Genomic DNA, 124,231 nt, shown 5'->3' with positions numbered 1-124,231 from the left:
ACCCAATAAAGTAGGTTGGGCTGTGAGGGTGTGACTGGCCCAAGGTCACCCCGCAAGCTTGCATGTCAGATGGAAGATGCATACCTAATAGAATCTCAGAGTTGAAGGGGATCTCCATTGTCATATACATGGAACTCACTGATCCTAGTCTGACACACTAACCACTGGATCATGCTGACTTAAAGTTCTTTTACTTTCTATAGACTTCACCTGTTTATTGGGTCTGCATGATATGGGGGAGTGCAGAAAGTAAAGGATGCAATATTTCTCTAAACCTTTTATTTCCTTTTGTACCTTGTTTTGAGAAATTCTTGCTAAAAAGCTTGTTAAAAAAAAAACATTAAGCATTTAAACATTCGTTTAACCAGTGTGTGTGTGACTGGCCCAAGGCCACCCAGCAGGCTTTTATAGCAGATTGGGAATTTGAACCCACTGTTTCCATAACTTAGTCCAATACTCTTATCACTAGACTTCACTGCTTCCTTGGACGCACCTAGATCTGTAGGCATGGGGTTCCTTTCGTCAAATGCTACATTAATTTTACAATATCCTATTGACATGCCAACTCCTTAATGATTTATTGTCTACTGGAAAAGGATGGATGCATTGGTCAAGTCAAGTGAAATTTCCGAGAGGTAACAGCCATTTTATAATGGAATCAATTATTCAGGAGGAAAGCTGGCCTCTCCCAGGGTTCTTTCCGCATAAGGCAGTCGGCTATTTTCCAGGATTTCTGAGGAGTGGATTGTACTAGAGGACCTCTGAAGACCTCTCATTACAATTTTCCAATGAGCAATTTGTTCATGACAAAACACAGGAAAAGAGTTGAGGCACCAATCTATATGACCGTGTCAGGAAATTGAACAATGAAACTTCTGCATGACCCTACCATCCCCATTCCTTACAGCGTTCTGCTCCTAGGAAGCATCTCTTGGGTGCAGATTTTGTAACATCTATTAGTCTTTGGTCATCATGCCACACCATCCCAGAGTCACAAGCTTTTTCATTTTTTTTTCCAGATGTAGACTTCTGATGAAATTGGGTAGATCAGAACCTGCTTGGGAACCAGATTGAACCAACATCAATAAAGCAGGGGCTGTAATTAGGCAAAAGGAAAACCCCAGTGAGGACTCATTTGTACTCGGTTTTCCTCCACAGTGGGGACGAGTGGTTTGGCCTTGCTTGTGGCCTTGTTCGGGGTCAGAGGTTTAGCCCCCAGACTTGCTGGGAGGAGGGAACGGGAGGCAGCTGGGAGACAGCTACTCAGCCGCCCTGGCAGTCACCCAGGCCCCGCACAGGACAGCAACAGAGAGACAAGCACCCAAGCCACAGAGGGTCAGAAGGGGCAGGTGGAAGCCAGCTAGCCCCACCCTCCAGTAGGAGGCTAAGAGCCCTGACGGGGAGTAAGGACAGCCAGGAGGGAACCAGGGAAGAGGGAAAAGGCACAAGAGATAGGGACAGCCAGCCAGACAACAACCTTACCAGCAGGGGAGGAAAGGCAGCAGAAGCAGCGCAGGGCCACGCCACAACCTGCAAAGAGGGAGGAAGGGAATCATAGGGACCAGCTGAGGCTGCTGGAAGCTCTGAGCAGACGAGGCTTGGCAGCCAGCCAAGAGAGCACAGCTGTAGCTGCCCAGGGGTATGAAGCTTGAAGCAGAGGGGGCTTGGCAGCTAGCCAAGAGAGCATAGCTGTGGCTGCCCAACGCAGCCAGACTAGCTACCCCAGGTGCAGCTGCTTGAGGCAGCCAAGGCCAAGGTTAGAGGGCTCCACCTGTGGTTGGCAGGTGGAGCCAGGAATGAGGGAAAGGATATAAGCGAAGTCCACCCACAGGGTAGGGTGGGTTGTTGTGAAGGAGTGTGGTGGAGTGGCGGAGACAGCTGCCGAGAGGAGGTGGAAAGAAGAGAAGGAGGAAGACAATGACCGACAGCAGGTTGGGGACAGCTGTCATGGAAAGCAGCCGGGACAATGTCAGGTTGAAGTGACCTGTGAGTAGACTGAGAGGGTGTGAGGGTGAGGTATACCTCCCTCCTTCCACAGAGCAGGGTCCTGCACACTCCCTGAAAGTCTTTTAAGGCTGAAGTCAGGCAGGCTGGCATCTCACAGGGTGGCGCCCTTGGCAGAACCTGACAAGCCTCCTGACTGCTCCTTCTCACCCAATGATGCTTCTGGAGGTGGTGGTCCTGTTGTCTGTTGCTGGCTTGCTTTTGGGGTCCCTTTTAATGGAGCAGTTGACCTCTGGCATTAGGCATCCATAGGCATATGATTGGCTGGGACCATAGTTCAGTGGGAGATCATCTGTTTTGTGTGCACAAGGCCTCATGTTTAAGCCCTGACATCTCTAGACAGAAGCTCTCCAACAACATGTGGGAATGTGTGATGAGAGTAAAAAATAGTGTTCTAGATCAGTGACACCCACTGTGGCACCCACAATGCCCATCCCTGTGTTTCCTGGTACGCTCTCACTTCTTAAGTCTTGGGGAAAAATCCAAAGAGTCTTGAATGAACAGAAAAAAACAGGGTGCTTGGGGTCACTCCCTACCAGATGACCAAACACTCCTCTCATCGCAGGGAGATGTGGAACAGCTGTGTACCCTTGGCTTGGTCAAAGACATGGACTTCCTTGTGTCTCTGGGTTTGGATGCCTCTCCCCATGGCCCCTCAGAGAGCAAACCCTCCTCTGTCTTTGGAAACCTAAACCAAACCGCATCTGTTGTTGTAAAGCAAGGAGCTGATCCCTCCCCGGAAGTGGTGCTGGGAGGAGCCCCTTTGCATCTGCAGGGGAGCATCTTATCGGAAGCAACTGCCTCCACTGTGGACAGATGCTTGGCTTTGAGTCTCCCAATGTTTTGTGACTGGCCATACCTTCGTAGCAGCCATTTTGTGCTGGTACTCACTGCACTTTCTTAAGTGCCTGCAACACTGGAGACCTCTACCCTACCCAAACACCCTCTTGCATCTCCTGGAAATGGGGGCAGAGGTGACCCAGAATCTCTTGTTGTCAGTTCCCCTGCTCCTTAAACAAGCCCAGCATTTCCTTGGGGCATGTAATGTCCTTGTCCCCTGGCAAAGTGCTTCTGCCTTTAAAATCTGCAGGGCTAGGAGAAATTCAGCAAGTAAAGTCTGCCTTAGCAGACCATCTCTATGGTGGGAAAGTAACTTCTGTTGGATTTCTGGGAGTCTTGTCTACTGGGCATAAGAACCTGGCTGGTGTGTGTGTGTGTGTGTCAGGGTAACAACTGCACTGCTATTGAGGAAGGCATTCTAACCTGCCCAGTTTCAGACTGTAGGGTAGGAGTCACAGGCAATTTTGAAAATTCAGTGTAGTGGTGAGAAGGAAGGGCTTTAAGAGGCAGGGAGAGGGGAAGAAAAGCCAAGCACCGAGGGATGGAGTTTAGTGGTGACAGAGGCTGTCGTCTGGTGATTCTAGGGTGGGCTAGAACAAAGAGCAAAAGTTCTTGGCCAATCAGAAAAGAGATTTAACTTCTGGAATTTGGTCCCTCAACTGGAGAATTTGGCTCTTCCCCTGGATAAAACCTTGTGACTTCAGGGCAACCATTGAGACCTGGGCTGTACTTCTTCAGACTACAGATAGGAAGTTCACGTGGTTGAATATTCCTTCATACAAAAAAAACCCTGCATGATGATAACTATCATCATAGGGAGAAGGCAACCCCTTTCAGTGAAAGGCTAGTTTTCTATTGCAGGAGGTTTGAATGCTTTTTAATACAAAAACTCTCTGCTGATAGAACACTAAATTATCAGAGGGAAAGTTTTTAATCTAACCTTGTTTGAGAGGGTGCTATTTTTCCACAATTGCAGTTCTTTTTCATGAAAAACATTTTCCCTGGGCATAGAAAGCTTACATGTCAGAAGAGAAGATTAAGCTAGAGCACTTCCTGACATTCTGGTATTCTATGGGCTGAGGACTTTTCGGGTTTTTTTAAATAGCGCATAATTTAATTATTTACTCATAATAAGTGCAAAACCTATCTAAGGCCCATGATTCTTTTTATTGGCCATTGCATTGGTTAAATACTCATAGCAGAACTTTAAAGACACAGACAGTTTACAATAATATGCTTGTAAAGTGCTATAACTATGTTATGGCATTATTAAAATTACTTATTTCTATCATATTACTTAATGGCTGAACTGCACAAATGTGATAAAATAAAATAGTTCCACCAGGCATTTGGTGGGGACTAGGCTGTCGTCTCGCCGGCCATACCACTGAAGACCTTCCACCATCCACGCAGGAAAATGCTGTATTTTAATATTTTATACCCGCCAATTTTAATTGTTTATGATATAATATTTTAATGTTTTTATTGTTTTAAACTGCCCTGAGCCTGTCTGATGGGGAAGGCGGTCTAGAAATGTGATAAAATAAATAAAATAAAATAAAAAATCCATTCCCCGTTGCATAGTTTTTGAACGTTCGTTTGTATTGATTGACTTTACGTTATGTAATCCGCCTTGAGAACGGCAGATTATAAATGAATGAATGAATGACTGAATTGTGCCATGTCCCCGCTTCTCGGGCCAGGTACATTTGGGAGACTTCTAGCAGAGAGAAACAGAGAGTCTGGATGGCCCAGTGGCTAACCCACGTTCGAGGCCCTGTAATGTGTGAAACGGTCCTCGAGGCTAGTGAGAGTGGGGGGAAGCGCTCCCAACCGGCTGTGCGACGGTTAAAATGAGAGAGCTGCGCTTCCTAGAGGGGCGTGGGAATTTGGGGAAGGGGGAGGTGCTGGGGGAGGAAGCGGCTACTTCCCCTTTCCTCCTTTCGAACTCGAATCTTCACTTTGAATTTTTCTGCGGAGGACACTGGGATGGTTGCAACACTTTTGGAGGAGGCAAAGTAAGTTCGGGTGTGTGTGTGTTAGGATGTGGCGGGGAAAGAAATGTGGTCACGGAAGGGGAGCGCGAAGGCAAGAGGAAAATGGAGGAGAGGATGAAGAAGTCCTTCCCTAGTGGAGTGACAAGATACAACAGAGCGCAGGGACTCCTCGTTCCTTAGGGTGGGGTGGGAGACAGTTTTATCCCTGAAGGACAGACAAGCTGGCTGAAATCTCTGTCCCCCTGGGGGAAGGTAAACAAGGCGCTGCCGCCTCCCTCTGCGTCCGGTTCCACTTCCTGAGCTCCGCTGATTGTTGTTGCATTTCTTCTTTCCTAAACCTCTAATTTGTGTGTCTCGTTGATGTCAGATTCGGAGAGCGCCCACCTTCGGTTTACACATTTCATAATAGTAGCATCTCTCTGAGTTAGCAGGGCGACAGGGTGGTGATGAGATTAGGTGGCTTTTAAAAGGGGTCTAGGCACATTTGGGGAGTGTTAGTCTACTTGCACCGGTGCCATGGGAGGTAAAAATGTACATCTGTATACCAGGAGCTGCTGGATCTGATGGCTTTAAAAGGGACCAATTCGGGGGAAATCCTATGTGGAGCTACTCCTGTCTAAGCCCATTAAAACCTGTGGACTTTGAATGGGGTAATTCTGCCTAGACTGCACTGCTACTATAGCAATAGCAGTGATTGCTAAATGAACCCTCCCTGTTCAGAGGCAGCATGTCTCTGAATGCCAGTTGCTGGGAAGGGGGAGGAAGATAGTTTTATCTTTAATGAATTTGCCCAAGCCCTTTTAAAACTAGCTATTTCTATGACAACTAAGAATGAAAAAGGTAGAATATGCGATAAAAAGATGGAACCACCATGTACAGAGGCAGTGTACCTCCAAACTTGACTTGCTGGGGGCGGGCTGTAGACTTTAAATTACATGCAGTCATGGAAGTTCATTAGCAGTGGCAAGTCAATGGAACCTGCCATGTACCAGTTGCCTGGGAGATAATAGTGAAGGAGTCCTCCCTGAGCCCTGCTAATGGTTTTCTTGGATGTATCTGGCTAGCTGCTAATAAAAATGGGGTGCTGGATTAGATGTCTGTTCCAGCGGTTTTGAAATGTTGGTTTTGGGCATCCATATAGATGACTTCCTTCCATATGAACCTACCTATTCACTCCAGTCATCTTCAGAGGACCCGCTTTGGGGTTGCCCCTGCCAAATGAGGCTAGACAGGCGGTAACCCAAGAAAGGGCCTTCTCAGTCATTGTGCCAGAACTCTGGAATGCCTTCCCCAGGGAAATTAATCTGTCTCTATCATTGTGTTCTGCCAGCAGATGAAGACTTTTGTTTTGTTTGACATACCGCCCCCCACCCCGGTAACTCTTTTTGGCCCTCCTCCCTGGTTTTTGGTTTTACATTTGTTTATTCATTTTTATTGAATGTTTTAAATGCTATTTTAATCTTTTAAACAGCTTTAACGTTTTGATGTTTGCTGCTCTAGGGGACCCTCTGGGTAGAAAGATGGCATTGAAATGTTTTCAATAAATAATTGAATAAAATAAGCAAGCAGAAATCTATTCAGGTATATACAATGGGGCTTACTCCCAGGAAAAGTTTTTTGTTTTTTTTTAGGGTTGCCTTGTTAGTCCCCTAAACCCCTCAGAGATTTATGTATGTTGATTCATCCTAACTTTGTGACATGTGGACATATGAAGCTGCCATATACCAAGTCAAACAGGATCAGTATTGTCAACCCAAACTGGCAGCAGCTACCTGGGCTCTCAGGTTGAGGTCTTTCACATAATCTACTACCAGGTTCATTTAACTGGAAATGCAAGAGTTTGAACCTGGGACCTTCTGCATGCCAAGCAGATGTTCTACCACTGAGCCACAACCCCTCTTCTAGTTCTTTTTATCCTTCAGTCAGTTCCTGCTCCCCTTGACTCATTCAATTCTGTGTGAAGAGAAGTCATGGGGCAAGGGACTGTAGGAGGGCATGTGGCATTTGCCAAGTCTGTGGCACAGTCCAGAGAGATCCTCCTTATGCAAAACTTGGGAAGAGACAAGAATAGATAAGATATTCCCTTCACATAGTTTAAAACTTTGGTGGTGCCAGACATGGTGATGACCCTTAGATTGGGTGGTGGTGGAGTGGAGAAGAAATAGGTTGCCATGGAAGTCCTTTCCCCCTCACCTATGTCAACCCCACTGAGAGGCAATGCTCTATGCCCCTAGAGTGGGTTGATATGGTTATGTGTATGTATGCGTATGGATGTATGGTTGGGAGAGGCGGCTGTCAGTACTTTGATGATGAGATTTGGAGAAGAGAGTGCTAGTGGTAGGAGGAGCAGCTGTAAAACAAAAACCCTCAGCAGAAAGTTAGACTAAAAAGTTCTTCCATAAAGTGCCCCTTGTATAGAAAAAGGGATTTCACATGTGACAAGCGTCCCAAACTTTCCTTTTCCAGCACACAATAGTGATAGCAATAATAAAAAATTGCAATTTCTGTATCACATCAATCATTTTGTAATCTTTCTGACATCCCTTCCATTAGTATTATCTGCATATTGCTGGGTAGGGGGGTTAATAATAATAACATTCAATTTATATACCGCCCTTCAGGATGACTTAATACCCACTCAGAGCGGTTTACATAGTATGCTAGTATCCCCACAACAAAACACCCTGTGAGGTGGGTGGGGCTGTGACTGACCCAAGGTCACTCAGCTGGCTTCAAGTGGAGGAGTGAGGAATCAAACCCGGTTAGAGTCTTGCACTCTTAACCACTACACCAAACTGGCTGAGGGGCTTTGTCTAAGGCCTCTGAGTGAGTTTGTGGCTGAGATGTAAACCAGGGACCACCTGCCTCACTGTTCCCTCTCTTTGGAGCTTTGTCCTCCCTGGTTACCAAATCTCAGTTTGGGGTATGTGCAGAAGGGGTATCTGAGCACATATGCCCACCTCACAGGTGTCTCTCTCAGTAGAATAGGTTGGCTCCACGCCAGAGCTGAAATGGTTCCACGCAGTGGCAAGTGTGAGTTTTTGTACCTGGACTCTTCCATTTGGTTTGTGTCTTTACCCTTTTAAAAATTTCTTTTTAAATACCAACTTTACAAAACCTAGTCATATATGAACATGTAAAGAAAAAAGAAAATCAAGTGCTACAACACTAAACCTAACTGAATACTGAATCTTAAATCTAGTAAATAAATCTTAACCATTAAACATTGCATGTCTTAAATCAGATAATATCCTATGGGTTTTAAGGACTTCCAAATATATCTCAGAATTGTAATTTGAGTAATCTCTTCTGGTTTAACTGTATCCCAGTAATTGGTGAATAAACACCATCTTTGGGCAAATAGAACCTGTAGATGTATTTCTGCACTTTTCAATTGTTTACAGGCTGCTATTTTATTCATGATCATAACCATCTGATCATACTAATGTGTCTTTACCCTTCAGGGAGCCAAATATTTTCTTGATCCAGGGAAGGCAGAGGAACACTATCAGCATTTCTGTAGCTCTTGATTTATCAAGAGGCTCCGGTACTTTGGAGTGTTATCTGCTCTCTCAGATTGACCTGTTGGAATTGCCCGAGCCTTAGCTTAAAAACGTTTTGGCTATCTATGCAGAAAGGAGCCTGTGTTGTGTTATGAAGGGGAACTGGTTGAACTGAGGGAAGTACAAAATGGCCGCTGAACAAGGTGGGGTGGCCTCTGTGGGCCTTGAGGCCATAGTAGAGAAGGGAGTGAAAATGGAAGATCCAGACCCTACTGCCCCCGCACCATCTGAGGGGCCAAGAAGATCCAGGAAGTCCCCTCATGTTTCCCAGGCTGGAACCATTGGGGATTGCCTGAGTTGGGTAACATCAACGCAGGCCGAACAGGAGACAGATGACAGGTTGTTGTCACAGTGCTGGGAAGCTCAGTGGCAGGAATTTCTGAAGACGGTCCAGTCTCCTTATTCAGGGTGGAGCCACACAAGGCTTTCAGGGGCCACCTTCCTGGTTCCCCCTGAATCATCCACTGGCATCTGCCATGGGTCCACACAGGAGATGGCAAGTGGGCTTCTTTTTGGCCTGAGAGAAGGAGCCCCGAAGACCAATACAGCTGGAAGGAAAGCAGACGATGGGGATGTGAAGGGAGAGACCCCAGGTGACCAGGCCATCAGTACAGAGATGCGGCGCCAGCGCTTCCGGTGGTTCTGCTACCAGGAGGCTGAGGGGCCTCGGGAGGTTTGCTTTCAGCTCCAGGAGCTCTGCCTGAAGTGGCTGAAGCCTGAGATGCGCACCAAAGAACAGATTGTGGACCTAATCCTGTTGGAGCAGTTCCTTGCCATTTTACCAGAGGAAATCCAGAGCTGGGTAGGGGAAGGTAGCCCGGAGACCTGTGCCCAAGCCGTGGCTCTGGCAGAAGACTTCCTTCTCCGGCAGCAAGAAGCCGAGCAGTGGAAGCAGGAGGTGAGAACATTTTGTGTCTTTAAGATCCAGTGGAGTACAGAAGAGATGATTAAGGGGTTGGGGCACCTTTCCTGTGTGGAAAGACTGGAGGGTCTGAGACTTTTCAGTCTAGAAAAACAATGGCTAAGGGGGGAGGACATGATAGAAGTTCATAAAATTATGCATGAGGTGGAGAATGTGGCTAGAAGGAGTTTTTTCTCCCTCTTCGAAAATACTAGGGCAAGAAGTCAGTAGGCTGTAAATTCAGGATGGACAAATGGAAATACTTCTTTACACAACAAGCGATTAAAATGTGGAATGAACTGACAGAGTATGTAGTGATGGCCACAGGCATAGGCAAGTTTAAAAGGGGAATAGACGGATGCATGGAGGATAGATCTATCATGGGCTACTAGCCATGGTAACTAAAGAGAACATCCATATTGAGAGGCAGTAAACCTCTGAATGCCAACTCCAGGAGGCAACATCAGGGAAAGGTCTCTGCCTCCGAGCCCTCAAGAGTAACTGGTTGGCCTCTGTGTGACACAATATGCTGGACTAGTGGGACCTCTGGTCTGACCCAGCACAGCTCTTTTTTTTTCGTTGTTGTTCTTATGTAAAGGAAAAACAGATGGCTACTCCCCTACAATTACAGGTACAACAAGGGAACAAGTCCACGGGAAGCAAACTGCAATACTCAGCAATAAATTTACAAAAGGTATATTCAAAGTGCAAGTGCTATAAATAGTGAAAATTCATACACATTGTGAATTCATACCCATACATGCATTCCATAGACATCACAGATTTACAAGGGAAAATACATCCATATACACTGTAGGGCTATAACTCCATAGGTCTTTTTATGAATTCTGATATAAGGTATTGTGCAAAGACAAACAGTCCTGAGTCCTTCCAGATCTATAAGGAGCGACACAGTTGGAAGTGAAAGGCAAAGTTCCAAACCACGCCCAATCTGGGGCCGGCTTCACGCTGCAGATTTCGTGATTCCTTCGTCAGGAGCGCGCAGGCTGCGTAAGAGAACAAGCACAGCCACAGTGTTACGGGCTTTCAAGAGTGTTGGTGATGCAATAACGTTGGATTGTGCTCTGTCCTGACCTGATGGAGTGAACTGCACGCTCCTGACGAAGGAATCACGAAATCTGCAGCGTGAAGCCGGCCCCAGATTGGGCGTGGTTTGGAACTTTGCCTTTCATTTCCAACTGTGTCACTCCTTATAGATCTGGAAGGACTCAAGACTGTTTGTCTTTGCACAATACCTTATATCAGAATTCATAAAAAGACCTATAGAGTTATAGCCCTATTGTTCAGTGTATTTGGATGTATTTTCCCTTGTAAATCTGTGATGTCTATGGAATGCATGTATGGGTATGAATTCACAATGTGTATGAATTTTCACTATTTATAGCACTTGCACTTTGAATATACCTTTTGTAAATTTATTGCTGAGTATTGCAGTTTGCTTCCCGTGGACTTGTTCCCTTGTTGTACCTGTTCTTATGTAAAGCAGAAAGGTGGTGAATGGATTCTGCACTCTGAGGCATTCCCTGTGTCATTTATGGGGTGCAGGTAGGACCTCAAATGTCCATATATTACAGTGGAATCAGCAGGCAGCTGATGTAGCTCAGGATTAGCTGAGATGACCATGCAAACAGGTAACCAAGTTGCAATTCTGACCTGAGCTGCAAAACCAGGAATCTTTCCACCGGCAACAGCCAGGTTGCTTTATTTTGACAAAAACTGTTTCAAAGGAATTGGATGGCCACATCAAATATTTGCTGCTGAGCGTTTTAAGCAGGGAGCCAAAGAGCACGAACTTAGTACCGTGATTAGAATCTTGGACTGTGGAGTCCCAGGTTTGAATCTTCACCTGGACATCACTGGGTGACCTTGGGCCATATTCACAGGAATGTTGTTTATGCCGTCCTGTGCTCCTCAGAGGACATATAAAATAAAAAGGCAGTAGGTAGAAAAGTGTGACCTACATAGCCCAGTCTATTCCAATTTTGTCAGACCTTGTAAGCCACGCAGGTTTGACCATGGTCACAAGCCACAAGCGGTTCAGCATTGCTTTGTTGTTCTGTGTCTTGACTCAGTTGCACATGGGCTCTCCACTTGTCATGCGGCTGACTGAGTGAATTGCATATCCTGAGCTCCTCAGAGGAAGTGTGAGTTATAAATATGAGTAGTAGTAATGAAGTCCAATTGCATCAAGGATGGGAGGTACTCTCCCTGATGATGCTACAGAACCAGTTGGATTCTGCTACATCAGAGGACCCCAAATTTTTAAAGCCCATGGGCACCAATGGAATTTTGCGAGGCAGTGGAGAGCTCCAGCTCAACATGTCTGCCGCAGAAGTTGAAGCCAAATGCTAAAATGACTGCTGCAGGAGACAGAGCCGAATGTCAATACCTCTTTCCACACTTTGCAGCTGTGGGAAACCCTTTCATTTGAATGAGGGGAGCCAATAATAAGCCCTGCCTTCCAATTACTCTGCCCGCTTTCTGAAAAGCTTGGGGTGCACCAAGGGAAGTATGTGCAGATGCCGTGGTGCCTATGGGCACCACATTGAGGAACCTTCTGCTACATGGTAATGTCAGAGATGCCAATCAGAGTGTAAGCAGAATATTTGCCCAGTTCTCTGAAGGGATGAATGTTTCTGCTGATTTCAAAGGGTTCACCCAAAATGGGGAGGGGGATGTCACAAAAGACCACTGACACATTTCATCGCACCCCCACAAAACTTCAGATATCCTGAGCCAGGGCTTTATTGTTCCCAGAACCTCCCATTACATAACCCAAACTTCTGAGGAATTTGAAGGCTGGTGCTCCATCCTGGGGCAGGAGAAGGAAGTTTCTCACTGGCATGCTGTTGACTGGCCCCCATCTGGACCTGCTGGCTCCACAGTAAGGGAATGAACAAGTTTTAGTGGTTAGTAGGCTGGTGGCAGGATCTGAGCCAGGGTTGAGCTGACAAGCCATCCTTTTTCTCAAAAAGGACTGTGGATTTCTCCCTTAGAGTCCATCTCAGGTGGGTTTGGGCTGCAAGGAACTTCTAGGGTAGGTCCTCCTGCTCACAGACACTGTCCAAGAGATCTGAGGAACAAGCCACGGCAGTGTCTGCTTTCTATGCTTCTTGTTCCTTGTCCTGCAGGTTCTGGGAGATTTCGAGGCGGTGGCCATGAGTTTCTCGAGAGAAGACAAGGCTCTGTCAGGCACAGTGGACAGGCATCCATCCTGGGGAATCAAATTGGAGGGCCCAGAGGGTGCCAACCTGTTAGGTAAGGAGAATTCTCTGTGCCTCACATGCTTTGGAATCCAAACTTTGAACACTGAACAGTAATGTTCCTCAAAAATCACAGGTAGCTCTCTCGGTCCGTTTGGGAATAAATCCAAAAGCAACGATAGCAGAACACTTTTTCATCAGGACCCATGCAAATGTCACAAGGAGGAAGGCAAACTTTTGTCTCTGATCATGGAAGTTCCATTTTGCTATCCCAGCCGATAGCCACTGATAGGTAATGCTTCTCTCATCCTGTTTTGAAAGCCATGTAAATCAGTTGACGCCAACACCTCATCTTTTCACTCTATGTGGATTTTTTTAATCCCACTTTTCCTCAGGAGTGGTATATATAGTTCTTCTCCCATTTTTTTTCCTCACAGTCATCTTATGAGGTGGACTAGATGAGAGTGATTGGCTTGAGGTCATGTCTGAACAGGGATTTGAACCCTGTTGCCCCTCTTCCTCCCCACTTAGTCTACTTTGCAGGGGTGGCTGTGAGACTGAAATAGGGAGAGCACCACATAATGCTCTGATCTCTTTAGAGGAATAGTGGAACAGATGATAAATGGAGAGTTACAGATGTCCAGCATCAAATGCCAAAGAACTGTACTGTTAGCGGTCAGAACTGCTCCCATAATATTGGAAGCCTTATGATTAAGGTTATGCCCGAAGTCCCTTCTCTGAATATGCTTCAAACGCTTGTTTCCACTCCCAAAACAACCACTCAGGGCTGGGCTTAGAATCCTATATACATTATGTGCTTATAGAGAACCACCATTCCTGGCAAGGGATGTAATAAGGAATAAACTAGTAGCTTAGTGAGAGCCAGTTTGGTGTAGTGGTTAAGAGCACGGGACTCTAATCTGGAGAGCCGGGTTTGATTCCCCACTTCTCCACGAAGCCAGCTGGGTGACCTTGGGTGAGTCACAGTTCTCTGGAGCTCTCTCAGCCCCACCCACCTCACAGGGTGATTGTTGTGGGGTAATAATAACACTTTGTAAACCGCTCTGAGGGGGCATTAAGTTGTCCTGAAGGGCGGTATATAAATCAAATGTTATTATTATTATCTAATAAAATGCTTTAATTCATGCAGTTCCTGGACTCATGTAGTGAAGTCATTGAGAGTTACTTGGCAGAAACTTACAATTAGATCTCTATGCTTTGGCTGTCACTACAAGAATGCAAGTGAATGTAAATCAGCATCAATGAAAGTAAGTGTGATGGACAGCTCCATTTCACCCTCTCAACTAAGAATGGCTAGTGGGAGTTGATGGAATGTTTAGCACCATGACAGTTGGAAAAGGCAGTTAAGTGACAGTTTAGAGAGAGGTGATTGCTGTGTAGAGCAGAGGAAAGTTTTTAAGCTAGAAGCAGAGACAGTAGCTGAGTCTGTCTTGGCTGATAAGGAAACGTATACTTAGTAACAAAAAAAAATTAAAACCATAATGATATGTTTTAGCTGTTGCAATATACTGGCTTGGAGAGTGTGTCATCATGCTTTGTTGACTGCACAGCTTTGCTACAACAGCTAACAAATATCCCCAATAGCAAGAGCCACATATACCACAATGTGCTTGTTGGAGGAAGGGCAAGATACAAATGTGATAGATTTTTGTATCTCTTGGAGGTTATCTCGGAAGTAATTTTCATAAGGGGTGGGGTATAAATATTTTAAACAAACTGTAGGTGAATGGCTTTGGCTTCTACAGAGAAGTGAATGCATCATTTCCTTCATTTTCAGGTTTTATTTCATCTTTTAAAATAACTTACATGGTTCTCTGTTTCTGTTCCAGCACGTGATGAGTGGGAGTGTGAGACAGAAAGACCATCATTTGAGATTCCCTTGGAAAGAATCGAGTCTCGAGATGTGGCAGAAAATTTTGGGAACCTGGAGGGACCAAGATGTGAGGAAGGGAGCCAAACAGACAAGAGAAAGAATAAGCCCATCCTTTGTCTGAGTGGCAATTTGGGCGATAATGCAGTCCAACAAAGAATATGTGCAGGAAAGAGAAGGCACATGTGCAATATCTGTGGGAAAACTTTTACCCAAAAATCAAACTTAAATAGGCACCAGAGAACCCATATGGGAGAAAAGAAGTACCACTGTTTAAAATGTGGGAAAAGTTTTAATTGGGAAACTAGCTTTATCAGACACCAGAGTTTCCATACTGGGGAAAAGCCTTATCCATGCACAGACTGTGGAAAGAGCTTTAGTCGGAGTGCAAACCTTATCATCCATCAGAGGATCCACACAGGGGAGAAACCGCATTGCTGTGTAGACTGTGGGCAAAGCTTTAGTCAGATTTCCAATCTTGTCAGGCACCAGAGGATCCATACGGGAGAGAAGCCATACAAATGCATGGAATGTGAGAAGAGCTTCACTCAAAAATCAAACCTTATCAAACATCAGAGTGTCCACTCAAGCGACAAGCTGTCCAGACGGTCAGCTTGTGGAAAGAAATTCAATCAGAGGTCAAACTGCAGCAAACTTGAGAGAATTCATGCAGGAGAAAACCCGTGTAAATGTTTTAAGTGTGGGAAAATCTTTTCCCGGAGAGGCAACCTTCTCCGACATCAGAGTATTCACACAAAAGATAAACCTCATAAATGCTCAGAATGCGGGAAGAGATTCAACCAGAGGACAAACCTTAATGCACATCAGAGAATCCACACAGGAGAGAAACCTTATAAATGTCCAGACTGTGGGAAAAGCTTCAGGTGGAGAGCACATCTCATTATACACAAGAGGCTGCACACAGGAGAGAAGCCACATAAATGTGCAGAATGTGGGCAGAGCTTCAGCCAGAGATCTAACCTTGTCAGACACAATAGAATCCACACAGGCGAAAAGCCATATAAATGCTCTGACTGTGGGAAGAGCTTTGGTCAGAAATCCAACCTCATTAAACACCAGAGGATTCACACAGGGGAGAATGTATTCAATCGGAGGCCAAATCGTATTAGACACGAGAGAGTCCTCCCAGGAGAAAATCCATATAAATGTTTCAGGTGCAGTAAAATATTTTCCCGAAGAGGGAACCTTCTTAGACATCAGAGCATCCACACCAGAGAAAAGCCACACAAATGCTCAGATTGTGGGAAAAGGTTCAATCAAAGAACAAACCTCATTAGCCATCAGAGAATCCACACAGGGGAGAAACCTTTCAAATGCTCAAACTGTGGGAAGAGCTTTCGTCAGAGCCCACACCTTATTAAGCATCAGAAGGTGCATACAGAAGGGAAGGAAACTTATCAAAATTCAGATAATGGGGAAGGAATCCATCAGATATCAGTTCACAGTAGATGTGAGAGAATCAGTATAGGAGAAAACCCATACGAGTGCCTCAGGTGTGGGAAAATCTTTAACTGGCAATCCAACTTTATCAGACATCAGAAAATCCATGCTGGTGAGGAGCCTCATAATTGCTCCTCCTGTGGGAAAAAATTCAATAGGAGGAAAAACCTGATTGCTCACCAGAGGATCCACATGAGAGAGAAGCCATATAAATGTTCAGACTGTGGGCAAAGCTTCACTTGGGAAGCACACCTTGTCATCCATCAAAGAATCCACACAGGAGAGAAGCCCCATAAATGCACTGAGTGTGGGCAGAGCTTCAGTCAGAGGTCTAACCTTATCCGGCACCAGAGAATCCACACGGGCGAGAAGCCATATAAATGCTCAGACTGTGGCCAGAGCTTCAGTCAAAGAACACACCTTGTGGTACACCAGAGAATCCACACAGGGGAGAAGCCCCATAAATGCTCCGAGTGCGGTCAAGGCTTCAGTCAAAGGGCACACCTGATTGTACACCAGCGAATCCACACGGGGGAGAAGCCTCACAGATGCACAGATTGTGGGCAAGGTTTCTGCCAGAGATCAAACCTCATCAGACATCAGAGGACCCATTCCTGTGAGAAGAAGAAATAGCCAACGATACAGGAGAACTTTCTTTTGTAACTCACAGTGTCTCAGTCAGCCAAAGATACGCAATGGGAAGAGAAACAAATGTTTGTATTACAAGGAAAACAAGTGCATATCTTGGTTCTTCTTCATGAATGAATCCACTGAGGACAGGAATGAAACCATTTGAATCCATTAATCAAATGAGACATTTTAGTACAAACAGGTTGTGTTACTTGTCATGCCATCCAGCAGGAAGTTAATGGTTCAGTGTTGGCTCTGCCCCAGGGAAGGGGAATCACCTCTGCTGTGGCACCTGTGGCCCAGCTGCTCCCTTCTTACTAGCAGAGGCCTCTGAGGGGAGCCAGCTTTGCCTCAGACAGGAGGGGGACTGGTTCTAAAGTGACACCTCTGCTCCAATAGCTCCTTTCCATCCTGGTCTTTAAAAATGTGACAGTGCCATGGTGCATTCCCTAGGAAAGTGCTAGAATGCACCCTGTTAAAATTGCTTCTGTTTTCTCCACCAGTTTACTCTCAATAGTCTCCTCTTCAGTTTGAGCTTCTGGCACTTGTTCCTTGCATACTGGGTACCTTATGGGGTTGCCTATGTCCTTGTTTTTAACCTGTGCCTGCAATGCCATCCACCTTCCAACTCTCACCTTCAATCGCTGCTTTCCAGCATCTCTTGCAGCCCCTTTCTTATTTAAGCTTTGTCTCTTCTCCTTTTCCCCCCTCCCTCCCTCCCTCAAATGCCTTTCCCTTTCCTAAACTATAACCCTGTAAGCAAGGTTAACCTGCTCGTTAACAGTACCTAGCAAATTTAGGTGCTTTGTTTTTAAAAAATGGTAATAAAGGAATCTAAAAGCTTAGAAGGGAAGGAAATGTTCGGCTAGAACCAAAGGAAGGAAAATCAAATTAGAGATCAGTTTCCCCCGCTTCTCCCTGTGATGTTCACATATGAAGCAGTCTGATATTGTATAAGGCTCTTGGCCCACCTAGCCAGGTATCGCCTCCTCTGACTGGCAGAAGGTAATCTATGGCAACCATTTTGTGGTTGGTTCTGCTTTCTGCAGCAGCCATTTTGTGGCAGCCATTTTTGTGACTGCGACCACCACCCTGTGTCAGAATTCCAAAGGCGCCCACAGGTTCAGAAAGATTGGGGACCCCTGAAATACTTGTAATTAGTGCTGCCAGGGAGTGACAAAATAAAATATTTAACAAGTAATTAAATTGTGGGATTCACTACCACGGGATGTAGTGGTGGCCATGAGCATGGATAACTTTAACAGGGGGTCAGACAGATTCATGGAGGAGAACACACACACACACCACCCACCCAGCCTTGATTCAATATATTGATCTCTGTGGCTAAGTACCGTCTTCTCAGACAAGTACTGACCCTTCAGGTTCTCAGATAAGGAGATCTTTCCCACTCCCAGTTCCTGAGATGCTTTTAAATGAGATTGAACCAAGGGTCATCTGTGTATGAAATGTATATCTTTAAACTTATTGCCCATCCAAACTGTAGAAATATGACACTACCTTATATGGTGTCAGGCAGTTGATTGTCCATCTCTCTGGTTGTGGACCTGTAGGGTCTTTTGCTATTATCTGGGATCCCTTTTCTAATTAACTGGGACCTTCTGTATGCAGCTCATCTGCTGTACCCCTTAGCCACAGCCTCTGTAGGCTCATAATCTGGTTGTATGTTCAGATTGTAGTTGGCTTCACCTCAGGATGTAACCACGCAGTAGGTCTCTGCTGGTAACCTCACCAAAATCCTCTCCGCCAGCCTGGCCAGGGATTGATCAAGTTTTTTGTAATTTCAGTTCCTGAACAAAACGCTGTGATTCTGCTTCCATTAGACTTTGAAACGTCCCTTAAGAATAAGAAACTGGAGATGCTGGGGGCGGAGTGAGCAGAATGCCCATTGCACAGACCTAGCTGTGAAAAGGAGGGTTTAAAATTCAACAAGGACATGTTGAGCATTTGAGTCGCAGTTGTCAAAAGCCACTTCCTTTCCCATTCTGCAGGTAGCAAAGGATTCTGGGAACTGTATTTGGACATAGGCTCAGTTTGTGCAAGCCGAGCCTAAAAGGCCTCACAAGTGGACTTAAATGAAGAAAGTCTTGTAGCATCCAATAAACTGGCATAAGCTTCCCATGGCCTTCTAGAGCAATGAAATTTTGATCAGCAAACAGTCCCGGGAACCTGCGATATTCTCCCACTGCTTTCTGAATGTCGACATTTTTATGTTTGGTTTGTGTTTGTTGCTGACCTAAAATCCACCGTTGCTCAAAGGGGAGAATTTAGCTGGGATTTTGAATTCATCAGAAAGCTTGATGCTATCCGGTTTGGGCTCATTTATAATTTTGGGTTCCTCTTTGCTCAAGGGGTTAAATTAGCTTCTCAAAAGCAGCAAAACCAAACTCCAAAGACAAGGCAGGCGCACTCCTGGTATGCAGAAGAGTACTTTAACTTAGAGAGAAAACCCTCTAAAAAGTCTTAATCAGGGCTGAGTGTGCTCCATGAAATGGAAATAGCAGCTCAGTTAAGGGGGGAGAGAAGGGAAGGCAACTCTGTATGTGAAATGCAGACCTCTAAGAGGGAGGGAAAATCACTCCTGAGATCTTTGGAGGGATGATTTCGAGAAACCCTCCTTTCTGCAATTCTTTGCATGTCTTGTATAAATATGAACTTTGTTTACAGCTGTCCCAGACTGGACCTCTTACACATTCATTGTTTTTCACTCCTCCTCCCTTCTCAGTTTTCTTCCTCAGTGTGTGTGTGCAACCACCTGAGGACAATACTTCCCGCAACACTGTACAGGCTAAAATAAGATGTCTTAGTTTTCTAAGGTGCCACCAGACTGTTTTGGGTTTTTTGCCAAAACAGCCTAACCTGGTGGCCTCCCAGAAATGGAACTTCCAATTGCATCCTGACACCCACGTAACACTCCGTGGAGGATGACAATTTGTGGTGGGTCAGTTCTCTGTCAGAGAACTTGTCAGTCACTTCATCTCAGTGGAAGAGCAAGATGCAAGTCCAGTGGCACTTTAAAGACCAACAAGGTTTCCAGGGTATAAGTGTTAAAGAGTTCTACTGGACACAGATCTTGCTCTTTTACTGCAGACCCACACAGCCACCCACCTGAGCCCATCTCGGTAGGAAACCTTTAGAAAGCCTCTGAAGAACTCGGTGTTCCCTGAAAAACCATTTTTCAAACAAGCTGAAGGGGGGGCAACAATCCAGTAACTGGACAATGGGCAGAAATGGGGAACTCACCTCCTGAATTGAGGCAGAGACCCTACTTTGAAGCTTCTTGAATGTACTGTGATATACCTGAATAAACTGGTCTTCAAACAATTCCCCCACACACTCTAAAATTGCAATCAAGTGGAAAACCTGCCCTGTGAGTTTGTATCACATTTAAACGTGCCCACCCCCAGATTTGTGCTGTTATGTACTTTATTCTTGGAAGGACATAATTTCTCCTGTAACAGTTTCTCCTGTAAGTAAAAGCCCTAAAAACATAATCCACTTTTCATATGACTGGCTTTTAATGATTATCACTTCTGAGTCAAGGGGGTGGGAAATGAAGTTTTAGTTCAGCCAATTAAATGTCTATCTGCTGTATGGGTATTAATGTGGTATTTCCTCTTGTTTTCTTCTGCGTCCACAAAATTATTGCTGGTAATTTAGCTGACTTGGCTTAAGAAAAGATCCTTGTTGGAAAGCTCACAAGCTTGAAGAAATAGTATTTCTCTCTGTTGCTCCATCCCGCCACTCCCAACAATCGTTATTTAGAGGTATGTTTGTTTATTTTAAAAAATTATGCACCGCTCTCAAGACCAAACCAAGGCAGCTCATAAGTAAAACCAACAAGTGCTTGAAAACATGCCAGGGGCTTTCAAACAGCCTAAAATACACAAGAAGTGCAGTAAAATATCCATAAAACTATCTTCAGGCCAGAAGCAGGCTGTAAAAACAATTACAAGAAAATTTGAAATCCTTTGTGTAAAATCCTCAATGTGAAAAGAAAGACCCGGTGCCTCAAGGAAAGTAAGGTAAGCATCAGGTGAGCATCAGGGGTGGGGGGCATTACAAAAGCCGGGCACCAGTACTGGAAAAACCCCTGCAAGTTCTATTGGGCCACCTTGGCTAATAGCCATTAGTAGACCCTGAGTACTACTTTCCTTTTAAATGCCATTTTAAATGAGTAGCCACCACTACACGTTGTAGTGAGTTCCTGAATGTGGTTTCTGCATTATGGATCTACTGCCCATCAATGTCACTGAGTGACATTTTTATTAAAAAATTTACTTCTTTTATACCCCGCCTTTCTCTCCAACGGGACCCAACGTAGCTTACATCATTCTCCTTAATGTTTTCCTTACAAACCATGTGAGGTAATTTAGGCTGATAGTTTGTGATTGGCCCAAAGTGATGTAGTGAGCTTCTGTAGCAGAGTGGGGATTTGAACTTGTCTCTCTCAGATCCTAGTCTGGAAACTACAACTGCTGCAAAATGCAGCAGCCCCATTCATTATTGAAGCATTTCTTAGCTCTTCTGATCCCTGCAAAGGTTCGATTCGCTGCTAGTCTAGCTTTCTTGGAGGCTGCCCCAACCTTGCTGAACAGTCTCCCAGGTAAATTCAGACAGACTCCTTTAATGTATTAACATAAAGGTTGTCAGAACTCTTTAAGAAGAACTTAACAGTACTACACTCTGACTCGGATAGCCCAGGCAGCGCCAATCTTGTCATATCATGGAAGCTAAGCAGGGTTGACCTAGATTACTACTTGGATGGGAAACTAGCAAAGAAAACTAGGGTTCTACACAGAGGAAGGTAATAGGAACCCACCTGTTTGTCTCTTGCCTTGAAAAGCCTTGGCTGAGATACCCATTAGTCATTTGACAGCACACTCTACCACCAACAATACTACAGGTAGACATGACTTGGGGAGGGGATTCTAAAAATAATCCCTATTTATTGAGTTTTCTGGTTTTTTAAAAATAGTCTGATTTTTTGCGGGTTTTAAATGTTTAAATTCAGTAACTGCCTTGTGATCCAGTGTGTTCAGGAGAAAAGCAGGCCTATATACTCAATAAATCATTTAATACTACTGTTACTAGGGAGGGAAAGATCTTTCTTTCCACTTCTAATTGCTTGTAATTTTATTATAAACCTCTACCACACTCCCATCCCTCAGTTACCTGATTTCTAAACTAAACAGCCCTATTCTTTTGAGCCTTTCCTTGTAAGGACGGTGTTCTTCTAACTCACCCTTTGAATGTTTGGGTTGCTCTTCAGAAACAGATGTGTCTCAGATGGAATTATCTCCAATTTTTTTAACCTCATTTTTCAGCATCCAATGTGCCCTGAATTAGGTAGCAAACAATTTTATTCACAAATTCAGAACAATGCCTCCCTACATCCTGGGCTGACTAGGGATGTAGGATTCTTCTCTCACTATTATTTCTTTCTGAAGAAGAGGGAGTTTTGACTCTTGAAAGCTTATACTCTGAAAATCTTGTTGGTCTTTAAGGTGTCACTGGACTTAAATCTTGCTGGGGTCTCAACACAGATGCTAATCTGCTGCATTTCCTACCCTGCTCTAATAAAGCTGCTTACATTTCACATTGTACCTCCACATTTTATCTTACTTCTTTACAACAGCCCTCCCACCTTCTTACTGGGATAAAAGCCATGGAGATCTCCTTTCCTACTCACATCTGACAAAGGGAGCTATGACTCTCAAAAGCTTATGCCCTGAAAATCTTGTTGGTCTCTTGATGGCGCTATTGGACTCAAACCTTGCTTGTCTATGGCAGATCCAACACAGTTAGCCACCTGAAATGCATTTAAGAATCAGACCAGACCCCTGGCGATGCCTCCCAGCACTGGCGTTCAGAAGCTGGCTGCCTCTTGGTATGGAGCGTCCCTCTAGACACCATGTCTAGTAGCCGTTGATGGACCTCTCCTCCAGGAATCTGCCTAAGCCTCTTTGAAAGCCATCAGTTTATGCATGTATTTTTATTTCAAGGTAGTGGTCTTACATCTGTCTGGTCAAAGGATGAAGCGGGGTTCTCCAGCATTTTGTGGTCAACTTGACATGCTCCACAAATAAAAACTGCTGCAACTCAGCTGTACCTAGAATTGACAGCCTCTCGGTGGGGCTTGGAGATCTCCTGGAATTAACACCTGATCTCCAGATGACAGAGATCAGTTCCCCTGGAGAAAATTGCTGCGTTGGAGGGTGGACTCTATGGCATTGGACCCCACAGAGGTCATTTGTCTCCCCATACCCTACTCCAGGCTCTACCCCCCAAATCTACAGGAATATCCCAACCTGGAAGCAGCAACCCTAGCTATACTGGCAGACAAGCTCTATCTGGGCATTCTCTCTTGAATCCATCCACTTTGGTGGATCTCCGGAAGACATTCCAAGTGGCAAGCAGTTCCAGAGGCCTGCTTGGGTTGATTCCTTTTTGGCAGAGAGAGCCGTGGAGGCTTATGGTTTGGCTTTGTAGAATTTGCTTTATTTACAGATATAAAAGTAGAACCTTGCAGGTGAGGAAAAAGATGTATTCCTCCAAGGTAGCAGCTCTACTACCCCACATCAGATCACTAAAGAGAAAGATTCTGTACCCCAAATTAGTTCTGCTTCAGACAGCTCATAGCTTTATCTCCTCCTTGTCTCATTCCCCACTGAGGTAATATACATGGTCTTAAAGAAGCTTAGCATCATTTTGTCCTTAGTCCTGGCTCCAGTTCCCTTATGAGACCCCAAACCAGGGTTTCCTAACGTAGTGCTCATGGGTGCCATGGTGTCCACCTATACCTTTCCGGGAGCCTGCCAAATTTTTTCAGAAAGTGAGAAGGGCCTGGTGGGGCTTTTGCCCATGAGGGCTTCTGATTGGCCGTTGGAGATCTGATTGGTTTTGTGGATTTTTTAAAAATAAGTTGCTTTGTCAGCAGCTCCCACCACAAACAAAGATCTTCACTGTGTGACCAAAGCTAAGCTGTGTTTATGCAAAGAAAGAAAAAAAATTAAAACAATATTTTCTTTTTCAAAGGCATCCTGTTAAACAGCTTTTGCCTGAAATGTTGAAGATTTACTATTAAAATTATGCATAACCTTTCTTTCTGGCAAGTTGTGGTTGGTTCTGCCTCCTGAGGCAGCCATTTTGTGGTTGCTTGTACTTCCCATAGCAGCAAATTCTTTTGAGTTGTGCCTCCTTGTTTCAGAATTCCAAAGGTGCCTGCAGGCTCAAAAAGATTGGGGACTTCTGCATTGAGGGATTGCTCAATGACATGCTAAGCAAAGATGAGGCAGACTTATTCACCCTCAGCCAGTGTGATTTGAAAGGAGGCTAAGGCCAGAGCAGTGACTCGTGCAGAGATGCAGCAGGCTAACTCTCACGTGAGTAAATGCTTTATTGTTTGTGTCACAGTAAGAGTTCTCTCACAACACTCAGTGGATATACACAAAAACTGCAACTGGATTCAAATTGCATCATGTCAATGTGGCACACCTCTTCTTACAACTCACTCTTATTCTTTTTTTACCCACAGAGAGAAGATTTTGTAAATGTTTGGGCTGGGAGTTGAATGTGAGGCATTGGAAACCACATTTATTGCCCTGTTGGTCATCACCCAAATTGTAGACATTCCCCTCCATGTTTATCTAGTCCATTTTTGTCTCAGCCTTCCAGTTAGGCACAGTGATTTCAGGAAACCCAAGTTTGAATCCCTGCTCTGCTATGGAAGCTTGCTGGATGACATTGGCCCAGTCACACACACTCAGCCTGACCTACCTCACAGGTTTGTTGTGGCAGTCAAAGGAAGGAGAAGAGAATGATGCACACCAGCCTGAGCTCTTTGGAGGAAGAGCATGATAAAAACACTCTATATTGGAGCTAGTATAGGAGAAAAATATACTGACATGGGGGAATGGTGGAGAGGACAATGATGTAAGTTGCTTTGGGTGCCCATTAGTAGAAAGATGGGGTAAATCTTCTATCATAAATAAATAAAAGATATTTTTTTATCTGTCCATTAGTGGTAGGTCTAACTCATTTGAAAATAAAGCTAAGAGTCTCAAAATTGGCCACCATCTTCAAGATGATGGTGGAAGGGAATTAGAACATCCTGGCCCAGATTATCCCTGTGCTATTTACAAGGGAAGCAAAGGTTCATTCATGAGAAGCCAAGAAGATGGAGGCACCAGAGATGGGGGAGGTTCCCACTCTGCAAAAAGAGAGGGTTTAACAACAGCCCTGAACTATCAGAGACAGTGTGTGTAGTGGTTAGAGTCTGCAGTGGTTTAGAGTCTCTGGCTAGCATCTGGGAGACCCAGGATTTGAGCTTGCCGGGTGATATTGAACCAGTCACACCCTCACAGCCTAACCTACTTCATAGGTGGTATCAGGTGGGTAGTTGTGTTGGTTGGTAGGAGGAAAAATCCACTCAAGTTGGCTGAATGCGGTGCCTTCTGTGAGGAAGAGAGCTCTGACTCATAACCCTGGAAATGTAGTTGGTCTCTGAGGTGCTACTGGATGCGAATCTTGCTCTTCTACCTCACAGAGTTGTTGTGAGAATAAAATGGAGGAGAGGCTTTGTGCCCGTCTGTTACAGCGTAACTCATCAAAATGTATGCAAGCACAGTGTGCGATAGGGCTGGAGAGTGGAGCGAATGGAGAGGGCTGTCTTTTAAACAAAAAGTGTTTACATCAGTGCGCATGATTTTCCTTTCCTCTGCTTTATCACAACAACCCTGTGACACAGATTAGGCTGAGGCAGCATACTAGCCAGGCTTCAAGGCAATGTGGGATTGCATCTAAAAGGGTTTCCAAGTGTCTAAAAATGTCCGTGCGCAACAGTTATCTATATGCCATACATTCAAATACTGATAAGGTTGTAAGGTCCTCAATCCATTAAATTACAGGAGAAGGACATCTGCCTCTCTAATACTAGCTTTTTAGCTACAGTAAGGGAAGAGAGGATCCATTTTTTGGTGGTGTCCATTTTGCGGGCTTCCTGACAGCTGCTGGCTGGCTACTGTTATTCTAGGAGGGACAAGCCCATGGGGAATACAATGAAACAATGCTTCACAAAGTATTAAATTTTTTAAGTGCCAGTGCTATATAATTCATACATTCATACATATTTGTGCAACTCTTTCAGGAACAAGAATAAATACATCATACAAGAAGTGCATTCATAAATATTGCAACATGTCCGGGTGTAATAAAGTCAGTACAAATTCAAATCCTTGCATTGGTCTCTTTCCTTCTTTCTTGTAACCTTTCCATGCAAAGAGCAACCGCAGAGGTGGGATGGATGAAAAAATCCTCCTCACTGGCACTTTAAAAATTTAATACTTTGTGAAGCATTGTTTCATTGTATTCCCCGTGGGCTTGTCCCTCCTAGCATACCAGGCTATTACGGGGTTTGCCACCCCTTCCTTTTTCTGGCTGGCTACTGTTGGCAGGAGGATGTTGGACTGGATGGACCTTTGGTTTGATCCTGCATGGCTGCTGCCACCAACCACCTTCTGAAATGGGCCCTATCCTTATCCTTTTTACAGCTGTTGGATCTACAACAAGAGGCAAGGAACTGCTCTCATCACTGTGCGTTGTCTGAAGTTTTAAAAATCCGTGTTATATGTAAGCTTGCTTTTATTCTGGTGTATTTTTAAAAAAAGCATTGTAACTCACTATGGGTCTTTTTTATGAGATGAGTGGGTCACAAATGTCTTAAATAAAGGAGTTGACAGGAAGCCAAGGGTGACTTCCTATGAAAGTACAAGCAGGGCAAAGCTGAGAGCAATGAATTCACTGGAGAGAAAGTGGGCAATGTTTGTGATATGTTTGGAACGGTAGATATATTAATCCTGTGTGTTCCTCTGTAGAGTTGTAAATGTGTAGTTCTTTTATTTCCATGACCATCAACATAGTTTTCTTCTAAAGTGAATAATAAATTATTACTACTATTACTATAACATGTATTTCTCGTCTGCCTTTCTCACTGAGATCCAAGGCGGATTACACAGTGAAATAAATGAATATATACAACGAAACACATTCCTTTGAAGATGATGCTTGCCGACCAAATCTCTTTCAAAGGCACAAGAAAGGGTTTGCTTGGGATTCCCCCCCCCCCTTGGTCAGCTGGCATTGCTTTACTTCTAGGGAGGGCGGCAGAAAACGCAAACCTGTCTGAATTTCTGCACTTTCTGCTGTTAAAGGAAGATGGCAAGTAAAAAGAAAATATTCATAAGCGGCGGGGGGGGGGGGATTGCCTCTTTGAGAAGACAATTTGAAGCCTTATTCCAGCCGAGCTGGGCACCTAAGGGTTAAAATGAGAGAGCCTCAGGTTCCTAGAGTGGCGTGGGAACACGGAGGGCGCCTGCATGTATGGCAACGGGATGATCCTGTCTACTTTCCACACCATAGACTCGCTCCTCCTCTTCCCTAGAAACTGCATTTTGAATTTCTCAGCACTGGGATCCTGGCGGGCATCCACGTGGGAGCAGTGAGTTTTAAACACTGGGAAGGGGGGTGGGTGGGAGGAGAATGAGATCCAATGGAAGGGAACGAAAAAAACCCAAATCAGAGATGGTAGGGAGTGGGGGTGTGGGTCGCAGGCTTGCCAGTGTAAGCCACCAAGTGTGGCATCTCGTTGCTCCAACCTGCAGCTCAGATCTGAGATGCTCGGGTTCCTTGGCTTAGTTTTGCAAACTGACCAGCCTTTCCCTCGGCTTTGCGAGTTCTGCGGTTTTCAGTTTGGGCTGTTTTAGACCTGCCGATAATAAACGGGGAGTTGCGGAATATGAAAGACAATAAGCAGGAGTCTTGTGTGGTACCTTAAAGATTAATCCTTTTTTATTTTAACAAAAAGGTCCGGAAGACTATAGCTCACTTCGTCAGTGGCGTGAAGTGGGTCCTTCTTTACTGAAGCTCTATGGGGGGGGCAGGGGCGGGGGGGGGAGAGAAACGTCCCCCCCAAAAAACCTCTAAGTTCCCCACCTCCCAGGGTCCCAAAATGTGTCGAGGTACGAGACATCTTCTTAAAGAATGTTTTCATTATATTTCTTTTAAAAAATAAATGCCTCTTACCTGATTAATTGGTGGCATTTTTCTTTTAGGCAAAGGAAAATATATTTAATTTAACCAAAGAGACAACTAAACAACAAAAAACACCCTTAGTTTTTCTTAAGTACTCAGCCTAAGACAATTCATTTGTAACAAGCCTTAAAAATCATTTCAGGTGGGTAGCCATGTTGGTCTGCAGTAGAAAAACAAAATTTGAGTCCACTAGCACCTTGAAGGCCAATAAGATTCCCAGGTTATGAGCTTCAGGAGTCAAAACTCAAAGGGAGCTTTAATGAAAACTTATACCCCGGAAATCTTGTTGGTTCATAAGGTGCTACTGGACTCAGATCTTGCTCTTCTGAAAACCATTAAACACCCATTTTTTAAAAGGCTCTGGTTGCAGGTTTACCTATCTTTTAAAAACAAACCTTTGTACATGTTCATTTTTCTGTCAGTACAAATGGCAGGTGTTTGTTTACTAAACACATTCCTGTCCTGCCTTCCCAGTTCAGTTCAAGGCAACATAATGGTTGTCAGTACCATAAAATAAAAACTGCCCTTTTCCAAATCGATAATACCAATTGCAGATGGTGGGAGAAAACCCAGCCCACTCCATAGGAGTGTGAAATAGTAAAGCCAGAAGATTGCATCAGGGTCAACCATGATTGTGAGGTGGTGAGAATGAATAAGTACTAATTGAGTGAACCAAAAGACAACTGAAAGAAAAAATGTCTTTCTTGGCCTCGTGTCTAAATATCATCAATGACAGCAGCAGGCAAAACTCTCTGGGGAGGCTGTGCCAAGTGGGCCATACATGTTACAGTGCTGCGCAAAGGTGTGCTACTGTCCCCAGCTCTGCTAGAGGGATCCTCAAGAAAGCAAAAGAGCTGAATTACATGGGAGGAGATGGTCTGTCCGCTATCCAGGTTCTGGACCACTAAAGCCAGAAGTTGGCATTAGGCCCAAGTGCTGCGAAATATGTAGCAGCTACTTATAAATATGCTGGTGTGCTAGCCAAACTAAAGGGGAGCAGGGAGACACATTGAGCCAAATGTACTGGGCACAAGATGAGCCCCAAAGGGGCACCACCTACATCGTGGAAGCTTGCCTCAGACATGACTGGAGGATGTAAGGGGTGTATGCCCTTCCTGTTGCCCCCGGTGTGTGCTGCTGTTTTATTTATTTTTACTTATTTATGTCATTTATAGTCTGCCTTTCTCACTGAGAGTCAAGGCGGATTACACAGTATGAGATTAGTACAATCCGTATCAAATATATTTCCATACAGTATCAAGGACATTCCCACAAACAATGCCATAGGGTAAACAAGCACGAGTTTAAAAGACATAGCACTAGCAAGAATCCAATGAAGAGTAGAAAAAATATTGAAACAGAATATAATCAATTCTAGGACTAATATTAGACAACATGGAGCACAGGTGGTACATAGGAGTACATATTTAAAGCAACAGATAATATGTAAGGCAATATAGTGATGAAGTCTACGGTCCCTAACTCATTAGCATGAAGCATCTGAGACCCCATCCATGCAATACTGCCCTCCCATTTGAACTGCAGTTTGCGGTTCAATTTGAAATGCAGTTTGAACTGTTGGGCTCTCCCACCAGTTCAAACTGCTTTTGGCAGCATACTGGTTCTGACTTGTGAAAGTGATGGTAGTATAAACACTCGCTAATATTTTTGATGCTGCAAGATTCCTAGGTTTTTTTGGGGGGGGGCGTTGTTATGTGGGGAAGGAATGCTGCAACTGACCACCATGGCGCCCCTCTGGAAGCTATGGCAGATCCTGTAAAAACAGAAGTAGTGGGATCCTTGCAGTGTGTCCCTGTTAACATCATGACCATTTTGGACCAGCTGTGGTTTCCAAGCAATCCAAAGCTGCATTTTGGATAGTGTTTCAGTTGGTTCCTCTTTCTCTTTTCCAGGGCGAAGTGTATTTTTCTCACTAGTGTAGAGCTAGAGGGTTTGTAGCCTCTGGTTTCTTGAGATCTTCCAGACCCACTTCCTTTGAGACCAGCCAGCCGAAATGGACTAATTCTGCTCCCCACTGCTTGGATGCAGGAAGTGATCAAGGCTTTATTAATATGTGGCCAGAATTGGACTAAGATTGTCGGTGACAAGAAGAAATGTCCACAGAACAGGAGGCAGTGACAACCGTGGGTCTCCTGTATGAGTCTGTGGAAGATGAAGGGATAAAAATAGCTGGGAGGACCCTGTGTGTTGCCCAGGATGGGACTATTGGACAGTTTGTGAGTTGGGTCCCTTCGGAGCAGGGGAGCCAGGAGGCAGAGGAGGGATTGGCCCAGACCTGGGAAGTCCAATGGCAGGAGTTCTTGAAAGCAGTTCATGAACCTCATTGCGGGAACCCAGAGTCGCCAAAGACCATGCGGTGGGAAGTAACCAAGTCCTCTCTGGTTCCTTCGGAAACGGCAGCTGGTTCCAGCAGCTGGCCTGGAGGGGAGGGGATGCTCAGTTTGTCTCCAGGCCTCTGTGAGGAAGCCCCACACACCTCTAACAGCACAAGTGCCAGAGAAAGTGGAGATGGTGCAGAAGTAGTGGGGGAGAGCCCAAGCACGGGTGTTGCTGATGCAGAAGTACAACGTCAGCACTTCAGGCAGTTCCGCTACCAGGAGGCTGAGGGGCCCCGGGAGGTTTATGTTCAGCTCTGGGAACGTTGCCGTCAGTGGCTGCAGCCAGAGAAACACACCAAGGAGCAGATCCTGGAGCTGGTGATCCTGGAGCAGTTCCTGGCCATCCTGCCACCAGAGATCCAAAGCTGGGTCCAGGAAGGCCGCCCAGAGACTTGCTTCCAGGCAGTGGCCCGAGCAGAGGATTTCTTGATGGGACAACAGGAGACCGAGGGATGGGAGCCACAGGTGAGCACAGCAGTCCTTGAGCTACCTTTAAGTGCCAGTTTTTTCTCCACTACTCTGAATGACACTCTCCTCTGCTGTTCCAGGTGCTGCATACATCCGCAGAGGTGGCTGCTGGTTCCTCCAGTGTGGACCAAGCTCTCCTGGACCTGTACAGGGAGGTGAAGCAAGAGGGTGACCGAGATGCCAGCTGGCTGGGTACAGAACCTCTTTTTCTCTGCCGAAGAGGCAGAATTGGTTTAATTCAGGGAAGGGCCGTGGCTCTGTGGACCAGCATCTGCTTGGCATGCAGGAGGTCCCACATTCAATCCACGGCACCTCCAGTTAAAAGGATTGCTTAGTAGGTGATGTGACAGACCTCCATCTGAGACCCTGGAGAGCCACTGCCGTTCTGAGTAGACGATACTGCCTTGATGGGCCGCATCAGTATAAGGCAGCTTTGTGTGTCCATGTGTGTTTAAATGCTTGTGGCCTGTTTCTTCCACGCCAAAAATTCTGCAAACTGATTTGTTTGGTTGAAAATATTAATATCCCAGTTACATATGCAGTGCTTTTTTGTTTTTTAAAAAAAGGTGCTAGTACTCCTATTTCTACCAAATCACCCCTCTGCAGATCCACATCGAGCTATTCCAGTGGGTCTACTCTTCCCCTGGCTGAGTGAGGTGGGCCAGCGCTCGAGGTCAGGACTTGGGACCCACCCACCCCCCACAAAGGTGCCCGTACTTGATACTGGGGAGTGACTGTACAGTAAAAGCACTGAATATATATTTTTAAAACCTTCAGAAATAAAAGTTACACAGTGCAATCATGAGCAAAGTTACACCTTTCTAAGTCCATTGAATAGTTTAAAAAAAAGTAAGTAACTCTGTAGCAAATTTTTTCTTTATTTGGGATGTCTTTTCTCTTCCCTCTCCCTGCAGAAAACCCAATGATTTATATCATTGGCCACAATAGATCTCCTTTAAGCGGCAGTTCAGTGTCCTTTTCTTTTAACTCTGGAAATTTAAAATATGGATAGAGTGTGTGTGTGAAGGGGAGTGGTGAGCTCCCCTTCACTGGCAGTTTTCAAGAAGAGGCTGGATGAATACTTGTCGGAGATGCTTTAGGCTGATCCTGCACTGGGCAGGGGGTTGGACTAGATGGTCTGTATGGCCCCTTCCAACTCTATGATTCTATGAATTAAGGCTTGTTACAATTGACATGCCTGATGCAGTTCTGTTTTCTGTGCCATTTTGTATTTTCTTCTTATTTTTTATTTACAATATTTACACCCCACCTTTCTCCCCCCCCAAGGGCCCCCAAGGTGGCTAACAGTTAAAACAGCATGATAAAAATACATCATAAAACACATTCAAACCAAAGTTGAGATATGCTCATAAGTCATAAGGTGAGAAGGAGAAGTCATTGAGGGACTGCCAGATGAAACGGAAAGTCTTCACCCACTGGTAGAAGGCAGTGACAGAAGGGGAGCATGCAGTGAGTTTGAATAGTTTTGAGGCCACAACTCAGAAGGCTTCCCCTGAAGTGCCACCCATCTAACCTCAGAAACTGGGGGACCCGAGGCAGAAATTGTAGTTTCTCAAATTGTTATAGAGAGATGGAAATTCTTTTTGTAACAAAAATGTTAAGAAAAAAAACCCCAATTATTATCGCATACAAAGTCCTTCATAGTCTTGGTCATTTCTGTAGGACCGCCTCTCCCTCTATGTACCACCATATCAGCTTTCCTCATCAGAGCAGGGCCTTCTGCAGGTGCCACCATACAAATGGGCAAAATCAACAGTTGCCTGTACATGCATCTTCTCTGTGGTGACTTCCACCTTATGGAACAGCCTACCTGAAGAGGTCAGGGAAACTCCCACTCTCCTGGCTTTTTGCAAGCTTTGCAAAAACGAATTATTCAGGAGGGCTGTTTTACACAGGTAAGAGGGCTGTGCTTTAAGGAAATGGTTCAGAGAGATGCTTTGGTATAGGGACAGGAACTGTGGACTATATTACTGTGTACTGTGTCTGTTGCTGCAAGTATGCTCCTACTGGGTAGTTCCATATCATTTAATATGGCATGTCAAATTGCTTATGTTTTGTTTCAGAATTGTTTCAGCTCTGTGTCAGATTTCTGCTTGCTTTTTAATTTTTTTAATCCTTACTTTATTGTATTGATTACTGAATGTCCCAGATATGGTTCATATTAACCTACACTATGGTTGTTGTGGGTTTTCCGGGCTGTATTGCCGTGGTCTTGGCATTGTAGTTCCTGACGTTTCGCCAGCAGCTGTGGCTGGCATCTTCAGAGGTGTAGCACCAAAAGATAGAGATCTCTCAGTGTCTGAGAGATACACTGAGAGATACACTGAGAGATCTCTATCTTTTGGTGCTACACCTCTGAAGATGCCAGCCACAGCTGCTGGCGAAATGTCAGGAACTACAATGCCAAGACCACAGCAATACAGCCCGGAAAACCCACAACAACCATCGTTCTCCGGCCGTGAAATACAACCTACACTATGTAATCTACCTTGAGTCTCAGTGAGAAAGGCAGACTATAAATAATGAAAAATGATAAAGCGAAGAAAAAAGCCAGTTAATTACCATCCCAGGCCCTGCAATTTATATTTATTCATTTATGCCTCTTCTTTTAACCCCAGTGGGACCCAAACCCATATACATTGTTCTCCTCACATCTATTTGATCTTCACAGCAATCCTGAGAGGTAGGTTAGGCTGAGAATGTGTGACTGGCCCAAGGGCATCCAGTGAGCTTCCTTGGCAGAGCAGATCCTAGTCTGACATTGTAACCATTACACCACAATAACATTCAGAGAGAGGGTTCAGATTGAATAATACAAATTGAAAAACAACTAAGAGAAAGCAAAATCAACCTGTGGGCTGTGAAAATGTTCTCGCCAGAGACCTTAATCTCGGTAGACTTGATGCTGGGCGAATTCCTGTGGTGAAGAAGTTCTGCAGTCAGGGCTACCATGGCACATTTTCAGGCTGGCTGTCGGGTTCTCTATATTGAGAGTTTACTTTTTCTCTTTCCTTCACTGTTCCAGGAGGAGATGGGCTGCTGCTGAATGTGGATGGTGTGGAAAGAGCCGAGTGGGAAGAGCTGGATGTGGACTTTGGAGATTCAGGTGAACTGGAGAGGCAGGAAGAAAACCTAGCAGAGGTGTGGAGGAATTCAGTGATTGCTGATAGCCAGGAAGACTGCCTTGAGACTGCAGTCCCACCCACAAGGACAAAAGAGAACACTGTCTTCAGGAAACGCTTTGCCTCCAAACTTGGCCTCAGTAGACGTCAGAGGATCCACACAGGACCGAAGCCCCACAAATGCACAGAGTGTGGGCAGTCGTTCACCCGGAGAGCGAATCTTTTTCGACATCAGACGCTCCACACAGGAGAGAGGTCGCACTTCTGCACGGATTGTGGCCGAAGCTTTACTCGGCGAGAGAATCTGATCCGACACTTGAAGATCCACACAGGTGAGAGAAAGAAGGGGAGGCATCCGGATGGCCCAGCACTACTAAGAAAAAAAGATGTACGTGAATGTAAGATCCAAAAAAAAAGTTGAAAAGTTGATATGCATTGTTTTTATTGTAGAGTTATTTAAGACGACACATATGTATTTGGAGGAACAATTTCATGATCATGGCTGTTCTGAGGGCACTATGGAGTAGTGCTTGTAAACATACAAAGCTATCAGAGCCAGTGTTGTTTAGTGGGTAGAGTGTCTGACTAGGATTTACAAGATCCAAGTTCGAATCCCCACTATGCCATGGAAGCTTTCTGGGTGACCTTGTGCCAGTCACACGTTCTCAGCCTAATCTTCACAGGGTTGTTGTGACGATAAAATGAAGAATGTTGTATGCTGCTTTGGGTCCCCGTTTGGGGAGAAAAGTGGGGTATAAGTGAAGCAAATAACTAAAACAAGTCAGACCATGAGTTCTGCTAGCTCAGTATCATTCCCTCCTGATCGGCTGCTGCTCAGGACAGAGAAAAGTCTTTCTTTCTCAGTGGTTGAAATGCTTGAAGCGGTGATCCCAGAGAAAGAACTGGAGTATGGTTGTTGTGGGTTTTCCGGGCTGTATTGCCGTGGTCTTGGCATTGTAGTTCCTGACGTTTCGCCAGCAGCTGTGGCTGGCATCTTCAGAGGTGTAGCACCAAAAGACAGAGATCTCTCAGTGTCACAGTGTGGAAAAGATGTAGGTCATTTGTATCTACTCAGGAGGGGTGGGGTTGAGCTGAGTCATCCTGTAAGGGTTTCCCAGGGTGTGGAATGCTAATGGCGGGAGGCTTCACTGTATCCTGAGGAGGTTCTTTTGCATATGGATTGGTACTTGAGGAACTGGAGTCCTTCTGCATGCAGATCAGATGCCCCACTATTGAGAAACAGTTTTGATGAATGTTTGAAACTGAGTTATCTTTAGCTCGTCTCCTCTGGCAGGCAACAGCCTTGCAGGATTTCAGGCAGAGAAGAGTCTTTCCAGCTAGCGGCTCCCAGAGGTTCCTTTAAGTGGACATGCGGAGACTGTCTGCAAAGCATGTGCTGCTGGAGCTCTGCATGCTCCTGAGGAATATATGACCTGTTACCAAATCAGTTTGGTTGTTGATACCCTCAGTATTAATAATAATAACAGTGTGCTCGTATGCCGCTCTTCTCGGCCGATTAGCATCCGCTCAGAGTGGTGAAAAAAGAGTATTGTCTGCTCTGACAAATATAGGCTTGAATCCAGACTAAGAAAAAGGAAAAAAAAATAGACTTCCAGTATACCAACACAACGTTCAATATCCACTCTACATATAATGTTCAAGGTTTTATTATTGATGCCATTGTGTTATATTCTTTGATGTATTGTTTTCATATGGCTATATTATATGTAGAGTGGATATTGAATGTTTGTGATTTTTTTCTGTTTGTGCGTCCTTTATTACAGTTTCATTTTTTCTATATCATGTGCATGTTACTTGGATTTATTGTATCGGAGAGTCAGTGTGGTGTAGTGGTTAAGAGCGGCAGGACTCTAATCTGGAGGACTGGGTTTGATTCCTCACTCCTCCACTTGAAGCCAGCTGAGTGACCTTGGGTCAGTCTCAGCTTCTAGGAGCTCTCTCAGCCCCTCCCACCTCACAGGCTGTTTTGTTGTGGGGATAATAATAACATACTTTGTAATCCGTTCTGAGTGGGCATTAAGTTGTCCTGAAGGGCAGTATATAAATCTGTTCTTGTTGTTGTTACTATATTTTCCCATTTTTACTGTCCCTTCGGACAGTACTGTCCCTTTTTACTGTCCCTTCGGACTTGGGTATCTTTTTGATATATTCATACTAGACATTTCTGCAGACATGAGAATTTCTGCTTATGGACTATGATTTTTCTGCCTCCTCCCTCCCATGTCAGGAAAAAAGGGACCGCCAGGAACAAGATTTCAGATTGCCCACATCTGTTTTGCAAATGGAGATGTTGGCAGTGTTCTTTTTGTGCACTGTCCCTTTAAGGGTGTGTGGAAACTGCCAATGATAGCAGAAAACCCCATAAGAGCACATAAATCAACAATGGAGACCCTCTTCCTATGGGGCCTTTGCTTTCACGTGGCATTCAGTTCCCTAAGACTTTGATTATTTACTTCCCCTGTAAAATCAAAAAGAGTCCAGTAGCACCTTTAAGACTAACCAATTTTATTATAGCATCCCATATTGGTTAGTCTTAAAGGTGCTACTGGACTCTTTTTGATTTTGCTTACTTCCCCTGTGTTCCCAAAAAAGACATTAAAAAAAAAAAGAAGCCAAATGGCCCGCAACCATTTTCAAACAGAGATGTCTGGACTCATGAGAAAAAGCTGCCAGCGTTTGGTGAGTGGGCCGTCTCTTTAAGGGCGTGTGGAAATGGCCATTCTTTGAACTGAAGTTTGGCTAAAATATTTAGGAACTAACTGTAATAAAACTGATTAAACGAGCAAGCTGGCTAGGGTTGCCAGCCTCCAGGTAGTGGCTGGAGATCTCCCGAAATTACAACTGGTCTCCAGGCCACAGAGATCAGTTCACCTGGAGAAAATGGCCACTTTGGGGGGTGGACTCTATGGAATTATGCCATGCCGAGGTCTTTTCCCTCCCCAAATCCCACTTTCTCCAGGTTTCTCCAGGTTTCACCCCCCAGATCTCCAGGAATTTCCTAATTTGGAGCTGGCAACCCTAACGCTGGCAGGAGTGGGGTTAAAAATAAAATCTCCTGCTTGCTCAGAAAGGCAGAAGTGCCTCTTTCAAAACAGCGTCCATTTATGTGCTAGGATCGAGTTGTGGGTTAGAGAGAGGAATTCCTGTATACTGGCACTCTGTCCATTGCTTTTCCCCTCCATAAAACCCCCTCAATGGACACAAAACATAACCAGTTAGTTCCAAATGAGACATAACGATGTCCTTGTGGCCGCCATAAGGATGATAATATCATTTTAAAGTCAATTAAAAATGTCATGAGGGCCCAATCCTGCAATACAGTGCTCTCCCCCCAACCCCAACTCCTATCAAATGCCAAAACTCCTGCTGGGAGTTTTGCCCATTTTGGCTCTTGTTAAGGTACAGGAAGGAAACAGGCCCGATGTTGGCTAGTCTGTCCTTCTTTCAAAGAGTTAAGGGCAGCATAGATTATTCTACCCGCTTTCATTTTTCATCCTTGCAACAAGCCTGGGAGGCAAGTTAGGCTGTGGGAGAGCGAATGAACCCAGATCACATAAATGTACTTTGTGGTTGAATTTGGAACCTGGTTTTCTCCTGGCCTCGTCCAGCTCTTGAGCCACGATATAGCGCTGCTTCGTAACTGAGCTACGCTTTAGGTTTATCTCAGTATGCAGGGTGGCAGAGGTGTGCGGGCTGACATCCTCTCCTCCATTTTATCATCACAACCACCCTGTGATGTAGGTTAGGCTGTGAGTGTGTGATTGGCCCAAGGTCACCCGGCAAGCTTCTGTGGTGTAGGGGGGATTTGAATCTGGGTCTCTCAGATACTGGTTTGATACTAACCACTATGCCACAATGGCATTGAAGCTCTGGATCATCCCCTTATATTTTACTAAAATTATTGAATGAATGAAATTAATTATCTTAAACCAACAGCAAGGGAAGCAAATAACTGAGCGATTTTTCTCTATTTTAGAAATTTCTGTTTATCAGGTATATAAATCAGAATTATATAATACGACATGATATTAATAGATTTATAGGTCCCTTAAAATAGTATTAATAAAAACCATATTCGATTAATTGTATTTGCCAGTTTGATTTGCCCTGTTCCACCAGAGAAGTCAAAATCTCCCACTGCCACAAAATTGCAGGCCTAGAAAAAGCAACCTCAGCCCCATTAAAGTCAGTCATGATTGATTTGTCCTTGTGCACATTTGCTCAGAATGAAGTCCTAGAGGAAGCATTGGGACTTACTCCTGAATAAGGACATAAGAAGAGCCCTTCCGGATCGGACCAGGGCTACATCTAGTCCAGCATCCTGTCTCACACAGTGACCAACTAGTTGTCCTGGAGGGCTAGAAGACAGGGCTTAGAGGCTGAGGCCTTCTCCTAGCTCTGCCCCCTAGCACTCGTCTTCAGAAGCTGACATCTCTGAATGTGGAGGTTCCCTTTAGTCACCGTAGCTGATAGATCTATCCTCTATGAATCTGTCTAATCCCTTTTAAACTTGTCTCTGCCTGTGGCCATCACTACATTCCCTGACAGTGGATTCCACAGTTTAATCACTTGTTGAGTAAAGTATTTCATAGAATCTTAGAGTTGGAAGGGACCTCCAGGGGCTTCTAGTCCAACTCCCTGCACAATGCAGGAAATTCACAACTATCTCCCCATCCACACACACACCCAGTGACCCCTGTTCCATGCCCAGAAGATGGCAAAACACTGTCAGGATTCCTAGCTGAACTGGCCTGGGGAACATTGCTACCTGACCCCAAGGTGGCAATTGGCGTTATCCTGGGCATGTAAGAAGGGGACACGAGAACTAAGCACTGATGTAACCCTCTTCCTCTCGTGATCTGCCTAGGTTCACGGAATCAGCATGGCTGTCAGATGACCATCTAGCCTCTGCTTAAAAACCTCCAAAGAAGGAGAGCCCACCACCACCTGTCCTGAATCTATGCCCATCAACTTCATTGGGTGACCCGGAGTTCTAATATTTTGGGAGAAATAGTTATCCCCAGAACTGCAGCTTTTGTCTGCAGTGAACCCAGTGGGACAAGGATTTTGCATGTGATCAACATACACCCCTCACTGTTTCAGCAGCATGCTGGATTGGGGGTCACTTGGTTTGTTCCTTGTTCTCCCAGGCATTAATTTGTTGTTCTCATCTTTGTTTTCTCCTTTGCTCTATCACTAAATTTATCCGTTTATTCTAGCAGGCAATGGATGGGTGATCGAGAATGAAGGAGAACGCCTTTGGACAACACTGAAGGCAAAAGAGACCTCTGGAACTCAACGAAAATGGAAAGGGGATGAGAGAAGCCAAACAGAAAATCGGAAGCAAAGATCCATTGCTGATCATAATAGTGACTTCTTTCAGATATCTGTCCCGCAAATGGTACACAAAGGGATGCAAAAGTATTCATGCCTGATTTGTGGGAAAATATTTACTCACCAGTCAAGCCTTAGTAGACATCAGAAAATCCACCATCCAGATACAAAGCAGTTTTCATGTTCAGATTGTGGGAAGAATCTGGGCCAGATGCCAAACTGTAGAAGACTCGAAGCCATGCCTGCAGGAGAAAAAACATATCAATGTTTTAAGTGTGAAAAAAGACATTCTCTAAAACTTACTAGTCGCAAGAGAAACAGCACAGGGAAGAAACCACACAAGTGCTTGGACTGTGATTACAGCTTCAGCTGCCTGTCACACCTTCTCAGACATCAGAGAATCCACACAGGAGAGAAACCCTATACCTGTTCAGCCTGCGGAAAGAGCTTCCGTCAGACTGCCCACCTTGTTAAACATGAGAGGACACACAAAGACCAGAAAGAGTATTTATTCTGATGTTACAAGAAAATCTTCCCCTGGTGTTCAAGCCTTATTTAAATATGAACACATGCAAGGAGGAGGCATTTATAAAACATGTCGAACAGTGGGACAGTTTTAGTTAGAGATGGATCTTATTGCTTGTTTGCAACACTGAAATGTAACTATGGATGTGCATTCATTTCCAAACAAACAAAAAACTTATTGGAAAAGCCCCTCTCATTAGTTTAGTTCATGTTTCCTGGTGTCTGGTTAGTGAAAACAAGGATGTCAGAGACAGAGTGGAGAGAGAATGAGCAAGATATAAGAAACTGACAGAGAGGCTTTCCAATTGGCAAAGCCAAACAGATCTCATAAGAGAAGACATTCCAGGGGGTGGGGGTGGGGGTAAGCAAGAGACAGGGAACTGAGATAGAAGCTTTCCCACTGGGGGAAATTTGTAATTCAATGGGAATGATAATGAATCCAATTAAAACAAAGTAGAGTTTTTGAAATGAAAACAGGTGGGATGTTGCACATCCCTGTATTACCCAGTTCTGAATGTGGGTGCTTACGTTTGGACTGTGTAAATGAGATTTGTGGAGGGGAAGGCGGCATGGTAAAGCTTGATTTAATCAAATCTTGGAAGCTAAGCAGGTCAGTAGGAGACCACCAAGGAAGACCCTGCAGAGGAAGGCAATAGCAGGCAAATCACCTCTCCTTCTCGCATGCCTCAAAAGCCCCTTGGTGGGGTGGCCATAAGCTGGTTGTGACTTGACAGCACATGCATATGTAAAGGAGGTTTGTAGTCAGCAAGACTTATATGGTGAGTAAAGAATAAGCTCTAGGTGATTAGGCAAGGGTGTTTTGTTTGTTATTTTTAAAATTTGATTTTTTTTTAAAATTCCCCCTCCTAGCTTTCAGTGGATTTTCCCTTCTTCATTCTGGCAGTTCTTTCTCTGAAGCTGCCATATATTTGTGGCCTGTCAGATGCCCCCAGAAAGCCCACAAACAAAGCACGGGGGCCAGAGCTTGGGCCCCCATCCCATCTCAAACTGAGCACATGATCCCTCCACATGTTGACAGAAGGCACAGGGAGGGAGAGCTAGTGTGGAAGCCCTGCCCCTGCCTACGTGTGATTGACAGTTCAGGAGCACAGTTCCCACACTGAGAGGGAGTATCAAGGCATACGCTCCCTTCCCATTCTTGGCAATGTTCAGAAAACAGCATCCCCCATCACGGTGGGAACACAGATATGGAAGAAGCCTCCCCTCCTAGGCACTGTGCTCCCAAGATGGCTGTCCCAGCTCCCTCTCCTCTCATGTTCAGTCAATGTAATGAAGGGTTTGTGTTACAGGACTTCAGGACTCTGGAGTTGGAAAGTGGCCTTTGAGGACCACCTAGTCTCACCATCTGCTCATTTCAGGAACTCCAAAGCCAAAATATTCTCCACAGAGTGATGTCCAGCTTCTGCTTGTGGGCCATAAGTGAGGAGAAACCCACCCCATCACTCTGGGCAATTATTGGTTCCACCGTTGAACTGCTCTTGTTGTTAGGAAGTTTTTCTCATCGTGTTCAACCCGAATCTCTGTCAGCTCTCGTCTTGTGCACCAGAGCATCTTTGCCCTCACTCATGGGACAGCTCTTCAAGTATTTGAAGAGTGTGATCCTGCCTCTCCTCAGCCTTTCCATTTTCCAAGCTTAAACGTACCCCATTCCCCTCTCCCTCTCCTTGGTTTCCAGACCCCAGCTCATCTTTGCCCTCCTCTCAACCTGTCCCAATTTGTCTACATCTGTCTTCAAGTGCCATGCCCAGAACAGGACACAGTCCTCTGGAAAAGACAGGACTCTTGCACAGACTACAGCGCAGGCTTTACTTCTCCATTGCATCAAGTTTCTTTTTTGTCACATTCTTTTGATCCACACATGTGGTCCTGTGCAAGATGATCACACCGAACATACAAATTGCATCAAGTTTGCTTTTTTAGCAATGGCTTCTCAATGAGCACAAGACTGTTGGTAATGTTGGGAGGGGAGCAAGGCCAAGGAATTTGTTGCAAAGACCACCATGCATACAGCACTGTACAACATTTGGGAATGGAAAAAATGTAGCAGTGGAGGTTCCTTGAAGCATTAATTTCACTTCAGATACAAGGGCAGGTCACTTGGAACTCCAAATAATGGGTTTTTTTTTCAGAAACATCCCTTCGTAGATGCACTGAGAATCGGATGAGTGTCTTTGTGAACAAATGACACTTCCTTGCATCAAATCAGACTCCTGGTCGATCAGGGTCCATATTATCTATTCAGATTGATCTCTAGGATCTCTGCTGTATTTCACATCATGCCTACTACTTTTCCTTTTATTGGGAGATGTCAGGAATTGAACCTGGGTCCTCTGTGGGCTAGAAACATTTGGTGGCTCTTTTGGGTTGTAATATAGTTCCTCAAAAAACTTTTGGTTGATTTTCTAAAAGAATTCTCTGATTAATCTAGCATCACATTAATCTGAGGAAAGTTTGAAGATTTTTTTTTTTAAATTCAGGTGTTTACAAAAAGATGGCTGATGGGCACCATCTTAAAAAGAGTCATTCCCTTTTTCTCACGCATCTTAAAACTCATGGGCTGAAAAGAGGATGTTCTTCAGAACTGATGAGTTGGATCCTACCATTCTGGAGGAGGAGCGCTCTGTACTTAGCTGAACAGAATAGTAGGATCTAACACATTTTTTTTAAAAGTGCAAGTGTATACAGATTAAATCCATTAATTGATTCAGACTAGTATGCTTTTAGGTTGTGTGAAGGCCCAACTGTTGACTCCGATATCCACTGTGTGTGTGGGGGCGGAGGGAGGTCATAACCTGGAGACATTTTTCTTCAGAAGGGGTGAGAGAACTTTACAGAGCAAGGAAAGATCTCAAGGTAAAATTCAAGAACAATCAACGTGAGATATGGCTTGGAAGGAGAAGAAAATCTATACAATGTGATGGGTGTTGAATTCCAAAAGTGGGGAATACATAGCCTTTTCAGGGATCAATTTGGGTGAAGAGTTGCAGCCTGTGAATGAAATATGCTACGAAGTATTTGAATAAATGGTTCTTTTGTAAAACAAAACGGATCACTTCTGTGGATGAGTAACAATGAGAAACCTCTTTTTTTACTTTGAAAACATGAAGTTGCCTACGTCTGAATCATACCCTTGGTTCAATAAAGTCAGTCTTACCTACTCTGGCTATCTTTTTTAAACATTTCAGGGGATTTTAAAGAAATAATTGTATATAATGCTTAATTTATTTATTTAAACTATTTATAAACCTGCTTTTCTCCCACAGCAGGTAACAGAACAAGTTAAAACCCTAAAAACGGTAACAGCAATGCCTATAAAACCACAGCCCATGCCCCGCACAGCCAAAGGCACAGTCAGCAAACTAAAAGGTTTGTGTGAAGTGCTGTTAAGTTGCAGCTGATTTATATTCAGTGGTGACCCCCATAGGAGATTCAAATCCTGCTGTTCTACTGCAGAGTTGCAGTGCAATCCTAAGGAGTGTTACTCCAGTCTAAGCTCATTGATTTCAATGGGCTTGGACTGGAGTAACTCTCGTTAGGATTGCACTGTAACATGGCTACTCACCTGTTTGCTCTAGTCTAATCTGTGGTTGCCAACTGCAGTTTGCTAAATTCCTGGAGATTTTAGGGGTAGGGAGGGCAGTCAGGATGGGGCGCCATACAGTCCACCTTCTGAATTTTACATCATTTGTAGTCCGTCTTTCTCACTAAGACTCAAGCTGGATTACACAGTGTGAAAGTGCAATCAATACCAAAGACATTTCAATATGCATGTAATGGGTATATACATGCTATTTTGCAAAATTTAAAGAAAGAGAAAGATTTAAAGACTTAACAATATTGAAACAGAGCATAGGCAAATTCCATGCACATCTACGAGCAGCTGTTGATTTTGTCCATGTACAAGGTGGCACATGCAGAAGGCCTTGTTCAGATGAGCAAAGTTGCCCTGGAGGAATATAGGGAAAGAGGTGGTCGGTAGATATGATGGACCAAGGCTGTGAAGAGCTTTCTAGGTGAAAGCTTATGCTACAATAAAATTGGTTAGTCTTAAAGGTGCTACTGGACTCTTTTTGATTTTGCTACCACAGACTAACACGGCTAACTCCTCTGCATAGGTGATAGCCAGTACTTTGAATTGGGCTTGGTAGTGATAGGAAGCCAATGGAGTGACTGTAGAATGGGACCAATATTCATGGTTCTCCTAGCTCCTGATAATAGCCAAGCTGCAGCGTTCTGCACCAACTGGAGTCAGAACAGATCTCTGTTATCTGGAGACCAGCTGCAATTCTGAGAGAACTGCAGGTCCTACCTGGAGGTTGGCAACTTAGTTCAAGCCTATTGAAATCAAAGAAGTAATTCTGCAGCCAGCCATTTGCCCTGTAACACAGCGGCTTCTCTGGAATATACAGCGATTTTGTAGACCTCAAAAGGAAACAAAAACGGTTACATATATTATTATATGCTTGTTGATTCTTCAGTATGAAAACGTGTGTGTGAGTGTGTGTGTCTTGTTGTTGTTGAGGGGGAGGGGAACCAACATTTCCTCTTCTGTTGCTTTTTAATTTTTTCACTGTTGTTTCAAGTCGTCATTAGTCAAAAAGAATTACTGCCAAATAGGGGGGGGGGGGGAGAGAGAGAAGATGCTTCTTGGCCATCTAAGGAGTTAAAACCAACAGAGTTGAGAATCCTGGAAGGGCTTGGGAATGAATGGGTAAGGGTTTGGAGGAGGAGGGGGAAGCCCAGGGAGAAGCCGGACCCTCCTACCTCAGAGCTTTGCAGCGGCTTTCCCAGAAGAACTTGAGCTGGAAGGAACAGCTTGTGGGCAAGCAGTGAGTTAAAGGGGGGGCGGTTTTTCTTTTTATTTACATGCTGGGGGGGGGGGGGAGGAAGAGCAGGCAAGTGATGGAGGACGGCTATCAGCCCATTGCTCCACTGTTGTGGGGCATCTGGTTGCTCAATGCCAGGCTATAGTTTGGAGATTCAGGGACACAATGCTCTGATCTATGGTTAATTAAACAGAACAGCCAAATGACCTGGGTAGGGAAGTGGGCAGAGAGGAGACAGAGAAACTCCATTTTCAGAAGGGCTCTATCTTGTGGTTTCCAGATGTGGGCGCGGGAGATGACAGAAGGGCTGAGGAGCATGGCTATAGTGGTTAGAATATCGGCCTTGGGTTCAAATGTCCACCCTGCTATGGAACTCACTGAGTGATTTTGGGCCATCGGTCTCAACATAGCCTACCTCACAGGGTTGTTGTGAGGAGAAATGGGCTGTGCTACTTTGAGTTCCTTAGGGAAGGGCAGGATCAAAATACTCTGAATAAAAAGAGCGTGAGGCATCTCACATCTGGCTAATAGGGTCTAATCCAGGCCCTTTTAAGACATATTTTAACCCTAACTAGGTGTCACTTTTTATATATTCAGTCAGCAGTTAAATTGAGAGCCTGGGTTTGGGCTACAAAGTCTTGAAAGCAGCTTATGTTTTGAAGATGCAGCAGAATCTTTTCCCACCTCTTCCCAATATATATATATATATATTTAAAAGTTTTAATTTTTTTGACTGCTAGTGAGAAACTTCAGTCTCATTAGTGAGATGGCAAACTTAGGCCTGGGCTTTTCATGAGGATGGTGGGCCTGACATAGTGGGGAAGGTGCTCCGAATCAGAGGCAATGAGAAAAAAATCCTGTGTCGTCTATATCCTGTGATCTATATGTGCAGTCAAATGAGGTCACAGAGGTGGTAGAAAGGACTGTACCTCTTCCAAATGCATAAATCATAGTTTTGAATGTCCCTGTTAAGAAAAGGAAAATCCGTGCAAGTAGAAAATTAGCACATCTGGGAGGAGGCTAGGCTGGAACCTTTCTTGCTCTTTCCCTGGTATGTTTGTATTTTATTTATAGGGAATTATTAATGGAGAAGGATTCAAGAATAGCACCAGCTATATGGTCTACGCTAAAAACAGTCTGCTTTACCTTCGTCAGTGCTCTACCACCTCTTTTTGCACTCTCAGGTCTATTCTACACATGAAGCAGAACTGAGGTAGTAAAATTTGCAGGTGATTGAATGGAGCATACTATTTCAGACTGCAGGTGGTAGATCATGTGTGTGTGTGTAATGCTTCCTCATATGCGAAGCTCTCTGCAAGTAGAAGCCTAGTGCACCAGGGATGGAGGTTTGGAGCCCAATCCCTGGTATGCTATTTTATTTCTTTAGTTATTTAAAACTTGAGCAACACCTAACTGCTGTTTGAAGTGCTATGAACCAGTCTACCATCTCTGAATTTTACCTCTTCACTTTGCTACATGTATAATCCAGACTTCAGACTGAGTGGCTGCATAATCAGAAAGAAGTCACTTAAGATCAGAAGTTACGTTGAGGGCCAAGTGAGAAACTCCTAGGGCCAGATGAATCCCTGGGGTTTCCAGTTGCTGATCTGTAACTCTCTCTCCTCCTTCCTCCTTTTTCCTTCAGGGAAAACTGCTTTCTGAATTGAGGACACCTCCCTCTGCTCCTACATAGTCTACATTGTGACTCTGAAGCTTGCCTGCTGAGCAGAAAGTGTGGGAATAACAGGGGCTGTGTTATTGTCCTCCCCAACCAGAGAAGGATGGCTGCTGATCAGGGAGCAATGGCTGATGAGGGTCCGCAGCTTGAGGCCGTGGTTGATACTGGTGTGAGTCCCATAATTAAAATGGAGGTGCAAGAGCTAACAGGCCTTGTACCAGGTGATGAGGGAACAGAAAGATCCAGAAAAGGTCTCAACATTGTTCCTGGCTGTGGTTCTTCCATCGGAGCTACGCTGTACAGGGTCGGGACAACCCTGGGAGAATTTCAGACCTGGGTAACACCAGAACATGTTAAGCAGGAAGCGGGGGAAGAGCTGTGGGAAGCCAGGTGGCAGGAGTTCCTGAAGGCAGTCCAGTCGCCACACACTAAGTTCTCAGAGGTCATTCGAGAATGCGAGGCCAAATCCAAAGAGGCAGCTGACGTCTCTGAGAGCTCAGAAGGACATAGGGTGACTGGACTCCTATCGAGCCACCAAAATGGATCCCTGCAGACCTTGGGCTCTCCAGAATCCCGAGCTTGTGGAGAAGCAAAGAGTGAGACTCCTAGAGAGGGGGCTGTTGGCGTAGAGGTCCAACGCCAACGCTTCCGGCAGTTCCGCTACCAGGAGGCCAAAGGACCCCGTGAGGTTTGCAGCCGGCTGTGGTATCTGTGTCACCGCTGGCTGAAGCCAGAACGACACACCAAGGAGCAGATCCTGGAGCTGGTCACCCTGGAACAGTTCCTGACCATTTTGCCATCAGAGAGCCAGAACTGGGTCAGGGAAGGCAGTCCAGAAACCTGCGCTCAGGCTGTAGCCCTGGCTGAGGATTTCCTGCTGAGACAGGAGCCCAGAAGGCCAGAGCAGCAGGTGGGAGTCTTTATTTTTAAAACGTTTCTAGTGAATTCCTATTATTGTGAAAGGTGTCCAGAGGCTTATTATAGAGCACAAAGGGTTATGTTACGATAATTGCACACTCACAAAATTCCTGTTAACGGAAGAGAAGCCGTGTTGAATCAGACCAAAGGTCCATCTTGTCCAACACTGACCAGCCAGATGACCCAGAATTCCCACAAGCAGGACACAGACGCCAATGCCTTTTCATTTCCGCCCCCTCCCAGAACTGGAATGCAAAGGTACACTGCCCCTGAATAGGGAGGTTCCATTTAGCTTGCAGGGCTAATGGCCATTGATGAACCTTATCCCCCATAAATATGTCTAATACCCTTTTAAAGTCATCTTTGCTAGTGGCTGTCCCCATGCCTAGCAGCACTGAGTTCCATAAGATGATCGTGTATTGTGTAAAGAAGTCCTTTCTGCTAGTGGAGACCATGCCAGCTCATTGTCAGTAAGTATGGTTGGTCTCCATTGAAATTTTGCCTCCAAGTTTTTCCCCCCATAAGGATTTAACGTGACTTATTTATACCTGCCTTTCAACCCAGAAGCTTCTTCAAATAGCTTCTCATACATGACAATAGGCCACTTCTGATTATAAATAAGGGCATATATGGCTTCAAGTTTGTTAGAAAATAATTTCCCTGCAGAGAAAAAACTAGTACTACAATAGCACCTAGAACCCTCTTCCCTGAGATACTAACTTTCTGAGCACAGTGATCCCCTTCCCCTCTTATGCAAGTTTCCATGTACTGTCTGAAGTGGGGAAGCCCAGACATCGGTTTGCCATCTTGGTGAGATCTAAGCCAGTGTGAAGAAATTCAGAGAAATGTTTTTTCTATTGGCTGTGTTCAGCTGCAGAGGTAAGCCAGAGTCTCGACTGTACCACTTCAGACGAAACATGACGCAGATATGATGGAATCCTTCTCCATTTTTTTAAAAAAAGCCTTCAATATGCGTCTCCTTGAAACAGTATAATACCCCATCTTCTTTACTACTCATTTAATAAAAATATAGGGTATCATTATCAGGTACAAATGCAAATCAATACAGAAAGGGCGATGTTTCTCTTATTTTGGAATGTCTTGCATGCTGCGTTCCAGCAGCGTGTTTGCAAGGCAGACAGAATTCGTAGGAGAAAACTGCCAGTGGGGAAAGGGTTCGGTAGCCCCCATCTCTGCTTTCCACCCCACCTAGACTGCTGCTGTGCTCTAAATTTCTCTCTCCACTCCCCATATCACATATTTTAAAAATAACAATTGAAGATTCATTATAAGGGGTTACATCCAGGGCTTTTTTTCAGCTGGAATGCAGTGGAACGGAGTTCCAGAACCAATTGAAAATGGTCACATGGGTGGTGGCCCCGCCTCCTGATCTCCAGACAGAGGAGAGTTTAGATTGCCCTCCCCGCCGCTGAGTGGCATGGAGGGCAATCTAAACTCCCCTCTGTCTGGAGATCAGGGGGCAGGGCCACCACCCATGTGACCCTTTTCTCTGAGGGCAACCCACGGAGTTTCACCACCTCTTTTCCCAGAAAAAAAGCCCCTGGTTACATCTTATATGAATGTAGGCCTTCAGTAAGCTAGGAAAGCCCAACCCATGGCCACTGTGGTGTAGTGGTTAGGCTGTCAAACTAGAACTGGGAAATCAGGGTTCACAAGTATTTATTTATTTTAAAAAGTCTATACCTTACCTTTCTGCCCTCACAAGTGGACAAATTAAAACATACATAATTAAAAACACTTCTTAAAAACCATTAAAACCAACAAGAAACCGATTATTAAAACAATGGCTGAAATGCATACAAACACAAAACAATTAAAACATCAGCCAGGAAGGAGGGATCACTGAGGGTCATATTCTTTCCGGAATAAAGATAAGTTTTCCTTTCAGCCCCACCTACCTCACAGGGCTGTTGTGAAGATCGAAGGGGAAGGTTAAACTACATGTGGTTTTCCTCATTGTGGAGGAAGGGCTAAAGAAGAAAACATCATGTTCTTGACAAGTTGGTTCCTCTCCTTCTGACTTATATGGGAATCCTTGCGGCTGTTCCAGGTGCTGGGAACATTTGAGGAGGTAGCAGTGAATTCCTCCAAAGCAGACCAGGTGTCGTCGGAGGTTTCAGAGAGACATCGCTGTGAAGAAATCAAGCAGGAAAATGACGGGGACGTTGCTTTGCTGGGTAAAGATCCCTTGATTTCCATTCACTGGTCTCTTTCTCTCTGATGCTAGAAATTTAGGATGTGTGTTTGTGGGGGTGGGGGGAGAGATGTATTTGTTACACCTCTTTTAATTATTTGTAGTGTGTGTATGCATCTTTTAAAGCATCGTTGTTCTTAGTAGTGATTTATAGAAGAAAGACAGAATAATTATTCGAGAAAGATAAGCGCAACATATATGAATGGAACTGTCTTGGCTGCTTCCTCGGCTCTAACCTTGCCGATGCAATTTGAGGAGTGGCTTTCTTCTGGTTGTGGACATGAGTGACTGGGGGGAAGGACTCACTGGTCGATCCCTACAATATAGTGCAATGTTTTAACAATTGAGGGTTATTTTAAAGTTGCAAACAGCCGTGTTGGCCCATGCAAAATCCAGAAAAAAGGGGAAAACCCCATGTAATACTGTTTATTGAGGTAAACCAAAAAGATACAGAAACGATCTATTGCCATGATATTAGTTCCTTTGATCCAGCTTTCATTACCATAAAAGATAAGCCTCTAGCGCTCTTTTCCTTGTGGAGATAGCCTTTCCCCTTAGCTAGAAAATGACTTTTTTTTTAAAAGAAAGCTGGGAAATCAGAGGAGCTAGTCAATCATAGTGATAGATCATTATAATGTTATTGCACTTTTAAAATAATTACTGATTTTTTTCAAAAAAAAAGCTCTCCAGTGGAATGAAGGGATAAGTGTGTGGGAAATGGTGGTTGGTGGAGAAGGGTATGCACAGAACTCCCGTGATGTCAAAGGATCCATTGCCAGTGAGAATGCTTGCACATTCGCAATGACCGTGACAGGGAAATGGAGAATCCTTATTATGTAGACACTGTGCAAGTTTCCCAGGTTCTAATCAGACACTCTATTCATTACCCCAGCGGGTCATATACAGAGTAGGTACCCTCAAGATAATTTATACAGTGTTTGGTCTCCCAAAGTCAATATTGTCTAGTCTCTCAGAGTCCCTTCAGAATCTCAAGTCGAGGTCTTTCACATGACCGGATCTCCTTTCAGCTGGAGCTCTCAGGGACTCAACCTGGGACCTTTTTCATGCACAGCAGATGGTCTTCCACCCAGCCGTGGCCTTATATAGAACAGCTTTTCTGACTCTGTCATCCTCCACAACAGTTTGTTTTGTTTGTTCTCTATTTAACAGTTCTCAATAGCTTCTTTTGCGCTCCAGTCAGGATTTTCTCTTTATCCCATTAGGTTTTGGCTGGGAGAGGGCAATGGATGAGGACATGCATGGAGCATTGTTGGAAAGAAGCAAGCATCGGGATACAGAAGAAAATACTGGGAAACATGATGGGTCGAACAGGCAGCCGAAGCACAAAGCAGAGAAATGGAAGGGGAGATCTAGTGTGTTTCCCCCCGAATTTAAAATCAAGCAGAGATTACATGAAGGGAAAAGAAGGTATTCATGCAGTGTGTGTGGGAAATGCTTCACTTGCAAATCAAGCCTTAACAGACATCAGATAACTCATTCAGGGGAGAACCCACACAAATGCCCACACTGTGGGGAAAAGTTCACTCGGAGAGCTAGCCTTATTGTTCACCAGAGAATCCATACGGGGGAAAAACCATATAAATGTTTCACGTGTGGGAAAAGTTTCAGTGTGAACTCAACACTTATCCGGCATCAAAGGATCCACACAGGTGAGAAACCGTATCAGTGCTTTGACTGTGGAGAAAGCTTCAACCAGAGGACAATCCTGATTTCGCACCAGAGAATACACACAGGAGAGAAACCTTACCGGTGCTCAGATTGTGGTGAAAGCTTTCGTGACAAGTCAAGCCATATCAGGCACCAGAGAATCCACACAGGAGAGAAACCATACCAATGTGCAGACTGTGGCGTGAGCTTCCGTGATAAATCGAGCCGTATCAGGCATCAGAGAATCCACACAGGAGAGAAACCATATAAATGTCTGGACTGTGGGGAAAGCTTTAGTCAGAGTTCTACCCTCATTAGACACCGGAGGATTCACACTGGTCCAATGACACACAAATGCTCAGAACTTATGGAAAGCTTACACGATAAATCTGATCTTAAAAGACATCCAGATGTTCACACAGAAGAGAAACCACAATACTACTCAGACTGTAATGAAACCAACAGACTGGGCACAAACTTGGTTGGGCCTCAGAGAATTCACACAGGAGAGTAACAATAGCCATGTTCTCACTGTAGCAGTTTTATCTGCATTGTACACCTTGCTATTTACCCAGAAGCACAAGTATGAGGTGGTGCCTTCCTTCCTATTCCTGGCTATTCCTCACCAAGCTCCTAGGATCTGTCCGGAAACCCCTACATACTATAGAATGCCCTCACTGCCCTTGAGATGAGCAGTGATGTCATCTTGGTTAGGGCTTGTGGAATCACTGATCTTCTCCATAATACAGTTCACTCTACAGTAAATGGGTGAGGGTGGTGGAGAGTACCATCAGGTCATAGCCAGTGGGGTTTTCATGGCAAGAGACTTAACAGATGGTTTGCCATTGCCATTACTAACCAAGGCCAACCCAGCTTAGCTTCCAAGAGCTGACGAGATCGGGCTTGCCTGGGCTATCCAGGTGAGGGCACAGTTAATGGGGTATCTCAGCAGTTTCTCTGTTCACGAATGTGGCCACTACACCCCTAAGCATAGACCCAGCATGGGGAAGAGTGCAGGAAGGCAGTATATGGCCCTCCTGCAATTGTGGGAACATGCCTTCCTGGAAAGGTTCCTCATGAAAGAAAACGAGCTGTTTCTGCTTCCAAATCACCATGCTGGGCTAAGTCTTGATCCCTCCCCAGACTACCTTTGCACACCATTTACTTGCTGGAGGGTGGGGGTAGCAACAGCTAGGGAGGCTAGTTGCCTTGTCTTAATTTAACCATCTTACATTCAGATGACAGGTACATGCCAATGATGGAGCAGCATTTCTGTTTGTGGAAAAGGAGGCCGCAATTTCTACCAGTTCCCCAACACACGCGCACACGCATGCACTCATCTACTCCCTGGATCCCCACTTTGTCTTCTGGTGGTCTTGCTGAGGGTCTGATACCTCCTCACCCTGAACAAATTTTCAGTGTGTTGCAGAAGCAGAAAAGTCTGATTTCACAAAACTCGGAGATAGTCAGATACATGTCATGATGCAGGGCAGCTACAAACCATGATAGTCAAGAATAGAGCCTCCATGGACAACAGCAGTTTAGTTCTCAGTATGTTGGGACTGAGCAACATGGAAGGGCTAATGCTTTTGTGTCCTGTTTGTGAACCTTGTGGGCAGGGCTTTTTTTCTGGGAAAAGAGGTGGTAGAACTCAGTGGGTTGCCCTCGGAGAAAATGGTCACATGGGTGGTGGCCCCGCCCCCTGATCTCCAGACAGAGGGGAGTTTAGATTGCTCTCAGAGAGCAATCTAAACTCCCCTCTGTCTGGAGATCAGGGGGCGGGGCCACCACCCATGTGACCATTTTCAAGCGGTTCCGGAACTCCGTTCCACCACATTCCAGCTGAAAAAAAGCCCTGCTTGTGGGGCATCTGGTTTGCCACTAGCTGGGGAATAGAAGGCCAGAGCACATGGTCTGATCTGTAAGACACCTCCTCCTCTTAGCCATAATATGGCCACAAAGACAAAAGTAAGGCCCACCTATGGAAATAAATTGATAAATGCAGACTCAATGCGTGCTTGTAAAATGCCATCAATTTGCAGCTCACTTATAGTGACCCCAGGCAAGGCAAGAGATGTTCTGAGGTGATTTGCCATTGCCCGCCACTGCATGGCAATCCTCGGCCCTTTTCTCTCAGCTGTGGTTGTCATACTAGAAGGCAGTTGAGCTGTGGGGAGAAGGCGCTTCAACCCTGTCAAATGCCTCAAGAAGCCTTGTAGCCCAGGCGGTGTGGAAAGAGCTTGCTCTCAGTGCCACCTCAGACGTGGTCCAAAAAAACATGTTCTGTTAGATTCAGCCCACAATTTCTGCTATCAGGCAAAATGTCTTCCAGATTCTTTAATTCTTCCATCTATGCAATAAACCATGGAGCCAGGCTCCTATTCAACAGGAGACAACACTGGGAAGAAATCCTGTCCAATGCCTCAAGGACTTTCACATTCCAGGCCTGAACAGAGACTCCAGCAGACATACTACTGAGACTGTCCAATTCCCCAGAACATTTCATAAACCCAAGTATGGAGGACAAGATAGAGCCCTGTGGGACCTTGGGGCACATGTAAAGCAGGGGTATCCCAGGCTTTCTTCCTCAGCCAGATCAGCCAGCTACGACCAGACCCACCGAAGGATGCTGCCCCCAATTTCCATCTTTGTATGGCACAGAAGGATCCCAGAGTCATGCTCCCAAAGGGGGATGACAGGCAGATGTCTCTTTCCCAGAGGTGGTCTCCCATCAGGGCCACTGAAGCAGTTTCTGTGGAAAAACACTGCATGGAACCTGGACTGAGAAGAAACCCACCTTAGATGTTTCAACCTATGGGTTGGAGCCTCCTTCTTAAATATGCAACTCCAACTGATGTGAAAAATCCAATACAAAATGTAGCAAACTAAATAAGCAGTAGGAATTACCTGTTAAAAATGTACAGTTTAATAACGTGTACCCCATCCTCACTGGAATTTCTTATTTTCTCAACCCCTCTAAGTAAGGAAAAAGAGAAACATCCAAGCTTCTTTTCAAATGAAACAGTGAGATAATAGTAATAACAACAACAACAACATTCGATTTTACATCGCCCTTTAGGACAACTTAATGCTCAGAGCGGTTTACAAAGTATGTTATTATTATCCCCACAACAAACACCCTGTGAGGTGGGTGAGGCTGAGAGAGCTCCTAAAAGCTGTGACTAACTCAAGGTCCCCCAGCTGGCTTCAAGTGGAGGAGTGGGGAATCAAACCCAGTTCTCCAGATTAGAGTCCCACACTCTTAACCACTACACCAAACTGAAAAGAGATTTTTCCTAGCCGCCTCAATAAAAAGAGAATCTCCATGGAGACATTCAAGGGCACATGAGGAATGGCAAGTGGGCCAATCCAGCCCTCCAACAGCAAGCGGTGGGAGTGCAGAGCCTCAGGGCTTCAGTCTAGCCCTGAGCCTTAGTGGCTCAGTGCAGGAGGGGATTTTTACTCCCCCCCACAGCTGCATGGGAGAACATGGTGAGGAGGAATCTCAGATACTGTGTGTTCATGTCCCACAATGTGTATCTCTCCAACTTCAAGGATGCCTGCCCAGTTCCACTATACTGTATGTTGTTAAAAGGGATCTGACTCCTTTCAACTTACTGCATATGGGGGTGGGGGGGACCACAAGATTTTCCATGCAATCCAAATTAATCCTACTGACAGAACTTGTTTGGTTGGTTTCAAAGCGGAAAGACCCAGAAAAGCATCCTGCGTGGAGGATTTGGGGTGTGTGTGTGTGTGCACAACCAGGATCTTTAAAGCTGACAGGTAAAACTGTAAAGTGAGAATGCAACTAAGGTGGGTTTGAAATCTTGTGTGTCATACAGGGAGAGGCCCTTTTGAGGGAGCCAGGAATGGCCCATATGCTGGCAAACACTGTTTCATGCTACTTAGTAGTGCATAAAATGGCCCCCAGGCAGCCTGTGGTGAGATGCCATTTGGAGACACTGCAAGGAAGAGGAAGGAAAGACAAACTAGGGCGCTACATGTTAAAAGCTGCTTCAGGCTTGTTATTTCAGGAGACATTTTCCTGTCTGGACATAAAAAGAAAGGAACAATTTTTTAATCTTGTGTTCAACAACATTTTTCCTTTGCTGAGGGAATGTCAAGAGTCAGTAAACACTGGATTGATCCACACTTTCTAGTCATGCCATTGGTTGGAGGGGGGGGGGCTTAATCAAGCAAGTCATATCTGTGATTGGTTAGGAATCAAGGAAGGCTCCCAACAGGGAGTCAAAAAGGGGTAGTGAGCGCCATTCTAATGTTGGAGGAGAAAAAGTACCCTGCCCCTTAATGTGGCTTAATGTGCAGCAATGGGCATCTGAAACTTTTCATACTGTGAAACTGAGTAACATCCCATTGAGCTTTTGTTAAAGGGGCCGGACATTTTCCCTCCAGGCAGCTGGCAACAACTTTAGCCATTTCCCCCCTTCCTCATACTGTGTGTGTGTGTGTGGGATGTGTGTGATTGTGGGGGGTGAGGTTGGAATTGGGGGTTTTCAAGGAGAGGGAGGTTGACTGTGGGTTGCAATCTGCCTATCACCTGAGAAGATGGCGAGGGAGCAGGAACCAGCAGCATCCAGAATCCCAAGATCTGCTCTTTCAGGTGAGCCTCATCGCATCAAGCCTGACAAAAGACCCTGGATTCAGCTTCCGGGGAAATGAGGCAAGAGATATTTCCCTCATGCCCTGGCATTCCCAGAGAGAGAGACAGAGATCTCAGCACCTGCTTCACCACAGGCCCTCCCACACTTAGGACCACACAGTGGGATGGCCTCACCTCCTTTTCTTGCCTCTCAGCCTCCTGCTGCCTTAAGGGCAACTCCTCGGCAAGGGCCACTGCCTGGGAGCAGCAATCAGGGCAGCTTTCTCTCACCTGACTCTGGATCTTTGTGGGCTGGATGGTCAGCAGCTTTCCAAGATCAAGAGCTCCAGGGTCTGCTCCCTGCTGTGATTCTCCACTCTCAGCCACCCAGGGCAGTTTCCCCAGAGCCAGCTATAAGCCCCCTGCACTCTCTTGACATCCTGGTAGCAGAAATGCCTGAACCGCTAACGCTGCTTCTCATGGCTCACAGCATCCCCTTGCAAGATGGCTGCCTTCACCTTCCCATAATCTTCCGTCTCTGGAATCCACTCTGTGAAAACCACCTCCGCTGAGGGCTGGTAGGAGTCAGGTCACCTGCTCTTCCTTGGGCCACTGACAGGCTTTGGCCACTTGCTCAAAGGAGGCCAGAAAGGCCTTGGTATCCTCCCAGGGTGACGCTTTCTCTGGCAAGTGTGGGGTGCCCCATGGAGAGTGAGAGGTCTCCAAAGTCCTGAAGAATTCCTGCCGCTGGGCTTCCCACTGAGCAAAGGCAAGGGGACTCTCCACTCCATGCTGACCCATCAGGTCGCCTGGTATCCTCTAGAGGAATTCCTCCATACTCTCAGCCTGGAGGCTGTGAGGGGCTTTTCTTCTCCCTGTTTGGGGGGCTGGGGTGGGTCTTGCTTCTCCGTGTTCACCCCTGAATGATTCCTCCGTTCTAGGGCTGCAGAACAGAAAACTCTAAAATAGATTAGTGACGCTGCCCAGACTAGGCTTCTGCCTAGAGAAAAGCAGAGCTAGAAACAGGAAAGAAAGAGAGCAGGCACACAAGAGCAGTAAGCTTCTGGTACAGAAGTTATTTTTTTATGCCAACGTGCCCCAAAACATGGCATCGCTGTAAATTCAGATTCTAAAAAGCAGCTTATGATTTGTTTTAATGGCTGCAATGAGAAGTTTGCCAGCCAGCGCTGCCTATATTTTTATGACACTCTTTGAAAGAACTGTAAGATTGTCACGTCAGAAATGCCACCCAAGACGGAGTCCTGTGGAGCTGTCCAGGTGTATGTCTGATCTTCAGTCTAACTTGTTATTTATTTTTAGCATTCCAAGTCTGCCTTTCTTGTCCAGACTCAAGGCAGATTCCTTCTTACACAGTCTGAGACCTGAGGGTTGGGTAGGAGACATTGGCAGGCAGGTTAATGCATTAGGAGGGGCCGCCAGAGAGAATGCTCTACATTGGCAGCCAATCATCTTACCCATCTGAGGGGTGCTATGCTCAGATTAGCATAGCTGCCACTGTGGAGGATATCAAGATTTGTGTGTTCCAGACCGGAAATGAATCATAAGCCAACGCATCTGCTGCAAATAAGCTCCCCCTGCCTCAATTTCAATAGGCTGCAGTAATTTGAGAACTCCCTCAGCCCATTCCAGTTAAGGCATCCAACCTCTCGCTCTGAGGAGCTCACCCTGAAGAAAAGGGTTTCCTGATCAGCTCTCCATTTTGAATGCCCTTGAACTGCCCACTGAAGAAGCTATGAAAGCAGGAGGCAAAAAAAGCATCTAAAAGGGTGGGGGTCTTGCTGTCCACAAAGGAATTCAATGTGGTGCAACACACACACACACAAATGAAGGTCCTGTTGTGTCTTTAACATCTGGATGGCTTTACTTTTGGAGCCTCCTGCTCCAAAGAATTCTATTTCTCTCTAAACAAAGGAGGCGGACTACAGGCGCCCGTTCTTTGAGGCTTGTGGCCAGGAAAGCCTGCTCTGGAAGCTCAGGAGGAGAAGGGGGCTGGCTGGATCAGACCATGGCAGCGACCCTCAAAGCTCTTCTGAAGAGCGCCAGTCGCCACGCACAGCACGCGGTTTGTTTAGGGGTCAGGGTTGGGCGAGGGAAGTTCAAATCCCCACCGACCTCCAGAGTCCGAGTCCTGAGCAATCTTCAACCTGCTCTGGCTGGGAGGGTTGTTGTGAAGATAAAATGTAGGGTGGGGAAGGTATATCCCAGGCAGAGCTGAGTGGGTGAGACCAAATGTCCATCTAATCCAGGATTAGGTCAGTGGTTCTTAGCTACACTCACACAGTGTTGAGAGTGTACTGTGTGTGTAAAGGTTAGGGTGTCAGGCTAGGATCTTGAAGACCAGATTTTAAACTGCACTGTGCCATGGAAGCGTTCTCGGTGACCTTCGACCGCCCACTCACTCTCTTGGCGAAGCCTACCTCACAGGGGTGTTGTTGTGAGGGTAAAGTGTAGAAGGGAAAGCCATGTACGCCAACCACCCTGGAAGGAGGGCCGAATACACATGCAATAAAACACAAAATATCTTCAAATGCACCCCCCATTGCCCCATGTAACAGATTAGAACATCAAAACTGCATTCCAGAGAAGTTAAGCAGGCATATTTAGAACATGCAGACATGGGAGAAACAAGTTCTTTGATCTTGCTGGAAGTGATGGACATTTATGGAGAACCTGTTTCTCTGTTTTACCCAGTGAGCTTTCATGGGAGAGTGGGGCTTCAAAGCAAGGTCTCCCAGATTCTTGTCTGACACTCTCATCACTACCCCACAAGATTTGAGTCCGGTACAAGAATTCCCCGGGGATAGTTTTCGAGAGTCAAAACTCCCTTCAAAAGTATCTGACAAAGAGAGCTTTGATTCTCAACAGCTCAATAGTTTCCCCAGATTTTCTGGGAAAACTTTTTGGTCTACTGGACTCCAATCTTGCTCCTGTATTGCAGACCGACAGGGCTACCTGCCTGGAACCACTACTCCACAGTGTCTCTAGAGTCAGGTTATAGTTGGGGTGATCTCCCACTGGGTTCACCCTCTGTGTTCTTGTATATAGCCTGTGGCTTTGGTGCCTGGGGTGTCTGGGCCCAGTGGATAAGAGACATGTTTGCATTTGAATGGGGAAACTAGTTTAGTGGTCCTTGCCTGGTTCCTCCACCCCCACCATTTAATGGCCCACTCAGCTTACCTCCAGACTGGGTGGAGCCATTCAGCCCCCTCTTTGCAAATCTCTCCTGCAGAGGCAAGCTGGACTTTCCAGCAGGATCTAGAGGCTTAAATAATCCCTCCTGGTTCAGCAGCAGCAACTGGTTGGTATCTGGCAGAAGGTGAATTTGTGTATCTGCATGGGGTAGGGATGGGGAAGAGTTCATCTGCTGTGCATGTTGTGCTTTTGAACACAAATGGTTTCTTAAGAGCAAGCCAGTATGTGGTGGGTTAAAGTTGAATTGAATCAGGACTGTGGGGTTGCTTGACTGGGAGGTTGCAGGTAGAAGGGAGTTTATTCGGGAGGAGGCTCCTCTCCTACCCCCAAGGACTTGGTCATGAATGCCATTTTTTAATTAAAAAATGAATTTGATCAGCTATTGGCTGCTGTATTTCCAACTAGATGGCTTTCATTTTCTTGCTTCTTATTCCCACCATGCCTCAGATTGTAACCTGATACTCATCCTACATGGGATACTGATAAGGTTGCCAACTTTGGGATTGGGAAATTCTTGGGAGTTTTGGGGTGAATCTTGGGGAAGGCAGGGCTTGGGAAGGAAAGGGATCTCACTGAAGCATATTGCCATACAATACACTCTCTAAAGCAGTCAGTTATCATTTTGGGATGTTTCCAGTCCCCACCTGGAGAGTTGGCAACTCCAGATGCTGATAAAAGGCCTTAAGGTTGAGGCCTGAAGGATTTCTCTTCCTCTCCTTTCTAACCTCCAGCCTGACAAACAGTTTTGGAGAACTCAAAAACTTGCACATTTTGATAATATTTTTATTGGTTCTAATAAAAGGCATGACATGGTTTTTGTTTCTGGACCATGCTTTTAAAATTCCATCTCCTCCTCTGTAGTGCCAAGTGAAGAAGGATGAATGCTTTCCCCCTCCTACCCTGCCTCTCTCACTCTTTTCTTAGGCAAGGGCAGTCTCTGCACATGCTCTATAGTCCTTCCCCAATTGTGAAGGAAGGAGGTGCTTCCTACCTGGGCCCCATCCCTGATATCTGCCGTTCAAGACTCCGGTGCTGCCCTGGGGAGCAGCCTTTGCATGCACAGTGGTTGGGGAAAGATACTCTGTGTATGCTCCATTATTCAGTCCCAGCCTTAGAAGGGAATTCTAGGGCTCAGCTCTTATGTAGATTTAAAATGGAGAGGCAAGAAGGTGAACACCCAGTCCCTTCCCCTACTGTGCATGCACATGAAGCTGCCTTCTCCTGAGTAAACCTTTGGGCTATCAAGGTGTATTGTTTGAGATCTTGGGCAGATGGAGAAAAGTCTTTTACATCAGCAGCAGCTGGATTCTTTTAATGCTGGAGACCTTTGGCTTGGCAAGCCCCTCCTCATATCAAAATGACGGAGGTTGTTGTAGAAATCTGGCTTGAATGATGTCTTTGGGAGGGTTTTTTCCCCTGTGAGTTGGAGGGGACTTTGGAAGAGTGCTTGAGAATATCTGACTATTCTTTATACATTCACTTGAGATGTACCTGAAAGTACATTTACCTGAACCTAGTGGGACCTGCTTCTAGCCTAATCTCTTTCTCAGGGGGTGGCTGTGAGATAAAATGGAGAACTGTGATGATGTAAGCTGCTTTGGATCCCCACTGGAGAGAAAGAAATTGGGAATAAATAAATAAAATCTGAGGTGCAGAGCTTCTAGGCAGGATGTATGTACACAATGTATGCTAGAAAGGCATAATGGAAGTATATTGTGTTGTAAATGTACTGACTACTTGACAAATAATGGGAGGGTTTTCTGGTGCACAATTGAAAACATTTTAAGTTTACAGCTAAATGGCCCTCATGAAGTCAAATACCTTTTTCTTGCCACAAAATCACCCACCCCCACAGCCTGTGCAGAGAAGAGACACCATTTTGGAAACACTGAAAGGAAGAGAAAGCTACATGCAATAAACAGCTTTCTGGGCTTGTTGTTTCCTAAGACATTTTTGTGTCTGGGGAGGGAAGGAACAAGAACATATTTTATTTCCTGCTTTTTCCCTCTGCTGAGGGAACACCAAGAGCCTCAACCAGTTCCCCCTTGGGCACTTTATAACCACTCCATTGGCCAGAGAAGGCATCAAGCAAGCAAGCCGTATCTGTGATTACTTGGGAATGGAAGCTACTGGGAGGGCAAAAAAAGAGACAGTGGGTGCCATATTTCCTGTGTTTTACAGCAGCAGAATTAGGAGTTTGGAACTGATGTTTTACAAAGGGTGGAGTCGACTGTGGCTTATACACCCTCCTCTCTTAACTGGCTTTCCCACAGCATCCTCCTTAAAGAAGGACATTAATCTAGGATATGGGGATGGGACTGAATGGAAAAGGGAGAAAGACAAGGTGTGGGTGGGTGGGGAGTGGAAACTTCAAAAATCTTTCCTGGAGGTATAAAATTTCTGGAAATTCTTGAATCATATACAATACCTATTTTCCTATCAAATCTAAGCCTACGTTACTGGGTTAAAAATATAAAAGGCATAATTTGTAACAGCCTGTAAAATTGTAGTAATTAGTACATTTATGCAATTCAGAAGTATAAATGCAGAAGTACAAATACACTATTAAAGTAAGAGAAAGATGCAGACTGCTGCACCCCCTGCTAGCACATTTCATCCATTTCAAAAGAATCAAAAATCTCCACAGGAGTTTTTTCAGTGCTCCCCAAAACTGAAATATGGGTCAGGTCTCAGACTTTCTGCTATATATCTTGAATGAGAAACCCTTGTCTTCAAACGTGTTCCATTCATTCTGAAGGTGGGGAGACGATATTTTGATACGGATTTTTCAGTGCTGCCCCAAACGTCCTTAGGAAAAATCTCCTCCCTCCACCCCCCAAAATTCAGAGATTTTTGTGAGTGTGTGTGTGTTCAGATCTCTAATCTCTCCCAAACCATTGGCCCATGCATTCCTTAAGCTCTTTTCTTCTATATCCCTTCTCCATCTCTGTAATTTGTAGCTCAGGAGTACAGCATCTGCTTTGTACTCAGAAGGCCCCTGACTCAAATCCCAGTATCTCTTGTTTAAAGAATCAGGTAGCATTACCTACATGTCTGCCCTCTGACACTTGGACACGTCCTCTGGGCATGTCTAGAATGCACATAGGTGCAAAACTCAAGACTTCCACTGCTGGAGAGCAGCTACCAGTCAGATGAGAAAAGGCCACTATTAATAACCAAAAATATGACTCAGTATGAAGCAGATTCATGTGCTCACCTGGAAAACCCTCTTTAGCAGCAGGCTGGGTCACAGGTGGATGGCTGTTATATAATATACGTTATTTTTATTTTGTATGTGTCTTGTGTGCAGGGCAGAGTTTACTCAGAACTGGAACCTTGGATTGCTTTGTGTTGAACTTTTGTTCCTCACCCATATTGTTGGATTCATTCTGTCTGGACCTGTATTGGTACTGAACAGTGGAATTGTTAATTCCAAACGGGCCAGGATAAATAGCCATTTTTTTTTTACTATTTGCATGAGCTGATCAATAAGTAATAATAGCTCCCTCTTTTGTGTATTGCATTTGTAATCCAAAACAAATAGGCACACATGTGTATCACACGCCGAATTCTGAACTTGGCCTTGGATTGCAGCTCAAAATATGCACACTGTGGTGCCAGGTGTAGACAGGATAAATGTTTCTACCAACCTGGTTGAGAAAGCAGTAGCTGACCAACTCCAGGCCTTCTTGGACGACTCTCATGCCTTGGACTCCTTTCAGTCCAGCTTTAGGTCAGGCTGTGGGACGGAGACAGCCCTGGTGGCTCTACTGTAGTTGATGACCTATAGCTAAATGTAGACGAACGCCATGCTTCATTGTTGCTCCTCCTGGATCTATCTGCAGCCTTTGATACAGTAGACCATGCCATCTTGCTAAGGCATTTGGATGCAGGAGTAGGTATTGGGACGTGCCTTGGGCTGGTTTAAATCATTCCCCATGGGACGGACTCAAAGGGTCACAACTGGAGACCAAGTATCCTCGATGTGGGAATTATCTTGTGGGGTTCCACAAGACACAATATTATCCCCCATGTTATTCAACCTCTATGTAAAGTCTTTAGGAGAACTCATCTGTAGCTATGGAACTGGATGCCATCAATATGCAGATGATACTCAACTCTATATCTCACCGGTTGGGAAAGCAGGGATCTTGAAGGGCATTGCGCTCCTGACCTTTGATGGGGTTCCGTTGGGCCTGGCTGATTCCGTTAAGAGAGCCATGGGGTTGTGCTAGACCCAGCACTGCTGCTAGAGAAGCAAATAAACGCAGCTGGAAAAAAGGCCTTCTCCCGACTCAGACTAGCTGGAAGATGGCCCCCTACTTTAACAGGGCTGATCTGGCCACCTGGATTCATGCCACAGTGACATTGAGACTAGACTACTATAATGCACTCTACATAGGTCTCCCCTCAACGTTGACTCAGAGACTCCAGCAGGTGCAGAATGATGCAGCTCATATACTCTCAGGAACTAGATGGAGCGTGCATATCACTCCCATTTTGCAATCACTCCATTGGCTTCCCATCAGTTACCGGGCCCAAGTCAAGGTCATGATTTAACACATACAAAACCCTTAATGGCCTCAGCCCCTCTCTCTCACCCATGTTCCTAGATGGAAATTTCACTCATTCAGGCAGGGGCTTCTGCAGATACCACCCTGCAGCTGGGCAAATTCAACAGCTGCCTGCACATGGGCTTTTCTAGGACTGCCCCCACCTTATGGAATGACCTGCCTGAGGTCAGGAAAGCCTCCACTCTCCTGGCTTTCTGCAAACTATGCAAAATGTATTATTCAGGAGGGCTTTCTACCCAGATAGGGCTGTGTCATAAGAAATAGCTCAGAGGGATGCTTTCATAGAGACAGGGACTATATGCTATGCTATTGGATACTGTATGTTGATGCAGATATGTGCCTCTAGGGAGTTTCCATATTGTTTAACATGCCATGTGAATTAGTTATGAGTAGTTTCAGAAAGATTTCATTTCTATGTTCAATATTATGCCTATTTTCAAATATTCTGCTACTGTAACCTATTGTATCTGTGTCAGGTTCTGGCAGTTCGATCCCCATAGTACTCCACTGCACACACTCCAGTGTATGAGTTAAAGTTACTTTATTAGAGATCCATCAGTATCCTCATACATAGACAAGGGTATTGGCAGAAGTGACGTGTAGAAGTTTGGAGGGGTTAGTTATAGTTCCCGCCTTTAGGATATGGACGGTTAGGATTCTGGTGCGAAGGAGCCAGGAGGGGTGGGGGAAGGGGTTGAGACAGGAGGAGAGAAGAACTGGAAGAAAGAAGCAAAAAATGAAGTCATTTTCAGTTCCCAAGCTCAAGCCGGCAAGGACACATTCTTGAGCGGCTGCGAAAACTAAAGTAGACACCATAGTAGGCACCTGTAAGATAAACAACTCCCAGCCAAACAGGCCACCGATATGTAACTTCATGTACTCTCAGAAGATCAGTACAAAGCACAGAATACAGAAAATACTCATGGCAGATATGTAGGCAGACATTCTCTAAATGTCCTGTTGTTCATTATTTTACTTGCTCAGTGAATGTCCTACCTGTTGATTGTATTGTATTTCACTTGCACTGTGTAATCTGCCTTGGATTTCAGTGAGAAAGGCAGACAATAAATAAAATAAAAATAAATAAAATAATAGTACATTGCTAAAGATTTAAAAATGGGGAGGAAACCATGTTTGTGGAAGACTTGGACGGATAGATCATTTTTTACTTTAGATAAATTGAGAGGTTATGATGATGAATTCTTATTATTTTCTCAGCTGAAGTCTAGATATGATTTGCCTACTTTTGCTGAATGGCAATATTTACATTATTGGTGTTCAAATATGGCTCTTTAGCTTTGAGTGCTTCAGAGTCTCCTCCACTTTTGGAAACTCTTATGTAATCAAAACAGAAAACAAAACCTACAACATTTGTATATAAATATTTGATGTCGGTTAATAAGTGTGATATGCAGAGTCTTAGAGCTGAATGGAATAGTGAGCCAGATTGTCCAGTTCTGCCGAAGCATTGGGGCATGATTTTAAGCCTTATCCCGGTTGCTTCTATGGATCTTAAGCTGCAACTTATTCAGCAAAAATTATGTTTAGGGTATATTGGACACCACATATGAAGTAAAGTGTCCAGTTGTTAAAGCTGTAACTTACAAGATGCGTCTCTTAAACATATGCTTTGGACATATCTAGTTATTTGGTCCTTTTGGGAGGAAGTCATTACTCATATTAATTTTGCATTAGAATATCCATTTATTTTGGAGGATATTTATATATTTTTAAATTATTTGCCTGTCTCATGGAACCTAACCGATGATCAATGGAAATGGACCATCCATGCCCTTAGAATCACTAAAAACCATATTTCAGTATCAGAAAGATTAAAGCCCACTTCTCATAACTCATAGGACTGAAGACCTTATTAACCTGATAACATTTGAATGTATTGCATATAGACGACTACTATATATGGACTTATTTTTAGGTATTTGGAGACCTTTTATAGAATCTTATGTATAGATTCCCCAGCATTGTGTCACTGTAGGGATTGTTGTTGTTGTTTCTTTCCTTCTTTTTTCACTTTTGCACAAATAATTTTTTTAAAAATAAAAATAAAAACCCAAATGGTGAAAAAACTGTCAACTAAGATCTCATGAGGGGATTGCTAGCAATATGGGGTTTGCCTAGCAACCCTACCATACGAGACATTTTTAAAAAGTAAACAGCTGTTAGTAAGAGAGAGCAGAGGTGTTGGTGGGGGGCAGGGAACATCCACCCGCTTGTTTCTCAGCCCACACACAGAATGCAAATTAGATGAGAATGGATCTTTGTTTTTTTCAGGAAGGTAGGCATGGCCCTGAGAGCATTAAGACTTTTTGGGGATCAGTGTCTTTTGTAGATGTAAACCGCTGCCTTGTGACATCTTTTTTTCTCAAGGACGGATGAGTATTCAGAGAAGGGAGCTGAGATGTGAATGAAAGACAAAAGAAATCTCACTTGCTCACAGTCAGCAGAAAGACCGCACTGACAGGATCCACTTCTCTACCTCTTTACAGAAGAATGGGAACAGCTCATAGCATTGAGATGAACAAGGTCCCTCTTTGTTCCCCCTTTGTTTTCCACGAGGACTTCTCAGCTGGTGCAAGATGTCAAAGCAAGGTAAGCAATGACCTGTTCTCACATAAAACACCAAATACCTCACCCTGAGTGATCTGTGGACATCAGATTCCTTCGTCTTTTTCCAGGGCCCCGTGTCCTTCGAAGAGGTGGCTGTATATTTCGCCCAGGACGAGTGGGCTCTGCTGGATCCTGTACAAAGAGCCCTTTACAGGGAAATCATGGTGGAGAATTATAGGAATGTGATCTTTCTTGGTAAGGAAGTCATTGGCTGGTGAGTGAGTGGTCCTGCATCACATTGTGACTTTAATGAGAAGTCTCCTCCCTTACCTCCCTCGCCCCCAAATTCAGCTTTTTTGGTTCCCTGGAGAATTAACAGTTGTTACACACACTTTCAAGACTAGTTTGTGTTGATTTTCCTCCAAGGAGGATCTTGGATAACATGACCTCAACATCTGGCTGGAGGAAGAGGAAAAAAGTTTGCCCAGGATTCCAAGGAGGGACCCCTTACTGTCTATGAATTGTAGCTCTAATTTCATTTCACCCAGAATGTTTTGATCAATCTGCCTCTGGAGTATCCCCACAGTTATCTCTGTAGCTTTATGTCATTGTCTAATGTCTGGAGGTAAAACCTGAAATGGACTCAGGTTTCTTTTATGTTGGCTGAGATTGCAGGCTAAATCTTTTTAAACCCATCACTGAATCTTTCTTTCTCATCCTCCTCCTAGATACCGTTGCTTGTTGGAATAAGTTGTCTCATGTTCTTTCTTCTGAAGAAGACATGGCTGTAAGAGAGATCAGAGTGGAAAGTTTTCCACAGGAAGATCTTGTATGTGAAGATGCACTAAAATGTTTCCTAAGAGAATCTCTAGAGGAAAATGAAATACAGAATGGGGAAAGAAGGAATCATTTCCCTCTTTGTGAGAAAAGTTATGGCAGAAAATTGAATCTTAAGAGGCATCAGAGAATTGACACAGTAGAGAAACCATTTAACAGCTTGGAGTGTGGAATGAGCTTCAGTCAGAGTTCATATCTTAATTCTTACCAAATATGGATTCACACAGGGGAGAAACCTTATAACTGTTTGGAATGTGGGAAAAGCTTCAGAGAGAGGAAACACCTTACTTCACATCAAATGATTCACACACAAGAGAAATCTTATAAATGCTTGGAGTGTGGAAAAAGCTTCATTCACAGAAGGAGCCTTAATCGCCACCAAAACATTCATACAAGGGAGAAATCATATAAATGCTTGGATTGTGGAAAGTGCTTCCATCATAGTTATGAGCTCAGTTCCCATCAAAGGATTCATACAGGAGAGAAACCTTATAAATGCTTGGAGTGTGGAAAGAGCTTAAGTCGCAAATATGAGCTAAATTCACATCAAAAGATTCACACAGGGGAGAAACCATATAACTGTTTCAAATGTGGGAAGAGCTTCAGAGAGAGGAGAATCCTTAATTCACATCTAAAGATTCACACACAACAGAAGCAATAAATATTTGGTGGAAAGAGTTTTGCAATAAATATTTGAAGTGTGGAAAGAGTTTCAGTCACTGTTATAAGCTAACCACATCAAAGGATTCACACAGGGGAGAAAAGTTATAAATCTTTGGAGTGTATAAAGAGATTCAGTTACATTACAACTCTTAACTGTCACCAAAAGATTCACACAGGAGAAATAATTAAATGCTTCAAGTGTGGAAAGTGTTTCCATTGCAGTTATGAGCTAACCACATTCACAGCTGGGAGAAATGTGGGAAGTGCTTCAGACACAGAGCTAGTCTTTAACATCACCAAAGGATTCACAAAGGGAAGAAACTATGTCAGTAAAGCTTATCACAGTCACATCTCTCATTTGGTCTTGTCAGGGCCTGTTGCTGCCACCGCTGGGCAGGGCACTGGCTGGGCCAGCCCTGACATCAGAGGGGCACCAGGGATGCTGCAGGACCATGCTCTGTGGAAGGAGGGGCAGTATACATCACCCTGGCTCCCTCTCAGTCCACTCGCTGGCCTGCTCAATCTGGCCTGCTTACCCCCTGCATCCTCCATCATCTCCTCCAAGCCTCCACTCTCACACTGCTCTGCTCTCACTCCACACCATCACTCCTTACTCACACCCACCACCTCAGAGCTCTTTGCAGCCAGCTTTTATAGGGCCTTCTTTCAGCACCCCTCCCACCTTGCAGGTCCTGACTGCCAGGCCACACCCCTCCTTGGCCTCCTAGCATTGGCCTGGGCTGTCTCCAGCTGCTGCAGCTGGGGTAGCTGGCTGGGCTGCCGGGATCAGCAACAGCTGTGTTATGTTGGTTGGCTGGCAGCCAGGCCTCTCTGGCTGAGCTGATTATTGAAGGTAGGCCCAGCTGTGGCCCTTTGGCTGGCTGCCCAGCTCTTCCTACAGAATGCTTTCAGCAGCTCCACCTGGAGGGGCTTGGTTGTGAACATCTCCTGAGCCAGGCTGCTGTTTTCAAGCTGAGGTGGAGGCTGGGGCGTGGCTCTGAGCTGTTGTGGCTGCTTCTCCTCCCTGCTAGGTAAGAGCTCTGTTTGGGCTGCTGCTGGGCCCCTATTTCCCCTGCCTTGGCCCTTTTCCTCTGGCCTGCTTAGCCCCCTCTCCTCCCCCTGGAGGGTGGGACTAGCTGGTCTCTCCCTGCTCCCTCCAGCCCTCTGAAGCTTTGGCCTTTTGCCCCTTCCCCCTGGAGTAGGCAGGTTCTGGCTCTGGTTGCTGGCTGGGATGGCAGGGTTGCTGCCTTCCTGTTGCCTCCTGCTGTTCTGGGGGCTGGGGCATGTCTAACATTTCTACATCAGAAAAGTTGTGCAAGTGCTACAAATATAGGAAAGGCTTGTGCTTGATTATACACCTGTTGATACAGACCCAATTCTGGTGTGGCTAACTTAATGCTGCTGTGTGTTCTATGAGATTAATTCAAGAGCAGAACTTGCAAAGCAATTTAAGTCAAACCAAATTCCTTTAATTCAAAACTTGCCAACATACCAAACAATATAACAAGGTTTATAAAGCTACACGCAAAGGTGTAACAGTGGACAGAAATGTGCAACAGAAAGTCTATGGATTCAGTTAGGCAGCTGGTTTTTGTTTGAAACAACTTGATGGTGAGCCTAGTCCAACTTCTCCAGTCTACCAAAGAGCAGTATTCTTCCAGTGTCGTCTTCTTGGAAAAATGGAACAAACTGGACATGATAGAAAGGAGGCTACAATATTCTGGTTGGAAAATATAGCCCTTATACAAGGTAAGCAGCCTGAATAGCCCAGCTTAGCCTTAGTTCATCAGAAATTGGAAGCAAAATAGAGGCTAATTCTGCACACGTTGGATAATGCACTTCCAATCCTCTTTATAGATCATTTGAAACAGATTTTGTCATGTGCAGAACAAAAAATCCACCTCAAACGATCGATAAAGTGCATTATCCAATGTGTGTGGAATTAGCAAGAGTCATCCACAGTTAGTAATTGGATAGGAGACTCCAAGGAAGACTGCAGCGGTAATGCAAGGAAGGCAATGGCAAACGACCACCTCCATTCATCCCTTGCCTGGAACACCCCTTGATTTAGGTTGCCATGAATTGGTTGCAACTCAATGGCATCCCCTTCTTCTGAACAAGATGATAAGAGCCCAGAAAATGTTACCTGGCTCCTCAGCAGCAGACTCTCCGTTCACTGGTTTTATTTACATTTCTCGGTATATTTTCTTTTTTCTTTTTTTAATAATTAAATTTTATTAAACAAAAAGGAAGAAGGGGGAGCAAACAAAGCAGATATGACAATGTATACTATAAGGGTTATTAAAATATAAGATACAAAATCTTGACTATGACTATGACAATATTTTTTTCCAAAATATGCAACACTATAACACAAAGAAACAAAAATCAGTTCTTAACCCAGATACTACTGCTTTCTTAATATAATTATCATAACCCTAAAGTTTTTTAAAATAAAGTAGAATTCGGAATTCTGATCTATATCTTCTCCATATTCTCATTACCTCTCGGTATATTTTCTTACAAGGTACCTAACATATGCAAAAGGGTACCGTATGGAAGTTGCTAACCTGAGACTAGGTCTTTAAAGAAAATGGATGAACTTTTGGAACCCAGCACAGGAATATGTTTGCCAGAACTGATTGGGAACACCTGTGGAATAGTCTCTAAGTTCCCTAAAGATTAGACCTTGAAGATACTGCTCTTAGAGCGCTCTGTGCTTAACTCCCTTGTTTTTCACACTGCTGTAACACCAATTACTGGCTTAGCCCTGATTGATTACTGAGTTGCTGGGTGATTCACTGAGACTTGAAAAGATGGCTTCTCAGAGCAGAACCACAAGTGACAAAAGGCACAGATTGGACACTTGCCAGCTTCCCTCAAGTTTTGATGGGAAATGTAGGCAGCTTGGCAGAATGTTGGACAAGTGACAGTTGAAAAGTCCATTGGACAGCAGTCAGAGAGCCAAGCTGCGAGACCAGGATGCCTACATTTCCCATCAAAACTTGAGGGAAGCTGACTAGTGTCCAATCTGTGCCTTTTGTCACTTGTGGTTCTGCTGTCAGTTTGGTCAGTTGTTCATCATGATGCAAATGTGCAAAAGAAAAGCTAGAAGCTGCATGCTATTTTGTCGCACTTAGCATGTCCGCATGCTGAATTAACCGAGTATATGAATGGATGAGATTTACAACAATGGAAAGTACTCGGAGATGCTTAGGTAGCTAGCTCTTAAGTTTTAGATAGGCAGTTTTAATATTTAACAACAGTAAGGATTTTTTGTTTTATGTTTGTTGCCGGAGTAAGAGGTGCTTCATGCTTTTGGAGACACCCCTTAATTAATAAACTTGCCTTTTACTAAGCTGAGTCTGGAATTCATGTCTTGTGCATGGGTTCACCCCAGAAATGAACCCAAGATTGGAAAGCCTGCCCTTTAGGAAAGTAAGAACTTTCAGTATCATAAATAAAAGGAATGGGTCCCACATACCTGCTTACTGGAATGGCTGTGGTCAGCATCTAAAACTGGGAGGAGAGAAAATGGGTCACTGCAGGTATTATCGAACCTCTCAACTGATCTTCCTCTAGTATGATAAGTATGTGACTTTGTCCCAACAATTTTACTTAATTCCAAAACTTTATGTAAACTTGCTACCTTTATAATCTTTTTAAAATGAAAAAACTTTCAAACTCTAAAACGAGTTCTGATTCAAAACACGCCCGCTATGGAAACTTCTGGAAAGTCATAGAGGCTTACAAATTTGTCCCAAAGAGTTGTAGCAGCAATTCATGCTGTACTATCCCTACGGGGATAAGTTTTTATTTTGACTAATTCAGCCCCTCTTTCAGTCTAGCATTTCTCTTTATACATTGTTTGCCGTAGGGGCATTCGTTTATTTATTTATGTCATTCTTCTTTATTGTTTCTGTTACCTTAGGACAAAAGAATCAACCTGAGCCAAATCCAAGGTCTTTTCTACCTCAAAGTGATCCATTTCATTGTGAATGCCCTCTAGGGCCTTCTTTTGATGTGTATAGAGTACCACTAATCTTTATATATACAGAAGACAAGTGTCCTGACTGACTCATCAACGCCCAGCCCAAAGCCCTGGACCTAGAAACATCAAATTTTGGGAGAACATTCCTTTCATGATGTAAATTTTAAGAAATTCACTTCCTAAGGGGGTAAAAAAGGAGTAAAATGTGTTTTCCCAAAGGGATACTGCTTCCCTGTGTGGCTTGCAGGCTACTGCCTGCTTGTACCCCACCCACTGCCAGCTCATCCACTTTTCCCTGATTGGCCAGACTTTCAAGGTCATTGGCATATGCGGGCTGATTGGGGCTCACAACATTCCACACCTCATCCTCTCAACATGCTTCACTTTATTCAAACACCTTTGAGAAGTTCAGTATATGCTATTATACGACAAAAAAAAAAACCCCACAAACCAAAAAATGTTACACATCCATAAGTATTATAACTGGATTTAAAGTGGTTAAATACTGTAGCAAAGCATAGGTATCAAGCTAGTCTTACTATATAATTGAGTAAGCGTATTCAAGATAACTCACTTCCTACCCTGGTGCACCACCAGAGGGCGCTGCCATGGAGGGAAGCCCAGGTGAGGCACCATGTCCTTCCAGAAAACATGCTGTGGCGGGAAGCCCAAGCCAGGAGCAGGATGGGAGCCCATTCCCTGTCTTTACCCAGCTGGTATTAGGAGTAGACAAGGTGGCTGTGCCCAATCCCCACCTTAATCCATCTGATATTAGGAGTGGAGCCGGTGGCAATGCTTGCCCCACCTTCAGCCTGCTGGGATCAAGAGTGGAGCAGGTGGTAATGTCTGCAACCCCCACCTTAACCCAACTGGTATTAGGAGCAGAGCAAGTGGCAATGTCCACCCCCTGCCTTAACGCAGCTGGTATTAGGAGTGGAACAGGTGGCAATGCCTGCCTCCCTTTTACCCAGCTGGAGCAGAGGAGATGGAAATGCCTATACCTGCCTTAACCCAGCTGGTATTAGGAGCAGACTAGACTGGGTGGAAACCACACCCAGTGATAAATAAACTACTGATCAACTCTAATAGCTATAACGTATAGATTTATCTATCTAACCCTTCCGTTTGAGCAGAAGATACAATATATGCAAAGCTATGTAAAATATTCAAAATTTGCCGTATGTTCCAACAAAACTCCAGTGCCAGTTCTATAGTCTTTTGAGTTAATTATGTACTCTTTGGTTTAAAGATAGTTTTGCTGGCACAGAGCACTCCCACGTAGTTGTCAATTAAACAGGTATGTGAGTCGTGGTTGCATTGCTTTGACCAAAGGTAGTTAGTTCTTTCTTTGTTTTTTCTTTGAAGCCAAAAGAAAAATGAAGGGAACCCTGAAGGTATTAGAAAAGGTGCAGGTGGCAATGCCTGTTGCCCCTCACCCAGCTGGGATCAGGAGCCGAACAGATGGCAATGCCCACTCCCCCCATCACCCAGCTGGGATCAGGAGCAAAGCAGGTGGCAATGTCCAGCCCCGCCATTATCCAGTTGGGATCAGGAGTGGAGCAGGTGGCAATGCCCACCCCCCTTCACCCAGCCATAATCAGGCACAAAATAGGAGGCAATTCCCGCTCTCCCTTCACCAGCCTGGGATCAGGCGTGGAGCAGGTGGCAATGCCCACCCCCTGCCTTCAGCCACGATCAGGAGCAGAGCAGGTGGCAATGCCTGCCCCTCCCTTCACTCAGCCAGGATCAGTCATGGAGGATTAGGCAATGTCTGCCTCTTCGCTCTACTCTTCCTAGAGCCCCACAGCGGGCTTTATTGCTAGTAAAATATATTTATGTAGATGGTAGTATGACAGAATGGTCAGTGTATCGGGGGTGGCTGGGATGTAAAAAAGAGATTGCATACTCCAGATAAGATAGGCTTTTTGTTTAACCAGAAATATAATTTATTTGTAAATACAAGGATTATCATCCCTAGTCCTGTTCCAACTCCAGTTCTACAGTAGTGACCCATAGGAAGCAGAAGCCTCGCATTGCATTAACTGCACTGAAAAGAAGCAACGATCTTCCCATGACACGGAGAAAAACTGCCAAATGCATTTGAGATATTCCATGCTGTCCAATGCCATCAGCTGAGTAAACTGCGGGGACAGAGAGGCCACTGCCCTTGACCAAGCAGGAGACACCTATTTGTTTTTTACACAAGAGAATCAAAACTAGCAAACCATCTCAAATAAAACTGATAAAAAGGCATGAAATCGGATAACTGAAAAATGGGGAAAAAACCACAAGTTGTATTTTATCATTGCTTTTCACTAAATGTGCAGAACCTCACAAGGCTGATCTGAACAAAATCCCTACAGAAGAAAATGTAGGAAAATTACTGATCATTTTTAGTAAACTTACTAGTTATTATTTAATTTCCAGGAAAGGTTTACTAATAGCCCTAAGAAAAACAGATGATAAATTGCATTAGTTATTGGTGTTCAAGGGAGGAGATAGAAACTTAATCCACAATGTAACAGCTTTCGAGATACTTAGAATGAAAGTTTTCCCCACTGGAAAATTATACCACTTGTTGTTTTGTAAGAGGTAATATGAGGCTGTAATCAGTATCACTGCCTTGGTGAATGATCCATTAATATGAAAGGCATGAAGATAATTAAGAGGCACTTTGAAACTCAGTTAAAGCCTTCTGGAGTATCAATTAAATTTGTCTTTATATCCCTTAACACTCTTACTATTTTTTCCAGGAAAGTGATATTGTAGCCCTAATAGATACAGAACAGGATAAATTACATTACCTATTGCTCTATGAAAGAATAGAAATTTAAACCACAACATGACTTTTTATGTTTAGTTAGAAGCAACATTCTTCCCCCTGGTAACTTACAGCACTCATGATTTTGTAAGAGGTAACATGAGGCATTAACCAACCTCAATACCTTGGTGAATGATCCATTAAATGAATACAAAGAAAAATATGTATGTTTTGCTCACCAGGGGTGCTACATACATGTATTTGATGCTAACCAAAAGAAAGGAGGAGAGATGGAAAAGAGGACATTAGGCAGTAAGATGGTACGGCAGCTACCATTAATCACATCATGGCCAGAAGCAGAGAAGGTCAGGCACATCAACTGCTTTCTCACATGTAACTTTGATTGGATGGCTATTCTTCTGTATGAATCCTGCAGTAAGGCTGCTCTCTTTTCGCATTATAAGTGTGCATATGGCTTCCTTCCTGTGTAAACCTTTTGATTTTTAATTATTTTCCCCTTCTGAGAGAAACTCTTCCCACACTCCAAGCTTTTAAGGCTTCTCCCCTGTGTGAACCTTTTGACGATTTCTGAAAGTATTATTGTGAAAGAAGCTCTTCCCACACTCTCAAGTATTTAAAAAGCTTGTCCCTTGTGTGAACCTTTTGATGGGCAGTTAGGTTAGTATCCATAGAGAAACTCTCCCCATACTCCAAGTTTTTATAAGTCTTCTCCCCCATGTGAACTTTGAGATGACTTGATAGGAGGCAATTCAGATAGAGGCTCTTACCATATTTACAACATTTGTATGGGTTCTCTCTTTATGAATCTTTTGATGTATACTTAGGGTTCCATTCGTTTCCACACTCCAAATGTTTGTTTTTATACTTTGTATTTAATTTTTAAGTATTTTATAAACAACAACTTAATCAACATATTAATACAATAACAAGCCATAATTGAAACAGTTTCCATTGAAGTATTTAGAAGTAGAGAGTTGGAATACTAAGTGCTAATAAAGAACAAAATCTGAGTATTTTTTTGACAAAGAAATGTAAGAAGGTGCATAACTAGTTACATGATCAAAAAAGGGAAACTATTTTTTCCAAAAAACAGGATTGAAAGTTGATGTTATCGTTCATTATTAACTGAGCAAGTATTTTATCCATTACCATAATATCCCAATTTTTTTGTATACACTATGTGTGAGAGAGAACTTTATCAGATTTCCAGCTGTGTGCTATTAAAGATTTAGCTGCATATAATAGTAATGAGATTAAATTTCCTCACTGGTAGGATCGAATAGTTGTTCCAAAGATTTAATAAAATGATTTCTGGGTTAAGAGGTATATGCTATATCTTGTTACTTTTGCAATATAGTCTACAATCTTACTCCGATAGGTTTGTATTTTGCAGCAGGACAACCAGTAGTGGATAAAGGTGCCATTCAGCTGCCCCAATCAGAACAATGCCCTTCTGGAACTGGGAAAGTTCCTCTAGGGTGTTTTTTGGAAGTTTAGTTGGTCATTGTTTAGTGCATAGATTGATGCTAAAATCAGAGGGGAGCTATCAAAGTTGCCTCTGACCTTTTGAGTCTGCTAAGATTTCTGCATTGTGGAAAGGTGTGTTTTTAGCACTGCTACCCCTCTAGCCTTAGAGGTTCCTGGGGCTTAGAAAGAGTAAGAAAACGAGTTTGAGTTTAGTACATTCTTGATTTCTATAATGCGTTTCCTGTAAAAACACCAAATGAGGGCGTGCCTACTCATCTCATTAGAGATTCTCTTGCATTTTATTGGGTTGTTGAGCCCTTTGCAGTTCTGAGTTACTGCTTTCCATGGTGTTGCCATGCAGTTTGTTATTGCATTTTTGTTTTTGCTTTATAGATTGAACTCTTTATTTCTGAGTTATATTACAAACTAAGGCTAACAGTTGAGCTATTGCCTATTCAACTAACTTCATCAAATTCTTTTCTAACCTTTTTTTTAAAAAAAAAACCTACTACCTTTCGTATTAGCTTACCTAACTAGACTACAAGGCTTATTCTAACATACTATAAAATTCCTAATTTAACTTAACTAGTCCCTAACTATAACCTAAGAGTACAGGGATTGTATAATTTCTCCCTGACCTGTATCCTCAAACTTGTATGAGGGGGAAAGTGAGTAAGGAATAGATCTATTGTTTCTCCCCACCCCCTCCCTTCCTTTTTTTTTGTCTTAATAGAGTTCAACAATTGGGCATTGCCATTTAGCTGAATGGAATACACTAACAACCAGCAGATGGTCTTCTGTCTTCTTTTCAGCTTAACTGGAATAATGATCAGCATTTCTTATATACTTGAAGCTGGTCAGTCCACATTCTTTTCCAGGGAGGGTTGAATGTTTAAGATTTTTAATAGGTGGTATCCTGAGCGCAAGTCTTTAGCCTGATGTAAGGTACGATTGTAGTAGACTGATATGTTGGAAGAAGGGCTCCAGCAAAACCTGATGCCTGCATTTGCAAGTTTTGTAGTTATTGGTTTTAGTTGCTTTCTTTTCTCTAGTGTTCCCTGAGACAGATCCAAAAGGACTAGAATTTTTTTGCTGTCACAAGTTAGTCTCTCAGGTGGATTTATTAGCTTTTCTCTGGTCCTTGGGTGTATAAATTGGATCAGAACATCTCTTGGGCAGTTAGGATGTGCAGATGTTGGTGCACTGAGCTTGTAAGCTTTTGCAATTGCAGGAGCAATCCCATGCTCCAGTTTTAAGGTGGTTGCTAGCAAGTTCGCAATAAAAGAAGCGAGATCAGAGTTCTCTTCAATATTATCTGGAAGGCCTCTAATTCTCCATTTATTGTCCAGAGCAGCCATTTTTCTCTTGCATAGCAGTATCATTTTCCAGAGAAGATGCGTCTTCTTGCAGAGTCATGCTCAGCTCCATTGCTGTCTCTGTGGCCTTAGCTGCCTCCTCAAGGTTCTCAGTCAGCTCCTTGATGTGTGTTTCGATAGGTTGTAGGAGTTCTTTTGTTTTGGATGTGAAGAAAGCCTGGAGGTCATTCTTCAGATTGTTTAAATCTCTCTTAGTTAGAGGAGCATCCTGTGTTAGGCATTTTGTTTTCAAACTTTATTTTGGCCTCGCCAAAGGCTTAAGCTCCTGATATGTGTTTTTCCTCTCCCGATGCCAGGACCAGCTTTAGAGCCTTGGATTTTTAAAAAGTGACTTGACTTTGATAGTTGAAGTCTTGCCCATATCTGGTAAGGTTTTCAAACATTTTATGTCGTAGTTGTTGGCATCGGAGTGAGAAGGGACTTGGGAGCACCTCACTCATGCATCTGCCATCTTGGCGCATCACTCCCCCCTCCAAGCATTTATAAGGCTTCTCCCCTGTATGATCCTTTTGATGACTAGTTAGACTACTATTCTGAGAGAAGCTCTTCTCATGTGTGTGTGTGTGTGTGTGTGTGTTATGTGCCGTCAAGTCATCTCTGACCGATAGCAACCCTATGAATGTAAGACCTCCAAAACGTTTTACTTGCTCAGGTCCTGCAAACTGGAGGATGTGGCTTCTTTTATTGAGTCAAGCCATCACATTTTAGGTCTTCCTCTTTTCCTGCTGCTTCCACTTTCCCTAGCATTATTGACTTTTCCAGAGAATCTTGTCATCTCATGATGAGACCAAAGTACAATAGCTTTAGTCTTGTCACTTTAGCTTCTAAAGAGAATTCAGGCTTGAGTTGATCTAGTACCTTCTTATTTGTCTTTCTGGCTGTCCTTGGTATCTGAAAAACTCTCCTCCAGCACCACATTTCAAATGTATCAATTTTCTTCCTGTCAGCTTTCTTTACCGTCCAATTTTCACATCCATACATAGCGATGAGGAATACCATAGTTTGGGTTATCTTCTTGGTTCCCAGAGAGACATCTTTATCTTTAAGGATTTTATCTAGCTCTTTCACAGCTGCTCTTCCAAGTCTGTCGTCTTCTGATTTCTTCACTGCAGTCTCCCTGCTGGTTTATGATTGAGCCAAGGAATAGAAAATCTTGAACAACTCATTGTCAACTTTAAAACTGTGTAATTCCTTGGTAGTCATTACTTTTGTCTTCTTGATGTTCAGTTGTAATCCTGCTTTGGCACTTTCTCCTTTAACCTTCATCAGTAGTTGTTTCAGGTCTTCACTATTTTTGCTAGTAATGCAGTATCATCTGCATATCTAAAATTGTTAATGTTCCTCCCACAATTTTTCACTCCACCTTATTCTAGATCTAACCCAGCTTTCCTTATGATATACAGAGGCTGAACAGATAGGGGGATAATATGCATCCTTGTTTGATACCCTTGCCAACTGGAAACCATTCTGTTTTGCCATATTCTGTCCTGACAGTAGCCTCTTATTCAGAGTATGCATTTACAAGTCTTCTCCCCTGTGTGCACCTTTTGATAGGCAGTTAGGTGGGAATTCTGAGAGATCTTCCCACATTCCAAGCATTTACAAGGAATCTCCCCTATGGTTGTTGTGGGTTTTCCGGGCTGTATTGCCATGGTCTTGGCATTGTAGTTCCTGACGTTTCGCCAGCAGCTGTGGCTGGCATCTTCAGAGGTGTAGCACCAAAAGACAGAGATCTCTCAGTGTCTCTCAGTGTCACCAACGGTTCTCCGACCGTGAAAGCCTTCGACAATACAATCTCCCCTATGTGAACTTTTTGATGATTAGTTAGGAGGAAATTCAGATAAAAGCTCTTAACACATTCAAAACATTTGGATAGCTTCTCCCCTCTATGAATTGTTTGCTATATACCTAGGGTTACATTCCAAGATAAGCTCTTTCCAGACTCTAAACATTTATAAGGCTTCTCCCTGTGTGAACCTTTCGATGTGTCTTTAGCATACTATTGTGAGAGAAGCTCTTCCCACACTCCAAGCATTTATAAGGCTTCACCCCTGTGTGAACTTTTTGATGGTAAGTTAGGTTGCTATTGTGAGAGAAGCTCTTCCCACACTCCAGGCATTTATAAGGCTTCTCCCCTGTGTGAACTTTTTGATGGTGAGTTAGGTTGCTATTGTGAGAGAAGCTCTTCCCACACTCCAGGCATTTAAATGGTTTCTCGCCTGTGTGAACCTTTTGATGGGAACTTAGCTTGCTATTTTGAGAGAAGTTCTTCCCACACTCCAAGCATTTATAAGGCTTCTCTCCTGTGTGAACCTTTTGATGGACAGTTAGGTGGGAATTCTGAGAGAAGCTCTTCCCACACTCCAAGCATTTATATGGCTTCTCTCCTGTGTGAACCTTTTGATGGATACTTAGGTGGTAATTCCGAGAGAAGCTCTTCCCACACTCCGAGCATTTATATGGCTTCTCCCCTATGTGAACTTTTTGATGACGAGTTAAGAGAGATTTCAGAGAGAAGCCCTTACCACATTCAAGACATTTGTATGGCTTCTCCCTTCTATGAACTGTTTGATGTATTCGTAGGGCTTCATTCCGAGAGAAGCTCTTCCCACACTCCAAGCATTTATAAGGCTTCTCCCCTGTGTGACCCTTTTGATGACTATTTAGGTAGCCTTTTTGAGAAAAGCTCTTCCCACACTCCAAGCATTTATAAGGCTTCTCCCCTGTGTGAACCTTTTGATGAATACTTAGGTAGCCATTTTGAGAAAAGCTCTTCCCACAATCCAAGCATTTATAAGGCTTCTCCCCTGTGTGAACCTTTTGATGAATATTTAGGTAGCCTTTTAGAGAAAAGCTCTTCCCACACTCGAAGCATTTATAAGGCTTCTCTCCTGTGTGAACCTTTTGATGGACAGTTAGGTGGGAATTCTGAGAGAAGCTCTTCCCACACTCCAAGCATTTATAAGGCTTCTCTCCTGTGTGAACGTTTTGATGAATATTTAGGTAGCCATTTCGAGAAAAGCTCTTCCCACACTCCAAGCATTTATATGGCTTCTCCCCTGTGTGAACCTTTTGATGACTAGTTAGGCTGCCATTTTGAGAGAAACTCTTCCCACACTCCAAGCATTTATAAGGCTTCTCCCCTGTGTGAACCTTTTGATGGACAGTTAGGTGACCATTCCGAGAGAATCCCTTCCCACACTCCAAGCATTTATAAGGTTTCTCCCCTGTGTGAACCTTTTGATGTCTAGTTAGGAAGCATTTCAGAGCGAAGCTCTTATCACATTCAAAACATCTGTATGGCCTTTCCTGTCTGTGAATTTTTTGATGGATATTTAGGGTTCCATTCCGAGAGGAGCTCTTCTGACACTCGAAGAATTTATACGGCTTTTCCCCTGTGTGCATTCTCTGATGTATAGGTAACTTCATAATCACTGCACCTGTTTGCCTTCTCTTTCTCTTCTTTATTAACTTTTGAGCTGGGTCCTCAGGCACCTCCCTGCTCTGATGATCAACTAATTTCTTCCTCCGCTTCTGTTTGCCTTTCCTTTGCCTTCTCTGGTCCCTCTTGGGTACCACTTGAACCCTAGTTTTCACTTCTGTCTGGAGATTTCCCCCTCTTTCCACAGTCACTCTTTCTAATTCCTTCTCAGTTGCCATATTCAGCACATCTGCAGATAGAGAAGAGACAAAAATCAAATAAAAAGAAAAAACAAAAAAAATGCTTGTTAGTGGGTACAGTCAGTAGTGAAATGGTACTCTCTGCAGGAGGAGCGGAAGACCTGGTAACTTCAGCAATTCTTAACTGTGTACGAGGATGTCTTGGAAAGGTGGAAGAGGTCACCAGAATATTAAGGTACAGAATTCCTTCCTTTTGTTACAGAAACATTAATGTGTTTTTCTTTGTATTGTCGAAGGCTTTCACGGCCGGAGAACGATGGTTGTTGTGGGTTTTCCGGGCTGTATTGCCGTGGTCTTGGCATTGCAGTTCCTGACGTTTCGCCAGCAGCTGTGGCTGGCATCTTCAGAGGTGTAGCACCAAAAGACAGAGATCTCTCAGTGACACTGAGAGATCTCTGTCTTTTGGTGCTACACCTCTGAAGATGCCAGCCACAGCTGCTGGCGAAACGTCAGGAACTGCAATGCCAAGACCACGGCAATACAGCCCGGAAAACCCACAACAACCAGTGCTTTTCTTTGTTAATTTAGGAAGCACATGGAGGCAGAACAGGAAACAAAACGCATCTTTTGTTTTAAAAAAGCCCTTGAATTTAATAGAAATAGTTATAAGTGCGTAGCTGTATTGATCTGCAGTAGAACAGCAGGATTTTGGTCCAGCAGTACCTTAGAGACCAACAAGATTTTCAGCAGCTTTGGAGAGTCAGAGTGCCCTTCTTTGGACACCTTCCTTCCTTCCTTCCTTGGTACAATATACCTTGATTAGACAAGAATTTAGGATCTGTAGTGAGATGAGAATTCTAAGACTCTATTCAACCCAGGGCTGAATTGTTCCAAATTTGAAAATGGACTCTTATTGCAGCAATCTCACACTGACATAGGCTCGTTGTTCCCCCAGCCTCGGGAACGGAATTGATCAGATTTGGACGTTTGAAGCAGTGAGTACATCCCAAGAAGTTGTGTTAAGTTAAGATTACTATCTCCCCCAACCGACTGTTTTACTGAACAAAGACCGAGTTTTTAAAAGAATGAAAGACTGAGATATCAAGCTGAAAAAGCATACTAAAGGACTGAGCATTTTAACTTGAGGTTTGGGAGCAAGAAAAGCTAAAAAGAACTAAGAAAGAATATTGTTTTGCATACCTGTGGTTGAGGAGATAGCGACGTGGAGGGCGGATTGTGGGGATCGGAAGGAGCGCCGCGAGACAGGAAGTGGAAGATAATAGACGGAGAGGAGATAGAAAGAGAGCGGCGAGGGAGGTCAGGAAGATCAGGAAGACCCGGAAGGAAAACAACATTGGAAGAGGAAGTTAAACATCCACCATTGAAAGTAAGGGAAAGGAAACGGAAGTAAAGGACTTACCATTGAAAGTAAGGGAAGACCATTGTAGTGACATTATTACCATAGAGAAAGATCGCCTGACATTTTAAATCATAGAGAAACATTGTCCGACATCTTAAGGGTAAGGGAAGCCTTAAATGCCATTTTAACAGAGGGCAAACGTTTAAAATTTTGATATATAAAAATAGAGACTTGAATTAAAAAGAAGACGGAGCTAAGAAAGAGAGTGGATTCGTGGGGACCCAAGGCAAGTCCGATGGCTTCTAAAAAAGAAAAGGATTGGCAGGCTGCCATCGAGAATTTGGATAAGAAAATAACAGAGGGAAATAAAGAGATTTGTGAGATGATACAACAATTACAGCAAAATTTAATGACGGAAATGAAAGAAGCGATTAAGTCGGAAATAGCAGAGGTCAAAAAAGAGGTGGAGGCAATAAAAACAGATTTACAGAATACCCAACAAAAGGTGCAAGAAACGCAACAGATGGTGCAGGATGGGAAGAAAAAACCAGAGGCTATACAGATAGAGACTGTGGGTATGAGCGAAAGAATTGTGATGATGGAATGCAAAGCAATGGACAGACAAATTCCTATGAGGGCGGTTCCGGAAAAAATGGATGGATCCACCCTGAAACAAGTAGCTGATATATTGGCAAAATTTTGGGGGCAAACAGGAGGAAATGATGACCCACCTGGATATTGCGTATAGAGTCAATTCAAAATACGCAGAACAAAAGAATCTACTAAGAGATATTATTGTCCAATTGACCACAAGGAGAATGGAGGAAATTATTAGAAGACACTTTGAAACTCCACTGGAAATAGCCAGGACACGGGTTCGAATTATGAAAGAAGTACCACGAAAAGTACTCCAGGATCGGAAAAAATATAGAGATTTGATACAAAAGCTGAAGGCAGCTGAAATTAGATATAGATGGGAGCTGCCGGAAGGAGTGACTTTTGAATTCCAATCAGTGAGACAAGTGATTAAATTAAAATATGCAATGGATGTCTTTTTGATGGAGAACGGAAAAGACGTTCCTAGCTCATCCAGACTATAATTATGGAGTACAAATTAATTTCATGGAATGTTAATGGACTTAATTCACCCTCTAAACGAAAAGCTGTGTTACACTGGATATCTAAACAAAGAAGTAATTTGATTTGCTTGCAAGAGACTCATATTAGGGATCAAGATGTTAAATACTTAATTAACAGTAAGCAAGTCAGACCTACAGGAAATACATAAATGACTACTAGCCATGGTGACTAAAGGGAACCTCCGTATTCAGAGGCACTAAACTCCTGAATTCCAGTACAAGGAGGCAGCATCACAGGAAGGCCTCAGCCTCCGTGCCCGGTTGTGTTAATCTTCCAGGACACCTGGTTGATCACCATGTGGAACTGATCCTGGACCGATTGCTGGAGCAAACCTGCTGGGTCTTCATACACTCTCTTAAAAAGAGAAACTGCACGGTGTGGGAGATGACTTTTCAGAGATTTCAAGTGCGTAAGTGGAAGCCCTATTTTATTTTTCCAGGAAAATAACAGGAGGCATTTCTGTCTGACGCAGGAGGGTGGGGGAAGAAGGCGAAAGTTTACATCATTCTTCCGAACTACCAGAAAGGTATTTGCTGAAATGCAAGACAGGGAGGAGATAACAGAATCAAACTGCCCTCCCTGTCCATCTTCGGCCCATTAAATGTTCCAAGAGTACATGACTTACTAGGATAAAGTAGCTATTGGCCTGGTCCATGCCTGCCTTGCCACCACTCTTCAGTTGGACAAGAAACAGAAGAAATTCTACAAGAAGAAGCAGTTCTGCCTCAGAAATCCCCAATCCTCACTTGGAAACTGGTGGCAGAGCCTCTTCAATGGTTTCTCTAACTACACACCCCACCTTCCTTCCTTCCTCCTCAACAGAAGGATCACAGGAGACTCTCATTTTCCCCTCTGCCACAACTTTACCTGGAACTTTCCATCGAGCCCAGCAGATTCCACTCCAATAGGTGTTGCTGGCCACAGGCCTAAACCAGGGGCCTCTCCCAGCCCTGCAGCCAAAGACCCTCCTCTGTAAACCCCTTTCTAATCGGCATGGATTGAACCAGTGACTTTCCACAAGCAAAGCGGGAGCTCTGCCATGGAGCAAGGACCCCTCCACTACTCTTGTCTAATCAGCAATACCAGTTTTTTTGTCCTCCCATCAGTCACACAGCCAAAGGACTGGGGGAGAGCCACTCTGTGTTAAAATAAAAAGAGCAGAGAATGAAACAGGAGCTGCAGGAATTTGCTACCATGAACCTAAGTAGATATTGTCCACCTCTCCTGATCAGTTCCCACTCCCTCTGTTCTCTTCGGTGTTCAGGAGAAAGGGGAAAGATTCTTACCCACAGAGGCCACGGTCTCGTAATTGTCCCGCATCACTTCCCAGTAGAGTTGTCTTTGGCCTGGATTGAGCAGATCCCACTCCTCCTCCGTGAAGAACACGGCCACCTCCTCAAAGGACACTGCGGAGGTCTGAAAGAGGAAAATATCGCCCACTTGATCATCTATTCTTGTTGCTGAGCATTCAAGAAAGAAAGAAAGAATCCCTTCAGCCAGCCGTTTGAGTAAATGAGTGCAATACAGCAAACCGATGGCAAGAAAAATGGCTTCCTGCCCCAACATCCGACAGGAAGAATATACTCAAAGTCTCCAAGAAAGCTACAACACTGTACAGAACAGGGCTTCTGTTGGTCAAGTCTAGTTAAACAAACCTAGAAATGGTGTTTTCACTGGACGTTTCCTCTTTAAATATTTCTGCCTGAAGAAGTGCTCTGTGTTACTGTAAAGCTTGCATCCAGCTCTGTCAACGTAAACTGGCCGAATTAACAGCAGGATTTCAGTCCAGCGGCACCTGAGAGACCCACAAGTTCTCCAGGGTGGAATTCTCCAGGGAGTCAGAGCTCCCAAGTTCTTCCCCAGCCACAAGGCAGCTGCCATTTATTGGCTAGAGTCACCCCTGACTCCCATACTGAGAGAGACCATTTAGGAGACGGAGCTTTGTGGCTCTGCGGGGTCACACAGAGATCTCTCTGCACTCCCTCGGCCCGCCCTGCCTGCTCCATCCCGTTCACACGTATTTCTGCCCCCAACTCGTCTCCAGACTCACCTCTCCCGCAGACGGGCCAAAGCCGAAGTCTCCCTCCATCCGAGGAAGCCGCGGGAGAGGAAAGGCCCCGTTGAACTCCATGTCTCCCCGCCTGCCTCCTCTCGAGGAAGAAACGCAGGCCCGGCCTCTCTGCTCCTCGCACGGCCTCCTGGGAATTGTAGTTCCCTAGAACAACCAAGATCCAAGCGGGCCCACTGCAGGAGGGACAGAAAAGGAAACGTTTCTGGCCCAAATCTTCATGGTTTAATTGCCCTTTGTTTTCTTTCTTTCTTTTTAAAATAATTTTAACTTTTATTTAATACAACCGAATTGCGCTTTGTTTTCTTACGGAGAACTCCACTTCCCAGAGGCCCTTGCGAGCCCTCAGGCTGCCCGCCCAGGATTTTCCGGACACAAGCACGTGTGTGGCGTAGAGTCTTTTTCCTCGAGAGGCGAGGGAGCTCAGTCACTTTTCTCCCTGTTTTGAGGAGGCTCCGAAGGGGTTAAAAAGGGACCCTCTTTTCCTCGGCGAGGCGAGGTTGGGGTTCCCGCAAGAGCTCTCGAGCAAGAACAGGCGGAGGGATGAACGAGGGGAGAAAGTATACCTGAAAAGAGCTCCTAAATACGGAAGAGAGGGAAGGGGGAAGGGGGCTGGCTGGAGAGGGCAGGTGGGAAGCAGGCAAACCTCTAGGGTTACTGAATTACAAGGAAGGGGGAGGGGCAGTCTTTTCGCCGCCTCCATGAATTGCACTATAAAGCTGAGCATTTCTTTCTGTTTTTCCTGTATAGATAGGAAACTACAGAAGGAGGCTCCTTTAGTCAAATTTTTCTCTGGATCCTGTTGCTTTTATCTCTAGATCTTCATGGGGTGTTTCTATGTTTTCTTTTGCCGAGCTGCTTTGTGAGATTTTTCAACTGCAAGAAGGGTGTATGCATTACGGAAATTTTTGGGTTTTGCACAGTGGCCTGTTTTGGTTAGCTTTCTTGCACACCTTCATGTTTCTTGTGTAGATTAGCTGACAGATATTCAGGAATGGGGCAGGTTGTTCTGAGTCCAACCTGGAAATTATACAGCTCTCTGCATGACTGGTTCAATTGGCCAGGTGATGAACGAGTTAAACAATAAAGCGGCGCGAGCTTTCTCCGATGAGGTAGACTATCTGCACTAAGGTAGGATCTTTTCAAAACGCAGACTGGAAGTGCCCTTCACCTCTTCTGCTCCATCATATATCTGTCAATTGGCCCAGTGGGTGGATCCTTAACACAAAGAAAGGCAAGATGCTGCAGCCATTGCACATGTGATACAAAATCTTTGTGATGTTTCCCAACAAACAGAAGCACTGTGTAATGTGCAGAGTTTACTTTAGCTTCAGTTAGAAGGATGAGAAGGTGATTTAGGAGGGCTAGAATTTTGCACACTAATCCACTTGCGTTGCTTTTTCCACTTGTTTTGAATTACTTTGTGAATGTATTTCAGTCATCCCTGCACCATTTGTTCCTCCTTTCTTCCCTCCACCCCTTGGTTCCTCTATTATTGTGCTTCAATAAACTCTTCATTTGTTTAAGCGAGCTGTCGAGTCTCTGTGTCTGCCTTCCTGTTTCTATCCTGAACACAAAATATACAAAGCGGAACAAAACCTGAAGTCTTTGCAATTACAGTTCTTTGCAAAACCATTTATTCATTGTTCTTCTCAAACTAAGTTTCACAACAGATCCAGTAACAGTTCCATGGGGGAAGAGTTGCTTGCGGGAAGGTTATCAAAGTCCTTATTTCTATAGATGCAGAGGAGTTAGCCGTGTTAGTCTGTGGTAGGCATTCCCAGAAGGTAAGGAATTAAAGACCTTGATTCCTTACCTTCTGGGGGGGCTTGTTGCTGGGCTCTGGAAGGAAGAAGCTGTCAAAAGTTAACCCAAACCCCAGACCAAAAAAACCCCCTATAATACCTTTTGTGCAAGCACCGAGTCATTGCTGACCCATGGGGGGGATGTCGCATCAGGACATTTTCTTGACAGACTTTTGTTATGGGGTGGTTTGCCACTGCCTTCCCCAGACATCTACACTTTACCCCCAGGAAACTAGGTACCTTTTGTTAGGGCCAACCAAAAAAATACAAGACATCGTTCAAGCTTTCAAGCTCATGACAGCATTTGGAGTTACCTTTTTTTAAAAAAAAAATTATTATTTTTCCACACATATACAAACATAAGACAGTTATCATTTTGCTTGTCGATATCTGTTATCTATTTCTTTACCTCTTATATTTCATCTTGTTACATCTTTAATTGTGACTTCTATTATGTCTGTACAGTTAGTATCATATTTATGTTTAAACATTGTAATTATTTGTCATCCACTATCCTAACTAGGTGGATATAGTCAGACCCAGTAATATTGTCTTTCCAAATTTTGGGCAAGGTCTCCACAAACCCAATAATGTCTTAATAATGCTGTCATTATAATTGCACATGGTTGTATAGCTCATTCTGCATCCAAGGCAGTATATCTGAGACATCTACCTGAGAACCAGAGAGGTGACCCAAAATGAAATGGCACAAGTTTTTCTACCAGATGGGGGTACACAGTCATATAGGTTGTCTGAATGTACAGTGACAGCTATATGCTTGACATACTTGGCTACAACCTGGCTGGTATCTTTAGTGTCCAATAGGGGTGTGCAAGCCAAAAATTTTCGGCTAAAGCCGAAAGCAGAAAGCCGAAAGAGGATTCTCTTTCGTATAAGCCGAAAACCGAAACGGCCAGCCGTTTCGGCTTTCGGCTTACTTTCGGCTTTAGGCTTTTTCAATGGGAAAATGCCTCCGGCGTCTTCCCGGATGTCTGGGGGAGGCACTTTCCCAACCGAATCAGCCCAAAATTGGTGGGGACCTTCCTCTAACCCCTCTCTACAAACCCCCCAAGTTTCAGACCGATTGGACTTTGGGGGGCCATGTTATGGCCCCCCAAAGCAGGTCCCCCTATCCTCCCATAAGAAAGCGAAGGAGCAGCATATTGTTAGCATGCTGCTGCTCATCTTCATTATTTCCTATGGGGAAAAATGAAGAAGCAGGCTTCCTTTGCCAGGGGTGGCATTTTGCATGCAAAATGCCCCCTTACCCTCAGGGGCCCTTCTCCCACCCTTCCTCTCACCCCCCACCAAGGCTCAGCCTGCTCCCACTTGGGGGGGGCATTTCATGGCCTCCCCAAGTAGGTGCTCTGCTCTCATCTCTACCACTGACAGCTGGGGGAGGCTTGTCTTGCCAGGGGTGGCATTTTGCATGCAAAATGCCCCCCAACCCACTGGGGCCCTTCTCCCACCCCCACCAAGGCTCAGCCTGCTCCCACTTGGGGGGGCATTTCATGTCCTCCCCAAGTAGGTGCTCTAATCTCTACCACTGACAGCTGGGGGAGGCTTGTCTTGCCAGGGGTGGCATTTTGCATGCAAAATGCCCCCCAGCCCTCTGGGACCCTTCTCCCACCCTTCCTCCCATCCCCCACCAAGGCTCAGACTGCTCCCACTTGGGGGGGCCATTTCATGGCCTCCCCAAGTAGGTCCTCTCAGCCCCTAAAGTCCACCCCTTACAGCCCCACACAAACCCAATTCCCCCCCCCAGCTGCCACACACAGACCCAAATCCCCACATTAGCCCCTCACAGACCCAAATCCACCCCCACCTGCCCCACACCCATAACCCCAGGAACAGGCTGGCAAAGGCCAGCCCTCTCCCTTTGTTCCCTATGCTGGGAACTTCTAAACTCTCTTTCCCTGGGCAATTCTGCACAGCCCAGGGGTGCCACAATGGTGGGCACACTTCTGAGTGCCAGCTGGTCCCTTTGAAAGAGCACCTGAACCACAGACACCCTCCCTCAAATTCCCCCACCACCTACAGAGATGGCTGGCCAGCCAGCACCATTGTTCCCTATGATGGGAACCAACTGCACAACAAAGAATAAAACATGAACAACACAAAATAAAGTTTTTTAAAAATTATTTTCTCCCTTTCAAAGTACAAGTAGGCAAAGCATTATGACACATTACACCAGCAGTCCCCCACACAGAAAAATTGACACAACTCACTTTACATCAGAGAATCACAAAACACGATTCCTGTCAAAAACACTATTTCTTGAACAGCTTTAGGTTACACAGCAGGGGGGCACACCAAAGGGCATGGCAGCACTATCTTACACAAAAACAACACAACTCACTTAACATCAGAGAATCACAAAAGCACAATTCCTGTCAAAAACACTTTATTTCTTGAACAGCTTTAGGTTACACAGTAGGAGGGCACAACAGGGCATGATAGCAGTGTACTACACAAAATAATACAACCCACTTCACCGTTTTTGACAGCAATTGTGTTTGTGTGATTCTCTGATGTGAAGTGAGTTGTGTTATTTTTGTGTAGTACACTGCTTTCCTGCTCTGTTGTGCCTTCCTACTGTGTGACCTAAAGCAGTTACAGAAATAAAGTGCTTTTGACAGCAATTTTTTGGGGTGATTCTTTAATGTGAAGTGAGTTGTGTTATTTTTGTGTAAGATACTGCTTCCATGCCCTTTGGTGTTCCCCCCCTGCTGTGTAACCTAAAGCTGTTCAAGAAATAAAGTGTTTTTGACAGGAATCGTGCTTTGTGATTCTCTGATGTTAAGTGAGTTGTGTTATTTTTCTGTGTGGGGGACTGCTGGTGTAATGTGTCATTATGCTTTGCCTACTTGTACTTTGGAAGGGAGAAAATAATTTTTAAAAAACTTTATTTTATGTTGTTCTTGTTTTATTCTTTGTTGTGCAGTTGGTTCCCATCATAGGGAACAATGGGGCTGGCTGGCCAGCCATCACTGTAGGTGGTGGGGGAATTTGAGGGAGGGTGTCTGTGGTTCAGGTGCTCTTTCACAGGGACCAGCTGGCACTCAGAAGTGTGCCCACCATTGTGGCACCCCTGGGCTGTGCAGAATTGCCCAGGGAAAGAGAGTTTAGAAGTTCCCAGCATAGGGAACAAAGGGAGAGGGCTGGCCTTTGCCAGCCTGTTCCTGGGGTTATGGGTGTGGGGCAGGTGGGGGTGGATTTGGGTCTGTGAGGGGCTAATGTGGGGATTTGGGTCTGTGTGTGGCAGCTGGGGGGGAATTGGGTTTGTGTGGGGCTGTAGGGGGTGGACTTTGGGGGCTGAGAGCACCTACTTGGGGAGACCATGAAATGGCCCCCCCAAGTGGGAGCAGTCTGAGCCTTGGTCGGGGGTGGGAGGAAGGGTGGGAGAAGGGCCCCAGAGGGTTGGGGGGCATTTTGCATGCAAAATGCCACCCCTGGCAAGACAAGCCTCCCCCAGCTGTCAGTGGTAGAGATGAGAGCACCTACTTGGGGAGGCCATGAAATGCCCCCCCCCAAGTGGGAGCAGGCTGAGCCTTGGTGGGGGGTGGGAGAAGGGCCCCAGAGGGTTGGGGGGCATTTTGCATGCAAAATGCCACCCCTGGCAAGACAAGCCTCCCCCAGCTGTCAGTGGTAGAGATGAGAGCACCTACTTGGGGAGGCCATGAAATGGCCCCCCCAAGTGGGAGCAGGCTGAGCCTTGGTGGGGGGTGGGAGGAGGGGTGGGAGAAGGGCCTCTGAGGGTGAGGGGGCATTTTGCATGCAAAATGCCACCCCTGGCAAAGGAAGCCTGCTTCTTCATTTTTCCCCATAGGAAATAATGAAGAAGATGAGCAGCAGCATGCTAACAATATGCTGCTCCTTCGCTTTCTTATGGGAGGATAGGGGGACCTGCTTTGGGGGGCCATAACATGGCCCCCCAAAGTCCAATCGGTCTGAAACTTGGGGGGTTTGTAGAGAGGGGTTAGAGGAAGGTCCCCACCAATTTTGGGCTGATTCGGTGGGAAAATGCCTCCCCCAGATGTCCGGGAAGACGCCGGAGGCATTTTCCCATTGAAAAAGCCTAAAGCCGAAACGTTTCGGCTTTTTTTCTTTCGGCTAGCCGAAACGTTTCGGCTTTGTCTGAAACGTTTCGGCTAACCTGAAAGAAGCCGAAACACTTTTGTTTCGGCTTTCAGAAAGCCAAAATGCACATCCCTAGTGTCCAATGCAAACCAATTTTATAATATCAGTCCCATTTTTAAAATTGCTCAAATGATAAAATTGTCAGAGCTAAGGCTGTGTTAATACGATGATCATCAAATCTTTAAAAGGTATAATATTTGTTCATCTCAACATTTTAGTAGTGTCACTACAAGGGATAAAAAGGGATATATCCTCTTACAAATGAAGGCAGACATGTCAATAATCTCTTGGGCAAATCCATAGTGCCTATACACACCAGACAGAAAATTTAGGGCCATTGGCCATATCTCGGGGAATGTGCTTCAATTAGTGTCTAAAGCCTTAAGATATCCCTTGTCACAATTGTTACAAATTCTGGGTCTTTTTTCTTCAAATATCTCCGATCAGGAGAAAAGAAATTGTTATCAGTCCCTGGCTCCAAGGAGGCCCGCCTGGCCTCGACTAGAGCCAGAGTTTTCTCAGTCCTGGCTCCTACCTGGTGGAACACTCTGTCTACCGAGACCAGGGCCCGGCAGGATCTACTATCTTTCCACTGGGCCTGTAAGACAGAGTTGTTCCACCAGGCTTATGGCTGAGGCTGGGCCTCCGCTGGCTGGAGGATACAACATCTACTCCCCTCCCTATGAGAGCTGCCCACCACTGTTCTTAAGCTGCTACTACGTTCAACTGCACTGTTGCACTATTTGTAATTAATGGTATTGCCACCATCAAGAAAAAGAGTGCTGCCATTTTTTAAAATATTTTTGTACAATGCTTTTAAATGTTTTATATGAAATGTTTAAAATGTTTTAATGCTGTTATCCGCCCTGAGCCTGCTTGCAGGGAGGGCGGAATATAAAAATAAATAACTTTCTGGAATCCCTCCAGAAAATATAAACTCGTGCACTTTGGGGGCAGAGTGTAATAATTGGATATGAATTTTAAAGTGGTGGATATTAATTTTGTCCCAATGTGTAAAAGATTTTTCCCATTTAATTCCCCAATAACTTTGAATAATATAGTGGTGAGTTTTTAACAAAACCATGTCCTTTAAATTTTAGAGGCATATAGTGCTAAATTAGCATGTGCTGTGAAAAGGTGATAAAAGAAAAATAGCCTCTTTTAAAAAATCTCTATCTGGTATTGCTCTTATATTGTTTTACCCAACCAATCGTACTTTCCCAATGAATCCCATAATTAACAAGAAGAGCTGATAACAGTGCTGCTTATTGGGCCATGGAATGGTTGAGAGTCCCATCCTTGATCTAGAGCTGTATATCAACAATACCACTTTAAAAGTAAAGGTGGAAGCCAAAAGGGCAAATCCTCCTTGTATAAACAGAACACAGCATCTACAACAGGATGAGGTTCACTGTCATGCATGCTGTAAAATAATGGGACAGATATACCCATTTATTTAATTTGGGATCCACTTAAAACCAACCAAGCTTTTATCCCAACAAGTTGTGGTGGCACTCATTGCATCCCACTTCTAATAACAATTCTCAGTCCTGTTTCTTTACCCTCTACACTGAGACATGCAACACAGTACAGACCAAGCAGGGAAGGTGTGTCCGATGTGAATATACAACCTCATGGCTCAGAGTGAGAAAGTCATTCCAGGAATTTCTCACCACAGAGCGTAGACACTTAGGCAAAAAGCCCCATCGCCGCTGATCTGAATGGCATCATAGACGTATGTGCAGGGCTTTTTTTCAGCAGGAATGCAGTGGAACGGAGTTCCGGAACCTCTTGAAAATGGTCACATGACTTGTGGCCCCGCCCCCTGATCTCCAGACAGAGGGGAGTTTAGATCGCCCTCCGCACCACCGAGCAGCACAGAAGGCAATCTAAACTCCCCTCTGTCTGGAGATCAGGGGGCGGGGCCACCAGCCATGGGACCATTTTCTCCGAGGGCAACCCACTGAGTTCCACCATCACTTTTCCCAGAAAAAAAGCCCTGTGTATGCGTATGCAAGAGTAAATGAAGAGGAAAGGGAGAACAAAACCAAGTGTCACACAAATAAGGCATGTCAAATGTTGTGGTATTATAACTTGAATCTGTGACACATCAATTCCTCTCTTAAAAATGGTATACTCATCAAAGAAAAACAGATACTAAAAACACGTATGTATATAATAAGGATAGCTGCAAAGAGGGCCTATTTTTAGCCAAACATCATTGAGCCTTGTCCTAAAACTGCTACGTGGAAGGCATGCTTCAGTTTGGGCTGCACAAAAGGGCTGTTGAGTTGATTATATTACTCATCTTAAGTGCTGGAAAGGTGGAAGCCAATGAAACTGGGTACTCAGTTGTAAGGGCTTACGATTCCATCAATTCACTCATGCCTATAACTGTCAAAAGAGATTAAAACATTTGACCAATAATGAACTGTCCCTTCCCTCTGGCCATTCACACCTCAAGGAAATAACAGGTGTGCCAAATGCACCATCATCAAAATTGCCAAGATCAAACCCAAAATACCAAAGCTATAATTATATCAGCGTACACAATTTCTTCTTTGTTTCTCGTGCCATTCAGGCTCTGAGCTGCATGAAACTTTGCTGGAGCCTATCTTCCTATATTCTGCCGTGGCGTTTTCCAAGTCCGTTCTTGGGCTGATAGAGTCCTTAGTTCTCTTTCTGAAGCGTTTATAACTCCTTCCTCAGTCAATGTTCTTGTAAGTTGGAAAGGAATGTAAAGAGTCCAAAAAGTCTTTCAATTCTGCCTCTCCAGGGCCAGACAAAGTTCATGTTGCTGCCCCACTCTCAGGATCAGTAGCAACAATGAGGGGCACATCTGGGATCTAGTCTTACCACCTTTTTCACTCATGGGTGGCATGGCTTCCTTCTGCTGTTCAGGGCAATACTCCTAGCCAGAAGAATCCAAGTACAGCTTCTCCCATTTGGTGTAAGTCCTGTTCGCTTTTGATAGACAAAGTTTCTGGGCTTTTTTTGTTGTGGGCAGCAACAACTGATGGAAAACTTGAGAGATTAGAATTCATTCATGAAGACAGATTAAAAGTGTACTTTGCTGGATTGCACATTTAGAGGCATCAGTTGACAATGCTGAGAGGATTATTCTCCATGGGAGATTTCAAATGGTAGTAAAAGTATCCTTTAAGGATAACATGACCAGAGGGAGGGTAATCACATACATTTTGTTTCAGCAACCTGGGTTAATATCCCTATTATCCCAGCCATATCACCCAGCCAGGATCAGAAGCACAGCTGGCAGCAATGCCCACCCCCTCTTCTCTCAGCTGGGATCAGGAGCGGAGCAGGTGGCAATGCCCACCCTCTTCACTCTGTCGAGATCAGGCGCAGAGGTGTAGGCAGTGCCCGCCTGCCCCCTTTCAAGAGCCCGTTGTATTTGTCCCCATAATGGGCTTTATTGCTAGTAAAATATATTTATATGGATGGCGGTATGACAGATCAATCAGTGTATGGGATGCGGCTGTGAGGTTGTAATGGGATTCTATACTCCAGGTGAAACAGGCAGTTTGGTTAACCAGAAATTTAATTTATGTAAATACAAATGCATATGAGTTGCAGAGTATCAACAAGCATATTGATTTCATAATAGATTTGCAACGCTTGATGGTTTCACAGACAGACTAAGTCACAAAGAGATAGCTGATTGAATGAACAGCTTTGACATCTCATTACACTCCAACATAGCTATTAAACTTACGAACATTATGCATATAGTTTCGGGTGGGTTGTCGTGTTGATCTCTATAAGCAGGGGGGAAAATTAAGACCAGTAGCACTTTTTAAAAAGACAAAATTTTCCAGAGTATAAGCGTCTTTGTATCGAAACTCACTTCGACCGATGCAAATGAGAAGGAAGACCCATCGGCCATCACATCCCATTCAGAAGGCAGGAGGGATGTTACAAAGAATGGAGCAGCAGGTGTAATGATGCCAAGGTAAAATGATCACCTTGATCAGAGGTGAAGAGAGGTGCTTATTGACTGGAAACTACTTGAGAATACATAAATAAATAATATTCATACAGCTGGTTTATATCTGAAATGCATCACCCTTCCCAGGACTGGAAACAGGTAAAATATTATAAAATGCAAAACAAAAAACTGTGCATTAACTGCACTGAAAAGAAGGGAGGATCTTCCCCTGACACTGAGAAAAACTGCCAAATGCATTTGAGATATTCCGTGCTTTCCAATGCCATCAGCTGAGCAAAACTGCAGGGACAGAGATGTGAGTGCCCTTGTCCAAGCAAGAGACGCCTATTTGTTTTTTACACAAGAGTATCAAAACTAGCAAACCACCTCAAAATAAAACTTGTTCAGAAAAGCCTCAGAACCAGACCCCCCGTCTCTGGCTCCCTCCCAGTCTTTTTTCCAGCACCATTCACTCGTCAGCTGTGTATCCCAGAAAGCCAATTCTGCATCTCAAACACTTTCTTCTTTGCTTGGGGACGGGCATTCCTGCATCTGCAGAGCTCAGGCAAGGCCTGATAAAAATGTATGAATCAGATAAATGGGGGGAAACCCACAAGTTGTATTTTACCACTCCTTTTGACTAAAAGTGCAGAACATCACAAGGCTACTCTGAACAAAATTCCTACAGAAGAAAACTTAGTAAAACTACTGATCATTTTTAGTAAACTTATTAGTAATTTATTTTGTTTAATTTACAGGGAAGGGATACCAATAGCCCTAAGAAATACAGATGATGATAAATTACATTAGTTATTGGTCTTCAAGAGGGAGGATGCAAATTTAATCCACAATAGGACAACTTTTCAGATAGTTAGAATCAAAGTTCTTCCCACTGGAAAATTATATCACTTGTCATTTTGTAAGAGGTAATATGAGGCTTTAATCACTATCACTACCTTGGTGAATGATCCATTAACATGAAAGGCCTGAAGAGAATTGTAAGAGGCACTTTGAAACTCAGTTAATACCTCCTTGAGAATCAATTAAATTTGTCTTTATATCCCTTAACACTGTTAGTATTTTTCCCAGGAAAATGATATTGTAGCCCTAATGGATACAGATCCACAAGAGTTAGCCATCTTAGAGCCAAACCACATGATACAAATTACACGAGACCGAGCAAGTATCAGGAGTCCTGTCTTAACCCAAATGCCCATGTCCAGCATTCTCTCGATGAGCATGTGTCCTGGTTCAGGCACAGATTCTTAATGTTATGCTCCAGTGTGGCCACGATGGCACGTGTTTGCAGTCGCAACCAGTAAGTCGACAATGCAGAGTGTCCTTTTTTCCTGGATCTTCCACTTCCTATCTGCAGCTTACTCCACCATGCTCTCAGAACTGCGGGTAGATGGCGCTCATGTCTATGCGCAGAGTGCAGATGCATGATGGGATATCCTTCCCGCATCTTGGAGGAACACGGAGAAAACCTGTGCCACCACGAACACGGGTTCGATGGAGGTCTTGCATTCCTTGCGCGTGTAGTTGAAAACAACATTGGAACACGTGTAAGTGCGTTTTCATGTCATTCACGAGTAATTTGTATTGTGTGGTTTGGCTCTTAGTCTGTAGTAGCAAAATAGTAGAGTCCAATAGCACCTTTAAAACTAACCAACTTTACTGTAGCATAAGCTTTCAAGAAACACAATTCTCTTTGTCAGATGCATGGAGGATATGAAGAAACTGGCTGGATATATATAGGTGGGGAGGGGAGGGGGGAGTAGATGCAAATCAATTGCAAAAGTCATGAAAGAGGTGGAGTGCACGATCCAGGCTGGGTGTGACCTCTCCCTCCACAGCTGAAAGGCAGTTACTTCTAACCATTCATAGTCCCTATTCAATCCAAGTCTGACTGAGTCAAATTTACATATGAATTCCAATTCAGCAGTTTCCCCTTGGATTTTGTTTTTGAAAGGTTTCTGTTGAACTATGGTGACCTTTAAGTCTTTGATGGAATGTCCTGGTAGATTGAAGTGTTCTCCCACTGGTTTCTGGATGCTGCCATTTTTAATGTCAGATTTGTGTGCGCAAAAGAATAAATGGACTTTTGCAACTGATTTGCATTAAGGGAACTGTAAAAAGCACTTTGAAACTCAAATTTAAAACTTCTTATCAATTAAATTTGTCTTTATATCCCTTAAAACTCTTACTATTTTTCCCAGGAAAGTGATACTGTAGCCCTAATGGATACAGAATAGGATAAATTATGTTACCTAATGCTCTTTGAAGGGGAGAATAGAAATGTAATCCACAACATGACAACTTTTCACAGTCAGTTAGAAGCAACATTCTTCCCTCTGCTAAATTACAACACTCATAATTTTGTAAGAGGTAATATGAGGCATTAACATGAAAGGAATTAATACAGAGCAAAATATGTATGTTTTGTTCACCAGGGGTGCTACATACATATATTTGATGCTAACCAAAAGAAAGGAGGTGAGATGGAGGAAAAGGAGGAAATTAGGCAGAAATATGGTAGGACAGCTACCATAAAGCATGTCATGGCCAGAAGCAGACAAGGTCAGCCACATTAACTACTTTCCCACGCACTAACTTTGATTGAATGGCTGCTCCCCCATGTGAATCCTGTGGTGTAAAATAAGGCTGCTGTTCTCACTAAAGCTCCTTCCACATTATAAGCGTTCATATTGCTTCTTCCCTGTCTGAACCTTTTGATGTTTTGTTAGGTTCCCCTTCTGAGAAAACCTCTTCCCACAATCCAAGCATTTATACAGCTTCTCCCCTGTGTGAACCTTTTTATGATTTCTTAGATTACTATTCTGAGAGTTCTTACCACATTCAAAATATTTGCATGGCTTCTTCTTTCTGTGAATCTTTTGATGTATACTTAGGGTATCATTCCGAGAGAAGCTCTTTCCACACTCCAAGCATTTATAAGGCTTCTCCCCTGTGTGAACTTTTTGATGATTAGTTAGGGTACTATTGAGAGAAAAGCTCTTCCCACACTCCAAGCATTTATAAGGCTTCTCTCCCGTGTGAACCTTTTGATGTCTATTTAGGTTACTATTTTGAGAGAAGCTCTTCCCACATTCCAAGCATTTATAAGGCTTCTCCCCCGTGTGAACCTTTTGATGTTTAGTTAGGTTACTAGTTTGAGAGAAGCTCTTGCCACACTCCAAGCATTTATAAGGTTTCTCCCCTGTGTGAACCTTTTGATGACTAGTTAGGCTACTTTTGTGAAAGAAGCTCTTCCCACACTCCAAGCATTTATAGGGCACCTCCCCAATGTGAACTTTTTGATGTCTATTTAGTTCACTACTCAGAAAGAAGCTCTTCCCACAGTCCAAGATTTTACATGGCTTCTCCCCTGTGTGAACCTTTCGATGGGTAGTTAGGTGGGAATTCTGAGAGAAGCTCTTCCCACACTCCAAGCATTTATATGGCTTCTCCCCCTTGTGAACCATTTGATGGATAGTTAGGTTGCCATTCAGAAAGAAGTTTTTCCCAAACTTCAAACATTTATAAGGCTTCTCCCCTGTGTGAACCTTTTGATGGTTAGTTAGGCTACTATTGTTAGAGAAGCACTTCCCACACTCCAAGCATTTATAAGGCACCTCCCCTATGTGAACTTTTTGATGCCTATTTAGTTCACTACTCAGAGAGAAGCTCTTCCTGCAGTCCATGCTTTTACATGGCTTCTCCCCTATGTGAACCTTTTGATGGTTAGTTAGGTGGCCATTTTGATAGAAGCTGTCCCCACAGACCAAGCATTTATAAGGCTTCTCCCCTGTGTAAACCTTTTGGTTCTGGTTCTGACAGAACCTCTTCCCCCACTCCAAGCTTTTATAAGTCTTCTCCCCCGTGTGAACCATTTGATGACTAGTTAGGAGGCAATTCAGATAGAACCTCTTACCACATTCAAAACATTTGTATGGCTTCTCCCCTCTGTGAATCTTTTGATGTATACTTAGGGTTCCATTCCAAGAGAAGCTCTTCCCACACTCCAAGCATTTATATGGCTTCTCCCCTGTGTGCATCCTCTGATGTTTAGCTAGCTTCTTATTCTGAAAGGTCTTTCCGCGCTCCAAGCATTTATATGTTGTAATGGTCCGATATTTTTTAACTCTGAGTTTGAAGCTCAACCCTTTCACAATCACTGGATGTATAAGCCTTCTCTTCTTCATTTCATCTTGGGCTGGGTCCTCAGGCACCTTTCTGCTCTGATGAGCAACTAATTCCTTCCTCTGCTTCTGTTTTCCTTTCCTTTTGCTTCTCTGGTCCCTCTTGGGTACTACTTGTACCCAAGATTTCGCTTCTACCTGGAGATTTCCCCCTCTTTCCACAGTCGCTCTTCCAAATTCCTTCTCAATCGCCCTATCCCTCACATCTGCAGATGGAAAAGAGACAAAAAAAAATAAAAAGAAAAAATGTCTCTTAGTACGTACAGTCAGTAGCGAATGGTACTTTCTGCAGGAGGAGCCAGAGACCTGATAAAACTTCAGCAATCTCTAACCATGTGCCAGGATGTCTTGGAAAGGTCGAAGAGGTCACCAGAACATTAAGGGACAGAAATACTTGCTGTTGTTGCAGAAAGGTTAGTGTTTTCTAGTGTTAATTTATGAAGCGCATGGAGGGAGAACAGGAAATGGAATGCATTTTTTAAAAAAAATCTTGAATTGAAATAGTTTTAAGTGGGTAGCTGTATTGGTCTGCAGTAGAACAGCAGGATTTGGGTCCAGTGGTACCTTAGAGACCAACAAGATTTTCAGAAGCTTTTGAGAGTCAGAGTGCCCTTCTTTGTACTACTTTTGTTTATATTTATTTACTTATTTATTTATTACAAGCGAAGAGATGTAAGGGAACAATGCAACTTGATTAGATCAGAATTTAGCATCTGTAGTGAGAAGAGAATTCTAAGACTCTATTTAGCCCAGGGCTGAATTGTTCCAAATTTATCAATCTCACACTGTAACTTCCCCTTGAAGTTTCTGTTTGAGGCTAACCACTTTTAGATCAGCAATGGAATGTCCTGAAACAGTTAAATGTTCTCTTGAGTGTTGTGATTTCTAATGTCAGATTTATGTCCATTTATTCTTTTTCATAGGGACAGGCCTGTTTGCCCAATGTACAGAGCAGAGAGGCATTGCAGACACCTTATAGCATATATAACACTGGAAGATGAACAAGTGAATGAACCTGAGATGGTATAACTGGTGTGGTGAGGTCCACTGATCGTTCTATTGGAGTAAATATGGGGACAGTTGGTATCTCGGTTTATTGCAGGCTCTGGTCCCAGAGTCTATGTCAGTGTTGGGAAGTACAGTGTTATGAGTGAGAAGTTGGTCATGGTTAGGGGGGTTGTATGTGGAGAGAAAAAGGTTTCCTCCTGACGTGTTGAACTGGTTTGAGCTGTGAAAATTGTATGTGACCACCACTGGTGTTCTATTGTTGTTTCAATTGGGCCTGTCTTGGTATCATTCCGGCTTTGTCAATCTGTTTCCTTACTACATCAGGTGGGTATCGTAATTCCAAAAATGTCTGCTGTTGATCCTACAGGATCAATACATAAGCATCTCTTACGTATTTGTACAGTGGCATCTAGAAAATGTACTTTCTTGTGGATTGATTAATGGTCAGGTTGGTGGTGGGATGGAAGTTGCTGAAGGCCTGGTGAAATTCCACAGGTGCTTCTTTCTCATGTGTCCAGACAATGAAATGTCATCAATAACTCTCAAGTACAGGAGGGGTGTTAGCAGGTGGGAGCTGAGAAAGCGTTGTTCTGAGATAGCTATAAAAATTTTGACATATTGCGGTGCCATGAGAGTGCCCATGGCTGTGCCATTGATCTGAAGGAATAGATCTTCACCATATCTGAAGTAGTGGGAAAGGTGAAGGAGCTTTGTGATGCTGAGATAAATTTAAATGGGGACATCCTATTTATGGGCATCTGGGGGAATAATAAAGTACAGGAAAATAGATAGCGCTTGTTAAAAGCCATGATTATAGCTGCCCATGCTGTAATAGTGTATGGATGGAAAGATGCCTCTAAATGGACTTTGGAAAGATGGAATTGGTATCTATATGAATGGATCCAATCAGATATTTTATCAATACTAAAATAGGATAAGACATGGGGAAAAAAGACGTTAACGATAAGGAAGAAATGGTCTAGATATATAAGATGGGTAAGAGGAGGAGAGACCAACCAAATTATATTAACGAAACTCCAAAGAGTGTGCTCGTGGTTAAAGATATAAAGCAGATGATTCTTATGGTCGTTCCTCTTGGGAAGGGGGGCGGGGAGAAAAAGAGGGAAACAAGCCTGTATCAGCTGTATGGATAGCTAAATTTATTCTATATGTATATGTACATGAAGTATAGATTGTATGTGGAGGCAGTATTAATGCATACATCAGTACAATTAAAAAAAGGGGGGGAAATCAAAACTGGCCATCTTCTAGAAATGGTAACACATCCCCTCCTTTACTAAACAAAGGGGGTTTAAGAATGTCCCTGAGCTATCGGAGACAGTGTGGTTTAGTGGGTAGAGGGTCTGACTAGGCTGTTGGTGGTCCAGGATCAATTCCTCATTCGCCACAGGAAGTTGCTGATTGACCTTGGGTCAAGCATTCATTCTCAGCTTAACCTACTTCATAGGGTTGTTGTGAGGATAAAACAGCGGAAAGAACAATGCAAGCCATTTGAGGTCCCCACAGGGAAAAAGGTGTGCTATGACATTTCTTAGAAATCTCTAATGATCTCTGAGGTTGTTGCTTCATCCAGTATTGCTACAACTCACTTGTCAACAGGTAGATTTGGGTCTGTCAACTCCATTCTGGGAAATTCCTGGAGATTTGGGGGTGGAGCCTAGAGAGGGTGGGCTACCGCGCCATAAAAGTTCACTCACCTCTAAGGAAGCTTTTTTCCAGGGGAACTGGCCTGTGTAACATGGAGCTGTAATGTAGGAATATCTTCAGTCCCCACTTTGAGGATAGCAACCCAAGGCAGAGCTGCTTATTCAGGATTCAAACTACTGTTATATATATCAAACGGGCACACCCCAAGTAAAATAATATTGCAGTTACTGTGGCTTATGGGGATGGCAAGCAAGGTGAGAAAGTTGGTTTCCCATCTATAACAATGGGAAATAGCAAGGTGGAGGAGGTTCCAGGAGATAATCTCGCCAAGAGCATAATACATATTGGAATCATATTCTAGAGGAAGCAGCAAAGGAAGATCTGGGGGAAGGAAATGTATTGAAATTTATCTGAAAATACATTATACATTATAGAAGAAAACTATGGCCAAAACACCACTTTGGGAGTCAGCCTGCAGAACTTACAGGAAAGAGACCTTAAAAGGCAATACCACAACAGCAGTGAGCTACGAGGCTGAGCGGGTTGGGGGTCTGGTCTGTTCAGACCTATAGGAAATACATATAAGGCCCTATTTTATTTTTCCAGGAAACTAATGGGAGAAATGTTTCTGTCTGGTGCAGGTGGGGTGGTGGAAGAAAGCCAGACTTCACATTATTCTTTCAAACGATCAGATATTCACTGAAAAGCCTAACAGGGAGGAAAGAACGGAGTCCAACTGCCCTCCTCATCCATCTTGGGCCCACTAAATGCTCTGAGAGTACCTGACTCCCTAGGATAAAAGTGGCTATTGCCCTGGTCTGTGCTTGCCTTAATTCCCACCGCTTTCAGTTGGACAAGAAACAGAAGAAATGTTACAAGGAGCAGCAGTTCTGCCTTAAAAATCACCATTCCTCACTTGGAACCTGGTGGCAGTGATTCTTGGGTGGCTCCTATTTCCCCACATCCCACCTTCCTTCCTCCTCAACAGAAGGATCACAGGAGACTCTCATTTTCCCCTCTGCCACAACTTTGCCTGGAACTTTCCATCGAGCCCAGCAGATTCCACTCCAAGGGGTGCTGCCTGCAGAGGGCCTCAGCCAGGGGCCTCTCCCAGCCCCGCAGCCAACGACCCTCCTCTCTAAACCCCTTCCCAACTGGCATGGATTGAAGCAGTGACTTTCCACAAGCAAAGCAGGAGCTCTGCCACAGAGCAAAGGCCCCTTCTTTGCTCATCTAATCACCAATGCTAGTGTCTCCCCACCCCACCCCCCAACCATCAGCCTCAGTCACACAACCAAAGGACTGGGAGAGGCTACTCTGTCAAAATAAAAAGACTGGAAAGTGAACCAGGAGCTGCAGGGATTTGCTACCATGACTCTAATGGGATATCTCCAGGATGTGGGATCCTCAGATGTGGGAGGTCATTTTTAATTCTGCAACAAATGAAAGCGAGTTCTGAAGTCAAAGAGGGCCAAAGAAGTTGTCACTTGCTCCTTTTTCTTCTCTGTTCAGGAGAAAGGTGAAAGAGTCTTACCCAGAGAGGCCACAGTTTTGTAATTTTCCTGCATCACTTCCCAGTAGAGTTTTCTTTGGTCTGGACTGAGCAGAGCCCACTCCTCCTCCGTGAAGAACACGGCTACCTCCTCAAAGGACACTGCGGATGTCTGAAAGAGGAAAATATTGCCCACTTGATCATCCATTCTTGTTGCTGACCATTCAAGAAAGAAAAAAACAATCCCTTCAACCAGCCATTTGATTAAATGCATGCAATACAGCATAATATACTGAAAGTCTTCAAGAAAGCCAGAACATTGCACAGAGTTGGGCTTTTGTTGGTCAAGTCCAATGAAATGTAAACAAGTCTAGTTCTCTCCCCTACCCTGGCCCTTCAGCCCAGAATTTTTTTTAAAAAATTATTTGCACATAACTCTTCCTCTTTAAATATTTCTGCCTGAAGAAGTGCTCTGTGTTACTTTAAATCTTGCATCCAGCTCTGTCAATATAAACTGGCAGAATTAACAGCAGGATTTCCACAAGCTCTCCAGGGAGTCAGAGCTCCCAAGTCCCCAGAAACAAGGCAGCTGTCATTTATCAGCTAAAATCACCCCCAACTCCCCTATTGAGAAAGACCATTTAGGAGACGGATCTATGTGGCTGGGGCTCTGAGGGGTCACAAAGAGATCTCTCTGTACTCCCCTGGCCCACCCTGCCTCCTCCATTCTCGTTCCCACGTATTTCTGCCCCAGCCCCTCTTTAATTTAATTTATATTCCGCCCTCCCCATTTGCAAGCTCAGGGCGGATAACAATACAAATATACAATCATTAAAAACACCTTAAAAAACACAATCATCTCATCTACATCTATTACATATAAATAATTTTTAAAAAAATTTAAAGCAGCACGTAGCAAAAGTTTAGTGTATCACACAGCGGTGTTACCAGAGCAAATCCATACCGTAATAAGTGTGGCAGCAGCATCTGCGTTCACATGGGGGGAAAATTTAACCCCCCCTTCTTGCCCGGCATGTGCTTATGAGACCCCCAGACTCACCTCGCCCGCAGATGAGCCAAAGCCGAAGTCTCCCTCCATTCGAGGAAGCCGCGGGAGAGGAGAATCCCCGTTGAGCTCCATCTCTCCCCGCCTGCCTCCTCTCGAGGAAGAAACGCAGGCCCGGCCTCGCAGCTTCTCGCATGGCCTCCTGGGAAGTGTAGTTCTCCAAAACACCCATGACTTAAACTGGACAACAAAATCAAAGGCTTTGGAAAGAGAAGGTTTCATGGCTCTTCTATCCTTGTGTGGGGAAGCTGTCTATAAGGTCCCACTTCTGGAGAGACAGAAGAAGAAAGTTTATGGTTTTATTCAGGGGTCATTTCCTAGAAAAAGAGCTGGAGGAACTGATTAGCTTAACTCATTAGCATATACCACGCCCCTTGACAGCACCAGAAGTGTGTCATTGGCATAACTGATTTGCATATGCCACGCCCCCTGACATCACCTATCCTGGCTGTTTTGGACCCAATCCTGGCCATTCAGGGCTGAAATTAGGCCCAAAATGGCAAAAAGGGGATGAAAATGGCCGAAAAGGGGCCAAAAATGGTCAGGATCGGGCCGCTGCTGAGCGGGAGAGTGATCCACCACCCCTCAGAGGCCCGATCTGTGCCGTTTCGGCCCCAATCCAGGCCAAAACGGGCCCCAAATAGCCGAGAGTCAGGTGGGTAAGGCCACCTGACATGTGACCTCTTTGGGGAACTGCTGGAACTGCGTTCCTGTGCATTCCCCCTCGAAATGAGCCCTGGTTTTATTGCTTTGTTCTCTTCCTGAGAACTACACTTCCTAGAGGCCTGTGCGAGCCTGAGGCTGCCTGCCCAGATTTGCCAGACACAGAGGAAGGGGGGCAGGGGAGAGTGTTTTTCCCAGAGGGGGTGGGAGAGCTCAGCCAAGTGGGTCTTTTTTTTCTGCCTCTCTTGAGTTGGATCTGAAGGGATTCAAGAGGGACCTTCCTTTTCACTAGGCAGAGGGAGAGTTTGGCTCTTGCGTGTCTGCGGGAAAAGCGAGGTTAGGATCCCCCACAGAGATCTTGGACAAGCACAGCCAAAGGGATGAGAGAGGGGGAAATATACCTGAAAAGAGCCCATTAATACAGAAGAGAGGGAAGGAGGCTAGCTAGAGTGAGCAGGTGGGAAGCCCAGAAAACTCGTAGGGTAGGAGAGGAATTTTTTCGTGTTTTTCATGTATAGATAGGAAGCTACAGAAGGAGGCTCTTTCAGTCAAAGTTTTCTCTGGATCCTGCTGCTTTTATCTCTGTAGAGCATCTTTGGGTGTTTGCTTTGTGAGATCTTTTAAGTCAGAGAATGGTGTGTACAGATTTCTGAATTTTTTGTTCTTTTATCTATTTTGTTTAGCGTTCTTGAACAACTTTGTTTCTTTTTTAGAATAGCTGACAGTTACTCAGGAATGGGGCAGCTTATTCTGAGGCCAGCCAGGAAATCACAGATCTCTGCATGACTGAGATTCAATTGGCCAAATGATGAACTTGTTAAACAATAACATGGTGCAAGCTTTTTCAGATGAGGTGGACTACCTTGCAGTAAGGTAGGATCTTTTCCAAATGCAGGCTGGAAGTGCCCATCACCTTTTCTGCTCTATTGTATATCTAATTCTCAGTTGACAGTGGCAGTGGGTGGTTGGTCAGTTTGTTTTTGGTATGCTTGGGGAGGAAGTGGAAGAGGTGTTGTCGCCAGACAGAGGGTTGAGATGGCCACAGGATTTTCCCAACACCCCAGGGATGAACTAGAAGGAAAAGGAAGGGCTCTACGTTTTGGCAACTGAATCTGTTTTGTAGAGATCTGTACAAGATCTTCCAGTTGGGTTCAGAATATCCTGCTCCGTTCCTGAACGGCAATCAGCTCCTATACCGAAAAAGCATAAATCTGTACAAGAAACACAAACAGAATATGACACATCTAGCATAACGGGATGCTGAGGAAACAAAATAAAACTCAGAAATCTGTACAACCCAGTATCTCAATCGTAAGATTTCACAAAGCAACTTGCCACAAGAAAAGCATCAAAACACCTAACAAAGAGCTATGTTGATACAAGCAGCAGAGACAGTTTTTTATAATTAATTTTTTATTTCCATTGGTAACTCAAAAACAACATAAAATACAATCAAACAATCATCCAGGTATCTCTACCATCATCCACAACTACAATCACTGATAATCATCCAGATCCTACACGAAACCTAATCACATCATCCAAATCATGTATATAAAAAAGACACAATAAGTAACTTGTCTCATATCTGTCTGAAACATATATATGTTCATGTTTTTTCATTTCTATTCAAATATCTATTTTCATATCTAATAACAATTCTTATTTATTCTTAAGTTTCAGCGATATAATTAAAAATATTTTGTTTTTCTTGAAATTCTGAAATTGGCCTATTATGTAAATAAGATGTTAATTTTGCCACACTGAGAGATCTCTGTCTTTTGGTGCTACAGCCCGGAAAACCCACAACAACCATCAATTTTGCCATTGTCGCATATTCATATAGCTTGTTCTTCCATTCTCTTAGATCTGGGCTGCTTTCTGCCTTTCTGCCTTCCATTTTGTTGCAAATACTACTTTTGCTGCCATCACCATATACTTAAATAATTCACTGTGTGTTTTTGTAATATTACTTGTTAAAATATTTAATCAGATGTTTTTTGAATTCATCACAAACTTAAATTTTAATACCTTGCATTCCTTCATATACTTCTATCTATTTTATTGCTTACTTACATATCCTCTACATGTGATAGAAAGTTGCATCTGTATTGTGGCATTTCCAGCACTTTCCATTCATTTTTGCAATATATTTGGGAGTGATATACCATCTGAAGAACATTTTATACCAATTCTCCCTTAACATTTGACATTCAGCAAATTTAGTTTCTGGAGTCCATACATTTTCCCATTGGCTCATACATATATTCTTCAAAATTTTGTATCCATTACATCATACAGTTTTTTACTTGCTCCAATTCTGTATCATATTGCAGCAGAGACAATTTTGACCAAAGGAGCCTCCCTGTCTGGAGGTCTCCCATCCAATTACTAACAAAGGTTGACCCTGCTTAGCTTCTGAGATCTGACAAGATCAGAATTGCCTGGACTATCCAGGTGAGCATTATTACACCATGCAAAATGAGAGATCCCTGGCCCAAAGGCACTACAATATAAAAAATGGAGAAGAGGTTGAAATCAAAGAGAGGGGAAAGAGGTGAGGATTAACAGAGGAAGACTCAGCACCATGACTGAGACACCTCCTTTGGTTTAGTGTCCCCTGAGAAAGGGAACCTAAAGGGTTGCTACACACTGAGCCCTATGAGGAAAGGCTGAGGGCCTTGGGAATGTTTAGTTTGGAGAAGAGGAGATTGAGGGGGGGCATGATTGCTCTCTTTAAATATTTGAAGGGCGGTCATTTGGAGGAGGGCAAAGAGCTGTTCCAGTTGGCAGCAGAGGATAGGACCCGAAACAATGGGCTTAAATTACATGCAGAAAGGTATCGACTGGATATTGGGGGAAAACTTTTTCATCATCAGAGTACTTCAAAAGTGGAATCAGCTGCCCAGGGAGGTGGTGAGCTCCCCTTCACTGGCAGTTTTCAAGAAGAGGCTGGGTGAATATTTGTCAGGGATGCTTTAGGCTCATCCTGCATTGGGCAGGGGGTTGGACTAGAAGGTCTGTATGGCCCCTTCCAACTCTGTGATTCTGTGATGCCACCCCACCACTGAAGCCTTCAGTTTGGTGTAGTGGTTAATAGCAGCAGGACTGTAATCTGGAGAATCAGGTTTGATTCCCCACTCCTTAGCTTGAAGCCAGCTGGGTGACCTTGGGTCAGTTACAGCTCTTTCCGAGCTCTCTCAGCCCCACCCACCTCACAGGTTGATTGGCGTGATGATAATAATAGCAACACACTTTGTAAACTGCTGTGAGTGGGCGTTAAGTTGTCCTGAAGGGCGGTATATAAATTGAATGTTGTTGTTCAGTACAAGGTGTGTGGGAGAAAGAAAGAAACTCACACAAAGACAGCAGCAATGGCAGCTTACTCAGAGGAGGAGAGCCAGATTTTGGCCAAGGCAGGGAGATGGAGGGGCTAAAACAGGAAAGGATCACAAAGACAACTCCCTTCTGAATGACAGAGTGGCAATTCCAGACAGTAGAAGAAAGGAAAGAAAGGATAAAACCAACAAGAATGAAAGTAAATGGGAGAGGGTGGGCAGGTGTCACAGTGCTGCTAAAAAGCAACACAAAAGACTGAGGAAAATGAAAGGGGAAAGGAATCTGACAGATAGGGACATGCAGTTACCCTAGAACACATGTTCTTCACCAATGGGTAAGGTCACCTCCCCAAACTGGGCCAAATCCACACTTCCCTACCTTCCGGTTTTCATGTGCATTAATCGCGCTGGATTCTATCCCGTAATGTCCCAGTCTGTGTTCACATCCCTTTCTTACTGCCGCTGCCTCACGCTATACTTCATCCACATCCCTGGTAGAATCGCACAATACGGGGCGGGTTTAGATCTGACGTTGCCGATGACGACATCATGTTCATTCCCCCCCCCATTTTTTCATCAGATTTCCGCTATAGCGTTTTTTTGCTAAATTGCTATGGTAAGGCCACACCCCTATGATGCCTGTGATTGGTTAATGTTATGCCTTCTTCTTTGAAATCCGTTGGACCATTATTCTGGCAGGCTAATTTGAACTGATATTTAAGGTGGGGGTGATCCAAACTCTCCAAATGGGCAGACTAATTATTTGACACTTGATTGTAATGTTAGAATGACGGATTTCCGCTATAACGGTAATTTCAACAGTTAAAAAAATTTTTTTTAACAGCCACCGATATTTCTGACTGTTCAGCATCCTAAAAATGACACGGAAATGGAAATGACGCCACCCCTTGATCTCTCTATGGGGATTTTGGAGCACCCCGGTTAAGATTTTATGGCCAGGATTGTGCAACAATGCTGGGAAAGTCCCCTTTTAAAAAAAAGGTGGGGGAAGGGCAGGCAGGCAGGCATGCTGTGGAGAGAGTGGAAAAGCTTGATAATTGCAGGGCAAAGAGGAATGGTGTTCCGGAAAGGCTGCACACACGGAAGTGGGGTGGTTTGAAGGGGGCGGTCTCCTTGTGAAACGCTTATATTTGTCCACATCAACGGTGAGAAGCGCGCAAGAGAAGCATTTGAATGCATGACAAATTCGTCTGAGGCGCAACGCGAAAGACGCGAGAGAATGGCGGGATTGAGGTAAGAGTATGTGAACAGCCCTCTGAGAAGCGAATAATGGGCGGGGGGAAAGCGGAAAACTTGAGATGCGTGGATTCGGCCCTGGTTTCCCACAGGCGAATTACACTTAGATGGCTTCACCTCTCAGTTGATACCTCAGGGAGTAACTTGAGAACACATGACAAGATGGCAGCTGTGATGAGTCCATCTTTGGGAAAACTTTTATTTCCTAATTTCTCCTTGAAGTGAGGTCAGGATCTCATGACAGAAGCTCTTTTTGCCCACCAAGTGCTGATAATGTTTCCTTGTGAATGTTTCTTGATGTTGAGCAAAGCCTGTGTTCTAACATCAATCCCTTCCACATTCAGGGCATGTAGACAGTTTCCCTCAGATATATAATTAAGGCTCAATTTCTAGGGAAATGTTTACAGCTTTAACATTCCTATAGTTTTTCCTATGTGAATGCTTCAATGTGAATCAAGGCTCTCTCCGGTTGAAACTCTTCCCATGTTCCAAGCATTTCTATGTGTGAATCCTTTGATGTACTGTTAGGTGGCCTTTCTGATTGAAGCTCTTGTTACACTGCAAACATTTATATGGCTTTCCCCGATTGTGAATCTGTTGATGTGAAGTAAGGTTGCTTCTCTGACTGAAGCTCTTCCCACACTCCAAGCATTTATATGGCTTTTCCCCTGTGTGAATCCTCTGGTGTACAATGAGGTTTCCATTCTGACTGAAGCTCTTCCTACACTTCAAACATTTATATGGCTTCTCACAGATGTGAACACTCTTATGTTTCATAAGGTTTGTTTTCTCAGAAAATTTCTTATTGCAAATTGAGCTTTTATACAACTTTTCTCCAGTGTGACTGTGTTGATGTGAGGTAAAGCGGTCTCTCCGAACGAAGCTCTTCCCACATTCTAAGCACTGATACGGCTTCTTGCCTCTGTAAAGCAGGACATGTGAGTTAAGGTGTGTTCTCTGACGGAAGCCCTTTCCACAATCTAAGCATCTGTATGGCTTCTCCCCTGTGTGAATCCTCAAATGTATAGTAAGATCCTTTTTTTAAAAAAAAACTCTTGTTACAATCCGACCAGGCATAGGGTTTCTCCCCACTGTGAATCTTCTTATGTTTATTAAGGCTTGATTTATCAGAATAGCTCTTGGTACAATCAGAGCATGTAAATGGCTTTTCCCCAGAGTGAATAGTGCTTCAAAGGCAGGTGATTGGGTTCAGAAATGTTGTGTGTGAGACAGGCCTCATTATCATGATATAAACCTTGCTATATTTAGGACACTGTTACCAGTGAGCCAACCCCAGTGACAAAGTGTTGCAGCAGCAAACTGTTCATATAAAGAAGAGGCCTAGCGAGTTAATCATCTTTGTGAGTTTAGTAGCAGCTTGGGGAAGCCAGGGTGCTTGACCCTTACTCTCTCAATACAGGGTAAGTACAGGGCACAGAGAGTCGTGCGCTCTACCCGTTTTCATCTCCTGGGTAAGCACACCACAAAATAAGAAGTAAAATGCCAATTATGAAGGCAAGAGTCCCAAGGGTTTTCCAGTGTATTGCGTGGAGTGTCACATATATGACTGTCTGTGTGTTGGACAGAAGTGCTCAGTGCAAGGAGCAAATTTGAGGCCAAGGTAGCTCACATGGAGAACCTGAGAGAGGCAGAGAAAGCAGTGGGTGAAGCCTTCAGGAATCTGTCAGTGCCATCCCAATCCCAGAGTGACAGCACCCTTCCAGTCATGGATAATGGGGGCCTTGGAGAAGGAGGGCACCAGCCAGGGAAAGGGGACAAGGCCCCTTAGGATGGGCCCCTTTCTTGGTGGAAGAACAGATATCTTCTCATGCCAAGGTTATGCCTCCGAGGGGAGGGAGGCTTGTTGTAGTGGAAGATCTAAACATGTAGACAGCTGGGTTTGTAATGGGTGTGTGGACCTCGTGGTGAATTGCCTGCCTGGTACAAAGGTTGCAGACATCATTCATCATCGGGATGGCTTGGTAGATAGTACCGGGTTGGCGTCTGCGGTCATGGTGCATGTTGGTGCCAGTGATATGGGAAGTGGAGTCATAAGGTCCTGGAAAGCAAATTTGTGTTGCTGTGCAGGAGACTTAAAGCCAGGGACCTCCAAGGCAGCTTTGCCTGACATATTGCCAGTTCCATGGGCAGGGCCAGCTGGACAGGCACAGCTGGGGAGTCTCAATGTGTTGATGAGAGAATGGCATAGAGAGGATTTGTTAGGCACTGGGGAACATTGTGGGACAAGCTGGGCATGTACAAAAGGGATGGCTACCGCATACCATAAAAAGGTAATAGAGCAGCTTTTCAACTGAGCCCAAGGGGAAAGCCGACAGGAGCTGAGAAGCACCTGCTTCAGGCAAATTTGTCCCAAAGGGGGAAGTACTTCCAATTGCCTGAATGTGGGTGGACTGGGTGTGGAATGTGAGGATACAGTAAAGCAGAATAGCCAGCCAAAGAAGCCAAAGAGCCCGAGTGGAAAAAGCATCGTAAGGGTTCCTCACCCTGCCTCCCAGCGAAATTCTCTCACTAGCATGTAGGAAAAGTGCCAGTAAACATGTGGACATGGCTGAGCCAGTAGACGTGGTTTCTTTGTATTTTCAAAAGACTTTTGACAAAATCCCTCACTGAAGACTCCTCATAGTCTTGGGATAAAAGGACAAGTCCTCTTACGGATTGGGGATTGGGTAAAAAAATAGAAGCAGGGAGCCAGGAATAAATGGTCAGTTCTCGCAATGGAGGGACGTGATCGGCGAGGTACCTCCAGAATCTGTATTGGGACCAGTCTTTTCAACTTATTCATAAATGACCTGGAGTTAGGGGTGAGTAGTGTAGTGGCCAAGTTTGCGGATAACACCAAATGATTTAGGGTGGTTAAATGAAAAATGGATTGTGAAGAGCTCCAAAAGGATCTCTCCAAATTGGGGAAATGGGCATCAAAATGATGCATACTGGGGCTAAAAGCCTCGACTTTACATAGACACTGATGGGATCTGAGCTAGCAGCAACAGACTAATGAAGGGTTCTTGGGGTGGTAGTGGATAGCCTGATGAAAACATTGAACCAGTATATGGCTGCTGTAAAAAACATAAATTCCATGCTGGCCATAATTAGACAAGGAATACAGAATAAAACTGCTGCTCTTATACTGTGTGTGTTAGGTGCTGTCAGGTCACCTCTGACGTATGGCAACTCAATGAATGAAACATAATTCTATAGTGAGAACACATTTGGAATATTGTTAACAATCTTGTCATCACACCTGAAAAAGGATGTTGTAGAGTGAAAAGGTGCTGAAAATAGCAGCCAAAATCATTAGAGGGCTAGGGAAACTGCCCTACAAGTAGGGTTGCCAACTGCAAGTTGGAAAATTCCTGGAGATTTGGGGAGTGGAGCCTGGAGAGGGCAGGATCTGGTGAGAGACTTTAGTGGGGTATAGTTCCATAGAGTCCACTCTCTAAAGCAGCCATTTTCTCCAGGGGAACTGATCTCTGTGGCCTGGAGATCAGTTGTAATTCTGGGAGATCTCCAGCCACCACTTGGAAGCTGGCAACCCTACCTACGAGGATCAGTTAAACTACTTTGGGCTGTTTAGCTTAGGGGAGTAAGGAGAGACATGATAGAGTTCTACAAAATTATGCATGTGTGGAGAAAGTGGGCAAGGAGAAGCTTTTCTTCCTCTCTCATAATACTAGAATCCAGGGTCATCCACTGAAGCTGGGGGATGGGTGTTTCAGGGCAGACAAAAGGAACTACTTTTTCACACAGCACATAGTTAACTTGTGGAACTCACTGCCACAGAATGTGATGCTGGCCACAAACTTAGAAGGCTTTAAAAGGCGATTGGACAAATTCATGGAGGATGGGACTATTAAGGGCTACTAGTCATGAGGGATAGCCACTCCCTCTAGTACCAGAGTCAGCATTAGGGATCCCAGACCCCCGGTGGGGGTGGGGGATCTCCCGCCACCACTTACCTGAGCAGCGAGGAGGCCGCACACCTTCCTTGCGCGCTCCCCCCCCACGCAGCGCACTCCCGTGTGCCACAGCCGCCGGGATCAGGTCCGTTTTGGCCCAGATCGGGGCTGCTATGGAGTGCTCAAAACGGACCCGATCCGCGGCAAATTGGGCCCGTTTTCAGCAGCTGCGTTTCTGCAGCGCCCAAAATGGTCCCATTCTGCCATGGATCGGGCCCATTTTTCAGGCGCTGCGGAGCGCAAGAACGCTCCTGTGCTCCACATCGCCCAAAACAGGCCCATTCTGCCGCAGATCGGGCCCATTTTGAGGCACTGCGGAGCGCAGGAACAGTCTTGCACTCCGCAGCACCTCAAAACCAGGCAGCTTTGGCCCGTTTCGGGTGCATTCTGCAGTGCCTGGCTGCGTGATGAGGTCACCCCGAAGTGAGATTATCGCGCGTGTGGGGGCACGCGCACGCGCTCCGTGTGCACGCACTCCCTCTCCCAAAAGGTAAGTGCTAGGCCCTTGTCCCCCTGCCAGGAGACTGAGGGGGGCTGGCAACCCTAGTCAGCAAGCCTCTTTATAAACAGTTGTTGGGGAGCACAGGTGGAAGAATACTGTTGCAGCCAATTCACCCAGGATCCCATCCAACGGGCAGTGGCTCTTTACTGTCTCAGACATAGAAAGTTCCTTTTAACTAAAGATCTGGGATTGAACCAGAGTACCAGTATTTTTTTTTTCATCAAACCACTCCCAGTTTTTCAGAACACATTTCAAAGGAATCTGTTTTCTCTTTTACTCTGCGCCTACCCCGTTTCTTGCTTAGGCTATTTTGGGGTGTCTATTTAAAAGGTCTTATCTCTGGTTTCACCTCAAAACTTATAGAATGGAAAGCAGGACCGTACCAGACTTCCAAATGGTGCCCCTCCCTTGAGGTTTTTCCCTCTCTGTTCTCTGAGGGGCATCACCTTGTTTACCTCCTGAAGAGCTGGGTGAGGCGGAGACGTAGGGCTCAATCAGTCCAGCGCCGGTGTGTCCCATCTCCTCTGTGGGGTTCCTGGGTGACCAAGTTGAAGCTCCTGGCTGACTCGGCAGAATTTGTTGCAAAAATAGCAAGGTTCATGACCTGGTGCTTTGCCCAATGCTTACACCAAGACTTGGAGAACTTTGAAGATTTTATTCCAGGAACAAAAGGGGTACAGAGTTTCAAGTAAGTAAGAACACTCTGAGCCCACCCTAAAATGGTGAGGAGGCAGGCAAGGCAGTCACAAATCTGCTGGGACACCAGAAGCCCTCCCACTGATTGCCCCCCCCCAAACACCAAGAATACAGAGCATCACTGCCCTAAACAGAGAGTTCCATCTATACCTTGTGGCTAATAGCCACTGATGGACCTCTGCTCCATATATCTGGTCTATATGTACTAGGTGGAGAGCCAGACAAAACCCCTTTATATACATTTGGTGAGACCGCTACCTGTCACCCATCTACTGCCCAGGATTATTGGAGTAAGGGAACTCCCCTCAAACAGTGTCACCATGTAATTAATTTGATTATAATTGCCATTGCTTAAAAGACTGTTGCACGTGTTTTATTTTCCCGAGAGACAAAAGGTATCTAGTCAACAGGGATTAAGCAGAGGAAAAATAGTTACACTTTATTTACAGCTTCAACACCGTTGGATGATTCAAACGCAGAGCTACATTTCTCTTGATAACTGAACTTTTGCTCCCAGAACATTCTAGCAAATTACAGTCCTCAGAAGCCAGCTCTTAAATGCATGCTGCATCTCTTACAAGCTCAAACACCTCCCCTTCTCTTCTCACTGACCGCCATCCCTCTTTCTAGCTGTTCTTAACCGTTTTCAACTGTCAGCTTCACCCCAACTTCCCATCAGTTCCCAATGGCTGCCTGTGAGAGAGAGAGAACTGGAGGTGCTTTCTACACACTCAAACCCAGTCTGCTTTTCCCTCAAGAGACTGAGAGAGATAGCTATTCCTAACCTTCCCCAAACCACATGTTGGTCACAAACAAGAAAAGTCACCCACCCTTGACTGGTTTCCCACATACTAATTAAGCTTAGATAGTTCCACCCCTTAATTCCTCAGAGAATAAGAGGACACATAACAGGATGGCAACTGTGAACATTCACAGCAGCATTTCCATAATTCCCCCCAATGTTCTTTCTTTGAGATGAAGTCAAGGCATCACAAGGGAAACGGTTTCAGCCTATCAACAGCTTTTCCGCATTGGATTTTTGATCGACTTCTTAACAACACGTTTTTCCACTCCCTTATACACCATATTGTTTGCAGTTGTTGTTCTCCATTTTACTTCAGAGGAGCAACAGCCTGCAAATGAGACTGTGTGCAAGGGAGAGAAAAATCTACTTCAGTTAAGAAGCTGAACGAAGCAAAACCTTGGTACAGAAAAGCCCCAAGCGCTGACAGGTTTGCTTGTGTGTATTTCGTCATGTGAAGGCCCGCATTCCAACCAAAGCCCTTTCCATGTTCAAGGTTGGTAGAAATTTCCTCTGGGAGAATACTCAGATGCACAGAAAAGCTCAGTTTGTGAAAAAACTCTTAAGTACAACTTTAGAATTTATGTTGATTTTCCTGCATGAATGCTTTGGTGTGTAGCCAGATTGTCACTCCGGCTAAAGCTCTTCCCACATGTCAAGCATTTGTGTGGCTTCTCCCCAGTGTGAATCTTCAGATGCTTCATAAGGTTTGATTTAAAGGAAAATCTCTTGTTACAAACTGAACATTTATATGGCTTCTCTCCAGTGTGAATACGTCGATGTGAATTAAGACTGTCTCTCCTAATGAAAAATTTTCCGCATTCTAAACACTGATACGGCTTCTCACGTCCGTGAAGGAGGAGATGGGAGTTAAGGTGTGTGCTTTGATGGAAGCTCTTTCCACACTCTAAGCATCTGTATGGCTTCTCCATGTGAAGCCACATATGTACAGTAAGCCTCGATTTAAAAGAAAATGTTTTGTTACAATCAGAGCATGCATATGATTTCTCCCCTGCGTGAATTCTTTGATGTGAAGTGAGGCTCCTACTTGTTGTGAAGTTCATGTTACAAACCGTGCATTTATATGGCTTCTCCCCTGTGTGAATTCTTTGATGTACAATGAGGCTTCTATTCTGACTAAACTTCTTTCCACATTCCACACATTTATATGGTTTCTCCCCTGTATGAATCCTTTTATGTTTATGGAGGAATGATTTGCGAGCAAAACTCTTGCTACAATCAGAGCATTTATATGGCTTCTCCCCTGTATGAACCGTTCGATGCAGATTAAGGCTGCCATGGCGACTGAATCGCTTCCCACACTCCAAGCATTTGTACGGCTTCTCCCCTGTGTGTATCTTCTTATGTTTAGTAAGGCTTGATTTATCAGAAAAGCTCTTGCTACAATCAGAGCATTTAAATGGCTTCTCCACTCTGTGAATCTTTCGATGTGAAGTAAGGCAGTCTCTCCGACTAAAGCTCTTTCCACATTCCAAGCATATATAAGGCCTATCGCCTGTGTGAACCCTCCGATGTTTAATAAGGCTTGATAGACCAGGAAAGCTCTTTTCACATTCTAAGCATTTATATGGCTTCTCCCCTGTGTGAATCATCGTATGGATAGTAAGATTTGATTTAACAGAAAAGCTCTTGCTACAATTAGAGCACTTATATGGCTTCTCCCCAGTGTGTATCCTTTGATGTGGAATAAGGCTCTCTCTCCAACGGAAGCTCTTCCCACATTCCAAGCACTGATACGGTTTTTCCCCTGTGTGAATTCTTTGATGGTCAGCAAGGCTTTTACTCTGACTGAAGTTTTTTCCACACTCCATGCATTTATGCTTTTTCTCACCTGTTTGGATTTTCTGATCTTTCTCATTATTGGCATTGCAACTGAACCCTTTCCCATTCACAGGGCACTTCTTCCTCCTCTTTCCCTTCTGCATTCTATCTTGGGCTGAGATATCATGCAAGTTCTTGCCCTGACTGGCAACCAATTTCCATTTTGCTTCCTTTTCCCCTCTCAGCTGTTTCTCCTCTGCTGCCTCCAGATCTTTGTCCCTTTCTGCAGACGCTACTCTTGGATCCATCTCATTCTCCATCTTCCACTCATCCCTTGCTGGAATAGAGAGACAGAAATCAAATAAGAGCACCAACAAGAGAACAAGAACTTCAGAGCAGGGACAGTCATTAACAAACTGCACTTTCCAAGAGGAGAACAGGAAAGGTGGGATTCATATCCGCCCTTCTGTATCAGAGTCAGGTGATCCTCTGGAGACCATTTGACTCTGAAGCTCTCCGTTTCCATCAGGTGGGACTGGAGGAGTGAGTGATTTAAGAAGTACAGAAGATTTTCCTTCCTTGGGTTTTTGTGGGGGAAGGGGACCTACAGTCCTCCCAGTGCCAAAGTGGCAGCACAGGAACAGTTGAAGACCCCAGGAATTGTGGGGAAGGGGATTAAGTAGTTCCAGAGAGGGAAGTGACTTCCACCCCACTTCTACTTCCCCCACTCTCTGCTGCTCCTCACCCTGTTCCTGTTCAGCTCCCCCCACCCCGCTTATTTCTCCTGTGGCTCACCTGGCTCCCTCCCCTCTGGATCTCCAACACCTCAGCCATGGGGGAGGAAAAGCCCAAAGACAAAAAACTACCGAAAGTAGTATTGGGAGTACACCTTGGGAGTATTGGTGACTGGAGTCCTTCTCCTGCACTGATTTGTTGCCCCAGCACAGACAATGAGAAGGAGAGGATAGGAAGAGCGGAGGAGAGGGGAGGAGGTGGGAAGGGAGGTGGGAGGTCCCAGTTCAAGCTGTTCGTTGGGCCTGATGGCTCTGAACAGATTGCTGTGGCCTCCAAAGTGCTCTCCAGATGGATAACAGCCTGCTCAGAGCAATCTACCCTAGTGACTCCATGGGACTGCCAAATGGAAGGCCCTGTGATCCTCCCAGGAGCTGAGGTTGGGAGACACTCAAAAACATGGGTGCACAGAGGTCTTTTTACTCTGGCTGACAGGAAATGATCTCTCAACACACACAATTCCTCTCTTCCCTTCTTTCATTAGGATGTTGGGGAGAAGCCCACTGGAAGGCAAAGTTGGAGTTCCTTCCCTTCAGCTAAACATCCATGGGGCAGGCCTGGCACCCCTGTTCTTCCCTCTTCGTGCAAGAACTCCCTGGAAGCACATCCACACAGCCCTCTTGCTCCCCATGCCTGGAAATTTTTGCCTCCTTGGAGAGCAAACAGAGAAACCAGCGTTTTCCTACCTGCCTAGTAGGTCTGCCAGGTATACCAAAAGTCCCCTTCCTTGGACTGGGGCTGCCGGATCTAAAACTATATTATGCAGCTGCCTGTTTAGTTTGGTTAAAGGACTGGATAAAGTTAAATAGGAGACTCCTGGATATGGAGACTCCTAAGATATTGAGTGGCATGGATACCTGTGGTATGATAAGATCAAAGTAAATGTAGATTTTAAGAACCATATCATACATCAAGCCCTGATACGAATTTGGAATACATTCAAGGCAAGAATAACAATAAAAATACCATTATGGCTTTCACCACATGAGGCATTATTTAGAAGGGAAATAGTATGTAAAGATAAGTGGTTAACATACTACAATCTATGTAATTTTTCACAAGGGGAGACAAAAATGCATTCTAGAGAGGAATTGAAAGAGAAAGGCTTTGACTGTCAGTGGTTTGTGTATATGCAACTATCAGAAAGGTTTAAAAATGACCTTAAAATGTATGGTATGGAGGAAACTACTAGTACAGTTGAAAAAGAGTTATGTAAAAAAGAAGGTCACTTAATATCTATGCTAAAAATTGAACTAGAAGAAGAAGAAGTGATGGACTGTATGGTTAAATGGGCTAAAAATTTTGGATATAATATCCATATAGAGCAATGGGAGAAAATGTGGAATTATGGTCTAAAATTTACATTATAAGTTGAAAGAAAATTTCTATAAAATGATGTATAGGTGGTACATGACCCCACAAAAATTAGCTAAGATGTTTTATGGGGTGTCAAACAAATGTTGGAAGTGTAAAAAAAAAATGAGGGTTCCTTCTACCATATGTGGTGGTCCTGCCCGGTTGCTAAAAAGTATTGGAAACAAATACACCTAACAATGCAAAAAATATTAAAGAGCAACCTACAACTAAAGCCAGAGATGTGTCTATTGAGTTTAGTGGATATTTCAATAGAAAATGAATTTGTAATTTTGACTAGATATATGACAACGGCTGCAAGAATAATTTATGCACAATATTGGAAATCGAATAAATTGCCAACAGTAGATGATTGGCTAATAAAGATGTTGGAGATTGCGGAACTGGCAAAATTAACGGAACTGCTGACGGACAAAACAACAGCAAATTTGGTTGTTGGGGGTTTTCCGGGCTGTATTGCCGTGGTCTTGGCATTGTAGTTCCTGACGTTTCGCCAGCAGCTGTGGCTGGCATCTTCAGAGGTGTAGCACCAAAAGACAGAGATCTCTCAGTGTCACAGTGTGGAAAAGATGTAGGTCATTTGTATCTACTCAGGAGGGGTGGGGTTGAGCTGAGTCATTCTGTAAGAGTTTCCCAGGGTGTGGAATGCTAATGGCGGGAGGCTTCACTGTGTCCTGAGGCGGTTCTTTTGCATATGGATTGGTGCTTGATGTGCTAATCTTCTCTGCAGGGCTATTGTCGGGTGTGGAGTGTTTTGTTGGCCTGGTGTTTTTCAGAACTGGAGCCCATGCTCTGTTCATTCTTAAGGTTTCTTCTTTCCTGTTGAAGTTTTGCTTACACCTCTGAAGTTTTGGTGCTACACCTCTGAAGATGCCAGCCACAGCTGCTGGCGAAACGTCAGGAACTACAATGCCAAGACCACGGCAATACAGCCCGGAAAACCCCCAACAACCATCGTTCTCCGGCCGTGAAAGCCTTCGACAATACAACAGCAAATTTTGTGAAGATCTGGAAACCTTTCATGGACTTTCTGTATATAAAAGAGAAGTCAGAACTAATGATCTGTGCATTTGAAAATTAGAGTTATAAGGTTGGCAATAAATGATGGGCTGAAGTAAGCGGAAAAAATGCAGATATCTTCGCAGTAAAGTCGAAGTTATATGTTTAGTTAAGACATGGGTATTACGGAAGAGTTATTAAGTAATCAGAAAAAAAATTCTGTAAAATGTTTAAATGGTATGTCTCCCTCTATGTTCTTATTTGTTTGTTTGTTTTTATGTTTTTGTTTCTTCATGTGAACCTTTGCTTGTCGTTTACTGTAATAAAATAAAGTTTAAAGAAACACAAAAAACCCACAACAAGTCCCCTTCCTTGCAAACTGTAAATGAATAAATCAATGAGCAACATCATTTGGGCATCCTGGTCTGGCCCATTTTCCTTCCAAGGGAATGGGTAGAGGGCCATCTGCTTTGCTGTAAGAGGAAACACGTTAGGTTCCACTAGGAAACACAATAAAATAAGCAGATGAGAATGGATGGGGAATTTTCCTCTAACCCAAATCTCCATTTCCAACCCACTTTCAAGCACAAAGAAGAGACCCTTCCTGTCTTTGCCTCCTCTATTTTTCCAATAAGCGTGTAACGGCTCTCTTGAGCTCCTCTGGAAAAACTCTCCAGTGTTTCTTTTGAGGGAAGGCCTTCCCTTTCCCTCAAGGTCCCATCATCTGTGAGAGGGGGACAGAAAGAAGAGATTTTTGGTCTATCAATTCGAGAAAGGAAATCTGAGGTGAAGCAAGAAGAATGGACAGGGATACAGAGATCATGGTTCCTCTCAGGACAAATAGGAGGGTGTCATGCCACAAGGGGGGGAAAGCAGGGCACATCTATTTTTCCTGGATGAAATTAAATAGGACCCCAGTTCTGAAACTCTGACGAATCCCCTCCAGACATCCATGGAAGTACCTGCTGGTAGCTCTGCTTCCTTGGAGTCCTGGACAAACAGCTCTTCCTTGTTCTCCCGGCAAGAGATGAGGTCATCTTTAGGAATCAGATATCCTTCTGCAGTTTTGGAAAATCCAGAATAACAGACCATTTAAATCATGGGTATCTTATAAACACTGCAGATAATCTAATTTTAATGCATAACAGGATACTAATGTGTATATATGCAGGTGGGGGGAGGGGGCATTTCCGTTTACGAACTCTCCTTACAGCCAGTCAGGCCAATGTTCCATCTGGCAAAATGACTACCAGTAACTCTCCAGGGTCTCAGGCAGAGAAAGGATTTCCCCAACACCTCTTGCATGAGGTCTGTCCACTGGCGATGTGAGGAAGGGGGGAGGGACTTCCTGCAGTGCTCTGACCACTGAATGACGACGCCTCTGCACAACGGAAGGGTGTCACGTTCTGAGGTCCTGGGGAAGGGGAAGGAGCCAGATAGGTAGCTGCTGTTTCTTGGATGAGCACTGCATTTACTGATAGGTCTACTTGGCTCTGAAGTCAAAATATAACAAGTGCAGATTAGACAGAAAAAATCCTGGAAAATCCCCTGAACTGGCCCATTTATTGACTTGCTTCCACCAACCCTTACCTGACTCCTGGACATCTTCATACTCTCCCGATTCTTCAGAGCTCCGTAGGGACAGATTTTCCCTTGAATGCAGCTGAGGGTCGAGGAATGGCCTGGGCACCCAAAGTCCTTCCAAGGGAAAACAAAAGCACACGAAGGGATTTAGCCCTTTCAAGAATGTCTGTGTGCCAAGAACGTGCCCACACTCCTTTGTAAGGGGAAAGCTGTTTCCTTTTCCCCTCAGTTGTGCCTTCTGCCTGCACACCACAGTGACCTTCTGCATCAGACAATACAAGGCCAGTATTCTCCCCCCACCCCACCCCACCCCGTCTTCAGAGATCTTGCCTGCCTGGATATCTCCAGGTGGTGGCTGTGCCAGGCCTGGAGCAGGAGTCCTTCTCCACTCTGACACCAGAGACCCTCCTGTCAGAAGCTCTTTTGAATTGCCTCAGGGTGAACCAAGGAGCTTCACTGCACAAAACAAGCTACTTTGCCACTGAAGTAGGGCCTGTCCTCCTCCTGTACAACCACTAATGCAATTTCTGCTCTTTTCCCATCAGTCTCTAGTGCACAAGCAAAGGACTGTGGGAGAGACATTCCATGCCAAAATCGAAAAGCTGGAGAATAAGGAAGCCCCTGCAAAGATCTTCTAACAAGCATTCAGTTACAACATCCCTCGCAACCAGTGCCCTCTCCACTGACAGAGCATGAGTTTATTTATCTAGGTGCATTCACTTAAAGTTACAGAAATATTTGGAGATGGGGATGTTATGTTATTACCTCAGTGACAGATGAAAGCCTTTCCAGAAATGAAAGTGGGGCCCTGGGAGATACTCTCCCTCCCTCTTTTCCTTATCTTACTATATAATTGAGTAAGCGTATTTCAGACAACTCACTTTATACCCCGGTGCACTACCTGAGGGCGCTGCCATGGAGGAAGCCAAGGCAAGGCACCATGTCCCTCCAGAAAATGTGCCATGGTGGGAAGCCCAGGCCAGGAGCAGGATGGGAGCAGGTGGCAATGCCTGCCTCCTGCTTTCACCCAGCTGGTATTAGGCGTGAGGCAGGTGGCAATGCCCACCACCCAACCTAACCCAGCTGATATTAGGAGTGGAGCAGGTGGCAATACCCACCCCCACCTTCACCCAGCTGGTATTAGGTGGCAATGTCCATCCCCCTGCCTTAACCAAGTTGGTATTAGGAGTGAAGCAGGTAGCAATGCCCTCTCCTCACCTTAACCCAGCTGGTATTAGGAGCGGAGTAGGTGGCAATGCCCGCACCACCCCTGCCTTAACCCAGGCGGTATTAGGAGCGGAGAAGGTGGCAATGCCCAACCCCCATCTTAACCCAGCTGCTATTAGGAGTAGAGCAGTTGGCAGTACACACCCGCTGCCTTAACCCTGCTGGTATTAGGAACGTAGCAGGTGGCAATGCCCACCCCCCTTCAACCAGCTGGGATCAGGAGCAGAGCAAGTGGCAATCCTTGCCCCCCACCTTAACCCAGCTGGTATAAGGAGCAGAGTAGGTGGCAATGCCCACCCCCACCTTAACCCAGCTGGTATTAGGACTGGAGTAGGTGACAATGCCCTCTCCCTGCCTTAATCTAGCTGGTATTAGGAGTAGAACAGATGGTAATGCCCACTCCCCACCTTTACCCAGCTGGTATTAGGAGCGGAGCAGGTGGCAATGCCCACCACCTACCTAAACCCAGCTGGTATTAGGAGTGGAGCAGGTGGAATTTCCCCTCTCACCTTAACACAGCTACTATTAGGAGCAGAGCAGGTGGCAATGCCACTCCTGACTTTAACCCAGCTGGTATTAGGAATGGAGCACTTGGCAACACACACACCCCTTCACCCAGCTGGGATCAGAAGCAGAGCATGTGGCTTTGCCCACCCACTGCCTAAACCCATCAGGTATTAGGAGCAGAGCAGGTAGCAATGCCCACCCCCTACCCCACCTTAACTCAGCTGGGATCAGGAGCAGATCAGATGGCAATGCCCACCCTCCTTCACCAGACTGGGATCAGGAGTTGAGCAGGTGACAATGCTCCC

General features: G+C 44.5%; 6 protein-coding genes across 6 annotated transcripts in view; 3 read left to right on the top strand and 3 right to left on the bottom strand.

The window, feature by feature from the left end:
• Positions 1–4,784: 4,784 nt before the first annotated feature.
• LOC129327805 (zinc finger protein 271-like) lies at positions 4,785–20,093 on the top strand. The gene is made up of 4 exons (XM_054976560.1): positions 4,785–4,862; positions 8,306–9,302; positions 12,458–12,584; positions 14,380–20,093. The coding sequence occupies exons 2-4, from the start codon at positions 8,532–8,534 to the stop codon at positions 16,512–16,514; spliced, it is 3,033 nt and encodes a 1,010-aa protein (XP_054832535.1). The 5' UTR covers positions 4,785–4,862; positions 8,306–8,531; the 3' UTR covers positions 16,515–20,093.
• Positions 20,094–26,968: 6,875 nt separating this feature from the next.
• Positions 26,969–39,649, top strand: LOC129327139 (zinc finger protein 24-like). The gene is made up of 5 exons (XM_054975606.1): positions 26,969–27,027; positions 29,534–30,484; positions 30,568–30,679; positions 33,534–33,962; positions 38,871–39,649. The coding sequence occupies exons 2-5, from the start codon at positions 29,735–29,737 to the stop codon at positions 39,500–39,502; spliced, it is 1,923 nt and encodes a 640-aa protein (XP_054831581.1). The 5' UTR covers positions 26,969–27,027; positions 29,534–29,734; the 3' UTR covers positions 39,503–39,649.
• A 6,510-nt stretch (positions 39,650–46,159) lies between these two features.
• Positions 46,160–67,292, top strand: LOC129327804 (zinc finger and SCAN domain-containing protein 31-like). Its single transcript, XM_054976558.1, has 4 exons — positions 46,160–46,945; positions 49,025–49,151; positions 50,392–51,174; positions 67,111–67,292. The coding sequence occupies exons 1-4, from the start codon at positions 46,160–46,162 to the stop codon at positions 67,290–67,292; spliced, it is 1,878 nt and encodes a 625-aa protein (XP_054832533.1).
• Positions 67,293–78,757: 11,465 nt separating this feature from the next.
• On the bottom strand, positions 78,758–85,150 carry LOC129327147 (zinc finger protein 260-like). Its single transcript, XM_054975617.1, has 3 exons — positions 85,082–85,150; positions 84,318–84,447; positions 78,758–80,581 (listed from the first exon to the last, which is right to left on the bottom strand). Exons 1-3 carry the CDS (start codon positions 85,118–85,120, stop codon positions 78,855–78,857), a joined length of 1,896 nt encoding a protein of 631 aa, XP_054831592.1. The 5' UTR covers positions 85,121–85,150; the 3' UTR covers positions 78,758–78,854.
• Positions 85,151–96,382: 11,232 nt separating this feature from the next.
• On the bottom strand, positions 96,383–98,883 carry LOC129327803 (zinc finger protein 570-like). The gene is made up of 3 exons (XM_054976557.1): positions 98,473–98,883; positions 98,244–98,388; positions 96,383–96,477 (listed from the first exon to the last, which is right to left on the bottom strand). Exons 1-3 carry the CDS (start codon positions 98,881–98,883, stop codon positions 96,383–96,385), a joined length of 651 nt encoding a protein of 216 aa, XP_054832532.1.
• Positions 98,884–115,255: 16,372 nt separating this feature from the next.
• Positions 115,256–124,231, bottom strand: part of LOC129327149 (zinc finger protein 883-like) — an 11,622-nt gene continuing 2,646 nt past the window's right edge. The window contains exons 3-5 of the mRNA XM_054975620.1: positions 122,199–122,306; positions 121,571–121,666; positions 115,256–117,780 (exon numbers count right to left, since the gene is read on the bottom strand). Coding sequence (XP_054831595.1) covers positions 116,243–117,780; positions 121,571–121,666; positions 122,199–122,306 — 1,742 coding nt within the window. The 3' untranslated portion in view covers positions 115,256–116,242. The remainder of the gene's footprint in view (positions 117,781–121,570; positions 121,667–122,198; positions 122,307–124,231) is intronic.

Source organism: Eublepharis macularius, chromosome 4 (genome assembly GCF_028583425.1).
Source record: "Eublepharis macularius isolate TG4126 chromosome 4, MPM_Emac_v1.0, whole genome shotgun sequence".
In the NCBI taxonomy this organism is placed as follows: domain Eukaryota; kingdom Metazoa; phylum Chordata; class Lepidosauria; order Squamata; family Eublepharidae; genus Eublepharis; species Eublepharis macularius.
The sequence above is the reverse complement of the archived record's forward strand: the minus strand, read 5'-3'. Positions and strand labels throughout refer to the sequence as shown.

What these genes read in the sequence shown, in the direction of transcription:
- LOC129327805 (XM_054976560.1), top strand. Translation starts at nt 8,532, where the DNA reads ATGGCCGCTGAACAAGGTGGGGTGGCCTCTGTGGGCCTTGAGGCCATA. An exon ending in CCGAGCAGTGGAAGCAGGAG is followed by an intron (nt 9,303 to 12,457) that starts GTGAGAACATTT and finishes CTTGTCCTGCAG; the next exon opens with GTTCTGGGAGATTTCGAGGC. An exon ending in AGAGGGTGCCAACCTGTTAG is followed by an intron (nt 12,585 to 14,379) that starts GTAAGGAGAATT and finishes TTTCTGTTCCAG; the next exon opens with CACGTGATGAGTGGGAGTGT.
- LOC129327804 (XM_054976558.1), top strand. Translation starts at nt 46,160, where the DNA reads ATGGCTGATGAGGGTCCGCAGCTTGAGGCCGTGGTTGATACTGGTGTG. An exon ending in CGGGGACGTTGCTTTGCTGG is followed by an intron (nt 49,152 to 50,391) that starts GTAAAGATCCCT and finishes TTATCCCATTAG; the next exon opens with GTTTTGGCTGGGAGAGGGCA. An exon ending in ACACCGGAGGATTCACACTG is followed by an intron (nt 51,175 to 67,110) that starts GTCCAATGACAC and finishes GGATTCATACAG; the next exon opens with GAGAGAAACCTTATAAATGC.
- LOC129327803 (XM_054976557.1), bottom strand. Translation starts at nt 98,883, where the DNA reads ATGGTTCACACGGGGGAGAAGACTTATAAAAGCTTGGAGTGGGGGAAG. An exon ending in ACCTAACTATCCATCAAATG is followed by an intron (nt 98,389 to 98,472) that starts GTTCACAAGGGG and finishes ACCCATCGAAAG; the next exon opens with GTTCACACAGGGGAGAAGCC. An exon ending in GAAGAGCTTCTTTCACAAAA is followed by an intron (nt 96,478 to 98,243) that starts GTAGCCTAACTA and finishes GTGGTGGCACAG; the next exon opens with GTTTTCTCCGTGTTCCTCCA.
- LOC129327147 (XM_054975617.1), bottom strand. Translation starts at nt 85,120, where the DNA reads ATGGAGGGAGACTTCGGCTTTGGCCCGTCTGCGGGAGAG. An exon ending in TTGGCCCGTCTGCGGGAGAG is followed by an intron (nt 84,448 to 85,081) that starts GTGAGTCTGGAG and finishes TTCCTCTTTCAG; the next exon opens with ACCTCCGCAGTGTCCTTTGA. An exon ending in CGAGACCGTGGCCTCTGTGG is followed by an intron (nt 80,582 to 84,317) that starts GTAAGAATCTTT and finishes CTCTATCTGCAG; the next exon opens with ATGTGCTGAATATGGCAACT.
- LOC129327139 (XM_054975606.1), top strand. Translation starts at nt 29,735, where the DNA reads ATGTCCACAGAACAGGAGGCAGTGACAACCGTGGGTCTCCTGTATGAG. An exon ending in CCGAGGGATGGGAGCCACAG is followed by an intron (nt 30,485 to 30,567) that starts GTGAGCACAGCA and finishes CTGCTGTTCCAG; the next exon opens with GTGCTGCATACATCCGCAGA. An exon ending in CCGAGATGCCAGCTGGCTGG is followed by an intron (nt 30,680 to 33,533) that starts GTACAGAACCTC and finishes TCACTGTTCCAG; the next exon opens with GAGGAGATGGGCTGCTGCTG.